The following is a 125,111-nucleotide window of genomic DNA, read 5'->3' on the forward strand; positions in this document are numbered from 1 at the left end:
TAACAATAAGTGAGACAAAAAATAAGTTGACGACGATATTGAGGTAGCCTCAAGTTTAAAGTATCCTTGTATGGGGAGCAAAGAGTACTATAACATATCCAAAGGAGATCCCAGTATCTCTTGTAGAACAAGAGTTATGAGCCTCCAAAGTTTAGTGCAAAAATCATAAGTAACATAATAAAAATAAGTGAGACGATACCAAAGTTGACGAACATTTTGCTTAATATCTCGGCTCCTGTTTGTCGTAGCTCAATGTTTTTAGTATGGTTAGATGGGGGACAATTTGGACTATAACATATCCTAAGGACATCCCCGTATCTCTAGTAAACACAGAGTTATGGGCCTGCAAAGCATAGTCTAATGCATTTCCTTTGGACGGGTTGTTTGTTTACGTTTAGCTTAATTACTCGGCCCCTGTTTTTCGTAGCTCAATGTTTTTAGTATGGTTAGATGGGGGACAAATTGGAATATAACATACTCAAAGGACCTCGCCGTATCTACAGTAGAAACAGAGTTACGAGCCTGCAAAGTATAGTCTAATGCATTTTCTATGGAGGGGTTTGTTTGTTCAAGTATTGCTTAATTACTTGAACCTGTTCTTTCGATTAAAAATAATAACATATCTTTAGTGTAGCGGTTATCGCATCCGCCTCACTCCCGGAAGGCCACAGGTTCGAAACCGCGAAGTTTTTTTTTTTTGCTTGGAACATGCAAAGACCTTTATAATTATCCGAACATTTGTGTCAAGGTCACATTATTTACATCCCCGTATCTCTGGTTGAACCAGAGTTACGAGCCTGCAAACTTTATTTTCAAAAATCAAAAGTAACCTTCTAACAATAAGTGAGACAAAAAATAAGTTGACGACGATATTGAGGTAGCCTCAAGTTTAAAGTATCCTTGTATGGGGAGCAAAGAGTACTATAACATATCCAAAGGAGATCCCAGTATCTCTTGTAGAACAAGAGTTATGAGCCTCCAAAGTTTAGTGCAAAAATCATAAGTAACATAATAAAAATAAGTGAGACGATACCAAAGTTGACGAACATTTTGCTTAATATCTCGACCCCTGTTTGTCGTAGCTCAATGTTTTTACTATGGTTAGATGGGGGACAATTTGGACTATAACATATCCTAAGGACATCCCCGTATCTCTAGTAAACACAGAGTTATGGGCCTGCAAAGCATAGTCTAATGCATTTCCTTTGGACGGGTTGTTTGTTTACGTTTAGCTTAATTACTCGGCCCCTGTTTTTCGTAGCTCAATGTTTTTAGTATGGTTAGATGGGGGACAAATTGGACTATAACATACTCAAAGGACATCCCCGTATCTCCAGTGGAAACAGAGTTACGAGCCTGCAAAGTATAGTCTAACTCATTTCCTATGGAGGGGGTTTGTTTCTTTACGTTTCGCTTAAGTACTCGGCCCCTGTTTGTCGTAGCCCAAAGTTTTTAGTATGGTTAGAGGAATGACAAATTGGACTATAACATATCCTAAGGACATCCCGGTATGTCTAGTAGACACAGAGTTATGGGCCTTGCAAAGTATAGTCTAATGCATTTTCTATGGAGGGGTTTGTTTGTTCACGTATTGCTTAATTACTTGACCCTGTTCTTTCGATTAAAAATAATAACATATCTTTAGTGTAGCGGTTATCGCATCCGCCTCACTCCCGGAAGGCCACAGGTTCGAAACCGCGAAGCTTTTTTCTTTTGCTTGGAACATGCAAAGACCTTTATAATTATCCGAACATTTGTGTCAAGGTCACATTATTTACATCCCCGTATCTCTGGTAGAACCAGAGTTACGAGCCTGCAAACTTTATTTTCAAAAATCAAAAGTAACCTTCTAACAATAAGTGAGACAAAAAATAAGTTGACGACGATATTGAGGTAGCCTCAAGTTTAAAGTATCCTTGTATGGGGAGCAAAGAGTACTATAACATATCCAAAGGAGATCCCAGTATCTCTTGTAGAACAAGAGTTATGAGCCTCCAAAGTTTAGTGCAAAAATTATAGGTAACATAATAAAAATAAGTGAGACGATACCAAAGTTGACGAACATTTTGCTTAATATCTCGGCCCCTGTTTGTCGTAGCTCAATGTTTTTAGTATGGTTAGATGGGGGACAATTTGGACTATAACATATCCTAAGGACATCCCCGTATCTCTAGTAAACACAGAGTTATGGGCCTGCAAAGCATAGTCTAATGCATTTCCTTTGGACGGGTTGTTTGTTTACGTTTAGCTTAATTACTCGGCCCCTGTTTTTCGTAGCTCAATGTTTTTAGTATGGTTAGATGGGGGACAAATTGGAATATAACATACTCAAAGGACCTCGCCGTATCTACAGTAGAAACAGAGTTACGAGCCTGCAAAGTATAGTCTAATGCATTTTCTATGGAGGGGTTTGTTTGTTCATGTATTGCTTAATTACTTGAACCTGTTCTTTCGATTAAAAATAATAACATATCTTTAGTGTAGCGGTTATCGCATCCGCCTCACTCCCGGAAGGCCACAGGTTCGAAACCGCGAAGTTTTTTTTTTTTGCTTGGAACATGCAAAGACCTTTATAATTATCCGAACATTTGTGTCAAGGTCACATTATTTACATCCCCGTATCTCTGGTTGAACCAGAGTTACGAGCCTGCAAACTTTATTTTCAAAAATCAAAAGTAACCTTCTAACAATAAGTGAGACAAAAAATAAGTTGACGACGATATTGAGGTAGCCTCAAGTTTAAAGTATCCTTGTATGGGGAGCAAAGAGTACTATAACATATCCAAAGGAGATCCCAGTATCTCTTGTAGAACAAGAGTTATGAGCCTCCAAAGTTTAGTGCAAAAATCATAAGTAACATAATAAAAATAAGTGAGACGATACCAAAGTTGACGAACATTTTGCTTAATATCTCGGCCCCTGTTCGTCGTAGCTCAATGTTTTTACTATGGTTAGATGGAGGACAATTTGGACTATAACATATCCTAAGGACATCCCCGTATCTCTAGTAAACACAGAGTTATGGGCCTGCAAAGCACAGTCTAATGCATTTCCTTTGGACGGGTTGTTTGTTTACGTTTAGCTTAATTACTCGGCCCCTGTTTTTCGTAGCTCAATGTTTTTAGTATGGTTAGATGGGGGACAAATTGGACTATAACATACTCAAAGGACATCCGCGTATCTCCAGTGGAAACAGAGTTACGAGCCTGCAAAATATAGTCTAACTCATTTCCTATGGAGGGGGTTTGTTTCTTTACGTTTCGCTTAAGTACTCGGCCCCTGTTTGTCGTAGCCCAAAGTTTTTAGTATGGTTAGATGAATGACAAATGGGACTATAACATATCCTAAGGACATCCCGGTATGTCTAGTAGACACAGAGTTATGGGCCTTGCAAAGTATAGTCTAATGCATTTTCTATGGAGGGGTTTGTTCGTTCACGTATTGCTTAATTACTTGACCCTGTTCTTTCGATTAAAAATAATAACATATCTTTAGTGTAGCGGTTATCGCATCCGCCTCACTCCCGGAAGGCCACAGGTTCGAAACCGCGAAGCTTTTTTTTTTTGCTTGGAACATGCAAAGACCTTTATAATTATCCGAACATTTGTGTCAAGGTCACATTATTTACATCCCCGTATCTCTGGTAGAACCAGAGTTACGAGCCTGCAAACTTTATTTTCAAAAATCAAAAGTAACCTTCTAACAATAAGTGAGACAAAAAATAAGTTGACGACGATATTGAGGTAGCCTCAAGTTTAAAGTATCCTTGTATGGGGAGCAAAGAGTACTATAACATATCCAAAGGAGATCCCAGTATCTCTTGTAGAACAAGAGTTATGAGCCTCCAAAGTTTAGTGCAAAAATCATAAGTAACATAATAAAAATTAGTGAGACGATACCAAAGTTGACGAACATTTTGCTTAATATCTCGGCCCCTGTTTGTCGTAGCTCAATGTTTTTAGTATGGTTAGATGGGGGACAATTTGGACTATAACATATCCTAAGGACATCCCCGTATCTCTAGTAAACACAGAGTTATGGGCCTGCAAAGCATAGTCTAATGCATTTCCTTTGGACGGGTTGTTTGTTTACGTTTAGCTTAATTACTCGGCCCCTGTTTTTCGTAGCTCAATGTTTTTAGTATGGTTAGATGGGGAACAAATTGGACTATAACATACTCAAAGGACATCCGCGTATCTCCAGTGGAAACAGAGTTACGAGCCTGCAAAATATAGTCTAACTCATTTTCTATGGAGGGGGTTTGTTTCTTTACGTTTCGCTTAAGTACTCGGCCCCTGTTTGTCGTAGCCCAAAGTTTTTAGTATGGTTAGATGAATGACAAATTGGACTATAACATATCCTAAGGACATCCCGGTATGTCTAGTAGACACAGAGTTATGGGCCTTGCAAAGTATAGTCTAATGCATTTTCTATGGAGGGGTTTGTTCGTTCACGTATTGCTTAATTACTTGACCCTGTTCTTTCGATTAAAAATAATAACATATCTTTAGTGTAGCGGTTATCGCATCCGCCTCACTCCCGGAAGGCCACAGGTTCGAAACCGCGAAGCTTTTTTCTTTTGCTTGGAACATGCAAAGACCTTTATAATTATCCGAACATTTGTGTCAAGGTCACATTATTTACATCCCCGTATCTCTGGTAGAACCAGAGTTACGAGCCTGCAAACTTTATTTTCAAAAATCAAAAGTAACCTTCTAACAATAAGTGAGACAAAAAATAAGTTGACGACGATATTGAGGTAGCCTCAAGTTTAAAGTATCCTTGTATGGGGAGCAAAGAGTACTATAACATATCCAAAGGAGATCCCAGTATCTCTTGTAGAACAAGAGTTATGAGCCTCCAAAGTTTAGTGCAAAAATCATAAGTAACATAATAAAAATAAGTGAGACGATACCAAAGTTGACGAACATTTTGCTTAATATCTCGGCCCCTGTTTGTCGTAGCTCAATGTTTTTACTATGGTTAGATGGGGGACAATTTGGACTATAACATATCCTAAGGACATCCCCGTATCTCTAGTAAACACAGAGTTATGGGCCTGCAAAGCATAGTCTAATGCATTTCCTTTGGACGGGTTGTTTGTTTACGTTTAGCTTAATTACTCGGCCCCTGTTTTTCGTAGCTCACTGTTTTTAGTATGGTTAGATGGGGGACAAATTGGACTATAACATACTCAAAGGACATCCCCGTATCTCCAGTGGAAACAGAGTTACGAGCCTGCAAAGTATAGTCTAACTCGTTTCCTATGGAGGGGGTTTGTTTCTTTACGTTTCGCTTAAGTGCTCGGCCCCTGTTTGTCGTAGCCCAAAGTTTTTAGTATGGTTAGATGAATGACAAATTGGACTATAACATATCCTAAGGACATCCCGGTATGTCTAGTAGACACAGAGTTATGGGCCTTGCAAAGTATAGTCTAATGCATTTTCTATGGAGGGGTTTGTTTGTTCACGTATTGCTTAATTACTTGACCCTGTTCTTTCGATTAAAAATAATAACATATCTTTAGTGTAGCGGTTATCGCATCCGCCTCACTCCCGGAAGGCCACAGGTTCGAAACCGCGAAGCTTTTTTCTTTTGCTTGGAACATGCAAAGACCTTTATAATTATCCGAACATTTGTGTCAAGGTCACATTATTTACATCCCCGTATCTCTGGTAGAACCAGAGTTACGAGCCTGCAAACTTTATTTTCAAAAATCAAAAGTAACCTTCTAACAATAAGTGAGACAAAAAATAAGTTGACGACGATATTGAGGTAGCCTCAAGTTTAAAGTATCCTTGTATGGGGAGCAAAGAGTACTATAACATATCCAAAGGAGATCTCAGTATCTCTTGTAGAACAAGAGTTATGAGCCTCCAAAGTTTAGTGCAAAAATTATAAGTAACATAATAAAAATAAGTGAGACGATACCAAAGTTGACGAACATTTTGCTTAATATCTCGGCCCCTGTTTGTCGTAGCTCAATGTTTTTAGATGGTTAGATGGGGGACAATTTGGACTATAACATATCCTAAGGACATCCCCGTATCTCTAGTAAACACAGAGTTATGGGCCTGCAAAGCATAGTCTAATGCATTTCCTTTGGACGGGTTGTTTGTTTACGTTTAGCTTAATTACTCGGCCCCTGTTTTTCGTAGCTCAATGTTTTTAGTATGGTTAGATGGGGGACAAATTGGAATATAACATACTCAAAGGACCTCGCCGTATCTACAGTAGAAACAGAGTTACGAGCCTGCAAAGTATAGTCTAATGCATTTTCTATGGAGGGGTTTGTTTGTTCATGTATTGCTTAATTACTTGAACCTGTTCTTTCGATTAAAAATAATAACATATCTTTAGTGTAGCGGTTATCGCATCCGCCTCACTCCCGGAAGGCCACAGGTTCGAAACCGCGAAGTTTTTTTTTTTTGCTTGGAACATGCAAAGACCTTTATAATTATCCGAACATTTGTGTCAAGGTCACATTATTTACATCCCCGTATCTCTGGTTGAACCAGAGTTACGAGCCTGCAAACTTTATTTTCAAAAATCAAAAGTAACCTTCTAACAATAAGTGAGACAAAAAATAAGTTGACGACGATATTGAGGTAGCCTCAAGTTTAAAGTATCCTTGTATGGGGAGCAAAGAGTACTATAACATATCCAAAGGAGATCCCAGTATCTCTTGTAGAACAAGAGTTATGAGCCTCCAAAGTTTAGTGCAAAAATCATAAGTAACATAATAAAAATAAGTGAGACGATACCAAAGTTGACGAACATTTTGCTTAATATCTCGGCCCCTGTTTGTCGTAGCTCAATGTTTTTAGATGGTTAGATGGGGGACAATTTGGACTATAACATATCCTAAGGACATCCCCGTATCTCTAGTAAACACAGAGTTATGGGCCTGCAAAGCATAGTCTAATGCATTTCCTTTGGACGGGTTGTTTGTTTACGTTTAGCTTAATTACTCGGCCCCTGTTTTTCGTAGCTCAATGTTTTTAGTATGGTTAGATGGGGGACAAATTGGAATATAACATACTCAAAGGACCTCGCCGTATCTACAGTAGAAACAGAGTTACGAGCCTGCAAAGTATAGTCTAATGCATTTTCTATGGAGGGGTTTGTTTGTTCATGTATTGCTTAATTACTTGAACCTGTTCTTTCGATTAAAAATAATAACATATCTTTAGTGTAGCGGTTATCGCATCCGCCTCACTCCCGGAAGGCCACAGGTTCGAAACCGCGAAGTTTTTTTTTTTTGCTTGGAACATGCAAAGACCTTTATAATTATCCGAACATTTGTGTCAAGGTCACATTATTTACATCCCCGTATCTCTGGTTGAACCAGAGTTACGAGCCTGCAAACTTTATTTTCAAAAATCAAAAGTAACCTTCTAACAATAAGTGAGACAAAAAATAAGTTGACGACGATATTGAGGTAGCCTCAAGTTTAAAGTATCCTTGTATGGGGAGCAAAGAGTACTATAACATATCCAAAGGAGATCCCAGTATCTCTTGTAGAACAAGAGTTATGAGCCTCCAAAGTTTAGTGCAAAAATCATAAGTAACATAATAAAAATAAGTGAGACGATACCATAGTTGACGAACATTTTGCTTAATATCTCGGCCCCTGTTTGTCGTAGCTCAATGTTTTTAGTATGGTTAGATGGGGGACAATTTGGACTATAACATATCCTAAGGACATCCCCGTATCTCTAGTAAACACAGAGTTATGGGCCTGCAAAGCATAGTCTAATGCATTTCCTTTGGACGGGTTGTTTGTTTACGTTTAGCTTAATTACTCGGCCCCTGTTTTTCGTAGCTCAATGTTTTTAGTATGGTTAGATGGGGGACAAATTGGACTATAACATACTCAAAGGACATCCCCGTATCTCCAGTGGAAACAGAGTTACGAGCCTGCAAAGTATAGTCTAACTCATTTCCTATGGAGGGGGTTTGTTTCTTTACGTTTCGCTTAAGTACTCGGCCCCTGTTTGTCGTAGCCCAAAGTTTTTAGTATGGTTAGATGAATGACAAATTGGACTATAACATATCCTAAGGACATCGCGGTATGTCTAGTAGACACTGAGTTATGGGCCTTGCAAAGTATAGTCTAATGCATTTTCTATGGAGGGGTTTGTTTGTTCACGTATTGCTTAATTACTTGACCCTGTTCTTTCGATTAAAAATAATAACATACGTTTAGTGTAGCGGTTATCGCATCCGCCTCACTCCCGGAAGGCCACAGGTTCGAAACCGCGAAGCTTTTTTTTTTTGCTTGGAACATGCAAAGACCTTTATAATTATCCGAACATTTGTGTCAAGGTCACATTATTTACACCCCCGTATCTCTGGTAGAACCAGAGTTACGAGCCTGCAAACTTTATTTTCAAAAATCAAAAGTAACCTTCTAACAATAAGTGAGACAAAAAATAAGTTGACGACGATATTGAGGTAGCCTCAAGTTTAAAGTATCCTTGTATGGGGAGCAAAGAGTACTATAACATATCCAAAGGAGATCCCAGTATCTCTTGTAGAACAAGAGTTATGAGCCTCCAAAGTTTAGTGCAAAAATCATAAGTAACATAATAAAAATAAGTGAGACGATACCAAAGTTGACGAACATTTTGCTTAATATCTCGGCCCCTGTTTGTCGTAGCTCAATGTTTTTAGTATGGTTAGATGGGGGACAATTTGGACTATAACATATCCTAAGGACATCCCCGTATCTTTAGTAAACACAGAGTTCTGGGCCTGCAAAGCATAGTCTAATGCATTTCCTTTGGACGGGTTGTTTGTTTACGTTTAGCTTAATTACTCGGCCCCTGTTTTTCGTAGCTCAATGTTTTTAGTATGGTTAGATGGGGGACAAATTGGACTATAACATACTCAAAGGACATCCCCGTATCTCCAGTGGAAACAGAGTTACGAGCCTGCAAAGTATAGTCTAACTCATTTCCTATGGAGGGGGTTTGTTTCTTTACGTTTCGCTTAAGTACTCGGCCCCTGTTTGTCGTAGCCCAAAGTTTTTAGTATGGTTAGATGAATGACAAATTGGACTATAACATATCCTAAGGACATCCCGGTATGTCTAGTAGACACAGAGTTATGGGCCTTGCAAAGTATAGTCTAATGCATTTTCTATGGAGGGGTTTGTTTGTTCACGTATTGCTTAATTACTTGACCCTGTTCTTTCGATTAAAAATAATAACATATCTTTAGTGTAGCGGTTATCGCATCCGCCTCACTCCCGGAAGGCCACAGGTTCGAAACCGCGAAGCTTTTTTTTTTTGCTTGGAACATGCAAAGACCTTTATAATTATCCGAACATTTGTGTCAAGGTCACATTATTTACATCCCCGTATCTCTGGTAGAACCAGAGTTACGAGCCTGCAAACTTTATTTTCAAAAATCAAAAGTAACCTTCTAACAATAAGTGAGACAAAAAATAAGTTGACGACGATATTGAGGTAGCCTCAAGTTTAAAGTATCCTTGTATGGGGAGCAAAGAGTACTATAACATATCCAAAGGAGATCCCAGTATCTCTTGTAGAACAAGAGTTATGAGCCTCCAAAGTTTAGTGCAAAAATCATAAGTAACATAATAAAAATAAGTGAGACGATACCAAAGTTGACGAACATTTTGCTTAATATCTCGGCCCCTGTTTGTCGTAGCTCAATGTTTTTAGTATGGTTAGATGGGGGACAATTTGGACTATAACATATCCTAAGGACATCCCCGTATCTTTAGTAAACACAGAGTTATGGGCCTGCAAAGCATAGTCTAATGCATTTCCTTTGGACGGGTTGTTTGTTTACGTTTAGCTTAATTACTCGGCCCCTGTTTTTCGTAGCTCAATGTTTTTAGTATGGTTAGATGGGGGACAAATTGGAATATAACATACTCAAAGGACCTCGCCGTATCTACAGTAGAAACAGAGTTACGAGCCTGCAAAGTATAGTCTAATGCATTTTCTATGGAGGGGTTTGTTTGTTCATGTATTGCTTAATTACTTGAACCTGTTCTTTCGATTAAAAATAATAACATATCTTTAGTGTAGCGGTTATCGCATCCGCCTCACTCCCGGAAGGCCACAGGTTCGAAACCGCGAAGTTTTTTTTTTTTGCTTGGAACATGCAAAGACCTTTATAATTATCCGAACATTTGTGTCAAGGTCACATTATTTACATCCCCGTATCTCTGGTTGAACCAGAGTTACGAGCCTGCAAACTTTATTTTCAAAAATCAAAAGTAACCTTCTAACAATAAGTGAGACAAAAAATAAGTTGACGACGATATTGAGGTAGCCTCAAGTTTAAAGTATCCTTGTATGGGGAGCAAAGAGTACTATAACATATCCAAAGGAGATCCCAGTATCTCTTGTAGAACAAGAGTTATGAGCCTCCAAAGTTTAGTGCAAAAATCATAAGTAACATAATAAAAATAAGTGAGACGATACCATAGTTGACGAACATTTTGCTTAATATCTCGGCCCCTGTTTGTCGTAGCTCAATGTTTTTAGTATGGTTAGATGGGGGACAATTTGGACTATAACATATCCTAAGGACATCCCCGTATCTCTAGTAAACACAGAGTTATGGGCCTGCAAAGCATAGTCTAATGCATTTCCTTTGGACGGGTTGTTTGTTTACGTTTAGCTTAATTACTCGGCCCCTGTTTTTCGTAGCTCAATGTTTTTAGTATGGTTAGATGGGGGACAAATTGGACTATAACATACTCAAAGGACATCCCCGTATCTCCAGTGGAAACAGAGTTACGAGCCTGCAAAGTATAGTCTAACTCATTTCCTATGGAGGGGGTTTGTTTCTTTACGTTTCGCTTAAGTACTCGGCCCCTGTTTGTCGTAGCCCAAAGTTTTTAGTATGGTTAGATGAATGACAAATTGGACTATAACATATCCTAAGGACATCCCCGTATCTTTAGTAAACACAGAGTTATGGGCCTGCAAAGCATAGTCTAATGCATTTCCTTTGGACGGGTTGTTTGTTTACGTTTAGCTTAATTACTCGGCCCCTGTTTTTCGTAGCTCAATGTTTTTAGTATGGTTAGATGGGGGACAAATTGGAATATAACATACTCAAAGGACCTCGCCGTATCTACAGTGGAAACAGAGTTACGAGCCTGCAAAGTATAGTCTAACTCATTTCCTATGGAGGGGGTTTGTTTCTTTACGTTTCGCTTAAGTACTCGGCCCCTGTTTGTCGTAGCCCAAAGTTTTTAGTATGGTTAGATGAATGACAAATTGGACTATAACATATCCTAAGGACATCCCGGTATGTCTAGTAGACACAGAGTTATGGGCCTTGCAAAGTATAGTCTAATGCATTTTCTATGGAGGGGTTTGTTTGTTCACGTATTGCTTAATTACTTGACCCTGTTCTTTCGATTAAAAATAATAACCTATCTTTAGTGTAGCGGTTATCGCATCCGCCTCACTCCCGGAAGGCCACAGGTTCGAAACCGCGAAGCTTTTTTTTTGCTTGGAACATGCAAAGACCTTTATAATTATCCGAACATTTGTGTCAAGGTCACATTATTTACATCCCCGTATCTCTGGTAGAACCAGAGTTACGAGCCTGCAAACTTTATTTTCAAAAATCAAAAGTAACCTTCTAACAATAAGTGAGACAAAAAATAAGTTGACGACGATATTGAGGTAGCCTCAAGTTTAAAGTATCCTTGTATGGGGAGCAAAGAGTACTATAACATATCCAAAGGAGATCCCAGTATCTCTTGTAGAACAAGAGTTATGAGCCTCCAAAGTTTAGTGCAAAAATCATAAGTAACATAATAAAAATAAGTGAGACGATACCAAAGTTGACGAACATTTTGCTTAATATCTCGGCCCCTGTTTGTCGTAGCTCAATGTTTTTAGTATGGTTAGATGGGGGACAATTTGGACTATAACATATCCTAAGGACATCCGCGTATCTCTAGTAAACACAGAGTTATGGGCCTGCAAAGCATAGTCTAATGCATTTCCTTTGGACGGGTTGTTTGTTTACGTTTAGCTTAATTACTCGGCCCTGCTTTTCGTAGCTCAATGTTTTTAGTATGGTTAGATGGGGGACAAATTGGAATATAACATACTCAAAGGACCTCGCCGTATCTACAGTAGAAACGGAGTTACGAGCCTGCAAAGTATAGTCTAATGCATTTTCTATGGAGGGGTTTGTTTGTTCATGTATTGCTTAATTACTTGAACCTGTTCTTTCGATTAAAAATAATAACATATCTTTAGTGTAGCGGTTATCGCATCCGCCTCACTCCCGGAAGGCCACAGGTTCGAAACCGCGAAGTTTTTTTTTTTGCTTGGAACATGCAAAGACCTTTATAATTATCCGAACATTTGTGTCAAGGTCACATTATTTACATCCCCGTATCTCTGGTAGAACCAGAGTTACGAGCCTGCAAACTTTATTTTCAAAAATCAAAAGTAACCTTCTAACAATAAGTGAGACAAAAAATAAGTTGACGACGATATTGAGGTAGCCTCAAGTTTAAAGTATCCTTGTATGGGGAGCAAAGAGTACTATAACATATCCAAAGGAGATCCCAGTATCTCTTGTAGAACAAGAGTTATGAGCCTCCAAAGTTTAGTGCAAAAATCATAAGTAACATAATAAAAATAAGTGAGACGATACCAAAGTTGACGAACATTTTGCTTAATATCTCGGCCCCTGTTTGTCGTAGCTCAATGTTTTTAGTATGGTTAGATGGGGGACAATTTGGACTATAACATATCCTAAGGACATCCCCGTATCTCTAGTAAACACAGAGTTATGGGCCTGCAAAGCATAGTCTAATGCATTTCCTTTGGACGGGTTGTTTGTTTACGTTTAGCTTAATTACTCGGCCCCTGTTTTTCGTAGCTCAATGTTTTTAGTATGGTTAGATGGGGGACAAATTGGAATATAACATACTCAAAGGACCTCGCCGTATCTACAGTAGAAACAGAGTTACGAGCCTGCAAAGTATAGTCTAATGCATTTTCTATGGAGGGGTTTGTTTGTTCATGTATTGCTTAATTACTTGAACCTGTTCTTTTGATTAAAAATAATAACATATCTTTAGTGTAGCGGTTATCGCATCCGCCTCACTCCCGGAAGGCCACAGGTTCGAAACCGCGAAGTTTTTTTTTTTTTGCTTGGAACATGCAAAGACCTTTATAATTATCCGAACATTTGTGTCAAGGTCACATTATTTACATCCCCGTATCTCTGGTTGAACCAGAGTTACGAGCCTGCAAACTTTATTTTCAAAAATCAAAAGTAACCTTCTAACAATAAGTGAGACAAAAAATAAGTTGACGACGATATTGAGGTAGCCTCAAGTTTAAAGTATCCTTGTATGGGGAGCAAAGAGTACTATAACATATCCAAAGGAGATCCCAGTATCTCTTGTAGAACAAGAGTTATGAGCCTCCAAAGTTTAGTGCAAAAATCATAAGTAACATAATAAAAATAAGTGAGACGATACCAAAGTTGACGAACATTTTGCTTAATATCTCGGCCCCTGTTTGTCGTAGCTCAATGTTTTTACTATGGTTAGATGGGGGACAATTTGGACTATAACATATCCTAAGGACATCCCCGTATCTCTAGTAAACACAGAGTTATGGGCCTGCAAAGCATAGTCTAATGCATTTCCTTTGGACGGGTTGTTTGTTTACGTTTAGCTTAATTACTCGGCCCCTGTTTTTCGTAGCTCAATGTTTTTAGTATGGTTAGATGGGGGACAAATTGGACTATAACATACTCAAAGGACATCCCCGTATCTCCAGTGGAAACAGAGTTACGAGCCTGCAAAGTATAGTCTAACTCATTTCCTATGGAGGGGGTTTGTTTCTTTACGTTTCGCTTAAGTACTCGGCCCCTGTTTGTCGTAGCCCAAAGTTTTTAGTATGGTTAGATGAATGACAAATTGGACTATAACATATCCTAAGGACATCCCGGTATGTCTAGTAGACACAGAGTTATGGGCCTTGCAAAGTATAGTCTAATGCATTTTCTATGGAGGGGTTTGTTTGTTCACGTATTGCTTAATTACTTGACCCTGTTCTTTCGATTAAAAATAATAACATATCTTTAGTGTAGCGGTTATCGCATCCGCCTCACTCCCGGAAGGCCACAGGTTCGAAACCGCGAAGCTTTTTTCTTTTGCTTGGAACATGCAAAGACCTTTATAATTATCCGAACATTTGTGTCAAGGTCACATTATTTACATCCCCGTATCTCTGGTAGAACCAGAGTTACGAGCCTGCAAACTTTATTTTCAAAAATCAAAAGTAACCTTCTAACAATAAGTGAGACAAAAAATAAGTTGACGACGATATTGAGGTAGCCTCAAGTTTAAAGTATCCTTGTATGGGGAGCAAAGAGTACTATAACATATCCAAAGGAGATCCCAGTATCTCTTGTAGAACAAGAGTTATGAGCCTCCAAAGTTTAGTGCAAAAATCATAAGTAACATAATAAAAATAAGTGAGACGATACCAAAGTTGACGAACATTTTGCTTAATATCTCGGCTCCTGTTTGTCGTAGCTCAATGTTTTTAGTATGGTTAGATGGGGGACAATTTGGACTATAACATATCCTAAGGACATCCCCGTATCTCTAGTAAACACAGAGTTATGGGCCTGCAAAGCATAGTCTAATGCATTTCCTTTGGACGGGTTGTTTGTTTACGTTTAGCTTAATTACTCGGCCCCTGTTTTTCGTAGCTCAATGTTTTTAGTATGGTTAGATGGGGGACAAATTGGAATATAACATACTCAAAGGACCTCGCCGTATCTACAGTAGAAACAGAGTTACGAGCCTGCAAAGTATAGTCTAATGCATTTTCTATGGAGGGGTTTGTTTGTTCAAGTATTGCTTAATTACTTGAACCTGTTCTTTCGATTAAAAATAATAACATATCTTTAGTGTAGCGGTTATCGCATCCGCCTCACTCCCGGAAGGCCACAGGTTCGAAACCGCGAAGTTTTTTTTTTTTGCTTGGAACATGCAAAGACCTTTATAATTATCCGAACATTTGTGTCAAGGTCACATTATTTACATCCCCGTATCTCTGGTTGAACCAGAGTTACGAGCCTGCAAACTTTATTTTCAAAAATCAAAAGTAACCTTCTAACAATAAGTGAGACAAAAAATAAGTTGACGACGATATTGAGGTAGCCTCAAGTTTAAAGTATCCTTGTATGGGGAGCAAAGAGTACTATAACATATCCAAAGGAGATCCCAGTATCTCTTGTAGAACAAGAGTTATGAGCCTCCAAAGTTTAGTGCAAAAATCATAAGTAACATAATAAAAATAAGTGAGACGATACCAAAGTTGACGAACATTTTGCTTAATATCTCGACCCCTGTTTGTCGTAGCTCAATGTTTTTACTATGGTTAGATGGGGGACAATTTGGACTATAACATATCCTAAGGACATCCCCGTATCTCTAGTAAACACAGAGTTATGGGCCTGCAAAGCATAGTCTAATGCATTTCCTTTGGACGGGTTGTTTGTTTACGTTTAGCTTAATTACTCGGCCCCTGTTTTTCGTAGCTCAATGTTTTTAGTATGGTTAGATGGGGGACAAATTGGACTATAACATACTCAAAGGACATCCCCGTATCTCCAGTGGAAACAGAGTTACGAGCCTGCAAAGTATAGTCTAACTCATTTCCTATGGAGGGGGTTTGTTTCTTTACGTTTCGCTTAAGTACTCGGCCCCTGTTTGTCGTAGCCCAAAGTTTTTAGTATGGTTAGATGAATGACAAATTGGACTATAACATATCCTAAGGACATCCCGGTATGTCTAGTAGACACAGAGTTATGGGCCTTGCAAAGTATAGTCTAATGCATTTTCTATGGAGGGGTTTGTTTGTTCACGTATTGCTTAATTACTTGACCCTGTTCTTTCGATTAAAAATAATAACATATCTTTAGTGTAGCGGTTATCGCATCCGCCTCACTCCCGGAAGGCCACAGGTTCGAAACCGCGAAGCTTTTTTCTTTTGCTTGGAACATGCAAAGACCTTTATAATTATCCGAACATTTGTGTCAAGGTCACATTATTTACATCCCCGTATCTCTGGTAGAACCAGAGTTACGAGCCTGCAAACTTTATTTTCAAAAATCAAAAGTAACCTTCTAACAATAAGTGAGACAAAAAATAAGTTGACGACGATATTGAGGTAGCCTCAAGTTTAAAGTATCCTTGTATGGGGAGCAAAGAGTACTATAACATATCCAAAGGAGATCCCAGTATCTCTTGTAGAACAAGAGTTATGAGCCTCCAAAGTTTAGTGCAAAAATCATAAGTAACATAATAAAAATAAGTGAGACGATAACAAAGTTGACGAACATTTTGCTTAATATCTCGGCCCCTGTTTGTCGTAGCTCAATGTTTTTAGTATGGTTAGATGGGGGACAATTTGGACTATAACATATCCTAAGGACATCCGCGTATCTCTAGTAAACACAGAGTTATGGGCCTGCAAAGCATAGTCTAATGCATTTCCTTTGGACGGGTTGTTTGTTTACGTTTAGCTTAATTACTCGGCCCCTGTTTTTCGTAGCTCAATGTTTTTAGTATGGTTAGATGGGGGACAAATTGGACTATAACATACTCAAAGGACATCCCCGTATCTCCAGTGGAAACAGAGTTACGAGCCTGCAAAGTATAGTCTAACTCATTTCCTATGGAGGGGGTTTGTTTCTTTACGTTTCGCTTAAGTACTCGGCCCCTGTTTGTCGTAGCCCAAAGTTTTTAGTATGGTTAGATGAATGACAAATTGGACTATAACATATCCTAAGGACATCCCGGTATGTCTAGTAGACACAGAGTTATGGGCCTTGCAAAGTATAGTCTAATGCATTTTCTATGGAGGGGTTTGTTTGTTCACGTATTGCTTAATTACTTGACCCTGTTCTTTCGATTAAAAATAATAACATATCTTTAGTGTAGCGGTTATCGCATCCGCCTCACTCCCGGAAGGCCACAGGTTCGAAACCGCGAAGCTTTTTTCTTTTGCTTGGAACATGCAAAGACCTTTATAATTATCCGAACATTTGTGTCAAGGTCACATTATTTACATCCCCGTATCTCTGGTAGAACCAGAGTTACGAGCCTGCAAACTTTATTTTCAAAAATCAAAAGTAACCTTCTAACAATAAGTGAGACAAAAAATAAGTTGACGACGATATTGAGGTAGCCTCAAGTTTAAAGTATCCTTGTATGGGGAGCAAAGAGTACTATAACATATCCAAAGGAGATCCCAGTATCTCTTGTAGAACAAGAGTTATGAGCCTCCAAAGTTTAGTGCAAAAATCATAAGTAACATAATAAAAATAAGTGAGACGATACCAAAGTTGACGAACATTTTGCTTAATATCTCGGCTCCTGTTTGTCGTAGCTCAATGTTTTTAGTATGGTTAGATGGGGGACAATTTGGACTATAACATATCCTAAGGACATCCCCGTATCTCTAGTAAACACAGAGTTATGGGCCTGCAAAGCATAGTCTAATGCATTTCCTTTGGACGGGTTGTTTGTTTACGTTTAGCTTAATTACTCGGCCCCTGTTTTTCGTAGCTCAATGTTTTTAGTATGGTTAGATGGGGGACAAATTGGAATATAACATACTCAAAGGACCTCGCCGTATCTACAGTAGAAACAGAGTTACGAGCCTGCAAAGTATAGTCTAATGCATTTTCTATGGAGGGGTTTGTTTGTTCAAGTATTGCTTAATTACTTGAACCTGTTCTTTCGATTAAAAATAATAACATATCTTTAGTGTAGCGGTTATCGCATCCGCCTCACTCCCGGAAGGCCACAGGTTCGAAACCGCGAAGTTTTTTTTTTTTGCTTGGAACATGCAAAGACCTTTATAATTATCCGAACATTTGTGTCAAGGTCACATTATTTACATCCCCGTATCTCTGGTTGAACCAGAGTTACGAGCCTGCAAACTTTATTTTCAAAAATCAAAAGTAACCTTCTAACAATAAGTGAGACAAAAAATAAGTTGACGACGATATTGAGGTAGCCTCAAGTTTAAAGTATCCTTGTATGGGGAGCAAAGAGTACTATAACATATCCAAAGGAGATCCCAGTATCTCTTGTAGAACAAGAGTTATGAGCCTCCAAAGTTTAGTGCAAAAATCATAAGTAACATAATAAAAATAAGTGAGACGATACCAAAGTTGACGAACATTTTGCTTAATATCTCGACCCCTGTTTGTCGTAGCTCAATGTTTTTACTATGGTTAGATGGGGGACAATTTGGACTATAACATATCCTAAGGACATCCCCGTATCTCTAGTAAACACAGAGTTATGGGCCTGCAAAGCATAGTCTAATGCATTTCCTTTGGACGGGTTGTTTGTTTACGTTTAGCTTAATTACTCGGCCCCTGTTTTTCGTAGCTCAATGTTTTTAGTATGGTTAGATGGGGGACAAATTGGACTATAACATACTCAAAGGACATCCCCGTATCTCCAGTGGAAACAGAGTTACGAGCCTGCAAAGTATAGTCTAACTCATTTCCTATGGAGGGGGTTTGTTTCTTTACGTTTCGCTTAAGTACTCGGCCCCTGTTTGTCGTAGCCCAAAGTTTTTAGTATGGTTAGATGAATGACAAATTGGACTATAACATATCCTAAGGACATCCCGGTATGTCTAGTAGACACAGAGTTATGGGCCTTGCAAAGTATAGTCTAATGCATTTTCTATGGAGGGGTTTGTTTGTTCACGTATTGCTTAATTACTTGACCCTGTTCTTTCGATTAAAAATAATAACATATCTTTAGTGTAGCGGTTATCGCATCCGCCTCACTCCCGGAAGGCCACAGGTTCGAAACCGCGAAGCTTTTTTCTTTTGCTTGGAACATGCAAAGACCTTTATAATTATCCGAACATTTGTGTCAAGGTCACATTATTTACATCCCCGTATCTCTGGTAGAACCAGAGTTACGAGCCTGCAAACTTTATTTTCAAAAATCAAAAGTAACCTTCTAACAATAAGTGAGACAAAAAATAAGTTGACGACGATATTGAGGTAGCCTCAAGTTTAAAGTATCCTTGTATGGGGAGCAAAGAGTACTATAACATATCCAAAGGAGATCCCAGTATCTCTTGTAGAACAAGAGTTATGAGCCTCCAAAGTTTAGTGCAAAAATCATAAGTAACATAATAAAAATAAGTGAGACGATAACAAAGTTGACGAACATTTTGCTTAATATCTCGGCCCCTGTTTGTCGTAGCTCAATGTTTTTAGTATGGTTAGATGGGGGACAATTTGGACTATAACATATCCTAAGGACATCCCCGTATCTCTAGTAAACACAGAGTTATGGGCCTGCAAAGCATAGTCTAATGCATTTCCTTTGGACGGGTTGTTTGTTTACGTTTAGCTTAATTACTCGGCCCCTGTTTTTCGTAGCTCAATGTTTTTAGTATGGTTAGATGGGGGACAAATTGGAATATAACATACTCAAAGGACCTCGCCGTATCTACAGTAGAAACAGAGTTACGAGCCTGCAAAGTATAATCTAATGCATTTTCTATGGAGGGGTTTGTTTGTTCACGTATTGCTTAATTACTTGACCCTGTTCTTTCGATTAAAAATAATAACATATCTTTAGTGTAGCGGTTATCGCATCCGCCTCACTCCCGGAAGGCCACAGGTTCGAAACCGCGAAGTTTTTTTTTTTTGCTTGGAACATGCAAAGACCTTTATAATTATCCGAACATTTGTGTCAAGGTCACATTATTTACATCCCCGTATCTCTGGTAGAACCAGAGTTACGAGCCTGCAAACTTTATTTTCAAAAATCAAAAGTAACCTTCTAACAATAAGTGAGACAAAAAATAAGTTGACGACGATATTGAGGTAGCCTCAAGTTTAAAGTATCCTTGTATGGGGAGCAAAGAGTACTATAACATATCCAAAGGAGATCCCAGTATCTCTTGTAGAACAAGAGTTATGAGCCTCCAAAGTTTAGTGCAAAAATCATAAGTAACATAATAAAAATAAGTGAGACGATACCAAAGTTGACGAACATTTTGCTTAATATCTCGGCTCCTGTTTGTCGTAGCTCAATGTTTTTAGTATGGTTAGATGGGGGACAATTTGGACTATAACATATCCTAAGGACATCCCCGTATCTCTAGTAAACACAGAGTTATGGGCCTGCAAAGCATAGTCTAATGCATTTCCTTTGGACGGGTTGTTTGTTTACGTTTAGCTTAATTACTCGGCCCCTGTTTTTCGTAGCTCAATGTTTTTAGTATGGTTAGATGGGGGACAAATTGGAATATAACATACTCAAAGGACCTCGCCGTATCTACAGTAGAAACAGAGTTACGAGCCTGCAAAGTATAGTCTAATGCATTTTCTATGGAGGGGTTTGTTTGTTCACGTATTGCTTAATTACTTGAACCTGTTCTTTCGATTAAAAATAATAACATATCTTTAGTGTAGCGGTTATCGCATCCGCCTCACTCCCGGAAGGCCACAGGTTCGAAACCGCGAAGTTTTTTTTTTTTGCTTGGAACATGCAAAGACCTTTATAATTATCCGAACATTTGTGTCAAGGTCACATTATTTACATCCCCGTATCTCTGGTTGAACCAGAGTTACGAGCCTGCAAACTTTATTTTCAAAAATCAAAAGTAACCTTCTAACAATAAGTGAGACAAAAAATAAGTTGACGACGATATTGAGGTAGCCTCAAGTTTAAAGTATCCTTGTATGGGGAGCAAAGAGTACTATAACATATCCAAAGGAGATCCCAGTATCTCTTGTAGAACAAGAGTTATGAGCCTCCAAAGTTTAGTGCAAAAATCATAAGTAACATAATAAAAATAAGTGAGACGATACCAAAGTTGACGAACATTTTGCTTAATATCTCGACCCCTGTTTGTCGTAGCTCAATGTTTTTACTATGGTTAGATGGGGGACAATTTGGACTATAACATATCCTAAGGACATCCCCGTATCTCTAGTAAACACAGAGTTATGGGCCTGCAAAGCATAGTCTAATGCATTTCCTTTGGACGGGTTGTTTGTTTACGTTTAGCTTAATTACTCGGCCCCTGTTTTTCGTAGCTCAATGTTTTTAGTATGGTTAGATGGGGGACAAATTGGACTATAACATACTCAAAGGACATCCCCGTATCTCCAGTGGAAACAGAGTTACGAGCCTGCAAAGTATAGTCTAACTCATTTCCTATGGAGGGGGTTTGTTTCTTTACGTTTCGCTTAAGTACTCGGCCCCTGTTTGTCGTAGCCCAAAGTTTTTAGTATGGTTAGATGAATGACAAATTGGACTATAACATATCCTAAGGACATCCCGGTATGTCTAGTAGACACAGAGTTATGGGCCTTGCAAAGTATAGTCTAATGCATTTTCTATGGAGGGGTTTGTTTGTTCACGTATTGCTTAATTACTTGACCCTGTTCTTTCGATTAAAAATAATAACATATCTTTAGTGTAGCGGTTATCGCATCCGCCTCACTCCCGGAAGGCCACAGGTTCGAAACCGCGAAGCTTTTTTCTTTTGCTTGGAACATGCAAAGACCTTTATAATTATCCGAACATTTGTGTCAAGGTCACATTATTTACATCCCCGTATCTCTGGTAGAACCAGAGTTACGAGCCTGCAAACTTTATTTTCAAAAATCAAAAGTAACCTTCTAACAATAAGTGAGACAAAAAATAAGTTGACGACGATATTGAGGTAGCCTCAAGTTTAAAGTATCCTTGTATGGGGAGCAAAGAGTACTATAACATATCCAAAGGAGATCCCAGTATCTCTTGTAGAACAAGAGTTATGAGCCTCCAAAGTTTAGTGCAAAAATTATAAGTAACATAATAAAAATAAGTGAGACGATACCAAAGTTGACGAACATTTTGCTTAATATCTCGGCCCCTGTTTGTCGTAGCTCAATGTTTTTAGTATGGTTAGATGGGGGACAATTTGGACTATAACATATCCTAAGGACATCCCCGTATCTCTAGTAAACACAGAGTTATGGGCCTGCAAAGCATAGTCTAATGCATTTCCTTTGGACGGATTGTTTGTTTACGTTTAGCTTAATTACTCGGCCCCTGTTTTTCGTAGCTCAATGTTTTTAGTATGGTTAGATGGGGGACAAATTGGAATATAACATACTCAAAGGACCTCGCCGTATCTACAGTAGAAACAGAGTTACGAGCCTGCAAAGTATAGTCTAATGCATTTTCTATGGAGGGGTTTGTTTGTTCATGTATTGCTTAATTACTTGAACCTGTTCTTTCGATTAAAAATAATAACATATCTTTAGTGTAGCGGTTATCGCATCCGCCTCACTCCCGGAAGGCCACAGGTTCGAAACCGCGAAGTTTTTTTTTTTTGCTTGGAACATGCAAAGACCTTTATAATTATCCGAACATTTGTGTCAAGGTCACATTATTTACATCCCCGTATCTCTGGTTGAACCAGAGTTACGAGCCTGCAAACTTTATTTTCAAAAATCAAAAGTAACCTTCTAACAATAAGTGAGACAAAAAATAAGTTGACGACGATATTGAGGTAGCCTCAAGTTTAAAGTATCCTTGTATGGGGAGCAAAGAGTACTATAACATATCCAAAGGAGATCCCAGTATCTCTTGTAGAACAAGAGTTATGAGCCTCCAAAGTTTAGTGCAAAAATCATAAGTAACATAATAAAAATAAGTGAGACGATACCAAAGTTGACGAACATTTTGCTTAATATCTCGGCCCCTGTTTGTCGTAGCTCAATGTTTTTACTATGGTTAGATGGAGGACAATTTGGACTATAACATATCCTAAGGACATCCCCGTATCTCTAGTAAACACAGAGTTATGGGCCTGCAAAGCACAGTCTAATGCATTTCCTTTGGACGGGTTGTTTGTTTACGTTTAGCTTAATTACTCGGCCCCTGTTTTTCGTAGCTCAATGTTTTTAGTATGGTTAGATGGGGGACAAATTGGACTATAACATACTCAAAGGACATCCGCGTATCTCCAGTGGAAACAGAGTTACGAGCCTGCAAAATATAGTCTAACTCATTTCCTATGGAGGGGGTTTGTTTCTTTACGTTTCGCTTAAGTACTCGGCCCCTGTTTGTCGTAGCCCAAAGTTTTTAGTATGGTTAGATGAATGAGAAATGGGACTATAACATATCCTAAGGACATCCCGGTATGTCTAGTAGACACAGAGTTATGGGCCTTGCAAAGTATAGTCTAATGCATTTTCTATGGAGGGGTTTGTTCGTTCACGTATTGCTTAATTACTTGACCCTGTTCTTTCGATTAAAAATAATAACATATCTTTAGTGTAGCGGTTATCGCATCCGCCTCACTCCCGGAAGGCCACAGGTTCGAAACCGCGAAGCTTTTTTTTTTTGCTTGGAACATGCAAAGACCTTTATAATTATCCGAACATTTGTGTCAAGGTCACATTATTTACATCCCCGTATCTCTGGTAGAACCAGAGTTACGAGCCTGCAAACTTTATTTTCAAAAATCAAAAGTAACCTTCTAACAATAAGTGAGACAAAAAATAAGTTGACGACGATATTGAGGTAGCCTCAAGTTTAAAGTATCCTTGTATGGGGAGCAAAGAGTACTATAACATATCCAAAGGAGATCCCAGTATCTCTTGTAGAACAAGAGTTATGAGCCTCCAAAGTTTAGTGCAAAAATCATAAGTAACATAATAAAAATAAGTGAGACGATACCAAAGTTGACGAACATTTTGCTTAATATCTCGGCCCCTGTTTGTCGTAGCTCAATGTTTTTAGTATGGTTAGATGGGGGACAATTTGGACTATAACATATCCTAAGGACATCCCCGTATCTCTAGTAAACACAGAGTTATGGGCCTGCAAAGCATAGTCTAATGCATTTCCTTTGGACGGGTTGTTTGTTTACGTTTAGCTTAATTACTCGGCCCCTGTTTTTCGTAGCTCAATGTTTTTAGTATGGTTAGATGGGGGACAAATTGGAATATAACATACTCAAAGGACCTCGCCGTATCTACAGTAGAAACAGAGTTACGAGCCTGCAAAGTATAGTCTAATGCATTTTCTATGGAGGGGTTTGTTTGTTCAAGTATTGCTTAATTACTTGAACCTGTTCTTTCGATTAAAAATAATAACATATCTTTAGTGTAGCGGTTAACGCATCCGCCTCACTCCCGGAAGGCCACAGGTTCGAAACCGCGAAGTTTTTTTTTTTTTGCTTGGAACATGCAAAGACCTTTATAATTATCCGAACATTTGTGTCAAGGTCACATTATTTACATCCAGGTATCTCTGGTTGAACCAGAGTTACGAGCCTGCAAACTTTATTTTCAAAAATCAAAAGTAACCTTCTAACAATAAGTGAGACAAAAAATAAGTTGACGACGATATTGAGGTAGCCTCAAGTTTAAAGTATCCTTGTATGGGGAGCAAAGAGTACTATAACATATCCAAAGTAGATCCCAGTATCTCTTGTAGTACAAGAGTTATGAGCCTCCAAAGTTTAGTGCAAAAATCATAAGTAACATAATAAAAATAAGTGAGACGATACCAAAGTTGACGAACATTTTGCTTAATATCTCGGCCCCTGTTTGTCGTAGCTCAATGTTTTTACTATGGTTAGATGGGGGACAATTTGGACTATAACATATCCTAAGGACATCCCCGTATCTCTAGTAAACACAGAGTTATGGGCCTGCAAAGCATAGTCTAATGCATTTCCTTTGGACGGGTTGTTTGTTTACGTTTAGCTTAATTACTCGGCCCCTGTTTTTCGTAGCTCACTGTTTTTAGTATGGTTAGATGGGGGACAAATTGGACTATAACATACTCAAAGGACATCCCCGTATCTCCAGTGGAAACAGAGTTACGAGCCTGCAAAGTATAGTCTAACTCATTTCCTATGGAGGGGGTTTGTTTCTTTACGTTTCGCTTAAGTGCTCGGCCCCTGTTTGTCGTAGCCCAAAGTTTTTAGTATGGTTAGATGAATGACAAATTGGACTATAACATATCCTAAGGACATCCCGGTATGTCTAGTAGACACAGAGTTATGGGCCTTGCAAAGTATAGTCTAATGCATTTTCTATGGAGGGGTTTGTTTGTTCACGTATTGCTTAATTACTTGACCCTGTTCTTTCGATTAAAAATAATAACATATCTTTAGTGTAGCGGTTATCGCATCCGCCTCACTCCCGGAAGGCCACAGGTTCGAAACCGCGAAGCTTTTTTCTTTTGCTTGGAACATGCAAAGACCTTTATAATTATCCGAACATTTGTGTCAAGGTCACATTATTTACATCCCCGTATCTCTGGTAGAACCAGAGTTACGAGCCTGCAAACTTTATTTTCAAATATCAAAAGTAACCTTCTAACAATAAGTGAGACAAAAAATAAGTTGACGACGATATTGAGGTAGCCTCAAGTTTAAAGTATCCTTGTATGGGGAGCAAAGAGTACTATAACATATCCAAAGGAGATCCCAGTATCTCTTGTAGAACAAGAGTTATGAGCCTCCAAAGTTTAGTGCAAAAATCATAAGTAACATAATAAAAATAAGTGAGACGATACCAAAGTTGACGAACATTTTGCTTAATATCTCGGCCCCTGTTTGTCGTAGCTCAATGTTTTTAGTATGGTTAGATGGGGGACAATTTGGACTATAACATATCTTAAGGACATCCCCGTATCTCTAGTAAACACAGAGTTATGGGCCTGCAAAGCATAGTCTAATGCATTTCCTTTGGACGGGTTGTTTGTTTACGTTTAGCTTAATTACTCGGCCCCTGTTTTTCGTAGCTCAATGTTTTTAGTATGGTTAGATGGGGGACAAATTGGAATATAACATACTCAAAGGACCTCGCCGTATCTACAGTAGAAACAGAGTTACGAGCCTGCAAAGTATAGTCTAATGCATTTTCTATGGAGGGGTTTGTTTGTTCAAGTATTGCTTAATTACTTGAACCTGTTCTTTCGATTAAAAATAATAACATATCTCTAGTGTAGCGGTTATCGCATCCGCCTCACTCCCGGAAGGCCACAGGTTCGAAACCGCGAAGCTTTTTTCTTTTGCTTGGAACATGCAAAGACCTTTATAATTATCCGAACATTTGTGTCAAGGTCACATTATTTACATCCCCGTATCTCTGGTAGAACCAGAGTTACGAGCCTGCAAACTTTATTTTCAAATATCAAAAGTAACCTTCTAACAATAAGTGAGACAAAAAATAAGTTGACGACGATATTGAGGTAGCCTCAAGTTTAAAGTATCCTTGTATGGGGAGCAAAGAGTACTATAACATATCCAAAGGAGATCCCAGTATCTCTTGTAGAACAAGAGTTATGAGCCTCCAAAGTTTAGTGCAAAAATCATAAGTAACATAATAAAAATAAGTGAGACGATACCAAAGTTGACGAACATTTTGCTTAATATCTCGGCCCCTGTTTGTCGTAGCTCAATGTTTTTAGTATGGTTAGATGGGGGACAATTTGGACTATAACATATCTTAAGGACATCCCCGTATCTCTAGTAAACACAGAGTTATGGGCCTGCAAAGCATAGTCTAATGCATTTCCTTTGGACGGGTTGTTTGTTTACGTTTAGCTTAATTACTCGGCCCCTGTTTTTCGTAGCTCAATGTTTTTAGTATGGTTAGATGGGGGACAAATTGGAATATAACATACTCAAAGGACCTCGCCGTATCTACAGTAGAAACAGAGTTACGAGCCTGCAAAGTATAGTCTAATGCATTTTCTATGGAGGGGTTTGTTTGTTCAAGTATTGCTTAATTACTTGAACCTGTTCTTTCGATTAAAAATAATAACATATCTCTAGTGTAGCGGTTATCGCATCCGCCTCACTCCCGGAAGGCCACAGGTTCGAAACCGCGAAGTTTTTTTTTTTTGCTTGGAACATGCAAAGACCTTTATAATTATCCGAACATTTGTGTCAAGGTCACATTATTTACATCCAGGTATCTCTGGTTGAACCAGAGTTACGAGCCTGCAAACTTTATTTTCAAAAATCAAAAGTAACCTTCTAACAATAAGTGAGACAAAAAATAAGTTGACGACGATATTGAGGTAGCCTCAAGTTTAAAGTATCCTTGTATGGGGAGCAAAGAGTACTATAACATATCCAAAGTAGATCCCAGTATCTCTTGTAGTACAAGAGTTATGAGCCTCCAAAGTTTAGTGCAAAAATCATAAGTAACATAATAAAAATAAGTGAGACGATACCAAAGTTGACGAACATTTTGCTTAATATCTCGGCCCCTGTTTGTCGTAGCTCAATGTTTTTACTATGGTTAGATGGGGGACAATTTGGACTATAACATATCCTAAGGACATCCCCGTATCTCTAGTAAACACAGAGTTATGGGCCTGCAAAGCATAGTCTAATGCATTTCCTTTGGACGGGTTGTTTGTTTACGTTTAGCTTAATTACTCGGCCCCTGTTTTTCGTAGCTCACTGTTTTTAGTATGGTTAGATGGGGGACAAATTGGACTATAACACACTCAAAGGACATCCCCGTATCTCCAGTGGAAACAGAGTTACGAGCCTGCAAAGTATAGTCTAACTCATTTCCTATGGAGGGGGTTTGTTTCTTTACGTTTCGCTTAAGTGCTCGGCCCCTGTTTGTCGTAGCCCAAAGTTTTTAGTATGGTTAGATGAATGACAAATTGGACTATAACATATCCTAAGGACATCCCGGTATGTCTAGTAGACACAGAGTTATGGGCCTTGCAAAGTATAGTCTAATGCATTTTCTATGGAGGGGTTTGTTTGTTCACGTATTGCTTAATTACTTGACCCTGTTCTTTCGATTAAAAATAATAACATATCTTTAGTGTAGCGGTTATCGCATCCGCCTTACTCCCGGAAGGCCACAGGTTCGAAACCGCGAAGCTTTTTTCTTTTGCTTGGAACATGCAAAGACCTTTATAATTATCCGAACATTTGTGTCAAGGTCACATTATTTACATCCCCGTATCTCTGGTAGAACCAGAGTTACGAGCCTGCAAACTTTATTTTCAAAAATCAAAAGTAACCTTCTAACAATAAGTGAGACAAAAAATAAGTTGACGACGATATTGAGGTAGCCTCAAGTTTAAAGTATCCTTGTATGGGGAGCAAAGAGTACTATAACATATCCAAAGGAGATCCCAGTATCTCTTGTAGAACAAGAGTTATGAGCCTCCAAAGTTTAGTGCAAAAATCATAAGTAACATAATAAAAATAAGTGAGACGATACCAAAGTTGACGAACATTTTGCTTAATATCTCGGCCCCTGTTTGTCGTAGCTCAATGTTTTTACTATGGTTAGATGGAGGACAATTTGGACTATAACATATCCTAAGGACATCCCCGTATCTCTAGTAAACACAGAGTTATGGGCCTGCAAAGCACAGTCTAATGCATTTCCTTTGGACGGGTTGTTTGTTTACGTTTAGCTTAATTACTCGGCCCCTGTTTTTCGTAGCTCAATGTTTTTAGTATGGTTAGATGGGGGACAAATTGGACTATAACATACTCAAAGGACATCCGCGTATCTCCAGTGGAAACAGAGTTACGAGCCTGCAAAATATAGTCTAACTCATTTCCTATGGAGGGGGTTTGTTTCTTTACGTTTCGCTTAAGTACTCGGCCCCTGTTTGTCGTAGCCCAAAGTTTTTAGTATGGTTAGATGAATGACAAATTGGACTATAACATATCCTAAGGACATCCCGGTATGTCTAGTAGACACAGAGTTATGGGCCTTGCAAATTATAGTCTAATGCATTTTCTATGGAGGGGTTTGTTCGTTCACGTATTGCTTAATTACTTGACCCTGTTCTTTCGATTAAAAATAATAACATATCTTTAGTGTAGCGGTTATCGCATCCGCCTCACTCCCGGAAGGCCACAGGTTCGAAACCGCGAAGCTTTTTTTTTTTTGCTTGGAACATGCAAAGACCTTTATAATTATCCGAACATTTGTGTCAAGGTCACATTATTTACATCCCCGTATCTCTGGTAGAACCAGAGTTACGAGCCTGCAAACTTTATTTTCAAAAATCAAAAGTAACCTTCTAACAATAAGTGAGACAAAAAATAAGTTGACGACGATATTGAGGTAGCCTCAAGTTTAAAGTATCCTTGTATGGGGAGCAAAGAGTACTATAACATATCCAAAGGAGATCCCAGTATCTCTTGTAGAACAAGAGTTATGAGCCTCCAAAGTTTAGTGCAAAAATCATAAGTAACATAATAAAAATAAGTGAGACGATACCAAAGTTGACGAACATTTTGCTTAATATCTCGGCCCCTGTTTGTCGTAGCTCAATGTTTTTACTATGGTTAGATGGGGGACAATTTGGACTATAACATATCCTAAGGACATCCCCGTATCTCTAGTAAACACAGAGTTATGGGCCTGCAAAGCATAGTCTAATGCATTTCCTTTGGACGGGTTGTTTGTTTACGTTTAGCTTAATTACTCGGCCCCTGTTTTTCGTAGCTCACTGTTTTTAGTATGGTTAGATGGGGGACAAATTGGACTATAACATACTCAAAGGACATCCCCGTATCTCCAGTGGAAACAGAGTTACGAGCCTGCAAAGTATAGTCTAACTCATTTCCTATGGAGGGGGTTTGTTTCTTTACGTTTCGCTTAAGTGCTCGGCCCCTGTTTGTCGTAGCCCAAAGTTTTTAGTATGGTTAGATGAATGACAAATTGGACTATAACATATCCTAAGGACATCCCGGTATGTCTAGTAGACACAGAGTTATGGGCCTTGCAAAGTATAGTCTAATGCATTTTCTATGGAGGGGTTTGTTTGTTCACGTATTGCTTAATTACTTGACCCTGTTCTTTCGATTAAAAATAATAACATATCTTTAGTGTAGCGGTTATCGCATCCGCCTCACTCCCGGAAGGCCACAGGTTCGAAACCGCGAAGCTTTTTTCTTTTGCTTGGAACATGCAAAGACCTTTATAATTATCCGAACATTTGTGTCAAGGTCACATTATTTACATCCCCGTATCTCTGGTAGAACCAGAGTTACGAGCCTGCAAACTTTATTTTCAAAAATCAAAAGTAACCTTCTAACAATAAGTGAGACAAAAAATAAGTTGACGACGATATTGAGGTAGCCTCAAGTTTTAAGTATCCTTGTATGGGGAGCAAAGAGTACTATAACATATCCAAAGGAGATCTCAGTATCTCTTGTAGAACAAGAGTTATGAGCCTCCAAAGTTTAGTGCAAAAATTATAAGTAACATAATAAAAATAAGTGAGACGATACCAAAGTTGACGAACATTTTGCTTAATATCTCGGCCCCTGTTTGTCGTAGCTCAATGTTTTTAGATGGTTAGATGGGGGACAATTTGGACTATAACATATCCTAAGGACATCCCCGTATCTCTAGTAAACACAGAGTTATGGGCCTGCAAAGCATAGTCTAATGCATTTCCTTTGGACGGGTTGTTTGTTTACGTTTAGCTTAATTACTCGGCCCCTGTTTTTCGTAGCTCAATGTTTTTAGTATGGTTAGATGGGGGACAAATTGGAATATAACATACTCAAAGGACCTCGCCGTATCTACAGTAGAAACAGAGTTACGAGCCTGCAAAGTATAGTCTAATGCATTTTCTATGGAGGGGTTTGTTTGTTCATGTATTGCTTAATTACTTGAACCTGTTCTTTCGATTAAAAATAATAACATATCTTTAGTGTAGCGGTTATCGCATCCGCCTCACTCCCGGAAGGCCACAGGTTCGAAACCGCGAAGTTTTTTTTTTTTGCTTGGAACATGCAAAGACCTTTATAATTATCCGAACATTTGTGTCAAGGTCACATTATTTACATCCCCGTATCTCTGGTTGAACCAGAGTTACGAGCCTGCAAACTTTATTTTCAAAAATCAAAAGTAACCTTCTAACAATAAGTGAGACAAAAAATAAGTTGACGACGATATTGAGGTAGCCTCAAGTTTAAAGTATCCTTGTATGGGGAGCAAAGAGTACTATAACATATCCAAAGGAGATCCCAGTATCTCTTGTAGAACAAGAGTTATGAGCCTCCAAAGTTTAGTGCAAAAATCATAAGTAACATAATAAAAATAAGTGAGACGATACCAAAGTTGACGAACATTTTGCTTAATATCTCGGCCCCTGTTTGTCGTAGCTCAATGTTTTTAGTATGGTTAGATGGGGGACAATTTGGACTATAACATATCCTAAGGACATCCCCGTATCTCTAGTAAACACAGAGTTATGGGCCTGCAAAGCATAGTCTAATGCATTTCCTTTGGACGGGTTGTTTGTTTACGTTTAGCTTAATTACTCGGCCCCTGTTTTTCGTAGCTCAATGTTTTTAGTATGGTTAGATGGGGGACAAATTGGACTTTAACATACTCAAAGGACATCCCCGTATCTCCAGTGGAAACAGAGTTACGAGCCTGCAAAGTATAGTCTAACTCATTTCCTATGGAGGGGGTTTGTTTCTTTACGTTTCGCTTAAGTACTCGGCCCCTGTTTGTCGTAGCCCAAAGTTTTTAGTATGGTTAGATGAATGACAAATTGGACTATAACATATCCTAAGGACATCGCGGTATGTCTAGTAGACACAGAGTTATGGGCCTTGCAAAGTATAGTCTAATGCATTTTCAATGGAGGGGTTTGTTTGTTCACGTATTGCTTAATTACTTGACCCTGTTCTTTCGATTAAAAATAATAACATATCTTTAGTGTAGCGGTTATCGCATCCGCCTCACTCCCGGAAGGCCACAGGTTCGAAACCGCGAAGCTTTTTTTTTGCTTGGAACATGCAAAGACCTTTATAATTATCCGAACATTTGTGTCAAGGTCACATTATTTACACCCCCGTATCTCTGGTAGAACCAGAGTTACGAGCCTGCAAAGTTTATTTTCAAAAATCAAAAGTAACCTTCTAACAATAAGTGAGACAAAAAATAAGTTGACGACGATATTGAGGTAGCCTCAAGTTTAAAGTATCCTTGTATGGGGAGCAAAGAGTACTATAACATATCCAAAGGAGATCCCAGTACCTCTTGTAGAACAAGAGTTATGAGCCTCCAAAGTTTAGTGCAAAAATCATAAGTAACATAATAAAAATAAGTGAGACGATACCAAAGTTGACGAACATTTTGCTTAATATCTCGGCCCCTGTTTGTCGTAGCTCAATGTTTTTAGTATGGTTAGATGGGGGACAATTTGGACTATAACATATCCTAAGGACATCCCCGTATCTCTAGTAAACACAGAGTTATGGGCCTGCAAAGCATAGTCTAATGCATTTCCTTTGGACGGGTTGTTTGTTTACGTTTAGCTTAATTACTCGGCCCCTGTTTTTCGTAGCTCAATGTTTTTAGTATGGTTAGATGGGGGACAAATTGGACTTTAACATACTCAAAGGACATCCCCGTATCTCCAGTGGAAACAGAGTTACGAGCCTGCAAAGTATAGTCTAACTCATTTCCTATGGAGGGGGTTTGTTTCTTTACGTTTCGCTTAAGTACTCGGCCCCTGTTTGTCGTAGCCCAAAGTTTTTAGTATGGTTAGATGAATGACAAATTGGACTATAACATATCCTAAGGACATCGCGGTATGTCTAGTAGACACAGAGTTATGGGCCTTGCAAAGTATAGTCTAATGCATTTTCAATGGAGGGGTTTGTTTGTTCACGTATTGCTTAATTACTTGACCCTGTTCTTTCGATTAAAAATAATAACATATCTTTAGTGTAGCGGTTATCGCATCCGCCTCACTCCCGGAAGGCCACAGGTTCGAAACCGCGAAGCTTTTTTTTTGCTTGGAACATGCAAAGACCTTTATAATTATCCGAACATTTGTGTCAAGGTCACATTATTTACACCCCCGTATCTCTGGTAGAACCAGAGTTACGAGCCTGCAAAGTTTATTTTCAAAAATCAAAAGTAACCTTCTAACAATAAGTGAGAAAAAAAATAAGTTGACGACGATATTGAGGTAGCCTCAAGTTTAAAGTATCCTTGTATGGGGAGCAAAGAGTACTATAACATATCCAAAGGAGATCCCAGTACCTCTTGTAGAACAAGAGTTATGAGCCTCCAAAGTTTAGTGCAAAAATCATAAGTAACATAATAAAAATAAGTGAGACGATACCAAAGTTGACGAACATTTTGCTTAATATCTCGGCCCCTGTTTGTCGTAGCTCAATGTTTTTAGTATGGTTAGATGGGGGACAATTTGGACTATATCATATCCTAACGACATCCCCGTATCTCTAATAGACACAGAGTTATGGGCCTGCAAAGTATAGTCTAGTGCATTTCCTATGGACGGGTTGTTTGTTTACGTTTAGCTTAATTACTCGGCCCCTGTTTGTCGTAGCTCAATGTTTTTAGTATGGTTAGATGGGGGACAATTTGGACTATAACATATCCTAAGGACATCCCCGTATCTCTAGTAGACACAGAGTTATGGGCCTGCAAAGTATAGTCTAATGCATTTCCTATGGAGGGGTTTGTTTGTTTACGATTAGCTTAATTACTCGGCCCCTGTTTGTCGTAGCCCAAAGTTTTTAGTATGGTTAGATGGGGGACAATTTGGACTATATCATATCCTAAGGACATCCCCGTATCTCTAATAGACACAGAGTTATGGGCCTGCAAAATATAGTCTAATGCATTTCCTATGGACGGGTTGTTTGTTTACGTTTAGCTTAATTACTCGGCCCCTGTTTGTCGTAGCTCAATGTTTTTAGTATGGTTAGATGGGGGACAAATTAGACTATAACATACTCAAAGGACATCCCCGTATCTACAGTAGAAACAGAGTTACGAGCCTGCAAAGTATAGTCTAATGCATTTTCTATGGAGGGGTTTGTTTTTTCACGTATTGCTTAATTACTTGACCCTGTTCTTTCGATTAAAAATAATAACATATCTTTAGTGTAGCGGTTATCGCATCCGCCTCACTCCCGGAAGGCCACAGGTTCGAAACCGCGAAGCTTTTTTTTTTTGCTTGGAACATGCAAAGACCTTTATAATTATCCGAACATTTGTGTCAAGGTCACATTATTTACATCCCCGTATCTCTGGTAGAACCAGAGTTACGAGCCTGCAAAGCATAGTCTAATGCATTTCCTTTGGACGGGTTGTTTGTTTACGTTTAGCTTAATTACTCGGCCCCTGTTTTTCGTAGCTCAATGTTTTTAGTATGGTTAGATGGGGGACAAATTGGACTATAACATATCCTAAGGACATCCCGGTATGTCTAGTAGACACAGAGTTATGGGCCTTGCAAAGTATAGTCTAATGCATTTTCTATGGAGGGGTTTGTTTGTTCACGTATTGCTTAATTACTTGACCCTGTTCTTTCGATTAAAAATAATAAGATATCTTTAGTGTAGCGGTTATCGCATCCGCCTCACTCCCGGAAGGCCACAGGTTCGAAACCGCGAAGTTTTTTTTTATAATTATCCGAACATTTGTGTCAAGGTCACATTATTTACATCCCCGTATCTCTGGTAGAACCAGAGTTACCAGCCTCCAGAATTTAGTCTAATGTATTTCCTATGGAGGGGTTTGTTTTTTTACGATTAGCTTAATTACTCGACTACTGTTTGTCGAAGCCCTAATTCTTAGTATGGCTAGATGGGGGACAAATTGGTCTATAACAAACTCAAAGGACATCCCCGTATCTCCAGTAGAAACAGAGTTATGGGCCTGCAAAGTATAGTCTAATGCATTTCCTATGGACAGGTTGTTTGTTTACGTTTAGCTTAATTACTCGGCCCCTGTTTGTCGTAGCTCAATGTTTTTAGTATGGTTAGATGGGGGACAAATTGGACTAAAACATACTCAAAGGACATCCCCGTATCTACAGTAGAAACAGAGTTACGAGCCTGCAAAGTATAGTCTAATGCATTTTCTATGGAGGGGTTTGTTTGTTCACGTATTGCTTAATTACTTGACCCTGTTCTTTCGATTAAAAATAATAACATATCTTTAGTGTAGCGGTTATCGCATCCGCCTCACTCCCGGAAGGCCACAGGTTCGAAACCGCGAAGTTTTTTTTTATAATTATCCGAACATTTGTGTCAAGGTCACATTATTTACATCCCCGTATCTCTGGTAGAACCAGAGTTACCAGCCTCCAGAATTTAGTCTAATGTATTTCCTATGGAGGGGTTTGTTTTTTTACGATTAGCTTAATTACTCGACTACTGTTTGTCGAAGCCCTAATTCTTAGTATGGCTAGATGGGGGACAAATTGGTCTATAACAAACTCAAAGGACATCCCCGTATCTCCAGTAGAAACAGAGTTATGGGCCTGCAAAGTATAGTCTAATGCATTTCCTATGGACAGGTTGTTTGTTTACGTTTAGCTTAATTACTCGGCCCCTGTTTGTCGTAGCTCAATGTTTTTAGTATGGTTAGATGAAGGACAAATTGGACTAAAACATATCCTAAGGACATCCCGGTATCTCTAGTAGACACAGAGTTATGGGCCTGCAAAGTATAGTCTAATGCATTTCCTATGGACGGGTTGTTTGTTTACGTTTAGCTTAATTACTCGGCCCCTGTTTGTCGTAGCTCAATGTTTTTAGTATGGTTAGATGGGGGACAAATTGGACTAAAACATACTCAAAGGACATCCCCGTATCTACAGTAGAAACAGAGTTACGAGCCTGCAAAGTATAGTCTAATGCATTTTCTATGGAGGGGTTTGTTTGTTCATGTATTGCTTAATTACTTGACCCTGTTCTTTCGATTAAAAATAATAACATATCTTTAGTGTAGCGGTTATCGCATCCGCCTCACTCCCGGAAGGCCACAGGTTCGAAACCGCGAAGTTTTTTTTTATAATTATCCGAACATTTGTGTCAAGGTCACATTATTTACATCCCCGTATCTCTGGTAGAACCAGAGTTACCAGCCTCCAGAATTTAGTCTAATGTATTTCCTATGGAGGGGTTTGTTTTTTTACGATTAGCTTAATTACTCGACTACTGTTTGTCGAAGCCCTAATTCTTAGTATGGCTAGATGGGGGACAAATTGGTCTATAACAAACTCAAAGGACATCCCCGTATCTCCAGTAGAAACAGAGTTATGGGCCTGCAAAGTATAGTCTAATGCATTTCCTATGGACAGGTTGTTTGTTTACGTTTAGCTTAATTACTCGGCCCCTGTTTGTCGTAGCTCAATGTTTTTAGTATGGTTAGATGAAGGACAAATTGGACTAAAACATATCCTAAGGACATCCCGGTATCTCTAGTAGACACAGAGTTATGGGCCTGCAAAGTATAGTCTAATGCATTTCCTATGGACGGGTTGTTTGTTTACGTTTAGCTTAATTACTCGGCCCCTGTTTGTCGTAGCTCAATGTTTTTAGTATGGTTAGATGGGGGACAAATTGGACTATAACATACTCAAAGGACATCCCCGTATCTCCAGTGGAAACAGAGTTACGAGCCTGCAAAATATAGTCTAACTCATTTCCTATGGAGGGGGTTTGTTTCTTTACGTTTTGCTTAAGTACTCGGCCCCTGTTTGTCGTAGCCCAAAGTTTTTAGTATGGTTAGCTGAAGGACAATTTGGACTATAACATATCCTAAGGACATCCCCGTATCTCTAGTAGACACAGAGTTATGGGCCTGCAAAGCATAGTCTAATGCATTTCCTTTGGACGGGTTGTTTGTTTTAGTGTAGCGGTTATCGCATCCGCCTCACTCCCGGAAGGCCACAGGTTCGAAACCGCGAAGTTTTTTTTTTGCTTGGAACATGCAAAGACCTTTATAATTATCCGAACATTTGTGTCAAGGTCACATTATTTACATCCCCGTATCTCTGGTAGAACCAGAGTTACGAGCCTGCAAAGTTTATTTTCAAAAATCAAAAGTAACCTTCTAACAATAAGTGAGACAAAAAATAAGTTGACGACGATATTGAGGTAGCCTCAAGTTTAAAGTATCCTTGTATGGGGAGCAAAGAGTACTATAACATATCCAAAGGAGATCCCAGTATTTCTTGTAGAACAAGAGTTATGAGCCTCCAAAGTTTAGTGCAAAAATCAAAACTAACATAATAAAAATAAGTGAGACGATACCAAAGTTGACGAACATTTTGCTTAATATCTCGGCCCCTGTTTGTCGTAGCTCAATGTTTTTAGTATGGTTAGATGGGGGACAATTTGGACTAAAACATATCCTAAGGACATCCCCGTATCTCTAGTAAACACAGAGTTATGGGCCTGCAAAGCATAGTCTAATGCATTTCCTTTGGACGGGTTGTTTGTTTACGTTTAGCTTAATTACTCGGCCCGTGTTTGTCGTAGCTCAATGTTTTTAGTATGGTTAGATGGGGGACAAATTGGACTAAAACATACTCAAAGGACATCCCCGTATCTACAGTAGAAACAGAGTTACGAGCCTGCAAAGTATAGTCTAATGCATTTTCTATGGAGGGGTTTGTTTGTTCACGTATTGCTTAATTACTTGACCCTGTTCTTTCGATTAAAAATAATAACATATCTTTAGTGTAGCGGTTATCGCATCCGCCTCACTCTCGGAAGGCCACAGGTTCGAAACCGCGAAGTTTTTTTTTATAATTATCCGAACATTTGTGTCAAGGTCACATTATTTACATCCCCGTATCTCTGGTAGAACCAGAGTTACCAGCCTCCAGAATTTAGTCTAATGTATTTCCTATGGAGGGGTTTGTTTTTTTACGATTAGCTTAATTACTCGACTACTGTTTGTCGAAGCCCTAATTCTTAGTATGGCTAGATGGGGGACAAATTGGTCTATAACAAACTCAAAGGACATCCCCGTATCTCCAGTAGAAACAGAGTTATGGGCCTGCAAAGTATAGTCTAATGCATTTCCTATGGACAGGTTGTTTGTTTACCTTTAGCTTAATTACTCGGCCCCTGTTTGTCGTAGCTCAATGTTTTTAGTATGGTTAGATGGGGGACAATTTGGACTAAAACATATCCTAAGGACATCCCCGTATCTCTAGTAAACACAGAGTTATGGGCCTGCAAAGCATAGTCTAATGCATTTCCTTTGGACGGGTTGTTTGTTTACGTTTAGCTTAATTACTCGGCCCCTGTTTGTCCTAGCCCAAAGTTTTTAGTATGGTTAGATGGGGGACAATTTGGACTATAACATATCCTAAGGACATCCCGGTATGTCTAGTAGACACAGAGTTATGGGCCTTGCAAAGTATAGTCTAATGCATTTTCTATGGAGGGGTTTGTTTGTTCACGTTTTGCTTAATTACTTGACCCTGTTCTTTCGATTAAAAATAATAACATATCTTTAGTGTAGCGGTTATCGCATCCGCCTCACTCCCGGAAGGCCACAGGTTCGAAACCGCGAGGTTTTTTTTTTGCTTGGAACATGCAAAGACCTTTATAATTATCCGAACATTTGTGTCAAGGTCACATTATTTACATCCCCGTATCTCTGGTAGAACCAGAGTTACGAGCCTGCAAAGTTTATTTTCAAAAATCAAAAGTAACCTTCTAACAATAAGTGAGACAAAAAATAACTTGACGACGATATTGAGGTAGCCTCAAGTTTAAAGTATCCTTGTATGGGGAGCAAAGAGTACTATAACATATCCAAAGGAGATCCCAGTATCTCTTGTAGAACAAGAGTTATGAGCCTCCAAAGTTTAGTGCAAAAATCAAAACTAACATAATAAAAATAAGTGAGACGATACCAAAGTTGACGAACATTTTGCTTAATATCTCGGCCCCTGTTTGTCGTAGCTCAATGTTTTTAGTATGGTTAGATGGGGGACAATTTGGACTAAAACATATCCTAAGGACATCCCCGTATCTCTAGTAAACACAGAGTTATGGGCCTGCAAAGCATAGTCTAATGCATTTCCTTTGGACGGGTTGTTTGTTTACGTTTAGCTTAATTACTCGGCCCCTGTTTGTCGTAGCCCAAAGTTTTTAGTATGGTTAGATGGGGGACAATTTGGACTATAACATATCCTAAGGACATCCCGGTATGTCTAGTAGACACAGAGTTATGGGCCTTGCAAAGTATAGTCTAATGCATTTTCTATGGAGGGGTTTGTTTGTTCACGTTTTGCTTAATTACTTGACCCTGTTCTTTCGATTAAAAATAATAACATATCTTTAGTGTAGCGGTTATCGCATCCGCCTCACTCCCGGAAGGCCACAGGTTCGAAACCGCGAGGTTTTTTTTTTGCTTGGAACATGCAAAGACCTTTATAATTATCCGAACATTTGTGTCAAGGTCACATTATTTACATCCCCGTATCTCTGGTAGAACCAGAGTTACGAGCCTGCAAAGTTTATTTTCAAAAATCAAAAGTAACCTTCTAACAATAAGTGAGACAAAAAATAAGTTGACGACGATATTGAGGTAGCCTCAAGTTTAAAGTATCCTTGTATGGGGAGCAAAGAGTACTATAACATATCCAAAGGAGATCCCAGTATCTCTTGTAGAACAAGAGTTATGAGCCTCCAAAGTTTAGTGCAAAAATCAAAACTAACATAATAAAAATAAGTGAGACGATACCAAAGTTGACGAACATTTTGCTTAATATCTCGGCCCCTGTTTGTCGTAGCTCAATGTTTTTAGTATGGTTAGATGGGGGACAATTTGGACTAAAACATATCCTAAGGACATCCCCGTATCTCTAGTAAACACAGAGTTATGGGCCTGCAAAGCATAGTCTAATGCATTTCCTTTGGACGGGTTGTTTGTTTACGTTTAGCTTAATTACTCGGCCCCTGTTTGTCGTAGCCCAAAGTTTTTAGTATGGTTAGATGGGGGACAATTTGGACTATAACATATCCTAAGGACATCCCGGTATGTCTAGTAGACACAGAGTTATGGGCCTTGCAAAGTATAGTCTAATGCATTTTCTATGGAGGGGTTTGTTTGTTCACGTTTTGCTTAATTACTTGACCCTGTTCTTTCGATTAAAAATAATAACATATCTTTAGTGTAGCGGTTATCGCATCCGCCTCACTCCCGGAAGGCCACAGGTTCGAAACCGCGAGGTTTTTTTTTTGCTTGGAACATGCAAAGACCTTTATAATTATCCGAACATTTGTGTCAAGGTCACATTATTTACATCCCCGTATCTCTGGTAGAACCAGAGTTACGAGCCTGCAAAGTTTATTTTCAAAAATCAAAAGTAACCTTCTAACAATAAGTGAGACAAAAAATAAGTTGACGACGATATTGAGGTAGCCTCAAGTTTAAAGTATCCTTGTATGGGGAGCAAAGAGTACTATAACATATCCAAAGGAGATCCCAGTATCTCTTGTAGAACAAGAGTTATGAGCCTCCAAAGTTTAGTGCAAAAATCAAAACTAACATAATAAAAATAAGTGAGACGATACCAAAGTTGACGAACATTTTGCTTAATATCTCGGCCCCTGTTTGTCGTAGCTCAATGTTTTTAGTATGGTTAGATGGGGGACAATTTGGACTAAAACATATCCTAAGGACATCCCCGTATCTCTAGTAAACACAGAGTTATGGGCCTGCAAAGCATAGTCTAATGCATTTCCTTTGGACGGGTTGTTTGTTTACGTTTAGCTTAATTACTCGGCCCCTGTTTGTCGTAGCCCAAAGTTTTTAGTATGGTTAGATGGGGGACAATTTGGACTATAACATATCCTAAGGACATCCAGGTATGTCTAGTAGACACAGAGTTATGGGCCTTGCAAAGTATAGTCTAATGCATTTTCTATGGAGGGGTTTGTTTGTTCACGTTTTGCTTAATTACTTGACCCTGTTCTTTCGATTAAAAATAATAACATATCTTTAGTGTAGCGGTTATCGCATCCGCCTCACTCCCGGAAGGCCACAGGTTCGAAACCGCGAGGTTTTTTTTTTGCTTGGAACATGCAAAGACCTTTATAATTATCCGAACATTTGTGTCAAGGTCACATTATTTACATCCCCGTATCTCTGGTAGAACCAGAGTTACGAGCCTCCAGAATTTAGTCTAATGTATTTCCTATGGAGGGGTTTGTTTGTTTACGATTAGCTTAATTACTCGACTACTGTTTGTCGTAGCCCTAATTCTTAGTATGTCTAGATGGGGGACAAATTAGTCTATAACATACTCAAAGGACATCCCCGTATCTCCAGTAGAAACAGAGTTACGAGCCTGCAAAGTTTATTTTCAAAAATCAAAAGTAACCTTCTAACAATAAGTGAGACAAAAAGTAAGTTGACGACGATATTGAGGTAGCCTCAAGTTTAAAGTATCCTTGTATGGGGAGCAAACAGTACTATAGCATATCCAAAGGAGATCCCAGTATCTCTTGTAGAACAAGAGTTATGAGCCTCCAAAGTTTAGTGCAAAAATCATAAGTAACATAATAAAAATAAGTGAGACGATACCAAGTTGACGAACATTTTGCTTAATATCTCGGCCCCTGTTTGTCGTAGCTCAATGTTTTTAGTATGGTTAGATGGGGGACAATTTGGACTAAAACATATCCTAAGGACATCCTCGTATCTCTAGAAAACACAGAGTTATGGGCCTGCAAAGCATAGTCTAATGCATTTCCTTTGGACGGGTTGTTTGTTTACGTTTAGCTTAATTACTCGGCCCCTGTTTGTCCTAGCCCAAAGTTTTTAGTATGGTTAGATGGGGGACAATTTGGACTATAACATATCCTAAGGACATCCCGGTATGTCTAGTAGACACAGAGTTATGGGCCTTGCAAAGTATAGTCTAATGCATTTTCTATGGAGGGGTTTGTTTGTTCACGTTTTGCTTAATTACTTGACCCTGTTCTTTCGATTAAAAATAATAACATATCTTTAGTGTAGCGGTTATCGCATCCGCCTCACTCCCGGAAGGCCACAGGTTCGAAACCGCGAGGTTTTTTTTTTGCTTGGAACATGCAAAGACCTTTATAATTATCCGAACATTTGTGTCAAGGTCACATTATTTACATCCCCGTATCTCTGGTAGAACCAGAGTTACGAGCCTGCAAAGTTTATTTTCAAAAATCAAAAGTAACCTTCTAACAATAAGTGAGACAAAAAATAAGTTGACGACGATATTGAGGTAGCCTCAAGTTTAAAGTATCCTTGTATGGGGAGCAAAGAGTACTATAACATATCCAAAGGAGATCCCAGTATCTCTTGTAGAACAAGAGTTATGAGCCTCCAAAGTTTAGTGCAAAAATCAAAACTAACATAATAAAAATAAGTGAGACGATACCAAAGTTGACGAACATTTTGCTTAATATCTCGGCCCCTGTTTGTCGTAGCTCAATGTTTTTAGTATGGTTAGATGGGGGACAATTTGGACTAAAACATATCCTAAGGACATCCCCGTATCTCTAGTAAACACAGAGTTATGGGCCTGCAAAGCATAGTCTAATGCATTTCCTTTGGACGGGTTGTTTGTTTACGTTTAGCTTAATTACTCGGCCCCTGTTTGTCGTAGCCCAAAGTTTTTAGTATGGTTAGATGGGGGACAATTTGGACTATAACATATCCTAAGGACATCCCGGTATGTCTAGTAGACACAGAGTTATGGGCCTTGCAAAGTATAGTCTAATGCATTTTCTATGGAGGGGTTTGTTTGTTCACGTTTTGCTTAATTACTTGACCCTGTTCTTTCGATTAAAAATAATAACATATCTTTAGTGTAGCGGTTATCGCATCCGCCTCACTCCCGGAAGGCCACAGGTTCGAAACCGCGAGGTTTTTTTTTTGCTTGGAACATGCAAAGACCTTTATAATTATCCGAACATTTGTGTCAAGGTCACATTATTTACATCCCCGTATCTCTGGTAGAACCAGAGTTACGAGCCTCCAGAATTTAGTCTAATGTATTTCCTATGGAGGGGTTTGTTTGTTTACGATTAGCTTAATTACTCGACTACTGTTTGTCGTAGCCCTAATTCTTAGTATGTCTAGATGGGGGACAAATTAGTCTATAACATACTCAAAGGACATCCCCGTATCTCCAGTAGAAACAGAGTTACGAGCCTGCAAAGTTTATTTTCAAAAATCAAAAGTAACCTTCTAACAATAAGTGAGACAAAAAGTAAGTTGACGACGATATTGAGGTAGCCTCAAGTTTAAAGTATCCTTGTATGGGGAGCAAACAGTACTATAGCATATCCAAAGGAGATCCCAGTATCTCTTGTAGAACAAGAGTTATGAGCCTCCAAAGTTTAGTGCAAAAATCATAAGTAACATAATAAAAATAAGTGAGACGATACCAAGTTGACGAACATTTTGCTTAATATCTCGGCCCCTGTTTGTCGTAGCTCAATGTTTTTAGTATGGTTAGATGGGGGACAATTTGGACTAAAACATATCCTAAGGACATCCCCGTATCTCTAGAAAACACAGAGTTATGGGCCTGCAAAGCATAGTCTAATGCATTTCCTTTGGACGGGTTGTTTGTTTACGTTTAGCTTAATTACTCGGCCCCTGTTTGTCCTAGCCCAAAGTTTTTAGTATGGTTAGATGGGGGACAATTTGGACTATAACATATCCTAAGGACATCCCGGTATGTCTAGTAGACACAGAGTTATGGGCCTTGCAAAGTATAGTCTAATGCATTTTCTATGGAGGGGTTTGTTTGTTCACGTTTTGCTTAATTACTTGACCCTGTTCTTTCGATTAAAAATAATAACATATCTTTAGTGTAGCGGTTATCGCATCCGCCTCACTCCCGGAAGGCCACAGGTTCGAAACCGCGAGGTTTTTTTTTTGCTTGGAACATGCAAAGACCTTTATAATTATCCGAACATTTGTGTCAAGGTCACATTATTTACATCCCCGTATCTCTGGTAGAACCAGAGTTACGAGCCTGCAAAGTTTATTTTCAAAAATCAAAAGTAACCTTCTAACAATAAGTGAGACAAAAAATAAGTTGACGACGATATTGAGGTAGCCTCAAGTTTAAAGTATCCTTGTATGGGGAGCAAAGAGTACTATAACATATCCAAAGGAGATCCCAGTATCTCTTGTAGAACAAGAGTTATGAGCCTCCAAAGTTTAGTGCAAAAATCAAAACTAACATAATAAAAATAAGTGAGACGATACCAAAGTTGACGAACATTTTGCTTAATATCTCGGCCCCTGTTTGTCGTAGCTCAATGTTTTTAGTATGGTTAGATGGGGGACAATTTGGACTAAAACATATTCTAAGGACATCCCCGTATCTCTAGTAAACACAGAGTTATGGGCCTGCAAAGCATAGTCTAATGCATTTCCTTTGGACGGGTTGTTTGTTTACGTTTAGCTTAATTACTCGGCCCCTGTTTGTCGTAGCCCAAAGTTTTTAGTATGGTTAGATGGGGGACAATTTGGACTATAACATATCCTAAGGACATCCCGGTATGTCTAGTAGACACAGAGTTATGGGCCTTGCAAAGTATAGTCTAATGCATTTTCTATGGAGGGGTTTGTTTGTTCACGTTTTGCTTAATTACTTGACCCTGTTCTTTCGATTAAAAATAATAACATATCTTTAGTGTAGCGGTTATCGCATCCGCCTCACTCCCGGAAGGCCACAGGTTCGAAACCGCGAGGTTTTTTTTTTGCTTGGAACATGCAAAGACCTTTATAATTATCCGAACATTTGTGTCAAGGTCACATTATTTACATCCCCGTATCTCTGGTAGAACCAGAGTTACGAGCCTGCAAAGTTTATTTTCAAAAATCAAAAGTAACCTTCTAACAATAAGTGAGACAAAAAATAAGTTGACGACGATATTGAGGTAGCCTCAAGTTTAAAGTATCCTTGTATGGGGAGCAAAGAGTACTATAACATATCCAAAGGAGATCCCAGTATCTCTTGTAGAACAAGAGTTATGAGCCTCCAAAGTTTAGTGCAAAAATCAAAACTAACATAATAAAAATAAGTGAGACGATACCAAAGTTGACGAACATTTTGCTTAATATCTCGGCCCCTGTTTGTCGTAGCTCAATGTTTTTAGTATGGTTAGATGGGGGACAATTTGGACTAAAACATATCCTAAGGACATCCCCGTATCTCTAGTAAACACAGAGTTATGGGCCTGCAAAGCATAGTCTAATGCATTTCCTTTGGACGGGTTGTTTGTTTACGTTTAGCTTAATTACTCGGCCCCTGTTTGTCGTAGCCCAAAGTTTTTAGTATGGTTAGATGGGGGACAATTTGGACTATAACATATCCTAAGGACATCCCGGTATGTCTAGTAGACACAGAGTTATGGGCCTTGCAAAGTATAGTCTAATGCATTTTCTATGGAGGGGTTTGTTTGTTCACGTTTTGCTTAATTACTTGACCCTGTTCTTTCGATTAAAAATAATAACATATCTTTAGTGTAGCGGTTATCGCATCCGCCTCACTCCCGGAAGGCCACAGGTTCGAAACCGCGAGGTTTTTTTTTTGCTTGGAACATGCAAAGACCTTTATAATTATCCGAACATTTGTGTCAAGGTCACATTATTTACATCCCCGTATCTCTGGTAGAACCAGAGTTACGAGCCTCCAGAATTTAGTCTAATGTATTTCCTATGGAGGGGTTTGTTTGTTTACGATTAGCTTAATTACTCGACTACTGTTTGTCGTAGCCCTAATTCTTAGTATGTCTAGATGGGGGACAAATTGGTCTATAACATACTCAAAGGACATCCCCGTATCTCCAGTAGAAACAGAGTTACGAGCCTGCAAAGTTTATTTTCAAATATCAAAAGTAACCTTCTAACAATAAGTGAGACAAAAAGTAAGTTGACGACGATATTGAGGTAGCCTCAAGTTTAAAGTATCCTTGTATGGGGAGCAAACAGTACTATAGCATATCCAAAGGAGATCCCAGTATCTCTTGTAGAACAAGAGTTATGAGCCTCCAAAGTTTAGTGCAAAAATCATAAGTAACATAATAAAAATAAGTGAGACGATACCAAGTTGACGAACATTTTGCTTAATATCTCGGCCCCTGTTTGTCCTAGCTCAATGTTTTTAGTATGGTTAGATGGGGGACAATTTGGACTATAACATATCTTAAGGACATCCCCGTATCTCTAGTAAACACAGAGTTATGGGCCTGCAAAGCATAGTCTAAGGCATTTCCTTTGGACGGGTTGTTTGTTTACGTTTAGCTTAATAACTCGGCCCCTGTTTTTCGTAGCTCAATGTTTTTAGTATGGTTAGATGGAAGACAAATTGGAATATAACATACTCAAAGGACATCGCCGTATCTACAGTAGAAACAGAGTTACGAGCCTGCAAAGTATACTCTAATGCATTTTCTATGGAGGGGTTTGTTTGTTCATGTATTGCTTAATTACTTGACCCTGTTCTTTCGATTAAAAATAATAACATATCTTTAGTGTAGCGGTTATCGCATCCGCCTCACTCCCGGAAGGCCACAGGTTCGAAACCGCGAAGTTTTTTTTTATTATTATCCGAACATTTGTGTCAAGGTCACATTATTTACATCCCCGTATCTCTGGTAGAACCAGAGTTACGAGCCTCCAGAATTTAGTCTAATGTATTTCCTATGGACGGGTTGTTTGTTTACGTTTAGCTTAATAACTCGGCCCCTGTTTTTCGTAGCTCAATGTTTTTAGTATGGTTAGATGGGGGACAAATTGGAATATAACATACTCAAAGGACATCGCCGTATCTACAGTAGAAACAGAGTTACGAGCCTGCAAAGTATACTCTAATGCATTTTCTATGGAGGGGTTTGTTTGTTCATGTATTGCTTAATTACTTGACCCTGTTCTTTCGATTAAAAATAATAACATATCTTTAGTGTAGCGGTTATCGCATCCGCATCACTCCCGGAAGGCCACAGGTTCGAAACCGCGAAGTTTTTTTTATAATTATCCGAACATTTGTGTCAAGGTCACATTATTTACATCCCCGTATCTCTGGTAGAACCAGAGTTACGAGCCTCCAGAATTTAGTCTAATGTATTTCCTATGGAGGGGTTTGTTTGTTTACGATTAGCTTAATTACTCGACTACTGTTTGTCGTAGCTCAATGTTTTTAGCATGGTTAGATGGGGACAAATTGGACTATATCATACTCAAAGGACATCCCCGTATCTCCAGTAGAAACAGAGTTACGAGCCTGCAAAGTATAGTCTAATGCATTTTCTATGGAGGGGTTTGTTTGTTCACGTATTGCTTAATTACTTGACCCTGTTCTTTCGATTAAAAATAATAACATATCTTTAGTGTAGCGGTTATCGCATCCGCCTCACTCCCGGAAGGCCACAGGTTCGAAACCGCGAAGTTTTTTTTTATAATTATCCGAACATTTGTGTCAAGGTCACATAATTTACATCCCCGTATCTCAGGTAGAACCAGAGTTACGAGCCTCCAGAATTTAGTCTAATGGATTTCCTATGAGGGGTTTGTTTGTTTACGATTAGCTTAATTACTCGACTACTGTTTGTCGTAGCTCAATGTTTTTAGTACGGTTAGATGGGGGACAAATTGGATTATAGGAAATACATTAGACTAAATTCTGGAGGCTCGTAACTCTGTTTCTATTGTAGATACGGCGATGTCCTTTGAGTATGTTATATTCCAATTTGTCCCCCATCTAACCATACTAAAAACATTGAGCTACGAAAAACAGGGGCCGAGTAATTAAGCTAAACGTAAACAAACAACCCGTCCAAAGGAAATGCATTAGACTATGCTTTGCAGGCCCATAACTCTGTGTTTACTAGAGATACGGGGATGTCCTTAGGATATGTTATAGTCCAAATTGTCCCCCATCTAACCATACTAAAACAGCTACGACAAACAGGGGCCGAGATATTAAGCAAAATGTTCGTCAACTTTGGTATCGTCTCACTTATTTTTATTATGTTACTTATGATTTTTGCACTAAACTTTGGAGGCTCATAACTCTTGTTCTACAAGAGATACTGGGATCTCCTTTGGATATGTTATAGTACTCTTTGCTCCCCATACAAGGATACTTTAAACTTGAGGCTACCTCAATATCGTCGTCAACTTACTTTTTGTCTCACTTATTGTTAGAAGGTTACTTTTGATTTTTGAAAATAAACTTTGCAGGCTCGTAACTCTGTTTCTACTGGAGATACGGGGATGTCCTTTGAGTATGTTATAGACCAATTTGTCCCCCATCTAGCCATACTAAGAATTAGTGCTACGACAAACAGTAGTCGAGTAATTAAGCTAATCGTAAACAAACAAACCCCTCCATAGGAAATACATTAGACTAAATTCTGGAGGCTCGTAACTCTGGTTCTACCAGAGATACGGGGATGTAAATAATGTGACCTTGACACAAATGTTCGGATAATTATAAAGGTCTTTGCATGTTCCAAGCAAAAAAAAAAACCTCGCGGTTTCGAACCTGTGGCCTTCCGGGAGTGAGGCGGATGCGATAACCGCTACACTAAAGATATGTTATTATTTTTAATCGAAAGAACAGGGTCAAGTAATTAAGTAATACGCGAACAAACAAACCCCTCCATAGAAAATGCATTAGACTATATTTTGCAGGCTCGTAAATCTGTTTCTACTGTAGATACGGGGATGTCCTTTGAGTATGTTATAGTCCAATTTGTCCCCCATCTAACCATACTAAAAACATTGAGCTACGACAAACAGTAGTCGAGTAATTAAGCTAATCGTAAACAAACAAACCCCTCCATAGGAAATCCATTAGACTAAATTCTGGAGGCTCGTAACTCTGGTTCTACCAGAGATACGGGGATGTAAATAATGTGACCTTGACACAAATGTTCGGATAACTATAAAAAAAAACTTCGCGGTTTCGAACCTGTGGCCTTCCGGGAGTGAGGCGGATGCTTTAACCGCTACACTAAAGATATGTTATTATTTGTAATAGAAAGAACAGGGTCAAGTAATTAAGCAATACGTGAACAAACAAACCCCTCCATAGAAAATGCATTAGACTATACTTTGCAGGCTCGTAACTCTGTTTCTACTGGAGATACGGGGATGTCCTTTGAGTATGTTATAGTCCAATTTGTCCCCCATCTAACCATACTAAAAACATTGAGCTACGACAAACAAGGGCCGAGATATTAAGCAAAATGTTCGTCAACTTTGGTATCGTCTAACTTATTTTTATTATATTACTTATGATTTTTGCACTAAACTTTGGAGGCTCATAACTCTTGTTCTACAAGAGATACTGGGATCTCCTTTGGATATGTTATAGTACTCTTTGCTCCCCATACAAGGATACTTTAAACTTGAGGCTACCTCAATATCGTCGTCAACTTATTTTTTGTCTCACTTATTGTTAGAAGGTTACTTTTGATTTTTGAAAATAAACTTTGCAGGCTCGTAACTCTGGTTCTACCAGAGATACGGGGATGTAAATAATGTGACCTTGACACAAATGTTCGGATAATTATAAAGGTCTTTGCATGTTCCAAGCAAAAAAAATTTTCGCGGTTTCGAACCTGTGGCCTTCCGGGGTGAGGCGGATGCGATAACCGCTACACTAAAGATATGTTATTATTTTTAATCGAAAGAACAGGGTCAAGTAATTAAGCAATACGTGAACAAACAAACCCCTCCATAGAAAATGCATTAGACTATATTTTGCAGGCTCGTAAATCTGTTTCTACTGTAGATACGGGGATGTCCTTTGAGTATGTTATAGTCCAATTTGTCCCTCATCTAACCATACTAAAAACATTGAGCTACGACAAACAGTAGTCGAGTAATTAAGCTAATCGTAAACAAACAAACCCCTCCATAGGAAATCCATTAGACTAAATTCTGGAGGCTCGTAACTCTGGTTCTACCAGAGATACGGGGATGTAAATAATGTGACCTTGACACAAATGTTCGGATAATTATAAAAAAAACTTCGCGGTTTCGAACCTGTGGCCGCGAAAAACGGGTTGTTTGTTTACGTTTAAAAGCTAAATGCCCGTCAGGTATTGTGCAAAAACCATGACTTTTTACGTCACATCTGAGACCTCACAACACCGCTCCCGGATGGGCTCGAACCACCAACCTATTGGTTAACAGCCGAACGCGCTAACCATTGCGCCACGGAAGCCCAAAAGTTAAATGCTCGTCAGGTATTGTGTAAAAACCTTGACTTTTTACCTCTCCGAGTGACGTATGTCACGGAGAGGTTCTAATTTCGACGTGTGTGTGTGTCTGTGTGTGTGTGTGTCTTTTGTTACACCCACGTGACCGCGTTCGCAGTTTCCAAATCGGAGCAAACGTGTTCGCCATTTCCGAACTGCTTTCACAGTCACGGAAATGGCTCCTTTACTTGAGTTCTCACACCACCATCTTCTCGTCTTCGTCCATTCCACTTGGACACCAGTCTGTACATGCTGGCTTCTAATCACCACCATCTTTTGGTCTTCGTCCATCCCACATGGACACCAGTCTGTACATACTGGCTTCTAATCACCACCATCTTTTGGTCTTCGTCCATCCCACATGGACACCAGTCTGTACATACTGGCTTCTAATCACCACCATCTTCTGGTCTTCGTCCATCCCACATGGACACCAGTCTGTACATACTGGCTTCTAATCACCACCATCTTCTGGTCTTCGTCCATTCCACTTGGACACCAGTCTGTACACCTGGCTTCTACTCCATCGTCATCGTTGGGTTTAAGACATTCGCGGCGATCAGCTAGGGTTACGAGAAACGTCTAGCCTCCCTAGGGTGGGTTGTCCACCAAAGGTTTTCGCAATTGCGGTTGTTCTTGCTTTTAGCTGTAGTTCGACACCCTTATATACTACCTATTTGAGTAAGGTAATGCAACCGGCGTATGCTTCATTTCAAACGCCAATATTAGTCAAGTCTCTCAAGAATGTCTAATTGTTCTTTATCAACGCGATGTAACGCTCAATAAGGCGAACAACTAACGAAGAAAATATTTAATATTAATTATATTTATTTTAATATTTAAGATAATCTTGTTTCTCAACTCAAAATTAAAACGGAAAGAGTTAAAAAGCAGTCTATGTTTTAGTCTGTGTATGTCCGTCCGTTAGTGCATCGCGTTAGCAGTTCGCTTTGTTTTGTGGAAAGAAATCCTACAAAACCTTAATATTTGGTTTCTCATAATGTATAATTAATATATGGAAATATTTTTCGTAATTTCGATGCCTTTAGTGGTTTTGTAGCTATAAAGCTCTGTTTCATTTTGATATCCCAAGAACTTTTTTTAATATTATTATTTGAAATCGATGTTTATATATTACTTAAGCTATACTACATCTGTTTATAGCATAATCCTTTCTAAAGTGATTTCAAGAAGAACGCCACTATATTGGTCAAATGAACTTTCATCTGTCAATAGGCCTAGTGAACCATAAAGTAAACGCTAGGTTTTCGTTTCTGTAATGCAGAGACATTAACGGTTCAGAGTGAGCCGAAAGTTAATTACACTTTTAAATAATCAGGCTAAGATTTTATAATCATGGTGGAAGTCTGGGCCGCGTTGAGCAGAGCTCAGCGCTGTTAGCAGTGTCCTACAGAACGGGATTTTGGTTATGAATTTTGACGGCACGGTGCTCAGCGTTGAGCCAGCTCGGTCACCAATGAAAATAGTCAGGTTTTTGGATAACGTGACGTAAAACGCGTAGTTCTCAGCTTGGCGAAAAAAACATGGAGGAATTAATACAAATAGCTCTTGCTGATTCTGATCATAGAGACTAGAAACCCCAAGGAGTGGCAGGAATGCCTCAACTTGTTGCCCTTTTTCATGGTACACGCAATGGGTACACGGCGACTTCCGCTAAGCAAAATTAAACGGGCCGGAAGCTCTCATGTACCAATTTATGAGCAACATATTATTTGCGCTTGTAGAGCGGGGGACCTGCCACTCCTTGGGGTTTCTAGTCTCTATGTTCTGATGGGACTATAGCTATTTATTTGACGTGAAACCAGTTGATCACGCGAGAATTTTAAGAGATATGTTAGTTTCTATGTTTAATTATAAAAGTTGTTCTTATCTATCTCCATAAATATGTTATCATACAATTTTTGTTAAAAGATGAAGGTTAATTTGTCTCACTTAATTTAAATTCGAATTATTAACTACCACTCTCGGCCACGGCCATAACACGCTGAGAACACCGGTTCTCGTCCGATCATCGAAGTTAAGCAGCGTCGAGCGCAGTCGGTACTTGGGAGGGAGACCACTTAGGAACACTGCGTGCCGTTGGCTTTTTCACTTTTTTTCCTCTTTTTTAAATTCCAATAGATATGAAAAAAGCAAACATATTTTCTTTTTGTTATTGTTTTAAAAATATGAAGGTTAATTTGTCTCACTTAATTTAAATTCGAATTATTAACTAGCACTCTCGGCAACGGCCATATCACGCTGAAAACAACGGTTCTCGTCCGATCACCGAAGTTAAGCAGCGTCGGGCGCAGTCAGTACTGGGGAGGGAGACCACTTAGGAACACTGCGTGCCGTTAGCTTTTTCACTTTTTTTGTCTTTTAAGTCCAATAGATATGAAAAAAGCAAACACATTTTCTTTTTGTTATTGTTTTAAAAAGATGAAGGTTAATTTGTCTCACTTAATTTAAATTCGAATTATTAACTAACATTATCGGCCACGGCCATATAACGCTGAGAACACCGGTTCTCGTCCGATCACCGAAGTTAAGCAGCGTCGAGCGCAGTCAGTACTTGGGAGGGAGACCACTTAGGAACACTGCGTGCCGTTTGCTTTTTCACTTTTTTTTCCTCATTTAAATTCCAATAGATATGAAAAAAGCAAACATATTTTCTTTTTGTTATTGTTTTAAAAATATGAAGGTTAATTTGTCTCACTTAATTTAAATTCGAATTATTAACTACCACTCTCGGCCACGGCCATAACACGCTGAGAACACCGGTTCTCGTCCGATCACCGAAGTTAAGCAGCGTCGAGCGCAGTCGGTACTTGGGAGGGAGACCACTTAGGAACACTGCGTGCCGTTGGCTTTTTCACTTTTTTTCCTCTTTTTTAAATTCCAATAGATATGAAAAAAGCAAACATATTTTCTTTTTGTTATTGTTTTAAAAATATGAAGGTTAATTTGTCTCACTTAATTTAAATTCGAATTATTAACTAGCACTCTCGGCAACGGCCATATCACGCTGAAAACAACGGTTCTCGTCCGATCACCGAAGTTAAGCAGCGTCGAGCGCAGTCAGTACTGGGGAGGGAGACCACTTAGGAACACTGCGTGCCGTTAGCTTTTTCACTTTTTTTGTCTTTTAAGTCCAATAGATATGAAAAAAGCAAACACATTTTCTTTTTGTTATTGTTTTAAAAAGATGAAGGTTAATTTGTCTCACTTAATTTAAATTCGAATTATTAACTAACATTATCGGCCACGGCCATATAACGCTGAGAACACCGGTTCTCGTCCGATCACCGAAGTTAAGCAGCGTCGAGCGCAGTCAGTACTTGGGAGGGAGACCACTTAGGAACACTGCGTGCCGTTGGCTTTTTTACTTTTTTTTCCTCATTTAAATTCCAATAGATATGAAAAAAGCAAACATATTTTCTTTTTGTTATTGTTTTAAAAATATGAAGGTTAATTTGTCTCACTTAATTTAAATTCGATTTATTAACTAGCACTCTCGGCAACGGCCATATCACGCTGAAAACACCGGTTCTCGTCCGCTCACCGAAGTTAAGTAGCGTCGATCGCAGTCAGTACTTGGGAACACTGCGTGCCGTTGGCTTTTCCTTTTTGTTTCCTCTTTTAAATTCCACCAGATATGAAAAATCCAAACATATGTTCTTTTTGTTATTGTTTTATAAATATGAAGGTTAATTAAATTCGAATTATTAACTAGCACTCTCGGCAACGGCCATATCCCGCTGAAAACACCGGTTCTCGTCCGATCACCGAAGTTAAGCAGCGTCGAGCGCAGTCAGTACTTGGGAACACAGCGTGCCGTTGGCTTTTTCCTTTCTGTTTCCTCTTTAAAATTCCACCAGATATGAAAAAACCAAACATATCTTCTTTTTGTTATTGTTTTATAAATATGAAGGTTAATTAAATTCAAATTATTAAGTAGCACTCTCGGCAAAGGCCATATCACGCTGAAAACACCAGTTCTCGTCCGATCACCGAAGTTAAGCAGCGTCGATCGCAGTCAGTACTTGGGAACACTGCGTGCCGTTGGCTTTTCCTTTTTGTTTCCTCTTTTAAATTCCACCAGATATGAAAAATCCAAACATATGTTCTTTTTGTTATTGTTTTATAAATATGAAGGTTAATTAAATTCGAATTATTAACTAGCACTCTCGGCAACGGCCATATCCCGCTGAAAACACCGGTTCTCGTCCGATCACCGAAGTTAAGCAGCGTCGAGCGCAGTCAGTACTTGGGAACACAGCGTGCCGTTGGCTTTTTCCTTTCTGTTTCCTCTTTTAAATTAATCAAAAATGTCTTGATTAGAATCAAGACCTAAAAAGTATCGATAAGACTGAGGTTATCACTTGTCTGAAGGATCAGATATTAATTTTTCTTTTTAATTGAAACTTAAATGCATGCTTAAGAAAAAACAACGTTCCATTACCGTTTTCCGTTGAAATAAATTATTTTACTCGTAATCAATTTCAAAAATTTACTTATCTCGGCTTTTCGAGCACAATTCCATTCCCCGAAAACATTTTATCATTACATTAATTACTTTTGGGAGAGTACGTGTATGGTTTTGCGTTTTAAAAGGTTCCTAAAGACGTTACATACCCATTCGTGACCGGCATGCTTCGCAGTGGAACATTTTAATTATTCTAAAACCAATGGCGCCAAATTCAATAGGGACAGTAAGATTTTTACTCGCGGTTTTGCAAAATGATGTAATATCAAGTGTACTTTAGTCAACCGTCGTATTGTTCTTTCTCATAGTTCAGGGCATGATTAGTGTTACTGCCCAATTTCTCTCTTTAGTTTCTAACAATGGTTAGAGACTATTTGATATGGCACGGCACAACGTTATATACATTTGTAAATTCTAAGTAGCACAAAAGGAAAAGAAACCATTTTTTTATATTTTGGTTTGAAATAAATAAACTCATGATAGTAGTTATAACGAACAGAAAGTCAAGGGAATGGCACCGGTAATGACCAGCAAAAAGAGAGGAAATTTTGCTTCAAGTTAGCAGAGGGACATGGTAGTGAAAATAGTAATCTAGAATTTTGTTCGTTCAAACCTTAATATATCATGAAAAATTCAATTGAGGAGGCGGCACTACATAGAAAGATTGATTTTGGCAGATAACAGCGAAAAATTATGTTCTACACACACTGGGACAATGGGAGAGTTTCAAGGCCGCAGGTCGCACATAATGAAATTTCAACTCCAGTTATATCAATTCTCCCTGGTCCTAGTAGTAGCAGGTTAAGCTATAGTTTGCTCAGGTCCTGTTAGTCTCGAAAGTGTTATATAGTGCTTGTAACTTTTAAAAGGTTGTTGTCATGGCTAAACAGACCGCTATTACAGTTTTTTATTGTTTTATAGGATATTTTGACACGTTATCTCCCAAAAGTAATTAATGTAATGATAAAATGTTTTCGGGGAATGGAATTGTGCTCGAAAAGCCGAGATAAGTAAATTTTTGAAATTGATTACGAGTAAAATAATTTATTTCAACGGAAAACGGTAATGGAACGTTGTTTTTTCTTAAGCATGCATTTAAGTTTCAATTAAAAAGAAAAATTAATATCTGATCCTTCAGACAAGTGATAACCTCAGTCTTATCGATACTTTTTAGGTCTTGATTCTAATCAAGACATTTTTGATTAATATCTGTTCCTTCAGTCTTCATTTTAATTAAGAATGTTAAGAAACTGTTTTACATTTTCAAAATCTGCACTAAGCAGAAACATATATAAAGGGGACCATAACTTTAGCTCAATCAAACATTTATTTATAATGATACTTCAAAAAAAACGTAAATCAATAAAAGTTTGTATTCTTATTGTAATTAACATAATCCAATTTTTTACAATCATTTATGGAAACGCGCGGCGCCCCCCTAAAAATTCCAGAAATAGGACCAAATAGACAATTTTACAAAATTTTTAAAAATTCTGATTTATGTCCGTTTAACATTTAGCGCAAAATTGTCAAAAGCCCAATATGAAATTCGGATATCCTTAAAACTTCACAAAGACGATCCAAGATTGTCAATTTCAAACTTTTTTGTAGCATAAAGTAACGTCTGTTTGATATTAAGCTTAAAACCTTAAACAAAATATAGTCAGGGCTACCCTAAAAGTTCACAAAGTTGAACCAAGATTGTTAATAAGCCTAAAAAGCGCCATCTTCAAAATATGTAGCCGGGGAAAAGAGAGCGTGATCGAGTGGGCTATGCTAGTGGTTGGAAGTCGCGGGGGCTGGGGCAGGGATAAGGGAGTTGAGATGGATTGGAAATGATACCTGCGGCACCGTATCTCTCCCAATGTATCTCGCGCACGCCCCTACCCTTCGGTAGGCGATTGCTAAGTGCTGCCGCGTAGCGCCATTTTATTTGTATGAGAACTAGCTTCTATTTTGAAGATAGAGGGAGCGCCCTTTACAATTTCGTCCAGTACGACCCTACCTAACCGCTAAGGATGCTGGGAGGACTATGGTGCCGTAGGTGGGGGTACACAGGCAACGCTATAGGTATGGGGGTTTCTACTCCTTTCCTCTCTCCTTCAAGGTTGGGACTCCAGGCATAGCCAACTCCATCACGCACTCGACAACGCAAAGCAACTCGCGCCAGCGTGGGAAATAAGGCGGTGACAAAGGGCAAATGACCAGTTTAAAAATTGCCTGTTCCAGTTCAAAAATTAAATCGGAGGGGGGGGGTCAGTGGTCCACGAGACTACTAAGAAAGTTCAAGGGTAACCAGACTCCACACATTAAAATTCTAATATTTTAATTATCCACTTCTTTAGTTTAGCAGACGACGTGCTCTGGTCAATGGTCATGGACCAGTTTATTTATTCCAAGTCAGGAAAGTCGCTGGCCTAATGTCCAGTTTAAAATATCCTTATTTGGTCACGGACCAGAAAACTCACGTTAACGCGACGCGAATGACGAAAACTACGTGTTTTCCGACTGAGGAGAGGCGAAATAGCCCGGCCTCCTTTTACGTCCCCCTTTGTATTTTGAAAGTGGGACTGGGACTATGGCGCGCGAATACTTAGGCATCTCATACCTTCTCCCTAGTAAACTAGATATCGCTTCTTGGTAAAACTTTATATAACTAAAACCATAAGTTTAAAAGATATGTTCCATAACAAGGTTCATACAACTTTTGGAAAACAAATTTCCCTGAGATTTCCAGGCTTTTCCCCATATACTTCCCTGAGTTTTCCAGGTTTTCCCCGTATATGGAGTATCCTATGGAGCAAATGTTAACGAAGGAGGGAAGGGGCAAATAGGACTAAATAATCAAAGGATATCCCCGAATCTCTAATACAACCAGAGTTACGAGCTTCCAAAATTTAGTGTAATGTTAATCCTATGGAGGAGGAAAAGTACCTACAAACACCTGTGGCAAGTACCTACGAGCACTCACAAGCACCTACATGTACCCGGGGCAAGTACCTACAAGCACCCGGGGCAAGCACCCAGAAGCACCCGGGGCAAGTACCTACAAGCACCCGGGGCAAGTACCCAGAAGCACCCGGGGCAAGTACCCACAAGCACCCGGGGCAAGTACCCACAAGCACCCGGGGCAAGTACCCACAAGTACCTACAAGCACCCACAAGTACCCGGGGCAAGCACCCACAAGTACCCGGGGCAAGCACCCACAAGTACCCGGGGCAAGCACCCACAAGTACCTACAAGCACCCACAAGTACCTACAAACACCCACAAGTACCCGGGCAAGCACCCACAAGTACCCGGGGCAAGCACCCACAAGTACCCGGGGCAAGCACCCACAAGTACCTACAAGCACCCACAAGTACCTACAAGCACCCACAAGCACTCACAAGTACCTACAAGCACCTACAAGCACCCACAAGTACCTACAAGCACCCACAAGTACCTACAAGCACCCACAAGTACCTACATGCACCCACAAGTACCTACATGCACCCACAAGTACCTACAAGCACCTACAAGTACCCACAAGTACCTACAAGCACCCACAAGTACCTACAAGCACCCACAAGTACCTACATGCACCCACAAGTACCTACATGCACCCACAAGTACCTACAAGCACCTACAAGTACCCACAAGTACCTACAAGCACCCACAAGTACCTACAAGCACCCACAAGTACCCACAAGTACCTACAAGCACCCACAAGTACCTACAAGCACACACAAGTAACTACAAGCACCCACAAGTACCTACAAGCACCCACAAGTAGCTACAAGTACCCACAAGTAGCTACAAGCACCCACAAGTACCCACAAGCACCTACAAGCACCCACAAGTACCTACAAGCACCCACAAGTACCTACAAGCACCCACAAGAAGCTACAAGCACCCACAAGTACCTACAAGCCCCTACAAGTACCCACAAGTACCTACAAGCACCCACAAGTACCCACAAGCACCCACAAGTACCTACAAGCACCCACAAGTACCTACAAGCACCTACAAGTACCCACAAGTACCTACAAGTACCCACAAGTACCCATAAGCACCTACAAGCACCCACAAGTACCTACAAGCACCCACAAGTACCTACAAGCACCCACAAGTACCCACAAGCACCCACAAGCACCCACAAGTACCTACAAGCACCCACAAGCACCCACAAGTACCTACAAGCACCCACAAGCACTCACAAGTACCTACAAGCACCTACAAGCACCCACAAGTACCTACAAGCACCCACAAGTACCTACAAGCACCCACAAGTACCTACATGCACCCACAAGTACCTACATGCACCCACAAGTACCTACAAGCACCTACAAGTACCCACAAGTACCTACAAGCACCCACAAGTACCTACAAGCACCCACAAGTACCTACATGCACCCACAAGTACCTACATGCACCCACAAGTACCTACAAGCACCTACAAGTACCCACAAGTACCTACAAGCACCCACAAGTACCTACAAGCACCCACAAGTACCCACAAGTACCTACAAGCACCCACAAGTACCTACAAGCACACACAAGTAACTACAAGCACCCACAAGTACCTACAAGCACCCACAAGTAGCTACAAGTACCCACAAGTAGCTACAAGCACCCACAAGTACCCACAAGCACCTACAAGCACCCACAAGTACCTACAAGCACCCACAAGTACCTACAAGCACCCACAAGAAGCTACAAGCACCCACAAGTACCTACAAGCCCCTACAAGTACCCACAAGTACCTACAAGCACCCACAAGTACCCACAAGCACCCACAAGTACCTACAAGCACCCACAAGTACCTACAAGCACCTACAAGTACCCACAAGTACCTACAAGTACCCACAAGTACCCATAAGCACCTACAAGCACCCACAAGTACCTACAAGCACCCACAAGTACCTACAAGCACCCACAAGTACCCACAAGCACCCACAAGCACCCACAAGTACCTACAAGCACCCACAAGCACCCACAAGTACCTACAAGCACCCACAAGCACCCACAAGTACCTACAAGCACCCACAGGTACCTACAAGTACCCACAAGTACCTACAAGTACCCACAAGTACCTACAAGCACCCACAAGTACCTACAAGCACCCACAAGTACCTACAAGCACCCACAAGAACCCACAAGCACCCACAAGTACCTACAAGCACCCACAAGCACCTACAAGCACCCACAAGCACCTACTAGCACCCACAAGCACCTACAAGCACCCACAAGTACCTACAAGCACCCACAAGTACCTACAAGCACCCACAAGTACCTACAAGTACCCACACGCACCTACAAGCACCCACAAGTACCTACAAGCACCCACAAGTACCTACAAGCACCTACAAGCACCCACAAGTACCTACAAGCACCTACAAGTACCTACAAGCACCCACAAGTACCTACAAGTACCTACAAGCACCCACAAGTACCTACAAGCACCTACAAGCACCCACAAGTACCTACAAGCACCCACAAGTACCTACAAGCACCCACAAGTACCTACAAGTACCCACAAGTACCTACAAGCACCCACAAGTACCTACAAGCACCTACAAGCACCCACAAGTACCTACAAGCACCTACAAGTACCCACAAGCACCCACAAGTACCCACAAGCACCCACAAGTACCCACAAGCACCTACAAGCACCCACAAGCACCCACAAGTACCTACAAGCACCCACAAGCACCCACAAGTACCTACAAGCACCCACAAGTACCTACAAGCACCCACAAGCACCCACAAATACCTACAAGCACCCACAAGCACCCACAAGTACCCACAAGCACCCACAAGTACCCACAAGTACCTACAAGCACCCACAAGTACCTACAAGTACCCACAAGAACCTACAAGCACCCACAAGCACCCACAAGTACCCACAAGTACCTACAAGTACCCACAAGTACCTACAAGCACCCACAAGTACCTACAAGCACCCACAAGTACCTACAAGCACCCACAAGTACCTACAAGCACCCACAAGTACCTACAAGCACCCACAAGTACCTACAAGCACCCACAAGTACCTACAAGCACCCACAAGCACCCACAAGTACCTACAAGCACCCACAAGTACCCACAAGTACCCACAAGCACCCACAAGTACCCACAAGTACCTACAAGCACCCACAAGCGCCCACAAGTACCCACAAGCACCCACAAGTACCCACAAGTACCTACAAGCACCCACAAGTACCTACAAGCACCCACAAGTACCTACAAGCACCCACAAGTACCTACAAGCACCCACAAGCACCCACAAGTACCTACAAGCACCCACAAGTACCCACAAGTACCTACAAGTACCCACAAGAACCTACAAGCACCCACAAGTACCTACAAGCACCCACAAGTACCCACAAGTACCTACAAGTACCTACAAGCACCCACAAGTACCCACAAGTACCTACAAGTACCCACAAGTACCTACAAGTACCCACAAGTACCTACAAGTACCCACAAGTACCCACAAGTACCTACAAGTACCCACAAGTACCTACAAGTACCCACAAGTACCTACAAGTACCCACAAGTACCTACAAGTACCCACAAGTACCTACAAGTACCCACAAGTACCTACAAGCACCCACAAGCACCCACAAGTACCCACAAGTACCTACAAGTACCCACAAGTACCTACAAGCACCCACAAGTACCCACAAGTACCTACAAGCACCCACAGGTACCCACAAGTACCTACAAGCACCCACAAGTACCCACAAACATCCACAAGTACCCACAAGTACCTACAAACATCCACAAGTACCTACAAACATCCACAAGTACCTACAAACATCCACAAGTACCCACAAGCACCCACAAGTACCCACAAGCACCCACAAGTACCTACAAGCACCCACACGTACCCACAAGTACCTACAAGCACCCACAAGTACCCACAAGTACCTACAAGCACCCACAAGTACCCACAAGAACCCACAAGTACCTATAAGCATCCACAAGTACCTAAAAGCACCCACAAGAACCCACATTTCAGAAGACCATTTCATCATAGCTTATTTAACATTCAATAGACCATTTCATCCACAAGGCTTCAAATAGAATCGCTCCAATAGGAATGCAAAAATAAACCACTAAAAAAGGCGAGTTTCCAATGTGTTGTCAATTTCAAATAAAACAGTGTATCATTGAAAAATCGCAAATCGAGGTATTTTTGAAAAATTAAAATTAAACATACTTAAACTTAATTTTTCGAAATAAAGAGTAGAAAAGGACCTAAAATAAAGATCATATGTTCATTTAAAACCGTTTTCAATCCTAAGAAATGTATAGTTTTTGTTATATACGTTCCACAATTTTGCCTTTTTTATAAAAATTCCCATGTTATTTCTATGGGAATTTTCCAGTTTTTTGCTAAAAAGGCTGATTAATTTTATGTAAATGAAAACCACCCTTAGCAACTTTATTTTTTATAAAATAAACTATTAGATGAATCCCTTTGAAATTTTAACTACATATTAAGGACCCGGATTGCAGTTCTGTGGAATTTTTTCAGAACAGTTAACACAACACAAAAAAAACTACATCCAAACAAAAAACCCTCCTTATACATTAAGAGCAGTATGAGGTCTTATCTAAGAGAGCGACCGCTCTCTCAGAATTCCACCAGATATGAAAAAACCAAACATATCTTCTTTTTGTTATTGTTTTATAAAGATGAAGGTTAATTAAATTCAAATTATTAAGTAGCACTCTCGGCAAAGGCCATATCACGCTGAAAACACCAGTTCTCGTCCGATCACCGCAGTTAAGCAGCGTCAAGCGAAGACAGTACTTGGGAGGGAGACCACTTAGGAACACTGCGTGCCGTTAGCTTTTTCACTTTTTTTGTCTTTTAAATCCAATAGATATTATAAAAGCAAACATATTTTCTTATTGTTATTGTTTTAAAAAGATGAAGGTTAATTTGTCTCACTTAATTTAAATTCGAATTATTAACTACCACTCTCGGCCACGGCCATAACACGCTGAGAACACCGGTTCTCGTCCGATCACCGAAGTTAAGCAGCGTCGAACGCAGTCAGTACTTGGGAGGGAGACCACTTAGGAACACTGCGTGCCGTTGGCTTTTTCACTTTTTTTCCTCTTTTAAATTCCAATAGATATGAAAAAAGCAAACATATTTTCTTTTTGTTATTGTTTTAAAAATATGAAGGTTAATTTGTCTCACTTAATTTAAATTCGAATTATTAACTAGCATTCGCGGCAACGGCCATATCACGCTGAAAACAACGGTTCTCGTCCGATCACCGAAGTTAAGCAGCGTCGAGCGCAGTCAGTATTGGGGAGGGAGACCACTTAGGAACACTGCGTGCCGTTAGCTTTTTCACTTTTTTTGTCTTTTAAGTCCAAAAGATATGAAAAAAACAAACACATTTTCTTTTTGTTATTGTTTTAAAAAGATGAAGGTTAATTTGTCTCACTTAATTTAAATTCGAATTATTAACTAGCACTCTCGGCAACGGCCATATCACGCTGAAAACACCGGTTATCGTCCGATCACCGAAGTTAAGCAGCGTCGAGCGCAGTCAGTACTTGGGAGGGAGACCACTTAGGAACACTGCGTGCCGTTGGCTTTTTCACTTTTTTTCCTCTTTTAAATTCCAATAGATATGAAAAAAGCAAACATATCTTCTTTTTGTTATTGTTTTATGAAGGTTAATTAAATTCAAATTATTAAATAGCACTCTCGGCAACGGCCATATCACGCTGAAAACACCGGTTCTCGTCCAATCACCGAAGTTAAGCAGCGTCGAGCGCAGTCAGTACTTGGGAGGGAGACCACTTAGGAACTCTGCGTGCCGTTGGCTTTTCAATTTTTTTTTCCTCTTTTGAATTCCAATAGATATGAAAAAAAGCAAACATATCTTCTTTTTTTTATTGTTTTATATAGATGAAAGTTAATTAAATTCAAATTATTAAATAGCACTCTCGACAAGGCCATATCACGCTGAATACACCGGTTCTAGTCCTATCACCGAAGTTAAGCAGCGTCGAACGCAGTCAGGACTGAATTTTACGTTACATCTAAGACCTCACAACACTTCTCCCGGGTGGGCTCGAACCACCAACCTATTGATTAACAGCCGAACGCGCTAACCATTGAGCCACGGAAGCTCCGAAATTAAAAGTTGTCACGTAATGTGGAAAAGTTTTGACCTTTTACGCTACATCTGAGACCTCACAACACCTCTCCCGGGTGGGCTCGAACCACCAGCCTTTCGGTTAACAGCCGAACGCGCTAACCATTGCGCCACGGAAGCCCAAAAATTAAATGGTCGTCAGGTATTGTGGAAAAACTTTGGCTTTTTACGTTACATTTGAGACTTCACAACACCGCTCCCGGGTGGGCTCGAACCACGAACCTTTTCGTTAACATCCGAACGCGCAAACCATGGAGCCAAGGAAGTTCAGAAATGAAATGGTCGTCAGGTATTGTGGAAAAACTTTGGCTTTTTACGTTACATTTGAGACTTCACAACACCGCTCCCGGGTGGGCTCGTACCACCAACCTTTTGGTTAACATCCGAACGCGCTAACCATGGAGCCAAGGAAGCTCAGAAATGAAATGGTCGTAAATTATTGTGGAAATAATTTGACTTTTTACGTCACATCTGAGACCTCACAACACCGCCCCCGGATGGGCTCGAACCACCATCCTTTCGGTTAACAGCCGAACGCGCTAACCATTGCGCCACGGAACCCCAAGAATTAAATGGTCGTCAGGTATTGTGGAGAAACTTTGGCTTTTTACGATACATTTGAGATCCCACAACACCGCTCCCGGGTGGGCTCGAACACCCAACCTATTGGTTAACAGCCGAACGCGCTAACCATTGAGCCACGGAAGCTCAGATATTAAATGGCTGTCACGTATTGTGGAAAAGTTTTGACTTTTTTCGATACATTTGAGATCCCACAACACCGCTCCCGGGTGTGCTCGAACCACCAACCTTTCGGTTAACAGCCAAACGCGCTAACCATTGCGCAACGGAAGCCCAAAAATTAAATGTTCTTCAGCTATTGTGGAAAAACTTTGACTTTTTACGTTACATCTGAGACCTCACAACACCGCTCCCGGGTGTGCTCCATCCACCAACCTTTCGGTTAACAGCTGAACGCGCTAACCATCGCGCCACGGAAGCCCTAAAATTAAACTTTCGTCAGGTATTGTGGAAAAACTTTGACTTTTTACGTTACATCTGAGACCTCACAACACCGCTCCCGGGTGTGCTCCATCCACCAACCTTTCGGTTAACAGCTGATCGCGCTAACCATCGCGCCACGGAAGCCCAAAAATTACATGGTCTTCAGATATTGTTGAAACATTATGACTTTTTACGCTACATCTGAGACCCCACAACACCGCTCCAGGGTGGGCTCCAAGCACCAACATTTCAGTTAACAGCCGAACGCGTAAAGCATTGCGCCATGGAAGCTTAGAAAATAAATGGTTGTCAAGTATTGTGGAATAGTTTGCCTTTTTACATTACTTATAAAACTTCACACCTACGCTCCCGGGTCGTCTCGAACCACAAACCTTTCGGTTAACAGCTGAACGCGCTAACCATTGCGCCACGGAAGCCCAAGAATTAAATGTTCGACAGGTATTGTGGAAAAACTTGCTATTTACGTTACATCTGAGAATTTTTTCACTATTTTCAAATATAACCACTGAAACCATTTTTTTTGTACTTTTTGCTTTAATTGAAGCAAATTTAACGATATTCATTCAAAAAACTTCAAATTGAATTTTCAATAAGAAATCGTTGTCACGGATTTTGTATCTTGAAGACAAAAAATATGCGATTTTTTCGATAGACTTTTGAATGCATTTTTTTCTGGACAATTTTTTGACCGAATTCAGCTTAATTACCTATAAAATACTCATTAAAAGTGATTTCATCTCGATTGATCAATAAATAAAAATGTACCTAGATTTTTAATAACATTTTCAAAATCGACGTTTCTCGGCCATAGAAGCATATTTTGAGTATTTCTTCACTATTTTCAAATATAACCACTGAAACCATTATTTTTGTACTTTTTGCTTTAATTCAAGCAAATGTAACGATATTCATTCAAAAAACTGTTCAAATTCAACTTTCAAAAATAAATCGTTGTCACGGACTTTCTACCTTGAATAAAAAAACATGCGATTTTTTCGGTACACTTTTGAATGCATTATTTTCTGCACAAATTTTTGACCGAATTTAGCTTATATACCTATTAAATACTCATTAAAAGTGATTTCATCTCGATTGATCAATAAATAAAAATGTACCTCGATTTTTAATACCATTTTCAAAATCGACGTTTCTCGACCAGAGAAGAACATTTTGAGTTTTTTTTCGCTATTTTCAAGTATAACCACTGACACCATTATTTTTGTACTTTTTTCTTTAATTCAAGCAAATATATCGGTAACGTAAAAAGTCAAAGCTTTTCCACAATACCTGACGACCATTTACATTTTGGGCTTCCTTTTCGCAATGGTTAACGCGTTCGGCTGTTAATCGAAAGGTTTGTGGATCGAGCACGCCCGGGAGCGGTGTTGTGAGGTCTCAGATGTAACGTAAAAAGTCAAAGCTTTTCCACAATACCTGACGACCATTTAATTTCTGGGCTTCCGTGGCGCCTTTTAGCGCGTTCGGCTGTTATCAGAAAGGTTGGTGGATCGAGCACACCCGGGAGCGGTGTTTTGAGGTATCAGATATAACGTAAAAAGCCAAAGTTTTTCCACAATACCTGACGACCATTTCAGGTCTCAGATGTAACGTAAAATGTCAAAGTTTTTCCACAATACCTGAAGAACATTTAATTTTTGGGCTTCCGGGGCGCAATAGTTAGCGCGTTCAGCTGTTAACTGAAAGGTCGGTGGTTCGAGCCCATCCGGGAACGATGGTGTGAAGTTTTAGAAGTAACGTAGAAAGTCAAAGCTTTTCATCTTTATCAAACAATAACAAAAAGAAGATATGTTTGTTTTTTCATATCTATTGGAATTTAAAAGAGGAAAAAAATTAAAAAGCCATTGTTTAAAAGATGAAGGTTAATTTGTCTCACTAAATTTAAATTCGAATTATTAACTAGACCTCTCGGAAACGGCCATATCACGCTGAGAACACCGGTTCTCGTCCGATCGCCGACGTTAGCAGCGTCGAGCGCAGTCAATACTTGGGAGGGAGATCACTTAGGAACACTGCGTGCCGTTGGCTTTTTCACTTTTTTTCCTCTTTTAAATTTTAAAAGATATGAAAAAAGCAAACATGTTTTCTTTTTGTTATTGTATTAAAATGATGAAGGCTAATTTGTCTCACTTAATTTAAATTCGAATTATTAACTAGCACTCTCGGCAACGGCTATATCACGCTGAAATCACCGGTTCTCGTCCGATCACCAAAGTTAAGCAGCGTCGAGCGCAGTCAGTACTTGGGAACACTGCGTGCCGTTGGCTTTTTCCTTTTTGTTTCCTCTTTTAAATTCCACCAGATATGAAAAAAGCAAACATATATTCTTTTTGATTTTTTTTTAAAAAATGAAGGTTAATTAAATTCAAATTATTAAATAGCACTCTCGGCAACGGCCATATCAGGCTGAAAACACCGGTTCTCGTCCGATCACCGAAGTTAAGCAGCGTCGAGCGCAGTCAGTACTTGGGAGGTAGACCATTTAGGAACACTGCGTGCCGTTGGCTTTTTCACTTTTTTTTCCTCTTTTAAATTCCAATTGATATGAAAAAAGCAAACACATCTTCATTTTGTTATTGTTTTATAAAGATGAAGGTTAATTAAATTCAAATTATTAACTAGCACTCTCGGAAACGGCCATATCACGCTGAATACACCGGTTCTCGTCCGATCACCGAAGTTAAGCAGCGTCGAGCGCAGTCAGTACTTGGGAGGGAGACCACTTAGGATCACTGCGTGCCATTGGCTTTTTCACATTTTTTCTCCTGTTTTAAATTCCAATAGATATGGAAAAAGCAAAATATTTTCTTTTTGTTATTGTTTTATAAAGATGAAGGTTAAATAAATTCAAATTATTAAATAGCACTCTCGGCAACGGCCATATCACGCTGAAAACACCGGTTAAGCAGCGTGGAGTACTGACTGCTCGACGCTGCTTAATTATGGTGATCGGACGAGAACCGGTGTTTTCAGGGTGATATGGCCGTTGCCGAGAGTGCTAGTTAATAATTCGAATTTAAATTAAGTGATTTAAATTAACCTTCATCATTTTAAAACAATAACATAAAGAAAATATGTTTGCTTTTTTCAAATCTATTGGAATTTAAAAGAGGAAGAAAAGTTAAAAAGCCAACGGCACGCAGTGTTCCTAAGTGGTCTCCCTCCCAAGTACTGACTGCGCTCGACGCTGTTTATCTTCGGTGATCGGACGAGAACCTTTGTTTTCAGCGTAATATGGCCGTTGCCGAGAGTGCTAGTTAATAATTCGAATTTAAATTAAGTGAGACAAATTAACCTTCATCTTTTTAAAACAATAACAAAAGAAAATATGTTTGCTTTTTTCATATCTATTGGAATTTAAAAGAGGAAAAAAATTGAAAAAGCCAACGGCGCGCAGTGTTCCTAAGTGGTCTCCCTCCCAAGTACTGACTGCGCTCGACGCTGCTTAACTTCGGTGATCGGACGAGAACCGGTGTTTTCAGCGTGATATGGCCGTTGCCGAAAGTGCTAGTTAATAATCAGAATTTAAATTAAGTGAGACAAATTAACCTTCATCGTTTTAAAACAATAACAAAAGAAAATATGTTTGCTTTATTCATATCTATTGGAATTTAAAAGACGAAGAAAAGTGAAAAACCCAACGGCACGCAGTGTTCCTAATTGGTCTCTCTCCCAAGTACTGACTGCGCTCGACGCTGCTTAACTTCGGTGATCGGACGAGAACCTTTGTTTTCAGCGTGATATGGCCGTTGCCGAGAGTGCTATTTATTAATTTGAATTTAATTAACCTTCATTTTTATAAAACAATAACAAAAAGAAGATATGTTTGTTTTTTTCATATCTGGTGGAATTTAAAAGAGGAAATAAAAGTGACAAAGCCAACGGCACGCAGTGTTTTCAAGTACTGACTGCGCTCGACGCTGTTTAACTTCGGTGATCGGACGAGAACCGGTGTTTTCAGCGTGATATGGCCGTTGCCGAGATTGGTAGTTAATAATTCAAATTTAAATTAAGTGAAACCAATTAACCTTCATCTTTTTAAAACAATAGCAAAAGAAAATATGTTTGCTTTTTTCATATCTATTGGAATTTAAAAGAGGAAGAAAAGTGAAAAAGCCAACGGCATGCAGTGTTCCTAAGTTGTCTCCCTCCCAAATACTTACTGCGCTCGACGCTGCTTAACTTCGGTGATCGGACGACAACCTCTGTTTTGAGCGTGGTATGGCCGTTGCCGAGAGTGCTATTTAATAATTTGAATTTAATTAACCTTCATCTTTATAAAATAATAACAAAAAGAAGATATGTTTGTTTTTTTCATATCTGGTGGAATTTAAAAGAGGAAACAAAAGTGACAAAGCCAACGGCACGCAGTGTTCGCAAGTACTGACTGCGCTCGACGCTGTTTAACTTCGGTGATCGGACGAGAACCAGTGTTTTCAGCGTGATATGGCCGTTGCCGAGAGTGCTAGATAATAATTCGAATTTAAATTAAGTGAAACAAATTAACCTTCATCGCTTTAAAACAATAACAAAAGAAAATATGTTTGCTTTTTTCATATCTATTGGAATTTAAAAGACGAAGAAAAGTGAAAAACCCAACGGCACGCAGTGTTCCTAATTGGTCTCCCTCCCAAGTACTGACTGCGCTTGACGCTGCTTAACTTCGGTGATCGGACGAGAACCTTTGTTTTCAGCGTGATATGGCCGTTGCCGAGAGTGCTATTTAATAATTTGAATTTAATTAACCTTCATTTTTATAAAACAATAACAAAAAGAAGATATGTTTGTTTTTTTCATATCTGGTGGAATTTAAAAGAGGAAACAAAAGTGACAAAGCCAACGGCACGCAGTGTTCCCAAGTACTGACTGCGCTCGACGCTGTTTAACTTCGGTGATCGGACGAGAACCGGTGTTTTCAGCGTGATATGGCCGTTGCCGAGATTGGTAGTTAATAATTCAAATTTAAATTAAGTGAAACCAATTAACCTTCATCTTTTTAAAACAATAACGAAAGAAAATATGTTTGCTTTTTTCAAATCTATTGGAATTTAAAAGACGAATAAAAGTGAAAAACCCAACGGCACGCAGTGTTCCTAATTGGTCTCCCTCCTAAGTACTGACAGCGCTCGACGCTGCTTAACTTCGGTGATCGGACGAAAACGGGTGTTTTCAGCGTGATATGGCCGTTGCCGAGAGTGCTATTTAATAATTTGAATTTAATAAACATTCATCTTTATAAAACAATAACAAAAAGAAGATATGTTTGCTTTTTTCATATCTGGTGGAATTTAAAAGAGGAAACAAAAGTGACAAAGCCAACGGCACGCAGTGTTCCCAAGTACTGACTGCGTTCGACGCTGCTTAACTTCGGTGATCGGGCGAGAACCGGTGTTTTCAGCGTGATATGGCTGTTGCCGAGAGTGCTAGTTAATAATTCGAATTTAAATTAAGGGAGATAAATTAACCTTCATCTTTTTAAAACAATAGCAAAAGAAAATATGTTTGCTTTTTTCATATCTATTGGAATTTAAAAGAGGAAGAAAAGTGAAAAAGCCAACGGCACGCAGTGTTCCTAAGTTTTCTCCCTCCCAAGTACTTACTGCGCTCGACGCTGCTTAACTTCGGTGATCGGACGAGAACCTCTGTTTTCAGCGTGATATGGCCGTTGCCGAGAGTGCTATTTAATAATTTGAATTTAATTAACCTTCATTTTTATAAAACAATAACAAAAAGAAGATATGTTTGTTTTTTCATATCTGGTGGAATTTAAAAGAGGAAACAAAAGTGACAAAGCCAACGGCACGCAGTGTTCCCAAGTACTGACTGCGCTCGACGCTGTTTAACTTCGGTGATCGGACGAGAACCGGTGTTTTCAGCGTGATATGGCCGTTGCCGAGATTGGTAGTTAATAATTCAAATTTAAATTTAGTGAAACCAATTAACCTTCATCTTTTTAAAACAATAACAAAAGAAAATATGTTTGCTTTTTTCATATCTATTGGAATTTAAAAAAGAGGAAAAAAAGTGAAAAACCCAACGGCACGCAGTGTTCCTAATTGGTCTCCCTCCAAAGTACTGACAGCGCTCGACGCTGCTTAACTTCGGTGATCGGACGAGAACGGGTGTTTTCAGCGTGATATGGCCGTTGCCGAGATTGGTAGTTAATAATTCGAATTTAAAATAAGTGAAACCAATTAACCTTCATCTTTTTAAAACAATAACAAAAGAAAATATGTTTGCTTTTTTCAAATCTATTGGAATTTAAAAGACGAATAAAAGTGAAAAACCCAACGGCACGCAGTGTTCCTAATTGGTCTCCCTCCAAAATACTGACAGCGCTCGACGCTGCTTAACTTCGGTGATCGGACGAGAAAGGGTGTTTTCAGCGTGATATGGCCGTTGCCGAGAGTGCTATTTAATAATTTGAATTTAATTAACATTCATCTTTATAAAACAATAACAAAAAGAAGATATGTTTGCTTTTTTCATATCTGGTGGAATTTAAAAGAGAAAACAAAAGTGACAAAGCCAACGGCACGCAGTGTTCCCAAGTACTGACTGCGCTCGACGCTGTTTATCTTCGGTGATCGGACGAGAACCTTTGTTTTCAGCGTGATATGGCCGTTGCCGAGAGTGCTAGTTAATAATTCGAATTTAAATTAAGTGACACAAATTAACCATCTTTTTAAAACAATAACATAAAAAGCCAAAGTTTTTCCACAATACCTGACGACCATTTAATTTTTGGGCTTCCGTGGCTCAATGGTTAGCGCATTCGGCTGTTAACCAATAGGTTGGTGGTTCGAGCCCACCCGGGAGCGGTGTTGTGAGGTCTCAGATGTGACGTAAAAAGTCAAAGTTTTTCCACAATACCTGACGACAATTTCATTTCTGAGCTTCCGTGGCGCAACGGTTAGCGCGTTCGGCTGTTAACCGAAAGGTTGGTGGTTCGAGCCCATCCGGGAGCGGTGTTGTGCGGTCTTAGATGTAACGTAAAATTCAGAGTTTTTTAAAAATAACTGACGAACATTTAATTTTTGGGCTTCCGTGGCGCAATGGTTAGAGCGTTCAGCTGTTAGTCAAAAGGTTTGTGGTTCGAGCCCATCCGGGAGCGGTGTTGTGAAGTCTCAGATGTGACGTAAAAAGTCAAAGTTTTTCCACAATACCTGACGACCATTTCATTTCTGAGCTTCATTGGCTCCATGGTTAGCGTGTTCGGATGTTAACCAAAAGGTTGGTGGTTCGAGCCCACCCGGGAGCGGTGTTGTGAAGTCTCAAATGTAACGTAAAAAGCCAAAGTTTTTCCACAATACCGGACGACCATTTAATTTTTGGGCTTCCGTGGCTCAATGGTTAGCGCGTTCTTCTTTTAAATTCCACCAGATATGAAAAAAGCAAACATATTTTCTTTTTGTTATTGTTTTATAAAGATGAAGGTTAATTAAGGTTTGTAAAGTCATGCTTTACAAAAGATATTAAACTATATCCATGTATTTGCAAAACTTTATTTAAATTTTAATTTATATTATATTTTTTTGTGGTTATTCTCTTTTAATGTTCTTTATCTAATTTTGTTGTCCAATTGTCGTTAATCTTAAGAAATTTAAGGAGGGCAATAAGTCGCTTGAAGACTTGGTCCCTCCTCATGAGCTTTTGTACTAAACTATGCCAAATAAACTTTGAAACTTTGAAACTTTAAATTCAAATTATTAACTAGCACTCTCGACAACGGCCATATCACGCTGAAAACACCGGTTCTCGTCCGATCACCGAAGTTAAGCAGCGTCGAGCGCAGTCAGTACTTGGGAGGGAGACGACTTAGGAACACTGCGTGCCGTTGGCTTTTTCCTTTTTGTTTCCTCTTATAAATTCCACCAGATATGAAAAAAGCAAACATATCTTCTTTTTTTATTGATTTATAAACATGAAGGTTAATTAAATTCAAATGATTAACTATGACTCTCGGCAACGGCCATATCACGCTGAGAACACCGGTTCTCGTCCGATCACCGAAGTTAAGCAGCGTCGAGCGCAGTCAGTACTTGGGTAGGAGACCACTTAGGAACACTGCGTGCCGTTGGCTTTTTTCACTTTTTTTTCCTCTTTTAAATTCCAATAGATATGAAAAAAGCAAACATATTTTCTTTTTGTTTTTGTTTTAAAAAGATGAAGGTTAATTTGTCTCACTTAATTTAAATTCGAATTATTAACCAGCACTCTCGGCAACGGCCACATCACGCTGAAATCACCGGTTCTCGTCCGATCACCGAAGTTAAGCAGCGTCGAGCGCAGTCAGTACTTGGGAGTAGGACAACTTAGGATCACTGCGTGCCGTTGGCTTTTTCACTTTTTTTTCCTGTTTTAAATTCCAATAGATATGAAAAAAGCAAACATATTTTCTTTTTGTTATTGTTTTATAAAGATGAATGTTAAATAAATTCAAATTATTAACTAGCACTCTCGGCAACGGCCATATCAGGCTGAAAACACCGGTTCTCGTCCGATCACCGAAGTTAAGCAGCGTCGAGCGCATACAGTACTTGGGAATACTGCGTGCCGTTGGCTTTTTCACTTTTGTTTTTTTTCCACAATACCTGATGACCATTTAATTTTTGGGCTTCCGTGGCGCAATGGTTAGCGCGTTCGGCTGTTAACCGAAAGGTTGGTGGTTCGAGCCTACCCGGGAGCGGTGTTGTGAAATCTCACGTGTAACGTAAAAATCCAAAGTTTTTCAACAATGCCAGACGAACATTTAATCTTTGGGCTATTGTTGGGCAATGGTTAACGCCGTCGGCTGTTAAACGAAAGGTTGGTGGTTCGAGCCCATCCGGGAGCGGTGTTGTGAGGTCTTAGATGTAACGTAAAAAGTCAAAGTTTTTCCACAATACCTGACGACAATTTCATTTCTGAGCTTCCTTGGCTCCATGATTAGCGTGTTCGGATGTTAACCAAAAGGTTGGTGGTTCGAGCCCACCCGGGAGCGGTGTTGTGAAGTCTCAAATGTAACGTAAAAAGCCAAAGTTTTTCCACAATACCTGACGACCATTTCATTTCTGAGCTTCCGTGGCGCAATGGTTAGCGCGTTCGGCTGTTAACCGAAAGGTTGGTGGTTCGAGCCCATCCGGGAGCGGTGTTGTGCGGACTTAGATGTAACGTAAAATTCAGAGTTTTTTAAAAATAACTGACGAACATTTAATTTTTGGGCTTCCGTGGCGCAATGGTTAGAGCGTTCAGCTGTTATTCAAAAGGTTTGTGGTTCGAGCCCATCCGGGAGCGGTTTTGTGAAGTCTCAAATGTGACGTAAAAAGTCAAAGTTTTTCCACAATACCTGACGACCATTTCATTTCTGAGCTTCATTGGCTCAATGGTTAGCGCGTTCGGCTGTTAACCGAAAGGTTGGTGGTTCGAGCCCATCCGGGAGCGGTGTTGTGAGGTCTCAGATGTGACGTAAAAAGTCAAAGTTTTTCCACAATACCTGACGACCATTTAATTTTTGAGCTTCCGTGGCGCAATGGCTAGCGCGTTCGGCTGTTAACCGAAAGGTTGGTGGTTCGAGCCCATCCGGGAGCGGTGTTGTGAGGTCTCAGATGTGACGTAAAAAGTCAAAGTTTTTCCACAATACCTGACGACCACTTCATTTCTGAGCTTCCGTGGCGCAATGGTTTGCGCGTTCGGCTGTTAACCGAAAGGTTGGTGGTTCGAGCCCACCCGGGAGCGGTGTTGTGAAATCTCACGTGTAACGTAAAAATCCAAAGTTTTTCCACAATACCTGACGAACATTTAATCTTTGGGCTTCCGTTGCGCAATGGTTAACGCCTTCGGCTGTTAACCGAAAGGTTGGTGGTTCGAGCCCATCCGGGAGCGGTGTTGTGAGGTCTTAGATGTAACGTAAAATTCACAGTTTTTTAAAAATAACTGACGAACATTTAATTTTTGGGCTTCCGTGGCGCAATGGTTAGAGCGTTCAGCTGTTATTCAAAAGGTTTGTGGTTCGAGCCCATCCGGGAGCGGTGTTGTGAAGTCTCAAATGTGACGTAAAAAGTCAAAGTTTTTCCACAATACCTGACGACCATTTCATTTCTGAGCTTCCTTGGCTCAATGGTTAGCGCGTTCTTCTGTTAACCAATAGGTTGGTGGTTCGAGCCCACCCGGGAGCGGTGTTGTGGGATCTCAAACGTAATATAAAATGCCAAAGTTTTTCCACAATACCTGACGACCATTTAATTTTTGGGCTTCCGTGGCGCAATGGTTAGCGCGTTCGGCTGTTAACTGAAAGGTTGGTGGTTCGAGACCATCCGGGAGCGGTGTTGTGAGGTCTCAGATGTGACGTAAAAAGTCAAAGTTTTTCCACAATACCTGACGACCATTTAATTTTTGAGCTTCCGTGGCGCAATGGTTAGCGCGTTCGGCTGTTAACCGAAAGGTTGGTGGTTCGAGCCCATCCGGGAGCGGTGTTGTGAGGTCTCAGATGTGACGTAAAAAGTCAAAGTTTTTCCACAATACCTGACGACCATTTCATTTCTGAGCTTCCGTGGCGCAATGGTTTGCGCGTTCGGCTGTTAACCGAAAGGTTGGTGGTTCGAGCCCACCCGGGAGCGGTGTTGTAAAATCTCACGTGTAACGTAAAAATCCAAAGTTTTTCCACAATACCTGACGAATATTTAATCTTTGGGCTTCCGTTGCGCAATGGCTAACGCCGTCGGCTGTTAACCGAAAGGTTGGTGGTTCAAGCCCATCCGGGAGCGGTGTTGTGAGGTCTTAGATGTAACGTAAAATTCACAGTTTTTTAAAAATAACTGACGAACATTTAATTTTTGGGCTTCCGTGGCGCAATGGTTAGAGCGTTCAGCTGTTATTCAAAAGGTTTGTGGTTCGAGCCCATCCGGGAGCGGTGTTGTGAAGTCTCAAATGTGACGTAAAAAGTCAAAGTTTTTCCACAATACCTGACGACCATTTCATTTCTGAGCTTCCTTGGCTCAATGGTTAGCGCGTTCTTCTGTTAACCAATAGGTTGGTGGTTCGAGCCCACCCGGGAGCGGTGTTGTGGGATCTCAAACGTAATGTAAAATGCCAAAGTTTTTCCACAATACCTGACGACCATTTAATTTTTGGGCTTCCGTGGCGCAATGGTTAGCGCGTTCGGCTGTTAACTGAAAGGTTGGTGGTTCGAGACCATCCGGGAGCGGTGTTGTGAGGTCTCAGATGTGACGTAAAAAGTCAAAGTTTTTCCACAATACCTGACGACCATTTAATTTTTGAGCTTCCGTGGCGCAATGGTTAGCGCGTTCGGCTGTTAACCGAAAGGTTGGTGGTTCGAGCCCATCCGGGAGTGGTGTTGTGAGGTCTCAGATGTGACGTAAAAAGTCAAAGTTTTTCCACAATACCTGACGACCATTTCATTTCTGAGCTTCCGTGGCGCAATGGTTTGCGCGTTCGGCTGTTAACCGAAAGGTTGGTGGTTCGAGCCCACCCGGGAGCGGTGTTGTAAAATCTCACGTGTAACGTAAAAATCCAAAGTTTTTCCACAATACCTGACGAATATTTAATCTTTGGGCTTCCGTTGCGCAATGGTTAACGCCGTCGGCTGTTAACCGAAAGGTTGGTGGTTCGAGCCCATCCGGGAGCGGTGTTGTGAGGTCTTAGATGTAACGTAAAATTCAGAGTTTTTTAAAAATAACTGACGAACATTTAATTTTTGGGCTTCCGTGGCGCAATGGTTAGAGCGTTCAGCTGTTATTCAAAAGGTTTGTGGTTCGAGCCCATCCGGGAGCGGTGTTGTGAAGTCTCAAATGTGACGTAAAAAGTCAAAGTTTTTCCACAATAACTGACGACCATTTCATTTCTGAGCTTCCTTGGCTCAATGGTTAGCGCGTTATTCTGTTAACCAATAGGTTGGTGGTTCGAGCCCACCCGGGAGCGGTGTTGTGGGATCTCAAACGTAATGTAAAATGCCAAAGTTTTTCCACAATACCTGACGACCATTGAATTTTTGGGCTTCCGTGGCGCAATGGTTAGCGCGTTCGGCTGTTAACTGAAAGGTTGGTGGTTCGAGACCATCCGGGAGCGGTGTTGTGAGGTCTCAGATGTGACGTAAAAAGTCAAAGTTTTTCCACAATACCTGACGACCATTTAATTTTTGAGCTTCCGTGGCGCAATGGTTAGCGCGTTCGGCTGTTAACCGAAAGGTTGGTGGTTCGAGCCCATCCGGGAGTGGTGTTGTGAGGTCTCAGATGTGACGTATAAAGTCAAAGTTTTTCCACAATACCTGACGACCATTTCATTTCTGAGCTTCCGTGGCGCAATGGTTTGCGCGTTCGGCTGTTAACCGAAAGGTTGGTGGTTCGAGCCCACCCGGGAGCGGTGTTGTAAAATCTCACGTGTAACGTAAAAATCCAAAGTTTTTCCACAATACCTGACGAACATTTAATCTTTGGGCTTCCGTTGCGCAATGGTTAACGCCGCCGGCTGTTAACCGAAAGGTTGGTGGTTCGAGCCCATCCGGGAGCGGTGTTGTGAGGTCTTAGATGTAACGTAAAATTCACAGTTTTTTAAAAATAACTGACGAACATTTAATTTTTGGGCTTCCGTGGCGCAATGGTTAGAGCGTTCAGCTGTTGTTTAAAAGGTTTGTGGTTCGAGCCCATCCGGGAGCGGTGTTGTGAAGTCTCAAATGTGACGTAAAAAGTCAAAGTTTTTCCACAATAACTGACGACCATTTCATTTCTGAGCTTCCTTGGCTCAATGGTTAGCGCGTTATTCTGTTAACCAATAGGTTGGTGGTTCGAGCCCACCCGGGAGCGGTGTTGTGGGATCTCAATCGTAATGTAAAATGCCAAAGTTTTTCCACAATACCTGACGACCATTTAATTTTTGGGCTTCCGTGGCGCAATGGTTAGCGCGTTCGGCTGTTAACTGAAAGGTTGGTGGTTCGAGCCCACCCGGGAGCGGTGTTGTAAAATCTCACGTGTAACGTAAAAATCCAAAGTTTTTCCACAATACCTGACGAACATTTAATCTTTGGGCTTCCGTTGCGCAATGGTTAATGCCGTCGGCTGTTAACCGAAAGGTTGGTGGTTCGAGCCCATCCGGGAGCGGTGTTGTGAGGTCTTAGATGTAACGTAAAATTCACAGTTTTTTAAAAATAGCTGACGAACATTTAATTTTTGGGCCTCGGTGGCGCAATGGTTAAAGCGTTCAGCTGTTATTCAAAATGTTTGTGGTTCGAGCCCATCCGGGAGCGGTGTTGTGAAGTCTCAAATGTGACGTAAAAAGTCAAAGTTTTTCCACAATACCTGACGACCATTTCATTTCTGAGCTTCCTTGGCTCAATGGTTAGCGCGTTCTTCTGTTAACCAATAGGTTGGTGGTTCGAGCCCACCCGGGAGCGGTGTTGTGGGATCTCAAACGTAATGTAAAATGCCAAAGTTTTTCCACAATACCTGACGACCATTTAATTTTTGGGCTTCCGTGGCGCAATGGTTAGCGCGTTCGGCTGTTAACTGAAAGGTTGGTGGTTCGAGACCATCCGGGAGCGGTGTTGTGAGGTCTCAGATGTGACGTAAAAAGTCAAAGTTTTTCTACAATACCTGACGACCATATAATTTTTGAGCTTCCGTGGCGCAATGGTTAGCGCGTTCGGCTGTTAACCGAAAGGTTGGTGGTTCGAGCCCATCCGGGAGCGGTGTTGTGAGGTCTCAGATGTGACGTAAAAAGTCAAAGTTTTTCCACAATAACTGACGACCATTTAATTTTTGAGCTTCCGTGGCGCAATGGTTAGCGCGTTCGGCTGTTAACCGAAAGGTTGGTGGTTCGACCCCATCCGGGAGCGGTGTTGTGGTATCTCAAATGTAACGTAAAAAGCCAAAGTTTTTCCACAATACCTGATGACCATATAATTTTTGGGCTTCCGTGGCGCACTGGTTAGCGCGCTCAGCTGTTATCCAAAAGGCTGGTGGTTCGAGCCCACCCGGGAGCGGTGATGTGAGGTCTCAGATATAACGTAAAAAGTCAGAGTTTTTCCACAATACCTGACGAACATTTAATTTTTGGGCTTCCGTGGCGCAATGGTTAGCGCGTTCAGCTGTTAACCGAAAGGTTGGTGGTTCGAGCCCACCCGGGAGCTGTGTTGTAAGATCTCAAATGTATCGTAAAAACCCAAAGTTTTTCCACAGTACCTGACGACCATTTAATTTTTGGGCTTCCGTGGCGCAATGGTTAGCGCGTTCGGCTGTTAACCGAAAAATTGGTGGTTCGAGCCCATCCGGGAGCGGTGTTGTGAGGTCTCTGATGTGACGTAAAATGTCAAAACTTTTCCACAATACGTGACAACCATTTAATTTCTGAGCTTCCGTGGCTCAATAGTTAGCGCGTTCGGCTGTTAACCAATAGGTTTGTGGTTCGAGCCCACCAGGGAGCGGTGTTGTGGTATCTCAAATGTAACGTAAAAAGCCAAAGTTTTTCCACAATACCTGACGACCATATAATTTTTGGGCTTCCGTGGCGCACTGGTTAGCGCGCTCAGCTGTTATTCAAAAGGCTTGTGGTTCGAGCCCACCCGGGAGCGATGTTGTGAGGTCTCTAGTGTAACGTAAAAAGTCAGAGTTTTTCCACAATACCTGACGAACATTTAGTTTCTGAGCTTCCGTGGCTCCATGGTTAGCGCGTTCGGATGTTAACCAAAAGGTTGGTGGTTCCAGCCCACCCGGGAGCGGTGTTGTGAAGTCTCAAATGTAACGTAAAAAACCAAAGTTTTTCCACAATACCTAACGACCATTTAATTTTTGGGCTTCCGTGACGCAAGGGTTAGCGCGTTCGGCTGTTAACCGAAAGGCTGGTGGTTCGAGCCCAAATACATTAGACTAAATTCTGGAGGCTCGTAACTCTGGTTCTACCAGAGATACGGGGATGTAAATAATGTGACCTTGACACAAATGTTCGGATAATTATAAAAAAAACTTCGCGGTTTCGAACCTGTGGCCTTCCGGGAGTGAGGCGGATGCGATAACCGCTACACTAAAGATATGTTATTATTTTTAATCGAAAGAACAGGGTCAAGTAATTAAGCAATACGTGAAAAAACAAACCCCTCCATAGAAAATGCATTAGACTATACTTTGCAGGCTCCTAACTCTGTTTCTACTGGAGATACGGGGATGTCCTTTGAGTATGTTATAGTCCAATTTGTCCCCCATCTAACCATACTAAAAATATTGAGCTACGACCAACAGGGGCCGAGTCATTAAGCTAAACGTAAACAAACAACCCGTCCATAGGAAATGCAGTAGACTATATTTTGCAGGCCCATAACTCTGTGTCTACTAGAGATACGGGGATGTCCTTAGGATATGTTATAGTCCAAATTGTCTGCCATCTAATTATACTAAAAACATTGAGCTTCGACAAACATTGGCCGAGATATTAAGCAAAATGTTCGTCAACTTTGGTATCGTCTCACTTATTTTTATAATGTTACTTATGATTTTTGCACTAAACTTTGGAGGCTCATAACTCTTGTTCTACAAGAGATACTGGGATCTCCTTTGGATATGTTATAGTACTCTTTGCTCCCCATACAAGGATTCTTTAAACTTGAGGCTACCTCAATATCGTCGTCAACTTATTTTTTGTCTCACTTATTGTTAGAAGGTTACTTTTGATTTTTGAAAATAAACTTTGCAGGCTCGTAACTCTGGTTCTACCAGAGATACGGGGATGTAAATAATGTGACCTTGACACAAATGTTCGGATAATTATAAAGGTCTTTGCATGTTCCAAGCAAAAAAAAAACTTCGCGGTTTCGAACCTGTGGCCTTCCGAGAGTGAGGCGGATGCGATAACCGCTACACTAAAGATATGTTATTATTTTTAATCGAAAGAACAGGGTCAAGTAATTAAGCAATACGTGAACAAACAAACCCCTCCATAGAAAATGCATTAGACTATACTTTGCAGGCCCATAACTCTGTGTCTACTAGAGATACGGGGATGTCCTTAGGATATGTTATAGTCCAAATTGTCCCCCATCTAACCATACTAAAAACTTTGGGCTACGACAAACAGGGGCCGAGTACTTAAGCAAAACGTAACGAAACAAACCCCCTGCATAGGAAATGCATTAGACTATAGTTTGCAGGCTCGTAACTCTGTTTCTATTGGAGATACGGGGATGTCCTTTGAGTTTGTCGTAGCTCAATGTTTTTAGTATGGTTAGATGGGGGACAATTTGGACTATAACATATCCTAAGGACATCCCCGTATCTCTAGTAGACACAGAGTTATGGGCCTGCAAAATATAGTCTACTGCATTTCCTATGGACGGGTTGTTTGTTTACGTTTAGCTTAATTACTCGGCCCCTGTTGGTCGTAGCTCAATGTTTTTAGAATGGTTTGATGGGGGACAAATTGGACTAATACATACTCAAAGGACATCCCCGTATCTCCAATAGAAACAGAGTTACGAGCCTGCAAACTATAGTCTAATGCATTTCCTATGCAGGGGGTTTGTTTCGTTACGTTTTGCTTAAGTACTCGGCCCCTGTTTGTCGTAGCCCAAAGTTTTTAGTATGGTTAGATGGGGGACAATTTGGACTATAACATATCCTAAGGACATCCCCGTATCTCTAGTAGACACAGAGTTAAGGGCCTGCAAAGTATAGTCTAATGCATTTCCTATGGAGGGGTTTGTTTGTTTACGATTAGCTTAACTACTCGACTGCTGTTTGTCGTAGCTCAATGTTTTTAGTATGGTTAGATGGGGGACAAATTGCACTATAACATACTCAAAGGACATCCCCGTATCTCCAGTAGAAACAGAGTTACGAGCCTGCAAAGTATAGTCTAATGCATTTTCTATGGAGGGGTTTGTTTGTTCACGTATTGCTTAATTACTTGACCCTGTTCTTTCGATTAAAAATAATAACATATCTTTAGTGTAGCGGTTATCGCATCCGCCTCACTCTCGGAAGGCCACAGGTTCGAAACCGCGAAGTTTTTTTTTGCTTGGAACATGCAAAGACCTTTATAATTATCCGAACATTTGTGTCAAGGTCACATTATTTACATCCCCGTATCTCTGGTAGAACCAGAGTTACGAGCCTGCAAACTTTATTTTCAAAAATCAAAAGTAACCTTCTAACAATAAGTGAGACAAAAAATAAGTTGACGACGATATTCAGGTAGCCTCAAGTTTAAAGTATCCTTGTATGGGGAGCAAAGAGTACTATAACATATCCAAAGGAGATCCCAGTATCTCTTGTAGAACAAAAGTTATGAGCCTCCAAAGTTTAGTGCAAAAATCATAAGTAACATAATAAAAATAAATGAGACGATACCAAAGTTGACGAACATTTTGCTTAATATCTCGGCCCCTGTTTGTCGTAGCTCAATGTTTTTACTATGGTTAGATGGGGGACAATTTGGACTATAACATATCCTAAGGACATCCCCGTATCTCTAGTAAACACAGAGTTATGGGCCTGCAAAGCATAGTCTAATGCATTTCCTTTGGACGGGTTGTTTGTTTACGTTTAGCTTAATTACTCGGCCCCTGTTTTTCGTAGCTCAATGTTTTTAGTATGGTTAGATGGGGGACAAATTGGACTATAACATACTCAAAGGACATCCCCGTATCTCCAGTGGAAACAGAGTTACGAGCCTGCAAAGTATAGTCTAACTCATTTCCTATGGAGGGGGTTTGTTTCTTTACGTTTCGCTTAAGTACTCGGCCCCTGTTTGTCGTAGCCCAAAGTTTTTAGTATGGTTAGATGAATGACAAATTGGACTATAACATATCCTAAGGACATCCCGGTATGTCTAGTAGACACAGAGTTATGGGCCTTGCAAAGTATAGGTTTATGCATTTTCTATGGAGGGGTTTGTTTGTTCACTTATTGCTTAATTACTTGACCCTGTTCTTTCGATTAAAAATAATAACATATCTTTAGTGTAGCGGTTATCGCATCCGCCTCACTCCCGGAAGGCCACAGGTTCGAAACCGCGAAGCTTTTTTTTTTTGCTTGGAACATGCAAAGACCTTTATAATTATCCGAACATTTGTGTCAAGGTCACATTATTTACATCCCCGTATCTCTGGTAGAACCAGAGTTACGAGCCTGCAAAGTTTATTTTCAAAAATCAAAAGTAACCTTCTAACAATAAGTGAGACAAAAAATAAGTTGACGACGATATTGAGGTAGCCTCAAGTTTAAAGTATCCTTGTATGGGGAGCAAAGAGTACTATAACATATCCAAAGGAGATCCCAGTACCTCTTGTAGAACAAGAGTTATGAGCCTCCAAAGTTTAGTGCAAAAATCATAAGTAACATAATAAAAATAAGTGAGACGATACCAAAGTTGACGAACATTTTGCTTAATATCTCGGCCCCTGTTTGTCGTAGCTCAATGTTTTTAGTATGGTTAGATGGGGCACAATTTGGACTATATCATATCCTAAGGACATCTCCGTATCTCTAGTAGACACAGAGTTATGGGCCTGCAAAATATAGTCTAATGCATTTCCTATGGACGGGTTGTTTGTTTACGTTTAGCTTAATTACTCGGCCCCTGTTTGTCGTAGCTCAATATTTTTAGTATGGTTAGATGGGGGACAAATTGGACTATAACATACTCAAAGGAAATCCCCGTATCTCCAGTAGAAACAGAGTTACGAGCCTGCAAAGTATAGTCTAATGCATTTCCTATGGAGGGGGTTTGTTTCGTTACGTTTTGCTTAAGTACTCGGCCCCTGTTTGTCGTAGCCCAAAGTTTTTAGTATGGTTAGATGGAGGACAATTTGGACTATAACATATCCTAACGACATCCCCGTATCTCTAGTAGACACAGAGTTATGGGCCTGCAAAGTATAGTCTAATGCATTTCCTATGGAGGGGTTTGTTTGTTTACGATTAGCTTAATTACTCGACTACTGTTTGTCGTAGCTCAATGTTTTTAGTATGGTTAGATGCGGGACAAATTGGACTATAACATACTCAAAGGACATCCCCGTATCTCCAGTAGAAACAGAGTTACGAGCCTGCAAAGTATAATCTAATGCATTTCCTACGGAGGGGTTGTTTGTTTACGTTTAGCTTAATTACTCGGCCCCTGTTTGTCGTAGCCCAAAGTTTTTAGTATGGTTAGATGGGGGACAATTTGGACTATATCATATCCTAAGGACATCCCCGTATCTCTAATAGACACAGAGTTATGGGCCTGCAAAGTATAGTCTAATGCATTTCCTATGGACGGGTTGTTTGTTTACGATTAGCTTAATTACTCGACTACTGTTTGTCGTAGCTCAATGTTTTTAGTATGGTTAGATGGGGGACAAATTGGACTGTAACATACTCAAAGGACATCCCCGTATCTACAGTAGAAACAGAGTTACGAGCCTGCAAAGTATAGTCTAATGCATTTTCTATGGAGGGGTTTGTTTGTTCACGTATTGCTTAATTACTTGACCCTGTTCTTTCGATAAAAAATAATAACATATCTTTAGTGTAGCGGTTATCGCATCCTCCTCACTCCCGGAAGGCCACAGGTTCGAAACTGCGAAGTTTTTTTTTTTGCTTGGAACATGCAAAGACCTTTATAATTATCCGAACATTTGTGTCAAGGTCACATTATTTACATCCCCGTATCTCTGGTTGAACCAGAGTTACGAGCCTGCAAACTTTATTTTCAAAAATCAAAAGTAACCTTCTAACAATAAGTGAGACAAAAAATAAGTTGACGACGATATTGAGGTAGCCTCAAGTTTAAAGTATCCTTGTATGGGGAGCAAAGAGTACTATAACATATCCAAAGGAGATCCCAGTATCTCTTGTAGAACAAGAGTTATGAGCCTCCAAAGTTTAGTGCAAAAATCATAAGTAACATAATAAAAATAAGTGAGACGATACCAAAGTTGACGAACATTTTGCATAATATCTCGGCCCCTGTTTGTCGTAGCTCAATGTTTTTAGTATGGTTAGATGGGGCACAATTTGGATTATATCATATCCTAAGGACATCTCCGTATCTCTAGTAGACACAGAGTTATGGGCCTGCAAAATATAGTCTAATGAATTTCCTATGGACGGGTTGTTTGTTTACGTTTAGCTTAATTACTCGGCCCCTGTTTTTCGTAGCTCAATGTTTTTAGTATGGTTAGATGGGGGACAAATTGGACTATAACATACTCAAAGGACATCCCCGTATCTCCAGTAGAAACAGAGTTACGAGCCTGCAAAGTATAGTCTAATGCATTTCCTATGGAGGGGGTTTGTTTCGTTACGTTTTGCTTAAGTACTCGGCATCTGTTTGTCGTAGCCCAAAGTTTTTAGTATGGTTAGATGGGGGACAATTTGGACTATAACATATCCTAACGACATCCCCGTATCTCTAGTAGACACAGAGTTATGGGCCTGCAAAGTATAGTCTAATGCATTTCCTATGGAGGGGTTTGTTTGTTTACGATTAGCTTAATTACTCGACTACTGTTTGTCGTAGCTCAATGTTTTTAGTATGGTTAGATGGGGGACAAATTGGACTATAACTTACTCAAAGGACATCCCCGTATCTCTAATAGACACAGAGTTAGGGGCCTGCAAAGTATAGTCTAACTCATTTCCTATGGAGGGGGTTTGTTTCTTTACGTTTCGCTTAAGTACTCGGCCCCTGTTTGTCGTAGCCCAAAGTTTTTAGTATGGTTAGATGAATGACAAATTGGACTATAACATATCCTAAGGACATCCCGGTATTTCTAGTAGACACAGAGTTATGGGCCTTGCAAAGTATAGTCTAATGCATTTTCTATGGAGGGGTTTGTTTGTTCACGTATTGCTTAATTACTTGACCCTGTTCTTTCGATTAAAAATAATAACATATCTTTAGTGTAGCGGTTATCGCATCCGCCTCACTCCCGGAAGGCCACAGGTTCGAAACCGCGAAGCTTTTTTTTTTTGCTTGGAACATGCAAAGACCTTTATAATTATCCGAACATTTGTGTCAAGGTCACATTATTTACATCCCCGTATCTCTGGTAGAACCAGAGTTACGAGCCTGCAAACTTTATTTTCAAAAATCAAAAGTAACCTTCTAACAATAAGTGAGACAAAAAATAAGTTGACGACGATATTGAGGTAGCCTCAAGTTTAAAGTATCCTTGTATGGGGAGCAAAGAGTACTATAACATATCCAAAGGAGATCCCAGTATCTCTTGTAGAACAAGAGTTATGAGCCTCCAAAGTTTAGTGCAAAATTCATAAGTAACATAATAAAAATAAGTGAGACGATACCAAAGTTGACGAACATTTTGCTTAATATCTCGGCCCCTGTTTGTCGTAGCTCAATGTTTTTAGTATGGTTAGATGGGGGACAATTTGGACTATAACATATCCTAAGGACATCCCCGTATCTCTAGTAAACAAGAGTTATGGGCCTGCAAAGCATAGTCTAATGCATTTCCTTTGGACGGGTTGTTTGTTTACGTTTAGCTTAATTACTCGGCCCCTGTTTTTCGTAGCTCAATGTTTTTAGTATGGTTAGATGGGGGACAAATTGGAATATAACATACTCAAAGGACCTCGCCGTATCTACAGTAGAAACAGAGTTACGAGCCTGCAAAGTATAGTCTAATGCATTTTCTATGGAGGGGTTTGTTTGTTCATGTATTGCTTAATTACTTGAACCTGTTCTTTCGATTAAAAATAATAACATATCTTTAGTGTAGCGGTTATCGCATCCGCCTCACTCCCGGAAGGCCACAGGTTCGAAACCGCGAAGTTTTTTTTTTGCTTGGAACATGCAAAGACCTTTATAATTATCCGAACATTTGTGTCAAGGTCACATTATTTACATCCCCGTATCTCTGGTTGAACCAGAATTACGAGCCTGCAAACTTTATTTTCAAAAATCAAAAGTAACCTTCTAACAATAAGTGAGACAAAAAATAAGTTGACGACGATATTGAGGTAGCCTCAAGTTTAAAGTATCCTTGTATGGGGAGCAAAGAGTACTATAACATATCCAAAGGAGATCCCAGTATCTCTTGTAGAACAAGAGTTATGAGCCTCCAAAGTTTAGTGCAAAAATCATAAGTAACATAATAAAAATAAGTGAGACGATACCAAAGTTGACGAACATTTTGCTTAATATCTCGGCCCCTGTTTGTCGTAGCTCAATGTTTTTAGTACGGTTAGATGGGGGACAATTTGGACTATAACATATCCCAAGGACATCCCCGTATCTCTAGTAAACACAGAGTTATGGGCCTGCAAAGCATAGTCTAATGCATTTCCTTTGGACGGGTTGTTTGTTTACGTTTAGCTTAATTCCCTTACAAAAATCTTCTTAAGAACTCTTAAGAAAATTCCTTGGGAAATTTCTTTGGAAATCCTTAAGGCGTTCTTTAGGAAATTGGGGAATATTGGCCTCTTTTTCTTTGGAAATTACTTTGGAAATATCTTTGGAATTTTCTTGGGAAATATCTTTGGAATTTCCTTGCGAAATATCTTTGGAATTTTCTTGGGAAATATCTTTGGAATTTTCTTGGGAAATATCTTTGGAATTTTCTTGGGAAATATCTTTGGAATTTTCTTGGGAAATATCTTTGGAATGTTCTTGGGAAATATCTTTGGAATTTCCTTGGGAAATATCTTTGGAATGTTCTTGGGAAATATCTTTGGAATTTCCTTGGGAAATATCTTTGGATTTTTCTTGGGAAATATCTTTGGAATTTCCTTGGGAAATATCTTTGGAATTTTCTTGGGAAATATCTTTGGAATCTTCTTGGGAAATATCTTTGGAATTATCTTGGGAAATATCTTTGGAATTCTCTTGGGAAATATCTTTGGAATGTTCTTGGGTAATATCTTTGGAATTCTCTTGGGAAATATCTTTGGAATGTTCTTGGGTAATATCTTTGGAATTTTCTTGGGAAATATATAGAGAAGTGGGTAAATTAATTTAGCCACTTGAAACGAGGATAGTTCTTACATGCAGAACCATATCCCAATACAGGAAGTGTAGTTCTTTTACGCTGAACTACACCCCTTATAGAGAGGGAAGTTCTCGCATGCAGAGTGAAGTTCTCGCATGCAGAGTTGAAGTTGCTTTAAAAGTCAGACATTTAATCGACTTATTAAAAACATCCGTAAACGGCAGAAAGTTTTAAACCTTGTGCAATTGTATGGGGTACTAAGTGGGTTTTGGAGGCTTTAACGGCCAAGCAGTAGATACAGACGTCGTTGTTAAATTTAATAATGTATATTCACTGATAGTTTTTCGAGTATCAGAAACGCGTTTAACCTAATTTCCTCTACAATGTTTTTAAAAAAATATTTATTTTGGACTCTAATTACGCTCGAAATAAAGATAAAACATGCCATAAGAGAATTAAGCAAAAATTCCGACTGACAGCTTAGATTCCCTGTAAATCTAAACATAACGATTTTAATTACTCTTATTTTACTTTTAATCTATTTTATCCTTTACATAAACACCTCACGGATTATTGAAGGCAAAAAATATAATAAAAAAATAGGTAAATGTAACATTCCATTTCAGCGCTTGCCTAGCCTTAGCTACGGGACAAGCCTTCGTGAAACGTTTTTAATTTTTTTAACCATCAAGTTAATGTCTATCTAGGAAAACTTTAGCTAAACAATTTGGGTAAAAATATTTTGAGATAATTATATGTAAAGCATAATTGCAATATATCTGGCCCTTTGAAATTCATCTCTTGAATTCCAAACGAATTTCGTTGGAAGATAAACCCTAGATCTTCTCTGGAAAACCAACCCTAGAGCTTCATTGGACATTTATCTCAATAATGCTAACGAATTTCTTTTGGAAATAAACCATGGACCTTCTTTGGAAATTGATCTGAAGAATTCTAAAGAATTTCGTTGGAAAATATTCCCTAGACATTCTTTGGAAATTTATCTCAAGCATTTCTAAAGAACTTCTTTGGAAAACAACCCCTAGACCTACTTTGGAAATTTATCCCTAGAATTCCTAAATAATTTCGTTACAAAATAATACCAAGAAATTCTTTGGAAATTTATCTCTAGACTTCCAAAAGAGTTTCTTTAGAAAGTAATCCCAAGACATTCTTTGGAAATTTATCTCTAGAATTCCTAAAGAATTTCTTTCGAAAATAATCCCAAGACCCTCTTAGGAAATTTATCTCTAGAATTCCTAAAGAATTTCTTTAGAAAATAGTCCCTAGACCTTCTTAGGAAATTCATCTTTAGAATTCCTAAAGAATTTCTTTAGAAAATAGTCCCAAGACATTCTTTGGAAATTTATCTCCAGAATTCCTAAAGAATTTCTTTAGAAAATAATCCCTAGACCTTCTTAGGAAATTTATCTTTAGAATTCCTAACGAATTTCTTTAGAAAATAATCCCAAGACATTCTTTGGAAATTTATCTCTAGAATACCTAAAGAATTTCTTTAGAAAATAATCCCTAGACCTTCTTAGGAAATTTATCTTTAGAATTCCTAAAGAATTTCTTTAGAAAATAATCCCTAGACCTTCTTAGGAAATTTATCTTTAGAATTCCTAAAGATTTTCTTTAGAAAATAATCCCAAGCCATTCTTTGGAAATTTATCTCAAGAATTCTTTAGGAAATTCCATGGAAGTCTTTGGAAATAGTTTCTTTGGAAAATGATCCCAAGGGCTCAGTAGGGTTCCAAAGAAATTCCTTTAGAACTCTTAAGAAGATTTTTGTAAGGGTTACTCGGCCCCTGTTTTTCGTAGCTCAATGTTTTTAGTATGGTTAGATGGGGGACAAATTGGACTATAACATACTCAAAGGACATCCCCGTATCTCCAGTGGAAACAGAGTTACGAGCCTGCAAAGTATAGTCTAACTCATTTCCTATGGAGGGGGTTTGTTTCTTTACGTTTCGCTTAAGTACTCGGCCCCTGTTTGTCGTAGCCCAAAGTTTTTAGTATGGTTAGATGAATGACAAATTGGACTATAACATATCCTAAGGACATCCCGGTATGTCTAGTAGACACAGAGTTATGGGCCTTGCAAAGTATAGTCTAATGCATTTTCTATGGAGGGGTTTGTTTGTTCACGTATTGCTTAATTACTTGACCCTGTTCTTTCGATTAAAAATAATAACATATCTTTAGTGTAGCGGTTATCGCATCCGCCTCACTCCCGGAAGGCCACAGGTTCGAAACCGCGAAGCTTTTTTTTTTTGCTTGGAACATGCAAAGACCTTTATAATTATCCGAACATTTGTGTCAAGGTCACATTATTTACATCCCCGTATCTCTGGTAGAACCAGAGTTACGAGCCTGCAAAGTTTATTTTCAAAAATCAAAAGTAACCTTCTAACAATAAGTGAGACAAAAAATAAGTTGACGACGATATTGAGGTAGCCTCAGGTTTAAAGTATCCTTGTATGGGGAGCAAAGAGTACTATAACATATCCAAAGGAGATCCCAGTACCTCTTGTAGAACAAAAGTTATGAGCCTCCAAAGTTTAGTGCAAAAATCATAAGTAACATAATAAAAATAAGTGAGACGATACCAAAGTTGACGAACATTTTGCTTAATATCTCGGCCCTTGTTTGTCGTAGCTCAATGTTTTTAGTATGGTTAGATGGGGGACAATTTGGACTATAACATATCCTAAGGACATCCCCGTATCTCTAGTAGACACAGAGTTATGGGCCTGCAAAATATAGTCTAATGCATTTCCTATGGACGGGTTGTTTGTTTACGTTTAGCTTAATTACTCGGCCCTTGTTTGTCGTAGCTCATTATTTTTAGTATGGTTAGATGGGGGACAAATTGGACTATAACATACTCAAAGGAAATCCCCGTATCTCCAGTAGAAACAGAGTTACGAGCCTGCAAAGTATAGTCTAATGCATTTCCTATGGAGGGGTTTGTTTGTTCACGTATTGCTTAATTACTTGACCCTGTTCTTTCGATTAAAAATAATAACATATCTTTAGTGTGGCGGTTATCGCATCCGCCTCACTCTCGGAAGGCCACAGGTTCGAAACCGCGAAGTTTTTTTTTGCTTGGAACATGCATAGACCTTTATAATTATCCGAACATTTGTGTCAAGGTCACATTATTTACATCCCCGTATCTCTGGTAGAACCAGAGTTACGAGCCTCCAGAATTTAGTCTAATGTATTTCCTATGGAGGGGTTTGTTTGTTTACGATTAGCTTAATTACTCGACTACTGTTTGTCGTAGCCCTAATTCTTAGTATGGCTAGATGGGGGACAAATTGGTCTATAACATACTCAAAGGACATCCCCGTATCTCCAGTAGAAACAGAGTTACGAGCCTGCAAAGTATATTTTCAAAAATCAAAAGTAACCTTCTAACAATAAGTGAGACAAAAAGTAAGTTGGCGACGATATTGAGGTAGCCTCAAGTTTAAAGTATCCTTGTATGGGGAGCAAAGAGTACTATAACATATCCAAAGGAGATCCCAGTATCTCTTGTAGAACAAGAGTTATGAGCCTCCAAAGTTTAGTGCAAAAATCATAAGTAACATAATAAAAATAAGTGAGACGATACCAAAATTGACGAACATTTTGCTTAATATCTCGGCCCCTGTTTGTCGTAGCTCAATGTTTTTAGTATGGTTAGATGGGGGACAATTTGGACTATATCATATCCTAAGGACATCCCCGTATCTCTTGTAGACACAGAGTTATGGGCCTGCAAAGTATAGTCTAATGCATTTCCTATGGACGGGTTGTTTGTTTTTGTTTAGCTTAATTACTCGGCCCCTGTTTGTCGTAGCGCAATGTTTTTAGTATGGTTAGATGGGGGACAAATTGGACTATAAATTATTCAAAGGACATCCCCGTATCTCCAGTAGAAACAGAGTTACGAGCCTGCAAAGTATAGTCTAACTCATTTCCTATGGAGGGGGTTTGTTTCTTTACGTTTTGCTTAAGTACTCGGCCCCTGTTTGTCGTAGCCCAAAGTTTTTAGTATGGTTAGATGAAGGACAAATTGGACTATAACATATCCTAAGGACATCCCGGTATCTCCAGTAGAAACAGAGTTACGAGCCTGCAAAGTTTATTTTCAAAAATCAAAAGTAACCTTCTAACAATGAGTGAGACAAAAAATAAGTTGACGACGATATTGAGGTAGCCTCAAGTTTAAAGTATCCTTGTATGGGGAGCAAAGAGTACTATAACATATCCAAAGGAGATCCCAGTACCTCTTGTAGAACAAAAGTTATGAGCCTCCAAAGTTTAGTGCAAAAATCATAAGTAACATAATAAAAATAAGTGAGACGATACCAAAGTTGACGAACATTTTGCTTAATATCTCGGCCCTTGTTTGTCGTAGCTCAATGTTTTTAGTATGGTTAGATGGGGGACAATTTGGACTATAACATATCCTAAGGACATCCCCGTATCTCTAGTAGACACAGAGTTATGGGCCTGCAAAATATAGTCTAATGCATTTCCTATGGACGGGTTGTTTGTTTACGTTTAGCTTAATTACTCGGCCCTTGTTTGTCGTAGCTCATTATTTTTAGTATGGTTAGATGGGGGACAAATTGGACTATAACATACTCAAAGGAAATCCCCGTATCTCCAGTAGAAACAGAGTTACGAGCCTGCAAAGTATAGTCTAATGCATTTCCTATGGAGGGGTTTGTTTGTTCACGTATTGCTTAATTACTTGACCCTGTTCTTTCGATTAAAAATAATAACATATCTTTAGTGTGGCGGTTATCGCATCCGCCTCACTCTCGGAAGGCCACAGGTTCGAAACCGCGAAGTTTTTTTTTGCTTGGAACATGCATAGACCTTTATAATTATCCGAACATTTGTGTCAAGGTCACATTATTTACATCCCCGTATCTCTGGTAGAACCAGAGTTACGAGCCTCCAGAATTTAGTCTAATGTATTTCCTATGGAGGGGTTTGTTTGTTTACGATTAGCTTAATTACTCGACTACTGTTTGTCGTAGCCCTAATTCTTAGTATGGCTAGATGGGGGACAAATTGGTCTATAACATACTCAAAGGACATCCCCGTATCTCCAGTAGAAACAGAGTTACGAGCCTGCAAAGTATATTTTCAAAAATCAAAAGTAACCTTCTAACAATAAGTGAGACAAAAAGTAAGTTGGCGACGATATTGAGGTAGCCTCAAGTTTAAAGTATCCTTGTATGGGGAGCAAAGAGTACTATAACATATCCAAAGGAGATCCCAGTATCTCTTGTAGAACAAGAGTTATGAGCCTCCAAAGTTTAGTGCAAAAATCATAAGTAACATAATAAAAATAAGTGAGACGATACCAAAATTGACGAACATTTTGCTTAATATCTCGGCCCCTGTTTGTCGTAGCTCAATGTTTTTAGTATGGTTAGATGGGGGACAATTTGGACTATATCATATCCTAAGGACATCCCCGTATCTCTTGTAGACACAGAGTTATGGGCCTGCAAAGTATAGTCTAATGCATTTCCTATGGACGGGTTGTTTGTTTTTGTTTAGCTTAATTACTCGGCCCCTGTTTGTCGTAGCGCAATGTTTTTAGTATGGTTAGATGGGGGACAAATTGGACTATAAATTATTCAAAGGACATCCCCGTATCTCCAGTAGAAACAGAGTTACGAGCCTGCAAAGTATAGTCTAACTCATTTCCTATGGAGGGGGTTTGTTTCTTTACGTTTTGCTTAAGTACTCGGCCCCTGTTTGTCGTAGCCCAAAGTTTTTAGTATGGTTAGATGAAGGACAAATTGGACTATAACATATCCTAAGGACATCCCGGTATCTCCAGTAGAAACAGAGTTACGAGCCTGCAAAGTTTATTTTCAAAAATCAAAAGTAACCTTCTAACAATGAGTGAGACAAAAAATAAGTTGACGACGATATTGAGGTAGCCTCAAGTTTAAAGTATCCTTGTATGGGGAGCAAAGAGTACTATAACATATCCAAAGGAGATCCCAGTATCTCTTGTAGAACAAGAGTTATGAGCCTCCAAAGTTTAGTGCAAAAATCATAAGTAACATAATAAAAATAAGTGAGACGATACCAAAGTTGACGAACATTTTGCTTAATATCTCGGCCCTTGTTTGTCGTAGCTCAATGTTTTTAGTATGGTTAGATGGGGGACAAATTGGACTATAACATACTCAAAGGACATCCCCGTATCTCCAGTAGAAACAGAGTTACGAGCCTGCAAAGTATAGTCTAATGCATTTTCTATGGAGGGGTTTGTTTGTTCACGTATTGCTTAATTACTTGACCCTGTTCTTTCGATTAAAAATAATAACATATCTTTAGTGTAGCGGTTATCGCATCCGCCTCACTCCCGGAAGGCCACAGGTTCGAAACCGCGAAGTTTTTTTTTATAATTATCCGAACATTTGTGTCAAGGTCAAATTATTTACATCCCCGTATCTCTGGTAGAACCAGATTTACGAGCCTCCAGAATTTAGTCTAATGGATTTCCTATGGAGGGGTTTGTTTGTTTACGATTAGCTTAATTACTCGACTACTGTTTGTCGTAGCTCAATGTTTTTAGTATGGTTAGATGGGGGACAAATTGGACTATAACATACTCAAAGGACATCCCCGTATCTACAGTAGAAACAGAGTTACGAGCCTGCAAAGTATAGTCTAACTCATTTCCTATGGAGGGGGTTTGTTTCTTTACGTTTTGCTTAAGTACTCGGCCCCTGTTTGTCGTATTCCAAAGTTTTTAGTATGGTTAGATGAAAGACAAATTGGACTATAACATATCCTAAGGACATCCCGGTATCTCCAGTAGAAACAGAGTTACGAGCCTGCAAAGTTTATTTTCAAAAATCAAAAGTAACCTTCTAACAATAAGTGAGACAAAAAATAAGTTGACGACGATATTGAGGTAGCCTCAAGTTTAAAGCATCCTTGTATGGGGAGCAAAGAGTACTATAACATATCAAAAGGAGATCTCAGTATCTCTTGTAGAACAAGAGTTATGAGCCTCCAAAGTTTAGTGCAAAAATCATAAGTAACATAATAAAAATAAGTGAGACGATACCAAAGTTGACGAACATTTTGCTTAATATCTCGGCCCTTGTTTGTCGTAGCTCAATGTTTTTAGTATGGTTAGATGGGGGACAAATTGGACTATAACATACTCCAATCTATTGGTTAACAGCCGAACGCGCTAACCATTGAGCCACGGAAGCTCAGAAATTAAATGGTTGTCAGGTATTGTGGAAAAGTTTTGGCTTTTTACGCTAAATCTGAGACCCCACAACACCTTTCCCGGGTGGGCTCGATACAACTAGAACGAATCATGTCAGGTGGGCAGGGAAGTGGGAAAAGGACGTGCCATGAAAATAGAGGCACCAAAGAAAAGTAGGAATGCCACCATCCACGTCGTTCATCCCTTCACACCAGGGGTACTAACTTATCTTTCCCTTTTAAACAACCATTTTTTACAGTGCAATTACTTATACCAGTATCAATGTCATTGTACCAAATTTTCTTTTTACCATATTTCACTAAATACATGTAATGCAATCACCTTATAAGTGTTCCATTTAAACCAATACACCCTTTATACTTTTAACAAATACCAACATTACCTTTTACAAATAGTAATTTTACCTTTTACCAAACAACCTAGTTAACGGCAATAATGATTGGACAAAGTCAGCCAGGGACTCGCGAAGGGACCACCAAAAAGGGAGTATCCAAACTTCGGTCTGTACACCTGTTAATCACTCGTCGACGCCGTTCGAAATAAATCTTACAGCGCCGCTCGTATCGTGAATGCGCTACTAAGTGTATCGAAATAGCCAACTAATAAGCGTCGCCTTTTTCTTAGGTACGCCCCGATCAGGTCTTAATAATGCCCATGTGCAACTCTTTTATCTTGGCTAACCCTTTTATCCTTTTAGGAAAAGGTTCGTGCTCAATTAAGAGCTTTTTGTCCTTTCATGGACTTTGTCTAATGCCCGTGCTGGGGCATGGGAGGGGATACCCGGCTAGGTTATTTACTTATTTTCGCTCTTTATGGGGCATCTAATTTCTTACCGTGGCCACGCCATCATACAACCTCTCTTTCACAACAAGTCAAGACCGACCTATTGGTAATAAACCCTTATACCAAGCTCAACCAGAGCACTTAAACCAAGCTCAACCAGAACACCTTTAACCAATCTCAACCAGAGCACAACTTTAACCAAGCTCAACCAGAGGACAACTTTAACCAAGTTCAACCAGAGGACAACTTTAACCAAGCTCAACCAGAGCACAACTTTAACTCAGCTCAACCAGAGCACAACTTTAACTCAGCTCAACCAGAGCGCAACTTTAACCAAGCTCAACCAGAGCACAACTTTAACTCAGCTCAACCAGAGCACAACTTTAACTCAGCTCAACCAGAGCACAACTTTAACTCAGCTCAACCAGAGCACAACTTTAACCAAGCTCAACCAGAGCACAAGTTTCTATCTTACGTCAACTTAGTGTCAAACCTTCGTTTCACTTAATACAAATTTTTCTACGAACCCAACTTCATTGCGAAGTGCGAATCAATTTTATCAACCTGAAGTGTAACGGTTGTTCGTTGCTTCCAAACTGCATATAGTTGCATCCAACCTTGACAAACACCACTCCTTCGGCTTCTGTAGACTCTGATGTCTTTGGGCTGGGACTCCTTTATCCCGCTCCTTGTCGCTCTCCGCCGCTGGACTTCTTGCGGCACGTTCATGTTCCCTTTCTCTCAGGCATCGGCAAAAAGCATCCATCGTGGAGTTGACTAGAGACTTGAAGATTTCCAAAATTTTTCGAAGTTCTCGAACCAAGTCCAATTTTCACAAAATTGTCCAATTAACGTAATTTTTCCCGAGCACGTAATTAGTCCCGGGCGCGTAATTAATCCCGAGCACGTAATTAGTCCCGGGTTTCGGCACCATTTTATGTTGCGACTTCCATCCCAACATAAGAGTTTGTGATACCCTTCTGATATCACATTGGCGGACTGAAACACCGATCTAAATCCCTAACTTATTTGTGTGTCTTTATTCAAAAACGAAGAAGCTCCAAATGCAATCGTCAATAATTTCTTTAATTGTTGTATTGTCTGTCAAATCATACTCAAATTAACATATCTTTACATTAATTTTCCTTAAAACACATCCGTTTATCTAAAGTTCTAAATCTTTCTTTTACAACCTCTCTCGGCAGAGTCGGTTTGCTTTCTATATTGTCCGATGGTAACAAGCGCTCTTTTTCCATCAAGAGTCCAATACGTTCTACTCAGGCTTTGCTTTTGCTAGTTTTAACACAAAGTTCAAGTTTTACCCCCTATTATTGTTACAAAGCGATCCCCAATATTCGTCACTCCGAAGTTTTATGACTTTACAGGGCCAGAGGGCCTTTTAACATCCTAGTAACAAAAACCATCCGTCGAACCTTTCAAATGCATTACTATAGCCTTTACAATTGTACAGTATTTCTTAGCAATTACAGGCCGTGCCATACGACAGTTCTTATTTTGGTTTAGAGTTAAATGTTATCTTAAAGGTCTTTACATAAAAAACATATCAAACATAAGTATTCATTATAAGTAAACCTTAAATAATCTTAACTAAACTGTATCTAAACTAAATTCGGACCATAAAAACCCATAACTTCTGCTTATGGGAAAAAAGGTCCTGGGAAAACCCCAGTGGGGAAAACCATTAATTTCAATCATTATTTAGGTCTAAATGACCAGGCTCGTTGTGGATCGCCGGATTCAACAATCTGAGACCCTACAACACCTCTCCCGGGTGGGCTCGAACCACCAACCTTTCGAATAACAGCTGAACGCGCTAACCATTGCGCCACGGAAGCCCAAAAATTAAATGCTCGTCAGGTATTGTGTAAAAACCTTGACTTTTTACGTCACATCTGAGACCTCACAACACCGTTCCCGGATGGGCTCGAACCACTAACCTATTGTTTAACAGCCGAACGCGCTAAACATTGCGCCACAGAAGCCCAAAAATTAAATGGTCGTCAGGTATTGTGGAAAAGTTTTGACTTTTTACGCTAAATCTGAGACCCCACAACACCTCTCCCGGGTGGGCTCGAACCACCATCCTTTCGATTAACAGCTGAACGCGCTAACCATTGCGCCACGGAACCCCAAAAATTAAATGCTCGTCAGGTATTGTGTAAAAACCTTGACTTTTTGCGTCACATCTGAGACCTCACAACACCACTCCCGGATGGGCTCGAACCACCAACCTATTGGTTAACAGCCGAACGCGCTAACCATTGCGCCACGGAAGCCCAAAAATTAAATGGTCGTCAGGTGTTGTGGAAAAAACCTTGACTTTTTACGTCACATCTGAGACGTCACAACACCGCTCCCGGATGGGCTCGAGCCACACACCTATTGGTTAACAGCCGAACGCGCTAACCTTTGAGCCACGGAAGCTCAGAAATTAAATGGTTGTCAGGTATTGTGTATAAGTTATGACTTTTTACGTTACATCTGAGACCCTACAACACCTCTTCCGGTTGGGCTCGAACCACCAACCTTACGGTTAACAGCCGAACGCGCTAACCATTGCGCCAAGGAAGCCCAAAAATTTAATGGTCGTCAGGTATTGTTGCAAAACTTTGTCTTTCTACGTTACATTTGAGATCCCACACCACCGCTCCCGGGTGGGCTCGAACCACCAACCTATCGGTTAACAGCCGAACGCGCTAACCATTGAGCCACGGAAGCTCAGAAATTAAATGGTTGTCACGTATTGTGGATAAGTTTTGACTTTTTACGCTACATCTGAGACCCCACAACACCTCTTCCGGGTGCGCTTGAACCACCAGCCTTTCGATTAACAGTTGAACGCGCTAATAATTGCGCCAAGGAAGCCAAAAATTAAATGTTCGTCAGGTATTGTGGAAAAACTCTGACATATTACGTTACATCTGAGACGTCACAACACCGCTCCAGGATGGGCTCGAACCACCAACCTTTAGGTTAACAGCCGAACGCGCTAACCATTGAGCCACGGAAGCCCAAAAATTAAATGCTCGTCAGGTATTGTGTAAAAACCTTGACTTTTTGCCTCACATCTGAGACCTCACAACACCGCTCCCGGATGGGCTCGAACCACCAACCTATTGGCTAACAGCCGAACGCGCTAACCATTGCGCCACGGAAGCCCAAAAATTAAATGCTCGTCAGGTATTGTGTAAAAACCTTGGCTTTTTACGTCACATCTGAGACCTCACAACACCGCTCCCGGATGGGCTCGAACCACCAACCTATTGGCTAAGAGCCGAACGCGCTAACCATTCAGCCACGGAAGCTCAGAAATTAAATGGTTGTCAGGTATTGTGGATAAGTTATGACTTATTACGTTACATCTGAGACCCTACAGCACCTCTCTCGGTTGGGCTCGAACCACCAACCTTTCGGTTAACAGCCGAACGCGCTAACCATTGCGCCAAGGAAGCCCAAAAAATAAATGGTCGTCAGGTATTGTGGAAAAACTTTGGCTTTCTACGTTACATTTGAGATCCCACAACACCGCTCCCGGGTGGGCTCGAACCACCAACCTATTGGTTAACAGCCGAACGCGCTAACCATTGCGCCACGGAAGCCCAAAAGCTAAATGCCCGTCAGGTATTGTGTAAAAACCTTGACTTTTTACGTCACATCTGAGACCTCACAACACCGCTCCCGGATGGGCTCGAACCACCAACCTATTGGTTAACAGCCGAACGCGCTAACCATTGCGCCACGGAAGCCCAAAAGCTAAATGCCCGTCAGGTATTGTTCAAAAACCATGACTTTTTACGTCACATCTGAGACCTCACAACACCGCTCCCGGATGGGCTCGAACCACCAACCTATTGGTTAACAGCCGAACGCGCTAACCATTGCGCCACGGAAGCCCAAAAGTTAAATGCTCGTCAGGTATTGTGTAAAAACCTTGACTTTTTACCTCTCCGAGTGACGTATGTCACGGAGAGGTTCTAATTTCGACGTGTGTGTGTGTCTGTGTGTGTGTGTGTCTGTTGTTTCACCCACGTGACCGCGTTCGCAGTTTCCAAATCGGAGCAAACGTGATCGCCATTTCCGAACTGCTTTCACAGTCACGGAAATGGCTCCTTTACTTGAGTTCTCACACCACCATCTTCTCGTCTTCGTCCATTCCACTTGGACACCAGTCTGTACATACTGGCTTCTAATCACCACCATCTTTTGGTCTTCGTCCATCCCACATGGACACCAGTCTGTACATACTGGCTTCTAATCACCACCATCTTTTGGTCTTCGTCCATCCCACATGGACACAATCTGTACATACTGGCTTCTAATCACCACCATCTTCTGGTCTTCGTCCATCCCACATGGACACCAGTCTGTACATACTGGCTTCTAATCACCACCATCTTCTGGTCTTCGTCCATTCCACTTGGACACCAGTCTGTACACCTGGCTTCTACTCCATCGTCATCGTTGGGTTTAAGACATTCGCGGCGACCAGCTAGGGTTACGAGAAACGTCTAGCCTCCCTAGGGTGGGTTGTCCACCAAAGGTTTTCGCAATTGCGGTTGTTCTTGCTTTTAGCTGTAGTTCGACACCCTTATACACACTCAAAACTAACTGTAAATCTAACCGTACGTTCACAATTTTTTATACAGAAAGTTGCCGTAATTATGATAAACAGCTCAACACTGTAGAATTTACAATAGTTTGCTGTTTTTTATTAGTTTACAGCCCATGCTGTAAAAATACAGCGTAATTTGCCGTTATTTTAATTTACTACCGTAAAAAAACAGTAATATACATTTTGTGGTGTTTAACAGCAGGAAAATGTAAAATGAACCACACATAGATGTTTTATTTCTAAACAGCATTAGCTGTGAAATAAACATCTAACCATACCGTCAACGTGACAATACAGTCGCACAAGAAAACATTTAGCAGTTATTTTATTCATTTCAGAATAAAACTCTTTCCCTTAATAGGCCTTTTCAAAAAGTCCCCTATACAAAATATGTAGCCGGGGGAAAAAGCAGAGATGGAAGGCATTTTTCCCTCCCTAATTTCTGCGCGCGCATCTATGAAACGTCATTTTTAAAATCGCCTATTGTTTCCAAGTGCAACCTGACGCAATAGAGTTGTTACCGCGTTGGCTTGCACTGTCAAAAATCCGTAATCGGTGTAATTTGAGAGTGATTAGCCCCTTGTCAAATTCCCTTTCGAGTAACGTGACCTAATGAACAAGTTTTTTCAGGTCGTATTATATAACGTGTGCCCGTATTTGTTAGGTATGTTTACCGTTTCATCTACTTTTAAATTATGAATTTGGGCGGTTATATTTTACTACTGCGCTTGGACAAAAAAGGGGATAAAATTAAAGATAGTACTTACACTACATTCTTGGAAGATTTAAGAATTGACGAAACTAAAAACTTTGATGACAAAAGATATGTGAGATCATCCTTTTTATATTGGTGTATTAGGTACATATATTAGGGGATGAGAAGGCAACCTGACCCACATAGTACTCATGGTGTGTTAGATTTTGTTACGCTATATAGTTTAGGTTTGGTTCTGTTAGCTTTGCTTTAACGGGGGATAAGGTTGCCGTCTTTTATCCCTATAATATATTGTTTCGTTACCTTTGTTTAAATTTACTTTAGAGAAAACGAGCTTTAAATTTTCGTATTTTTAAAGATCTTAGCGAGGGGCCAGTCACTCAGCGTAATTGTTGTACACGCTTGTACCCTTGATTGTACTAAATTGATTACGCGTAAACTTTAAAGGCCCTGCCTTTGAGAGTTCTAAAATGATTACGCGTAATCCGTAATCGGTGTACAGCATGGAGGAAGAAGGGCTGTGTACAGGGAATATGAGAGTGGATATCCCCTCGGATCTTAGTACTAAAAAGATTTGTTGTGCTTCAATACTAAGTACGATACTATTTAGTATCGAATATCAACGTTATCATAATAATAATAAAGTTACGGTAAAACTATATGTATATATTAAATATTTTAAACTAAGGATGGTAACGATAGTTTACAAATTATTGTCTTTTACGCTGATATAAAACAAGATTTAATATTTTAGATGTTTAACTGCTCATTCGAAATGCATGTAGAAACTGATGAGTTCGAGATTATTATGTAAGACGTCACTAATCACTATAAATTGAGGTTCCAGCATTACAACTGTTGAACGTTACTAACTGAACTAAAGTGGTAAGTCTATCGTAATGTTTTAAGTAGATTCATAGTCGTTTTATTATCAAATTTACTGAATTTGCAAAAATTCCCAACATATTTTTGAAATAGAGAGTTTCGCTTTCGTCAGGGAGAGGCAGCGTGAATAGCGCCAAAGAATTTAAATGTAAGGAATGGAAAGTTTCCATTGCTTGCTTTTAACTTCTTTGTTTGCATTAGGCAGCCTCTCCCTCTCTCCCGCGCCCCCTAAACGTTCCTGCTTCAAAACTTCTACCTGGGGCCTAACCTCTATTGAGTTCCTTCGTCACTCGTCAGTACGGTCACTCGAATTCGATCAGTTTACTTTTTTTTTTTGCAATCGCGGTTATCGGGAGGCCGCAATTTTTTGGTTTTTTAAATCGTGATTACCGATTACGCTCGATTTAATTGGACTTGTGAAGTTTTGACATTGAAATAGGAAGTGTGGAACGTCTGCACATTTGGAGGTGAAACATTAAGTGTAAGTTTGATTTTTGTAATCATTTGTAAGAGTGCATGATTCTTTCAACATTTAGGCTCTCATGGTTAAACGCTTTAGGTAAATGGTCCATAAAGGTTCACTTTTGTGCTGCGTACGTTGTTTGAACAGGGAAACGAAAATTAATAGAAACTTTAGGCTTAACTCTAGCTCGTTATGTATGTTCCCTAAACTTATTTTTCCCGAAAAAAATGCAAATATTCATAGCTGCTCTAGTAAATTCATAAAAAACGGAAAGTAGTAAAAGTAAGGGAATTATAATTATTGAGAAAAAAGTTAAAAATCCTTAATATTAATTTGAATACATAGATGGAGGGAGAACCCGAAGGTCTAATCACTCTCAGATTCTTTGTACACCAATTACGAATTACGCTGAGTGACTGGCCCCTCGGGAGAACCAGTTCCATTCATTCACCCAAAATAGCTGTCTTCACAGAAAACAAAGTTATGGAATGGAATTCCTACCAGAGCTTTATAAAATCCGCTGAAAAACGGGAAAATAGGGGGGGGGGGTAGTAAAAACAATTTTCGGTACATTTCGTCGTTTAGTTTTAGTCCTTTTCGCATGGGGCATTGACCTCCTCGTGTTATCTCTGTGATCCCCTACATCAACTGTGGGCAAGAAAGCAGCGCATAGGCACCGCGGGGTTCCCTAGATTTACCCCCGTTTTCACCACGCATGGATCACGGCTGCCTATACTGATTCTCTCTCGCTCTTTCTCTCCTCTCTGTTCCTACAAAAGCAGGGAGAGGAAGAGGTCGCCTATGCTAACATAACTCTAATCTAGCGGGAAGGGGTAGAAAACGGGGGTACGAAATTATTATGTTCCTCTCGACACCTGGAGGATAATTCACCATGCCCAAAGTGACGTCACGAATTCTTTATATTTATATTCTTTGGCGCTATATGTGGGTTTCCATATTCACTACGTAAGAGCTGAACTCGCAGGTGCAAAGAAGACAAATAGATCGCCAAAATTTCCCTGCAGGTGGCTGTACAATAGCAATGTAAAATTTCCATAGAACCGCTCCTTGGGACCAACTCGCGAGATGTTTTAGCATTAAACCCGTCTTCTTAACCCCTTTTAGCCTATCTCAATACTTCACTGAAGATTGAAGAATTTGGAAACCCACCTATTCACGCTGCCTCTACCTGAAAAGGCGAGCCTTTCTCTCGGGCAAAAATAAGTTGGGATTTTTACATCATAATTTTTACCCTTTCAAGGACGGATCCTAGTATAGTGTAGAACCAAGTTCTCCATCCATCGAAATCATTACCAAATAGATTAATTATAGATAGTTTTCACACATGGAGGATTCATACCATTTACACCAGGAGGCCGGGCTATCTGGCGGACAAAAACCCGTCTGCTTTTGTCCTCCAGATAGCCCGGCTTCCTGGTGTAAATGGTATGAATCCTCCATGTGTGAAAACTATCTATTCTAGCTTTTTCGCTTTGTGAAAGCTTCGACTGAATCTTGTTGTTTGACGCTTCTCCGAGGGGCCAGTCACTCAGCGTAATCGGTGTAGAAGCATGTACCTTTGACTGTACTAAATCGATTACTCGTAATCTTTAAACGTCCCGCCCTTAACAGTGCTAAAATAATTACGCGTAATCCGTAATCGGTGTACAGGTAATTTGAGAGTGATTAGCCCCTCGCGCTTCTTCTCCATGCCTATATGGGAATTTACAACTAGTGCAACGTACCTATTTCTTTCACATTAGATTTCGTCGAGGGGCTAATCACTCTCGGATTCCCTGTACACCAATTTCGGATTACTCGTAATAATTTTAGCACTGTGAAATGCAGGGATTTTAAAGATTACGCGTAATCACCAGTCACAGGTACAGTGTGTACACCGATTACTCTAAGTGACTGGCCCCTCGGATTTTAAAGTATCATATTTATAACTGATAAATCTATAAGTAGTATACTTCAACCATAGCAAAATATTTAGATAGAAATTTTACATCTCTTATTTTCTATAGACTTCCACCCCTCCCACCGCCCAGTTTTAAAAGGTTTCTGATAAAATGAAGCCCACGAGAAACTGCGCTGTTTGCTTTTCATCTTTCGAGACAATCGAAAATTACATGAAACATTACAAACTCCACCAGAATGTGCCCAATGTTCAATATCCTTGCGGCTTTGATTCATGCGAGCAAACATTTTCAAATTATAACTCTCTAAAAAGCCATTGTCAAAGACAGCATAGAAAAAGACCACACGTTGAAAACGACACAAGAAATATACCTGGCACAAATTTAGCGCATTCTATCCAGTGTTATGTTGGGGATTGCAGTGAAGGTTTTATGAATTTTAAGGGTCTAATGAGACATCTAAAATCTCACATAATGCAAGGCATTGGCGTGGCCTGTCCTTACAAATGCAAAGAACTAAAATACTTCACAATAATATCTTCCTTTACGGCACATATATCACGATATCACAAAGGGGAAATAGAACCCCCCGAAAAGCGTGATCTCACAAAAAGATCTTTATCTTCCCCGGAAAAAATTGCCCAAAACTCCACTGAGTTTAATTTCGACAACAGTGATAATAATGTTTCAAAAATAAATTATAATGAAGAAACCGACTGTACTGATCCTGAAACCCACTTTGCTAGAAATTTAGGGCTTTTTTATTTAAAACTTGAAACGAAAAGGCTAATTCCGGTATCAACCATACAGACCATAATCGAAGAGTTTCAATTTTTAAGAGATATTGAAAATGATTACAATGAAAAAAAATTAAGAGTTAAACTTAATGATATGGCACTTGACGAAAACGTTGTTTCGGAAATTTTGAGAGCAGTAAAAGAAAGCGATTTACTAAAAACAACAAATGACTACAATTTTAAAACTGCATATCGCCGTGACGCATTTAACGAATCACATCTGAACTTTGTATCTCCAGTTAGCGTTTCACTTGGGTACCACGAAGGGAAAAAACTATTTTACCACTATGTCCCTATTAAATCTTCGCTTAAAACATTCATATCTAACCCCGAAGTAGCAAAAACTCTTCAATTTCCAAAGCCCACTTACGAAAAGGGCTCCAATTATGTTCTAAAAGACGTAACAGATGGTAAAGTTTATAGCGATATTTTTGGGTCTTCGGAATTAAATACAATCTACTTAATAGTGTTTCAAGATGGGTTTCAGATAGTTAATCCACTTGGCTCAGCAAAAACCAAAAATAAACTAATTGGGGTGTATTATACGGTCTTAAATCTTCCCCCAGAAAAGAGGTCCAATATCGACCATATTCAATTAATATCTCTTTGCAAGGAATCGGACATGAAAAAAAAGGGTGTGACGAAATTCTTTAGTAAGCTGGTGGATGATCTTAAAGATCTCGAAACAAATGGAATCGAGTTGTCTAACGGAAAACTTGCAAATGTCAAGCTTTTCTGCCTAGTAGGGGATAATCTTGGTTCTCACGAAGTAGGGGGTTTCCAACTCGCGTTTGCCAATGGGAAAATCTGTCGTTTTTGTGAAATTGACCATGTAGATATTGAAAATGATGTTGAAGCCCCAAAAAGATCTGTTGAAAATTACCAATCTGCTGTACTAGAGTTAAACACGGGTGAGAATGACTCTGTAAGAGGAATTAAATTCAATTCCCCATTTCATATTTTGAAAGTCTTTCACGTTTGTAATCCCGGATTACCACCCTGTTTAGCCCATGACCTCTTTGAGGGAATCGTGGCTTACGATCTACGTCTTTTTCTAAATAACTTGATTAAAGTTAAAAAATGGATTACATTACCACACCTAAATTTTCTAATTACCCACTTTAAATACCTTGGAAGTGACGCTAATAGCAAGCCGTGCCCCCAAATAGATACATCAACAAAGCTAACAGGAAATGCCTCTCAAAATTGGTGCATGCTTAGGATGCTTTCCATGATTTTGCGGGATTACGTTAAAGATGCATCCGATCCAGTGTGGTCTCTTTATTTACAATTGAAGTTAATTGTCGAATTCATTTGTGGCCCAAAAATATCGAAAGACGATGTATCTATTCTAATTGGGCTGCTAGACCAATACAAATCAGATTTATTAGAGTATTTTCCTAACTATAGACTTAAACCTAAACATCATTACGTCTTTGCACATTATCCAGAGTTAATATTGCAATTTGGTCCGTTAATAAGGGTTTTCACTCTAAGATTCGAAAGCAAAAACGGTTTTTTTAAAAAATTCGCTAGGCAAACAAAGAATTTTGTAAATCCAACGAAATCTCTCGCAGTCAAGCACCAAAAACTCCAAGCCTATTTATCAAGCGGATCATATTTTGGCCCAAATTTGGATTTTAATTTTCACGGGGGTACAAAATTTTCAAGAAAATATTTTGACGATGAGTGTGTTAAAGAAGCAGCGGGAAGGTTTCATCTAAATGAAATAAACAGTATATCTATCCCCAAGCTCTCTTATTTGGGGACAGAGTACGAAGTAGGCCATTTCATTGTCATTCGCAGTACCGAAGATGGCATTGATTTCGGGAAACTTGAGACTTTAATAGTAAAGAACAATGAGATATTTTTCCTAATGCGGAAATTTTCGTCAGTGTTAAATCTCACTCTCTTCGTTTATGAATTGTCTGAACTGAATGAATCGACCATAATACCGATTAAAGATGCCAATGACTACTACCCTTTACGAGGGTACCGATTTAATGGGAAAGAACACGTCTCATTAAAGCACCGAGTACATCACAGTCTTAGAGATGTCTCGTTGTAAAATGTAAGACAGACATTTATGAAGTATTGTGGAATTACAATAATATTTAATAATAATATCATTAGGGTTAGGTACTTGTGTATAAGGAAACAATTTAAATGAAAATAACATAGATTTTAAGCATGCCTCTGAATGCAGTATGGCAAAACAAGTCGTCTAACGTTCTTAACGGTTTTAATATTTTAATAAATGCATTAAATGTGTAATTAACGTCTTTTTTAATGAAAACTATTTAATTGCTATTAGAGTCAATGTAAAAAGGATAATTAGAACATTTAACAGTTTTAAAACTTGTATAGGAAGTAAAAATTTATTTACAGATGGCCAGTAATGAAGCTATGGAAACGGGTGAAGAGGAAACTAAGACTCTCATTGAAAAACATTTGTTACTCGCATTGCCGCAACTGTCAAAAAATCAAACTAGTCTAGCCAAGGTACTCGATTGTATATTAGCGCTAGGAGTTGAAAAACCGTCAGAATTTCACCTTATCAACCAAGATGATATCGACAAATCAATTTTGAAGCCTATTCAAATTAGAAAAATTCAGCAGTACGTAGAAAAAGACACTGGGACAAGTGATGAAACTATATCGAAGATTTCTGACGATCAAGCCAGTGGCTCAGCCAAAAAAGTAAAAATAACCTTTTCTAATTAACTTCCCTAAGTGTTTTCCACCATTAATTAGCAAAACTCTTATACTCCAATCAATTTTATAAAGGCAGTTGAATATAATTTAAAAATAAAGATACAGCATTGACTACCATATCTTGTTCCCTGCCGCTAACTTTAAAATTATCAAATTTATATCAAGCGCAACTGCACATAACCTTTAAAAACAGTAAACAAATAAGGGCCATTTGCAAGAATCACTTCATTTAGAGTTTTTAATTTTTACTTTCTCAAAAGTGGAAAATTTCTTAGATTAAATTTAAACATTATTGTTTTTAATCTTCATTAAATGGATTTTTTTTTTCAGGTTTGTCAAACCAGAGCACCAAAATCTAATTGGGTCGAAATGTATAAGATTGATCCAGAAATGTTTCGCAAAAGTGTCAAATGTGCGTTATTAAGTGGGAAAAATCTCAATAAAAAAACCCGAAAAAATGCTGTACAGGATCTCTTGAACGATATTTTAAAAGTTTGCCCAAGACCATTGACAAGCCAGCTTATGGAAATTGCTAAGATGTTATATTGTGCATACCCGGAAGCAATATGCGACAAATACGATGGAGCAATTTTAGGTTGTGGATACTCAAGATTTGGTTATCAATTAAAAACCCGGATAGAAAATATGACCAGGGATAAGGATAACAACATACCAAATGTTAGAAAATCGCAAAAATCCAAGTATGTTAAAAGAGCAGACTGCATCAATTCTCACCCTCAAGTTGAACTATGCGAAAAAGAGAGTGCATTAGCGGCTCAAACCGACCTTAAGGCCCTTTCTCACGAACTCAATCCAGACACAGAAGTAGTGAAAAAGAAGCTTCATGAGAGTTATGTTTTACAAAGGGCTGATTTAAACAACGAGCTCCATGGGAAACAACTTCATGAAAATTGGCCTTTTCTATTTGAAATCTATGGCATTTACTTGCATAACCAGTTATTGCTCCAGAAAGATATAGGAAGTCTCTTCGCGAAATTTTTCATGGAAAATGGAAAGAAGATATTGGGTTTTTTTCTCGAATAAAAACCAAGGAAATCAGAGAAATCATGAAAAAATATGATAGCAAATTTTCATTCGATAGTCAAAATTCTGTAGCCTGCATCATCCAATTACTTCTGACACATTTTAAAGAAGACCAGCAATGCCTTTTTCCTTGCTACGAGGTACTATTTTATCTTATTGTCGGAAATGATTGTAGACACTTTTCTGTATATTGTTTTCATATTTTATAGCCAGGAACTGATCTGAATTCTATTCAAAAGAAAATTAAAGCCCATCCATGTCTGGTGATATCTGGTTCGTTTTAACTCCATGTTTTTTAATGGTTTTTTCCTCGTTCAACATATTAATTGTTTTTTTTACAGGGAGAGACATATTTACGGCTGACAACTTCATGGTTGCATTAGATAACCATATTGTGAATGACCATGTGAAAGGAGAACATCTGATGGATGCTTTGGGAGCGCTCTTAGGGACGTATTACATGGTTAATGTTAGCTATCCACCTGACTGCGCTTGCTTTTTGGAGTTTTTTCAACGGTAATGTCCTATACTCTACCGAAAAATAATACCCCTTATTTACAAAAATATTTTTGTTTTTGAAAATAGTTGTGCGGCCAAAATTAACCCACAAGAGGCGCAGGCAAGAAAAAAACCACCACCAATAAACCAAAAGGTTTTGGCTCTAATCAACAAGCTAGGAAACTATGAATGGTCAAGCGAAAGGTAATATGTATTTCCAAAACTGAGCGCCAAATTACGACTAATTCAAAAATGTTTTTTTATAATTGTTAATCGCTTTTTACAAATTTAGAGAGTTTTAAATATTTATGAAAGGGTTTATATAATATAAAACTGAAGAAACATTTTCACCATGCATTTTCGAAATACACTATTTATTTGAAATAAAATAATTTTGAATTATGTCCTATTTGACGTCTCACAACTTAAGAGAAATAATTAGGAAAATGTTTTAATACTTGATCTAACTTTTATTTTATCATTTTAGTGATATCAACATAATTGATAATTTGGAGGAAGACTAACCCTCGCCGATTTTTAATACGTTTAATAACTTTTAAAATTCAAAATAAACCATTTGTTATTCAATTGCTTTTCAAATTTCTTCCTGACTTATACAAAACAACTGTTTAAATTATGGTAAAATCTCGAAAATTAAAGGCCCTACTATTTTCAAATTTACAAGTTACTCCCAAGAAAACAGCGGGCTTTAGGGAAATGAAGGAAGGGTATGGGGTAATAAAAACTACAATTATAGTAAAATATATTGTTCAAGCTAATATAAAAAACTGCAACGAAAAGAAATATTATAAGAGCTTGGTGTGAACAAAACAGCAAACTTCATAAAATTAACATGGTAAAACGTTCAAGATAACAGCAACGTTTGTTAAATAAAGAGTTGAGGTTGTCTTACAGAAAACCCAACAATTTGTAACAAAAACAGTAAGCTTTGTTAAAATATACGGTTAAAATTGATGTCTTATGTACATCAATTAATATTAAAATTTATGGTTTAAGCGCCATCTTTTTAACAGCAACCAATAATATAATTTACAGTTTAAGTGGTGTTTTAAAAACAGCAAGCAATTTTGAAATTTACGTTTTGGTTGCTGCCAAAACCACAACAACAACACTAATAACATTGCCTATTAATGTTTTTTTACAGTGGCTTCTGTGGTTTTTTAAACCTTAAGTGCTATTATTTTTACTGCTAGCATAACTGTAATAGTGATAGTTAACTAAACACTTAAATAAACATTTACTACGCAGTGAAAAAAACTGCCAGTGTACTTAGTTAAATTAACAGCAACCTGCTGGCATCAGGTGCTGCCAGTAGGTTGCTGTAATTTTGAAAGCAAGATTTTTCTGTGTGTATACTACCTATTTGAGTAAGGTAATGCAACCGGCGTATGCTTCATTTCAAACGCCAATATTAGTCAAGTCTCTCAAGAATGTCTAATTGTTCTTTATCAACGCGATGTAACGCTCAATAAGGCGAACAACTAACGAAGAAAATATTTAATATTAATTATATTTATTTTAATATTTAAGATAATCTTGTTTCTCAACTCAAAATTAAAACGGAAAGAGTTAAAAAGCAGTCTATGTTTAAGTCTGTGTATGTCCGTCCGTTAGTGCATCGCGTTAGCAGTTCGCTTTGTTTTGTGGAAAGAAATCCTACAAAACCTTAATATTTGGTTTTCTCATAATGTATAATTAATATATGGAAATATTTTTCGTAATTTCGATGCCTTTAGTGGTTTTGTAGCTATAAAGCTCTGTTTCATTTTGATATCCCAAGAACTTTTTTTAATATTATTATTTGAAATCGATGTTTATATATTACTTAAGCTATACTACATCTGTTTATAGCATAATCCTTTCTAAAGTGATTTCAAGAAGAACGCCACTATATTGGTCAAATGAACTTTCATCTGTCAATAGGCCTAGTGAACCTTAAAGTAAACGCTAGGTTTTCGTTTCTGTAATGCAGAGACATTAACGGTTCAGAGTGAGCCGAAAGTTAATTACACTTTTAAATAATCAGGCTAAGATTTTATAATCATGGTGGAAGTCTGGGCCGCGTTGAGCAGAGCTCAGCGCTGTTAGCAGTGTCCTACAGAACGGGATTTTGGTTATGAATTTTGACGGCACGGTGCTCAGCGTTGAGCCAGCGCGGTCACCAATGAAAATAGTCAGGTTTTTGGATAACGTGACGTAAAACGCGTAGTTCTCAGCTTGGCGAAAAAAACATGGAGGAATTAATACAAATAGCTCTTGCTGATTCTGATCATAGAGACTAGAAACCCCAAGGAGTGGCAGGAATGCCTCAACTTGTTGCCCTTTTTCATGGTACACGCAATGGGTACACGGCGACTTCCGCTAAGCAAAATTAAACGGGCCGGAAGCTCTCATGTACCAATTTATGAGCAACATATTATTTGCGCTTGTAGAGCGGGGGACCTGCCACTCCTTGGGGTTTCTAGTCTCTATGTTCTGATGGGACTATAGCTATTTATTTGACGTGAAACCAGTTGATCACGCGAGAATTTTAAGAGATATGTTAGTTTCTATGTTTAATTATAAAAGTTGTTCTTATCTATCTCCATAAATATGTTATCATACAATTTTTGTTAAGCCTTTGTACCGTGCACGCTTTATTGCGCTAGCTTCATTTTTAAAACACCGATGACCGGAGAAAAGCTATGACGACAGATCTCACCGGTAAACGTTTTCCAAAATCCGCTGTCTTTTTTGGTGAGCTCTGCTGAACGCAGCCCAGATCAGTGAAAGGTCTGATCGTAATCGGATTATAGCTTCGTGTTATCATGATTTTAATGGTGCACGTTTACTTTCAGTGTGTGTAGCCACAAATTAGCTTTGGTGTTATGTAACTTTAATCGTCATGTTGACAAACTAAGAAAATTGTTGAGGTGAAAGGAGAGGATAGTGTTTACATGGAAACCCTGTTGTGAATATGGCTTTGAACATAAAGGGTATACAGTTGAGGAGTAGCAAATTGGGCCTTTACAAACACGTAAAGGTAATATCCCTCCAAAGTTTTATCTCTTCATTTCCCGTTTTTCCCCCATCGGATGATTTTAATGTGTACAAGTATATCCTTATTGGATGTAAAATGTCGTCTGATTTACAGTATATTTTCTATGCTTTGTATACTGCTTTAATATTTCATAAATTTTAACTTCAGTATTTGTTCATAAAAAAAAGAAACATTTCCATAACTGGGTAAATAAGTTTTAAGGTAGTCCTTCTCTTGACTCGGAGAGGTAATATTTTGGTTTTCCCAACTTGTTACGTCACATCTGAGACCTCACAACACCGCTCCCGGATGGGCTCGAACCACCAACCTATTGGTTAACAGCCGAACGCGCTAACCATTGCGCCACGGAAGCCCAAAAGTTAAATGCTCGTCAGGTATTGTGTAAAAACCTTGACTTTTTACGTCACATCTGAGACCTCACAACACCGCTCCCGGATGGGGTCGAACCACCAACCTACTGGTTAACAGCCGAACGCGCTAACCATTGCGCCACGGAAGCCCAAAAATTAAATGGTCGTCATTTATTGTGCAAAAACTTTGGCTTTCTACGTTACATTTGAGATCCCACAACACCGCTCCCGGATGGGCTCGAACCACCAACCTATTGGTTAACAGCCGAACGCGCTAACCATTGCGCCACGGAAGCCCAAAAGTTAAATGCTCGTCAGGTATTGTGTAAAAACCTTGACTTTTTACGTCACATCTGAGACCTCACAACACCGCTTCCGGATGGGCTCGAACCACCAACCTATTGGTTAACAGCCGAACGCGCTAACCATTGCGCCACGGAAGCCCAAAAGTTAAACGCTCGTCAGGTATTATGTAAAAACCTTGATTTTTTACGTCACATCTGAGACCTCACAACACCGCTCCCGGATGGGGTCGAACCACCACCCTATGGGTTAACAGCCGAACGCGCTAACCATTGCGCCACGGAAGCCCAAAAATTAAATGGTCGTCATTTATTGTGCAAAAACTTTGGCTTTCTACGTTACATTTCAGATCCCACAACACCGCTCCCGGGTGGGCTCGAACCACCAACCTTTTGGTTAACAGCCGAACGCGCTAACCATTGAGCCACGGAAGCTCAGAAATTAAATGGTTGTCAGGTATTGTGGAAAACCTTGACTTTTTACGTCACATCTGAGACCTCACAACACCGCTCCCGGATGAGCTCGAACCACCAACCTGTTGGTTAACAGCCGAACGTGCTAACCATTACGCCACGGAAGCCCAAAAATTAAATGGTCGTCAGGTATTGTGGAAAAACATTGGATTTCTACGTTACATTTGAGATCACACAACACCGCTCCCGGGTGGGCTCGAACCACCAACCTATTGGTTAACAGCCGAACGCGCTAACCATTGCGCCAAGGAAACCCAAAATTTAAATGCTCGTCAGGTATTGTGTAAAAACATTGGCTTTCTACGTTACATCTGAGACCTCACAACACCGCTCCCGGATGGGCTCGAACCACCAACCTATTGGTTAACAGCCGAACGCGCTAACCATTGAGCCACGGAAGCTCAGAAATTTAATGGTTGTCAGGTGTTGTGTAAAAACTTTGGCTTTCTACGTTACATTTGAGACCCCACAACACCTCTCCCGGGTGGGCTCGAACCACCAACCTTTCGATTAGCAGCTGAACGCGCTAACCATTGCGCCACGGAATCCCAAAAATTAAATGCTCGTCAGGTATTGTGTAAAAACCTTGACTTTTACGTCACATCTGAGACCTCACAACACCGCTCCCGGATGGGCTCGAACCACCAACCTATTGGTTAACAGCCGAACGCACTAACCATTGCGCCACGGAAGCCCAAAAGTTAAATGCTCGTTAGTTATTGTGTAAAAACCTTGACTTTTTACGTCACATCTGAGACCTCACAACACCGCTCCCGGATGGGCTCGAACCACCAACCTATTGGTTAACAGCCGAACGCGCTAACCATTGCGCCACGGAAGCCCAAAGGTTAAATGCTCGTCAGGTATTATGTAAAAACCTTGACTTTCTACGTTACATTTGAGATCACACAACACCGCTCCCGGATGGGGTCGAACCACCAACCTATTGGTTAACAGCCGAACGCGCTAACCATTGAGCCACGGAAGCTCAGAAATTAAATGGTTGTCAGGTATTGTGGAAAACCTTGACTTTTTACGTCACATCTGAGACCTCACAACACCGCTCCCGGATGGGCTCGAACCACCAATCTATTGGTTAAAAGCCGAACGTGCTAACCATTGCGCCACGGAAGCCCAAAAATTAAATGGTCGTCAGGTATTGTGGAAAAACTTTGGCTTTCTACGTTACATTTGAGATCACACAACACCGCTCCCGGATGGGGTCGAACCACCAACCTATTGGTTAACAGCCGAACGCGCTAACCATTGAGCCACGGAAGCTCAGAAATTAAATGGTTGTCAGGTATTGTGGAAAACCTTGACTTTTTACGTCACATCTGAGACCTAACAACACCGCTCCCGGATGGGCTCGAACCACCAATCTATTGGTTAAAAGCCGAACGTGCTAACCATTGCGCCACGGAAGCCTAAAAATTAAATGGTCGTCAGGTATTGTGGAAAAACTTTGGCTTTCTACGTTACATTTGAGATCACACAACACCGCTCCCGGATGGGCTCGAACCACCAACCTATTGGTTAACAGCCGAACGCGCTAACCATTGCGCCACGGAATCCCAAAAATTAAATGCTCGTCAGGTATTGTGTAAAAACCTTGACTTTTTACGTCACATCTGAGACCTCACAACACCGCTCCCGGATGGGCTCGAACCACCAACCTATTGGTTAACAGCCGAACGCGCTAACCATTGCGCCACGGAAGCCCAAAAATTAAATGGTCGTCAGGTATTGTGGAAAAACTTTGGCTTTCTACGTTACATTTGAGATCACACAACACCGCTCCCGGATGGGCTCGAACCACCAACCTATTGGTTAACAGCCGAACGCGCTAACCATTGATCCACGGAAGCTCAGAAATTAAATGGTTGTCAGGTATTGTGGAAAAACTTTGGCTTTGTACGTTACATTTGAGACCCCACAACACCTTTCCCGGATGGGCTCGAACCACCAACCTATTGCTTAACAGCCGAACGCGCTAACCATTGCGCCACGGAAGCCCAAAACCTAAATGCTCGTCAGGTATTGTGCAAAAAACTTGACTTTTTACGTCACATCTGAGACCTCACAACACCGCTCCCGGATGGGCTCGAACCACCAACCTATTGGTTAACAGCCGAACGCGCTAACCATTGCGCCACGGAAGCCCAAAAGTTAAATGCTCGTCAGGTATTATGTAAAAACCTTGACTTTTTACGTCACATCTGAGACCTCACAACACCGCTCCCGGATGGGCTCGAACCACCAACCTATTGGTTAACAGCCGAACGTGCTAACCATTGCGCCACGGAAGCCCAAAAATAAAATGGTCGTCAGGTATTGTGGAAAAACTTTGGCTTTCTACGTTACATTTGAGATCACACAACACCGCTCCCGGGTGGGCTCGAACCACCAACCTATTGGTTAACAGCCGAACGCGCTAACCATTGCGCCAAGGAAGCCCAAAATTTAAATGCTCGTCAGGTATTGTGTAAAAACCTTGACTTTTTACGTCACATCTGAGACCTCACAACACCGCTCCCGGATGGGCTCGAACCACCAACCTATTGCTTAACAGCCGAACGCGCTAACCATTGCGCCACGGAAGCCCAAAACCTAAATACTCGTCAGGTATTGTGCAAAAAACTTGACTTTTTACGTCACATCTGAGACCTCACAACACCGCTCCCGGATGGGCTCGAACCACCAACCTATTGGTTAACAGCCGAACGCGCTAACCATTGCGCCACGGAAGCCCAAAAGTTAAATACTCGTCAGGTATTGTGTAAAAACCTTGACTTCTTACGTCACATCTGAGACCTCACAACACCGCTCCCGGATGGGCTCGAACCACCAACCTATTGGTTAACAGCCGAACGCGCTAACCATTGAGCCACGGAAGCTCAGAAATTAAATGGTTGTCAGGTGTTGTGGAAAAACTTTGGCTTTCTACGTTACATTTGAGACCCCACAACACCTTTCCCGGGTGGGCTCGAACCACCAACCATTCGATTAACAGCTGAACGCGCTAACCATTGCGCCACGGAATCCCAAAAATTAAATGCTCGTCAGGTATTGTGTAAAAACCTTGACCTTTTACGTCACATCTGAGTACTCACAACAACGCTCCCGGATGGGCTCGAACCACCAACCTATTGGTTAACAGCCGAACGCGCTAACCATTGCGCCACGGAAGCCCAAAAGTTAAATACTCGTCAGGTATTGTGTAAAAACCTTGACTTCTTACGTTACATCTGAGACCTCACAACACCGCTCCCGGATGGGCTCGAACCACCAACCTATTGGTTAACAGCCGAACGCGCTAACCATTGCGCCACGGAAGCACAAAAGTTAAATGCTCGTCAGGTATTGTGTAAAAACCTTGACTTTTTACGTCACATCTGAGACCTCACAACACCGCTCCCGGATGGGCTCGAACCACCAACCTATTGGTTAACAGCCGAACGCGCTAACCATTGCGCCACGGAAGCCCAAAAGTTAAATGCTCGTTAGGTATTGTGTAAAAACCTTGACTTTTTACGTCCCATCTGAGACCTCACAACACCGCTCCCGGATGGGGTCGAACCACCAACCTATTGGTTAACAGCCGAACGCGCTAACTATTGCGCCACGGAAGCCCAAAAATTAAATGGTCGTCATTTATTGTGCAAAAACTTTGGCTTTCTACGTTACATTTGAGATCCCACAACACCGCTCCTGGATGGGCTCGAACCACCAACCTATTCGTTAACAGCCAAACGTGCTAACCATTGCGCCACGGAAGCCCAAAAAATAAATGGTCGTCAGGTATTGTGGAAAAACTTTGGCTTTCTACGTTACATTTGAGATCACACAACACCGCTCCCGGGTGGGCTCGAACCACCAACCTATTGGTTAACAGCCGAACGCGCTAACCATTGCGCCACGGAAGCCAAGAAATTAAAAGGTTGTCAGGTATTGTGTAAAAACCTTGGCTTTTTACGTCACATCTGAGACCTCACAACACCGCTCCCGGATGGGCTCGAACCACCAACCTATTGGCTAAGAGCCGAACGCGCTAACCATTCAGCCACGGAAGCTCAGAAATTAAATGGTTGTCAGGTATTGTGGATAAGTTATGACTTATTACGTTACATCTGAGACCCTACAACACCTCTCTCGGTTGGGCTCGAACCACCAACCTTTCGGTTAACAGCCGAACGCGCTAACGATTGCGCCAAGGAAGCCCAAAAAATAAATGGTCGTCAGGTATTGTGGAAAAACTTTGGCTTTCTACGTTACATTTGAGATCCCACAATACCGCTCCCGGGTGGGCTCGAACCACCAACCTATTGGTTAACAGCCGAACGCGCTAACCATTGCGCCACGGAAGCCCAAAAGCTAAATGCCCGTCAGGTATTGTGTAAAAACCTTGACGTTTTACGTCACATCTGAGACCTCACAGCACCGCTCCCGGATGGGCTCGAACCACCAACCTATTGGTTAACAGCCGAACGCGCTAACCATTGAGCCACGGAAGCTCAGAAATTAAATGGTTGTCAGGTGTTGTGGAAAAACTTTGGCTTTCTACGTTACATTTGAGACCCCACAACACCTCTCCCGGATGGGCTCGAACCACCAACCTTTCGATTAACAGCTGAACGCGCTAACCATTGCGCCACGGAATCCCAAAAATTAAATGCTCGTCAGGTATTGTGTAAAAACCTTGACTTTTTACGTCACATCTGAGACCTCACAACACCGCTCCCGGATGGGCTCGAACCACCAACCTATTGGTTAACAGCCGAACGCGCTAACCATTGCGCCACGGAAGCCCAAAAGTTAAATGCTCGTCAGGTATTATGTAAAAACCTTGACTTTTTACGTCACATCTGAGACCTCACAACACCGCTCCCGGATGGGCTCGAACCACCAACCTATTGGTTAACAGCCGAACGTGCTAACCATTGCGCCACGGAAGCCCAAAAATTAAATGGTCGTCAGGTATTGTGGAAAAACTTTGGCTTTCTACGTTACATTTGAGATCACACAACACCGCTCCCGGGTGGGCTCGAACCACCAACCTATTGGTTAACAGCCGAACGCGCTAACCATTGCGCCAAGGAAGCCCAAAATTTAAATGCTCGTCAGGTATTGTGTAAAAACCTTGACTTTTTACGTCACATCTGAGACCTCACAACACCGCTCCCGGATGGGCTCGAACCACCAACCTATTGCTTAACAGCCGAACGCGCTAACCATTGCGCCACGGAAGCCCAAAACCTAAATACTCGTCAGGTATTGTGCAAAAACCTTGACTTTTTACGTCACATCTGAGACCTCACAACACCGCTCCCGGATGGGCTCGAACCACCAACCTATTGGTTAACAGCCGAACGTGCTAACCATTGCGCCACGGAAGCCCAAAAATTAAATGGTCGTCAGGTATTGTGGAAAAACTTTGGCTTTCTACGTTACATTTGAGATCACACAACACCGCTCCCGGGTGGGCTCGAACCACCAACCTATTGGTTAACAGCCGAACGCGCTAACCATTGCGCCAAGGAAGCCCAAAATTTAAATGCTCGTCAGGTATTGTGTAAAAACCTTGACTTTTTACGTCACATCTGAGACCTCACAACACCGCTCCCGGATGGGCTCGAACCACCAACCTATTGCTTAACAGCCGAACGCGCTAACCATTGCGCCACGGAAGCCCAAAACCTAAATACTCGTCAGGTATTGTGCAAAAAACTTGACTTTTTACGTCACATCTGAGACCTCACAACACCGCTCCCGGATGGGCTCGAACCACCAACCTATTGGTTAACAGCCGAACGCGCTAACCATTGCGCCACGGAAGCCCAAAAGTTAAATACTCGTCAGGTATTGTGTAAAAACCTTGACTTCTTACGTCACATCTGAGACCTCACAACACCGCTCCCGGATGGGCTCGAACCACCAACCTATTGGTTAACAGCCGAACGCGCTAATAATTGAGCCACGGAAGCTCAGAAATTAAATGGTTGTCAGGTGTTGTGGAAAAACTTTGGCTTTCTACGTTACATTTGAGACCCCACAACACCTTTCCCGGGTGGGCTCGAACCACCAACCTTTCGATTAACAGCTGAACGCGCTAACCATTGCGCCACGGAATCCCAAAAATTAAATGCTCGTCAGGTATTGTGTAAAAACCTTGACCTTTTACGTCACATCTGAGACCTCACAACACCGCTCCCGGATGGGCTCGAACCACCAACCTATTGGTTAACAGCCGAACGCGCTAACCATTGCGCCACGGAAGCCCAAAAGTTAAATACTCGTCAGGTATTGTGTAAAAACCTTGACTTCTTACGTTACATCTGAGACCTCACAACACCGCTCCCGGATGGGCTCGAACCACCAACCTATTGGTTAACAGTCGAACGCGCTAACCATTGCGCCACGGAAGCACAAAAGTTAAATGCTCGTCAGGTATTGTGTAAAAACCTTGACTTTTTACGTCACATCTGAGACCTCACAACACCGCTCCCGGATGGGCTCGAACCACCAACCTATTGGTTAACAGCCGAACGCGCTAACCATTGCGCCACGGAAGCCCAAAAGTTAAATGCTCGTTAGGTATTGTGTAAAAACCTTGACTTTTTACGTCACATCTGAGACCTCACAACACCGCTCCCGGATGGGCTCGAACCACCAACCTATTGGTTAACAGCCGAACGCGCTAACCATTGCGCCACGGAAGCCCAAAAATTAAATGGTCGTCATTTATTGTGCAAAAACTTTGGCTTTCTACGTTACATTTCAGATCCCACAACACCGCTCCCGGGTGGGCTCGAACCACCAACCTTTTGGTTAACAGCCGAACGCGCTAACCATTGAGCCACGGAAGCTCAGAAATTAAATGGTTGTCAGGTATTGTGGAAAACCTTGACTTTTTACGTCACATCTGAGACCTCACAACACCGCTCCCGGATGAGCTCGAACCACCAACCTATTGGTTAACAGCCGAACGTGCTAACCATTGCGCCACGGAAGCCCAAAAATTAAATGGTCGTCAGGTATTGTGGAAAAACTTTGGCTTTCTACGTTACATTTGAGATCACACAACACCGCTCCCGGATGGGGTCGAACCACCAACCTATTGGTTAACAGCCGAACGCGCTAACCATAGAGCCACGGAAGCTCAGAAATTAAATGGTTGTCAGGTATTGTGGAAAACCTTGACTTTTTACGTCACATCTGAGACCTCACAACACCGCTCCCGGATGGGCTCGAACCACCAATCTATTGGTTAAAAGCCGAACGTGCTAACCATTGCGCCACGGAAGCCCAAAGGTTAAATGCTCGTCAGGTATTATGTAAAAACCTTGACTTTTTACGTCACATCTGAGACCTCACAACACCGCTCCCGGATGGGGTCGAACCACCAACCTATTGGTTAACAGCCGAACGCGCTAACCATTGAGCCACGGAAGCTCAGAAATTAAATGGTTGTCAGGTATTGTGGAAAACCTTGACTTTTTACGTCACATCTGAGACCTCACAACACCGCTCCCGGATGGGCTCGAACCACCAATCTATTGGTTAAAAGCCGAACGTGCTAACCATTGCGCCACGGAAGCCCAAAAATTAAATGGTCGTCAGGTATTGTGGAAAAACTTTGGCTTTCTACGTTACATTTGAGATCACACAACACCGCTCCCGGATGGGGTCGAACCACCAACCTATTGGTTAACAGCCGAACGCGCTAACCATTGAGCCACGGAAGCTCAGAAATTAAATGGTTGTCAGGTATTGTGGAAAACCTTGACTTTTTACGTCACATCTGAGACCTCACAACACCGCTCCCGGATGGGCTCGAACCACCAATCTATTGGTTAAAAGCCGAACGTGCTAACCATTGCGCCACGGAAGCCCAAAAATTAAATGGTCGTCAGGTATTGTGGAAAAACTTTGGCTTTCTACGTTACATTTGAGATCACACAACACCGCTCCCGGATGGGCTCGAACCACCAACCTATTGGTTAACAGCCGAACGCGCTAACCATTGCGCCACGGAATCCCAAAAATTAAATGCTCGTCAGGTATTGTGTAAAAACCTTGACTTTTTACGTCACATCTGAGACCTCACAACACCGCTCCCGGATGGGCTCGAACCACCAACCTATTGGTTAACAGCCGAACGCGCTAACCATTGCGCCACGGAAGCCCAAAAATTAAATGGTCGTCAGGTATTGTGGAAAAACTTTGGCTTTCTACGTTACATTTGAGATCACACAACACCGCTCCCGGATGGGCTCGAACCACCAACCTATTGGTTAACAGCCGAACGCGCTAACCATTGATCCACGGAAGCTCAGAAATTAAATGGTTGTCAGGTATTGTGGAAAAACTTTGGCTTTGTACGTTACATTTGAGACCCCACAACACCTTTCCCGGATGGGCTCGAACCACCAACCTATTGCTTAACAGCCGAACGCGCTAACCATTGCGCCACGGAAGCCCAAAACCTAAATGCTCGTCAGGTATTGTGCAAAAAACTTGACTTTTTACGTCACATCTGAGACCTCACAACACCGCTCCCGGATGGGCTCGAACCACCAACCTATTGGTTAACAGCCGAACGCGCTAACCATTGCGCCACGGAAGCCCAAAAGTTATAACTCGTCAGGTATTATGTAAAAACCTTGACTACTTACGTCACATCTGAGACCTCACAACACCGCTCCCGGATGGGCTCAAACCACCAACCTATTGGTTAACAGCCGAACGCGCTACCCATTGCGCCACGGAAGCCCAAAAGTTAAATGCTCGTCAGGTATTGTGTCAAAACCTTGACTTTTTACGTCACATCTGAGACCTCACAACACCGCTCCCGGATGGGCTCGAACCACCAACCTATTGGTTAACAGCCGAACGCGTTAACCATTGAGCCACGGAAGCTCAGAAATTAAATGGTTGTCAGGTGTTGTGGAAAAACTTTGGCTTTCTACGTTACATTTGAGACCCCACAACACCTCTCCCGGATGGGCTCGAACCACCAACCTTTCCTTTAACAGCTGAACGCGCTAACCATTGCGCCACGGAATCCCAAAAATTAAATGCTCGTCAGGTATTGTGTAAAAACCTTGACTTTTTACGTCACATCTGAGACCTCACAACACCGCTCCCGGATGGGCTCGAACCACCAACCTATTGGTTAACAGCCGAACGCGCTAACCATTGCGCCACGGAAGCCCAAAAGTTAAATGCTCGTCAGGTATTATGTAAAAACCTTGACTTTTTACGTCACATCTGAGACCTCACAACACCGCTCCCGGATGGGCTCGAACCACCAACCTATTGGTTAACAGCCGAACGCGCTAACCATTGCGCCACGGAAGCCCAAAAGTTAAATACTCGTCAGGTATTGTGTAAAAACCTTGACTTCTTACGTCACATCTGAGACCTCACAACACCGCTCCCGGATGGGCTCGAACCACCAACCTATTAATTAACAGCCGAACGCGCTAACCATTGCGCCACGGAAGCCAAAAAGTTAAATGCTCGTCAGGTATTGTGTAAAAACCTTGACTTTTTACGTCACATCTGAGACCTCACAACACCGCTCCCGGATGGGCTCGAACCACCAACCTATTGGTTAACAGCCGAACGCGCTAACCATTGAGCCACGGAAGCTCAGAAATAAAATGGTTGTCAGGTGTTGTGGAAAAACTTTGGCTTTCTACGTTACATTTGAGACCCCACAACACCTTTCCCGGGTGGGCTCGAACCACCAACCTTTCGATTACCAGCTGAACGCGCTAACCATTGCGCCACGGAATCTCAAAAATTAAATGCTCGTCAGGTATTGTGTAAAAACCTTGACCTTTTACGTCACATCTGAGACCTCACAACACCGCTCCCGGATGGGCTCGAACCACCAACCTATTGGTTAACAGCCGAACGCGCTAACCATTGCGCCACGGAAGCCCAAAAGTTAAATACTCGTCAGGTATTGTGTAAAAACCTTGACTTCTTACGTTACATCTGAGACCTCACAACACCGCTCCCGGATGGGCTCGAACCACCAACCTATTGGTTAACAGCCGAACGCGCTAACCATTGCGCCACGGAAGCACAAAAGTTAAATGCTCGTCAGGTATTGTGTAAAAACCTTGACTTTTTACGTCACATCTGAGACCTCACAACACCGCTCCCGGATGGGCTCGAACCACCAACCTATTGGTTAACAGCCGAACGCGCTAACCATTGCGCCACGGAAGCCCAAAAGTTAAATGCTCGTTAGGTATTGTGTAAAAACCTTGACTTTTTACGTCACATCTGAGACCTCACAACACCGCTCCCGGATGGGCTCGAACCACCAACCTATTGGTTAACAGCCGAACGCGCTAACCATTGCGCCACGGAAGCCCAAAAGTTAAATGCTCGTCAGGTATTGTGTAAAAACCTTGACTTTTTACGTCACATCTGAGACCTCACAACACCGCTCCCGGATGGGGTCGAACCACCAACCTATTGGTTAACAGCCGAACGCGCTAACTATTGCGCCACGGAAGCCCAAAAATTAAATGGTCGTCATTTATTGTGCAAAAACTTTGGCTTTCTACGTTACATTTGAGATCCCACAACACCGCTCCTGGATGGGCTCGAACCACCAACCTATTCGTTAACAGCCGAACGTGCTAACCATTGCGCCACGGAAGCCCAAAAAATAAATGGTCGTCAGGTATTGTGGAAAAACTTTGGCTTTCTACGTTACATTTGAGATCACACAACACCGCTCCCGGGTGGGCTCGAACCACCAACCTATTGGTTAACAGCCGAACGCGCTAACCATTGCGCCACGGAAGCCAAGAAATTAAAAGGTTGTCAGGTATTGTGGAAAAGTTTTGACTTTTCACGCTACGTCTGAGACGTCACAACACCGCTCCAGGGAGGGCTCAAACAACCAGTCTTCTGAATAGCAGCTGAACGTGCTAACCATTGCGCCACGGAAGCCCATAAATTAAATGGTCGTCAGGTATTGTGGAAAAACCTTGACTTTTTACGTTACATCTGAGACCTCACAACACCGCTCCCAGATGGGCTCGAACCACCAACCTTTCAGTCGGTTAACAGCCGAACGCGCTAACCATTGCGCCACGGAAGCCCAAAAATTAAATGGTCGTCATTTATTGTGCAAAAACTTTGGCTTTCTACGTTACATTTGAGATCCCACAACACCGCTCCCGGATGGGCTCGAACCACCAACCTATTCGTTAACAGCCGAACGTGCTAACCATTGCGCCACGGAAGCCCAAAAATTAAATGGTCGTCAGGTGTTGTGGAAAAACTTTGGCTTTCTACGTTACATTTGAGACCCCACAACACCTCTCCCGGATGGGCTCGAACCACCAACCTTTCCTTTAACAGCTGAACGCGCTAACCATTGCGCCACGGAATCCCAAAAATTAAATGCTCGTCAGGT

General features: G+C 40.3%; 3 protein-coding genes, 4 non-coding genes and 31 pseudogenes across 7 annotated transcripts; 25 read left to right on the top strand and 13 right to left on the bottom strand.

Moving 5' to 3' along the window:
* Positions 1–52,116: 52,116 nt before the first annotated feature.
* LOC149701430 (5S ribosomal RNA) lies at positions 52,117–52,235 on the top strand (annotated as a pseudogene).
* A 138-nt stretch (positions 52,236–52,373) lies between these two features.
* On the top strand, positions 52,374–52,492 carry LOC149701431 (5S ribosomal RNA; annotated as a pseudogene).
* Positions 52,493–52,626: 134 nt separating this feature from the next.
* Positions 52,627–52,745, top strand: LOC149701432 (5S ribosomal RNA; annotated as a pseudogene).
* A 137-nt stretch (positions 52,746–52,882) lies between these two features.
* Positions 52,883–53,001, top strand: LOC149701433 (5S ribosomal RNA; annotated as a pseudogene).
* Positions 53,002–53,139: 138 nt separating this feature from the next.
* Positions 53,140–53,258, top strand: LOC149701434 (5S ribosomal RNA; annotated as a pseudogene).
* A 134-nt stretch (positions 53,259–53,392) lies between these two features.
* Positions 53,393–53,511, top strand: LOC149701435 (5S ribosomal RNA; annotated as a pseudogene).
* Positions 53,512–53,648: 137 nt separating this feature from the next.
* LOC149701436 (5S ribosomal RNA) lies at positions 53,649–53,751 on the top strand (annotated as a pseudogene).
* Positions 53,752–53,872: 121 nt separating this feature from the next.
* LOC149701437 (5S ribosomal RNA) lies at positions 53,873–53,975 on the top strand (annotated as a pseudogene).
* A 346-nt stretch (positions 53,976–54,321) lies between these two features.
* Positions 54,322–54,424, top strand: LOC149701438 (5S ribosomal RNA; annotated as a pseudogene).
* A 7,920-nt stretch (positions 54,425–62,344) lies between these two features.
* On the top strand, positions 62,345–62,463 carry LOC149701439 (5S ribosomal RNA; annotated as a pseudogene).
* Positions 62,464–62,597: 134 nt separating this feature from the next.
* On the top strand, positions 62,598–62,716 carry LOC149701440 (5S ribosomal RNA; annotated as a pseudogene).
* A 136-nt stretch (positions 62,717–62,852) lies between these two features.
* On the top strand, positions 62,853–62,971 carry LOC149701441 (5S ribosomal RNA; annotated as a pseudogene).
* Positions 62,972–63,105: 134 nt separating this feature from the next.
* On the top strand, positions 63,106–63,224 carry LOC149701442 (5S ribosomal RNA; annotated as a pseudogene).
* A 115-nt stretch (positions 63,225–63,339) lies between these two features.
* On the top strand, positions 63,340–63,458 carry LOC149701443 (5S ribosomal RNA; annotated as a pseudogene).
* A 3,287-nt stretch (positions 63,459–66,745) lies between these two features.
* Positions 66,746–66,863, top strand: LOC149701444 (5S ribosomal RNA; annotated as a pseudogene).
* Positions 66,864–66,999: 136 nt separating this feature from the next.
* On the top strand, positions 67,000–67,102 carry LOC149701445 (5S ribosomal RNA; annotated as a pseudogene).
* A 121-nt stretch (positions 67,103–67,223) lies between these two features.
* Positions 67,224–67,342, top strand: LOC149701446 (5S ribosomal RNA; annotated as a pseudogene).
* Positions 67,343–67,464: 122 nt separating this feature from the next.
* On the top strand, positions 67,465–67,583 carry LOC149701447 (5S ribosomal RNA; annotated as a pseudogene).
* A 379-nt stretch (positions 67,584–67,962) lies between these two features.
* On the bottom strand, positions 67,963–68,081 carry LOC149701448 (5S ribosomal RNA; annotated as a pseudogene).
* Positions 68,082–68,216: 135 nt separating this feature from the next.
* Positions 68,217–68,335, bottom strand: LOC149701449 (5S ribosomal RNA). Its single transcript, XR_016382149.1, has one exon. It is a non-coding gene; the product is annotated as a 5S ribosomal RNA (ribosomal RNA).
* Positions 68,336–68,470: 135 nt separating this feature from the next.
* Positions 68,471–68,589, bottom strand: LOC149701450 (5S ribosomal RNA; annotated as a pseudogene).
* A 122-nt stretch (positions 68,590–68,711) lies between these two features.
* LOC149701451 (5S ribosomal RNA) lies at positions 68,712–68,814 on the bottom strand (annotated as a pseudogene).
* Positions 68,815–69,190: 376 nt separating this feature from the next.
* Positions 69,191–69,293, bottom strand: LOC149701452 (5S ribosomal RNA; annotated as a pseudogene).
* Positions 69,294–69,428: 135 nt separating this feature from the next.
* Positions 69,429–69,547, bottom strand: LOC149701453 (5S ribosomal RNA; annotated as a pseudogene).
* A 122-nt stretch (positions 69,548–69,669) lies between these two features.
* Positions 69,670–69,772, bottom strand: LOC149701454 (5S ribosomal RNA; annotated as a pseudogene).
* A 135-nt stretch (positions 69,773–69,907) lies between these two features.
* On the bottom strand, positions 69,908–70,026 carry LOC149701455 (5S ribosomal RNA; annotated as a pseudogene).
* A 360-nt stretch (positions 70,027–70,386) lies between these two features.
* On the bottom strand, positions 70,387–70,505 carry LOC149701456 (5S ribosomal RNA; annotated as a pseudogene).
* Positions 70,506–70,626: 121 nt separating this feature from the next.
* LOC149701457 (5S ribosomal RNA) lies at positions 70,627–70,729 on the bottom strand (annotated as a pseudogene).
* Positions 70,730–70,866: 137 nt separating this feature from the next.
* Positions 70,867–70,985, bottom strand: LOC149701458 (5S ribosomal RNA; annotated as a pseudogene).
* A 135-nt stretch (positions 70,986–71,120) lies between these two features.
* LOC149701459 (5S ribosomal RNA) lies at positions 71,121–71,239 on the bottom strand (annotated as a pseudogene).
* A 1,320-nt stretch (positions 71,240–72,559) lies between these two features.
* Positions 72,560–72,678, top strand: LOC149701460 (5S ribosomal RNA). The gene has a single exon (XR_016382377.1). It is a non-coding gene; the product is annotated as a 5S ribosomal RNA (ribosomal RNA).
* A 121-nt stretch (positions 72,679–72,799) lies between these two features.
* On the top strand, positions 72,800–72,918 carry LOC149701461 (5S ribosomal RNA). Its single transcript, XR_016382233.1, has one exon. It is a non-coding gene; the product is annotated as a 5S ribosomal RNA (ribosomal RNA).
* Positions 72,919–73,056: 138 nt separating this feature from the next.
* LOC149701462 (5S ribosomal RNA) lies at positions 73,057–73,175 on the top strand (annotated as a pseudogene).
* Positions 73,176–73,297: 122 nt separating this feature from the next.
* On the top strand, positions 73,298–73,400 carry LOC149701463 (5S ribosomal RNA; annotated as a pseudogene).
* A 29,662-nt stretch (positions 73,401–103,062) lies between these two features.
* On the top strand, positions 103,063–107,744 carry LOC149701464 (uncharacterized). The gene is made up of 2 exons (XM_089867252.1): positions 103,063–107,292; positions 107,610–107,744. The coding sequence occupies exon 1, from the start codon at positions 104,578–104,580 to the stop codon at positions 107,287–107,289; it is 2,712 nt and encodes a 903-aa protein (XP_089723378.1). The 5' UTR covers positions 103,063–104,577; the 3' UTR covers positions 107,290–107,292; positions 107,610–107,744.
* On the top strand, positions 107,337–108,980 carry LOC149701465 (uncharacterized). The gene is made up of 2 exons (XM_089867275.1): positions 107,337–107,921; positions 108,267–108,980. Exons 1-2 carry the CDS (start codon positions 107,610–107,612, stop codon positions 108,978–108,980), a joined length of 1,026 nt encoding a protein of 341 aa, XP_089723401.1. The 5' UTR covers positions 107,337–107,609.
* A 22-nt stretch (positions 108,981–109,002) lies between these two features.
* LOC149701466 (uncharacterized) lies at positions 109,003–110,595 on the top strand. Its single transcript, XM_089867219.1, has 5 exons — positions 109,003–109,120; positions 109,190–109,253; positions 109,322–109,496; positions 109,566–109,682; positions 109,966–110,595. Exons 1-5 carry the CDS (start codon positions 109,004–109,006, stop codon positions 110,000–110,002), a joined length of 510 nt encoding a protein of 169 aa, XP_089723345.1. The 5' UTR covers position 109,003; the 3' UTR covers positions 110,003–110,595.
* A 12,798-nt stretch (positions 110,596–123,393) lies between these two features.
* On the bottom strand, positions 123,394–123,464 carry TRNAT-GGU (transfer RNA threonine (anticodon GGU)). The gene has a single exon. It is a non-coding gene; the product is annotated as a tRNA-Thr (tRNA).
* Between the last annotated feature and the right edge of the window lie 1,647 nt (positions 123,465–125,111).

This window comes from Phalangium opilio, unplaced genomic scaffold (genome assembly GCF_054372755.1).
Source record: "Phalangium opilio isolate 3A_F unplaced genomic scaffold, DU_Popi_V2 ptg000019l_1, whole genome shotgun sequence".
NCBI lineage: Eukaryota > Metazoa > Arthropoda > Arachnida > Opiliones > Phalangiidae > Phalangium > Phalangium opilio.

Excerpts from the sequence above, each read along its gene's own strand:
- LOC149701464 (XM_089867252.1), top strand. The coding sequence starts at position 104,578 with ATGAAGCCCACGAGAAACTGCGCTGTTTGCTTTTCATCTTTCGAGACA.
- LOC149701465 (XM_089867275.1), top strand. The coding sequence starts at position 107,610 with ATGGCCAGTAATGAAGCTATGGAAACGGGTGAAGAGGAAACTAAGACT. Across the intron at positions 107,922-108,266 it reads CCAGTGGCTCAGCCAAAAAA|GTTTGTCAAACCAGAGCACC; the intron begins GTAAAAATAACC and ends TTTTTTTTTCAG.
- LOC149701466 (XM_089867219.1), top strand. The coding sequence starts at position 109,004 with ATGAAAAAATATGATAGCAAATTTTCATTCGATAGTCAAAATTCTGTA. Across the intron at positions 109,121-109,189 it reads GCCTTTTTCCTTGCTACGAG|CCAGGAACTGATCTGAATTC; the intron begins GTACTATTTTAT and ends CATATTTTATAG. Across the intron at positions 109,683-109,965 it reads TATGAATGGTCAAGCGAAAG|TGATATCAACATAATTGATA; the intron begins GTAATATGTATT and ends TTATCATTTTAG.